This window comes from Manis pentadactyla, chromosome 10 (genome assembly GCF_030020395.1).
Source record: "Manis pentadactyla isolate mManPen7 chromosome 10, mManPen7.hap1, whole genome shotgun sequence".
Lineage (NCBI taxonomy): Eukaryota > Metazoa > Chordata > Mammalia > Pholidota > Manidae > Manis > Manis pentadactyla.
In genome coordinates this window covers 127,511,654-127,621,529 of record NC_080028.1, presented here as the reverse complement: position 1 = coordinate 127,621,529, position 109,876 = coordinate 127,511,654, and the positions used below count along the sequence as shown (strand labels likewise).

Here is a 109,876-nt window from a genome sequence, read left to right as displayed (position 1 = left end):
GCATTCCCAGGCAGGGCTGCTGCCCCGTTTTACAGATGAGGAATCAGGACAGGGTGGATCGGGGGCTAGATTCAAACTCAGCTCTGCCAGGAATCCACTAGGTCCTGAGCACAGGCCCAGCAGCCAGCCACACTCTGGTCACGGTCCCTGGGGCACAATCCTGGGGGACGGGTGGCCCAGGGAAGTTGTTGTGGGTTTTGCTTGGAGGCCCAAATGAGCTAAGCTTGTGAGCAATGAGCTGCTCCTCCCCTCAGGCAGGGAAAGTGACCCTTCTTGGGGGCAGCCCGGGCTCCTGCCCATTGCCCCACATGGCCCCTGGAGACCAATGCCAAGCAGTAAGGCAGGTCCTTTCCTAGGTCTCTTCCTGCCCCCATCCTGGGAGGCCTGGCGGGAGGAGGTGGGCTCCTACCTGGGGCCAGGCTCCAAGGCCCTGCTCTCCAGGAAGCTTGTGTTGTTGCAAACTGGGGCCTGAGGGCATAGGAAGGGCCTCCGGGGGTGCTGGCCTGGGAGGAGGGGCAGCCCAGCTGCCCTGGAGCAGCCCTGGAAGCTCTAAGGAGTCAGGCCACATAGATGCTACCCAAGGGACAGCCCAGGGCTGCCACACTGCTGCCTCTGGGCCCTTGCACGGGCCCCCGGGGCTTTCTCCCGGTTCCCCTTTGTGACTGGGCATCGCCGCCCACAATGGGCTTGCTGCTCAGAAGGCCCTCAGCAGACGTCTGGGTGCGAGGGGCCCCCAGCAGGACTTCAGGGGTAGAATCTCGGGGAAGGGGCTGCAGCCCCCACTGCTGGCTGGGTTGCCCACCGGCGCCCTCCCGGGGATCCATCCCAGGACTGCGCAGCTTCGGTCCTTTCTCACAGGTAAAGCTGAGCCAGGCTCCCATCTGCCAGGGGGCTGCAGACAAGTGGGGGTGCAGGAGAAGGCCGAGGAGGGGCCAAGGACCCAAGCACAGGAGGGACACCTCCTGACTCAGCCCACAGCCCCCACAGTCCCCCCAGCAAAGCCCTGGAGGGTCGGGGGGCAGCCGCTGCCCACGACCCACAGTGCTTCCCACTGGCTGAGCCCAGCTCTGGACGCGGCTGCGTGATGCCCCGAGAGGCCAAGGCGCCCGTGCTCTCTCCTGCCCAGCACAGCTAGCAGGGCAGTGGCAGCCCGGCTGGCCCAGCTTGGGGAGCCAAGTACCGGCAGAAACTGCCCTACCTGGGGCCATTCCTGGGTGGGCACCGAGGTGTGGCCAGCTCCTGGGGACAGAAGTGATCAGGTGGGCCCCGGGGCCCCCTGGGCAGCCCCCTCCTGCCTGTCCCTGGCTCGCCACCCCCGCCTACGGGAGAGGCCCAGCCCAGCTGCACTGCGAGGGAGGCAGTGGGCTGTGAAGGCCGCCTGATGCCTATCGTGGCTACAGGGGCTGGTGGGGGCCCAGCGGAGGCCATGCTGGGCAAGAGGCACTGGATCAGCATGTGGGGGGCACTGTTTCACCACAGGGGAGCAGCCTCCACCATGAATCTGACATTAGGGCCACCCTGCCGGATGCAGGGTCTGGAGGCATGCCCAGGGGCCCTCCCACCACCAGCACGCCTTCCCCCACCTCTGTCCCTGGGACAGAGGGCCCTCCACTCTGTCCCCAGACTCTGGCCCTGTAGGTCCCCGTCTACAGGAGGCAGGTCAGGGTCTGAAGATGGATGCTCGGCAGGGAGGCCGGGGGCACGCCTGCCCCAGGTGTCCAGGGGGAGGCGTCCTGATGGTGACGCTGGAACAGCAATGGAAGGAGGCCCAGACGGGTGTGTGAAAGTGGTTTCTATTTTAATGTCCACAACTGTGATCAACAAACAGCCGTGACCCTCTGCTGTCCCTGTGTGGCCTTGGTCATGGCAGGTGGGGTCCATCCACGGGCATGCGGGACAGGCTCCAGGACTCCCCTCCACGACTGGGGTGGGTTGGGGACAGGCGATGGGTGTGGGACTGGAGAGAGGCCCATCTGCTAAGGACAGGTGGCACCTGGGAGGCCCTACAGGCCGGGGACAGCCTCAGGGGGCCAGGGGCCCCCAGCCCCACCTCGGGTGCCCCAGCTGCTGCCGGGAATGACGGGGTCCTCTGGGGCTTGGAGGGGTAGGCCTGGGGGTGGGACGCTGGAGTCAGCCTCGCACTTGGTGGCGCGGCTGGAGAAAGCCTTGGCTGTGGGGCCCAGCATGCTGGGCGGCTCAGGGGTCCCCCGGGCCAGTGTGGGGCCCAGCTCTGGCAGCCCCCAAGCCCCTGAGGGTCCCTTGGGCCCCTTGGTAGGCGCCCGTTTCACAGAGAGGTCGAGGGGAGCGTCTGGTGGCCGGACCGCCTGCTCCAGCGCCTGGTGGATGGTGAAGAGCTCCGCGCGGATCTTCCCCAGCCGCTCCCACAGAGGCCTTGGGGCCAGGCCTCCGGCAGGCGCCAACCACCCCAGGTGCTGCTCCACCCTGGCACAGTCGCCAAGGGCCTGAGTCAGGTCTGCGCACACGTGTCCAGGGCCCCCCACTTCCAGGCCCAGCGGCTGCTGGGGAAGGGGGACCCTGGGGTCTGGGGTCTCAGGGTCGCCTGGCTCCTTGTCCTCAGGCCGGAGCATCACGGAGGGGCCAGTGCACAGGCTAGAGGGTAGGAGGCGGTCAGGAGGCTGGGCTGCCGCCCAGTGCACCCAGCCCCTGCCCCACCCCACTCATGCTCCCTGTCCAGCCTGTCGCCCTGGTCTGGGGCTGAGACCCCAGAAGGACAGACAGGCCGGCTCTCTGGTCTTGGTTCCACTCTGTGGCCTGAAGCCCATGTTCCTGAGGACTGAGCTCAGGATGAGGCTCAGCCACCCTGCCCAAGCCCTCTTTCCCCCGTCCCCCCAAGACTGGGGGGGCCCTGGTACACACCTGCTCTGGGAACCAAGCTTCACTGTGCTGGAGGGGGTCCTCTGGGGCTCCAGCCTGCTTCCTAGGAGCAGCTTCCTCTCGGGGTCGCTCTGGGCAGCCCGCTCCAGCTCCCCCTCCTGTCCTGGGTCCCCAGGGGCACCTTGGGGCCAGGGCCTGCCTAGGCTGGTTATGGGCACCTTCAGCAGCTCCGGGGCCAGAGTCCCAGGAGGCCCCTTAGGGGGAGCAAGGGGCTTGCTGGGCGCAGCCCTGCCTGTCGCCAGCCCCAGAGTGTGTTCCAGGAGCAGGGGGTAGTACAGGTTGGGGACCAGGGTGGGGCGCTCAGGGGGCTGTGGGGCAGGGAAGGTAGTGGTGGGGGGCAGCAGGGGGCCTGCCGAGGCCAGGAAGGGCATGTGGGCTGCAGCAGCCAGGGAGGGCCCCAGGTAGGAGAAAAGCCCCGGGCTTAGAGGGTAGTTGATGCCCAGCAGGGACAGGTGAAGCCTCTGGGCCTCGGGGAGCTCGCTGGGTGCGGGTGGGGGGTAGCAGGGGATGCCACGCTCAGAGCCTGTTGCGGCTGCATCCACCACGGCCATGCACCTTGGGCCCCCGCCCGGCTCCGGCTTCCATGGCTCAGCCAGGAGCCTGCCGAGGCCTGCACCCTTCTGGGCATCCCTAGCTGCAGGGGATGGCGTCCCCAGGGACCCCTCTGCCCCCACTCCAGGGCCTCTGACATGGTGGTGCAGGGAGAGGACGTCGGTGACGAGGTCGGGATTGGCGGGAGCATCTGGGAGCATCTGGGAGCTGCTGGGGTCCATGGGGCCCGAGGGGAGGCCTGGGGTGGGCGCAGCCGTGGTGCAGCGGCGCGCCCAGGCGGGGGAGCCAAGCAGCAGTGAGAGCGAGTCCTCGCAGAGGCCGTACTTCATGTGGCTGTAGAGGTGGGACTTCTCCAGGCAGGTGAAGGGGCACTGGAAGCATTTGTAGTTGTAGGGCTTGCCCCAGGGCCTCGGGATGTAGTGGGGCTTCTTGGGCTTCCGGGCCCGGACCCGAGCCCCAGGGCCCCGGCGGCACGAGGCTGCCTCACGGGACATGGCGGCTGCTGGCAGGCAGGCCCCCGCACCGTGGGCACCTGTGCACAGGGCACCTTGGTCAGCGTCAGCCGCCTCTGGCTGGCTCCCCGCTCCCCTGGGCCCCCAGTAGCCCCAGCTCCAGGGGGCACTGGTGCCCGCACCGCCTGTAGACCTTGGCTGCCCCCTGCCTGCCGCAGCCCCCACCTCAGCCTTCAGTCCCCCCGACGCACACTTCTGGGGCTGCAGGAGAAATGCAGGATGCCCAGCTAAATCTGACTCGGGGAGACAGCAAACACTTGGGCTAGCCCATATTGGGAATATACACTAGAAAACTATTTTTTGTTTATTGAAATTTAGGTTTAACTGGGCATCCTGTACTTCATCGGTTGACCTCATGAGTGCCTGCACCCCAGGTCTGGCCAGCCTGCCATGGGGTGAGTCCAAACAAGCCCACTGCGGGGGGCATGAGCCTCCCTTGTCTTATGCCCCTCTAGAGAGATTCGTGCCTGTGCTGGGAGCCGAGGTAGGAGCCAGGAGATGAGGAACGGGCAGGAGGCTGAGTGGCTGGTTAACGTCGCATGGGAGGGTGCATGCGGGGTGTGCTCCTGCTCCAGGGTGCTGGGCGAGCACCAGAGGTCTCTGAGGGGGTCACCCTCACGTGGGGCTAGGCCAGGCTGGGAGGCGTGGGCATCACAGCATGGCCCTGCAGCACAGCCACCTGCTCAGCCTGGCTCCATCTGGGTGTCCTCAGGCAGGTCAGCGGCCAAGCCTGCAGCGGTCGAGCTCAGCCAAGACCCTCCTCTCCACACACCCGCACGCGCTCTTGGGAGCCGCTCCACACTCCATCTGGGCCGCCACCTGGGCCACCCACAGCCCCGGTGAGCGCCTGTGTGCGTGCACAGCAAGTGTGCACACAAGGCTTTGGATGTGTACACACAGAGCACAGCAAGCTCTCACCCGGTGCCTGGAGGCACAGTCCCCATACCATGGGCAACTCAGAACACAGGAGGCTGCCCAGAAGATGCATGGGGCCCCAGGCACACACACACGTGGGCTCATGCCCCACTTGGTGGGCACAGTCATCGTGCACATGAGCACAGGACAGCGGGGGCATGAGCAAGTGCTCGGACCATCCAGGTGCAGTGCACACACACACACGCCTACACACCTGACCACACGTGACCACAGACACTCACGGAGGAAGACACACACACATACACTTGCCCTGCTCCCCAGTGGGTTGAGCAGGTCAAGGCTGGGCAGCCTTTGGGAGTAGCCATCCTCCCTGCTGGCCTTTGGTCTCTGCACACTGCAGGCAGTGATGTCTGCTGGCCCCAAACACTGGGTGGGCATCCCTGTCATAGGGACAGCTAGAGGGGTGCAGAGGGCTGTCCTTTGGAAGGGCCCTTGGGTTGGGGGGGCAGCAAGACCGGGGCCAGGGCATGCATGGGGCAGACAGAGGCTGACCAGCTGGTCTAAGGCTGTCTGCAGCTCTGGAAGGGCCGCAGGGGCTCGGGGGAGGAGGCTGGTTCCAGGAGAGGGCCTGGGGCTCCCCAAAAAATAGCACAACCCCCAGGCTTGGTGGTGGGTGCAGAAGCAGTCCCCATCCCTGGCCCCCCCCCATACAGATGACAAATAGGCACGTGTGCTCAGGAGACAGAGGCGGCTGTGCTGGGGCCATCGATCACCCAGCCCTGGGAGCCACACAGCTGTGCTGCCTGGTGCCACCGCCCACCCCACCTCCCAGCTGGGACCCCTGGACTGGGGAGGGCGCTCCTCCTGGGCCCCATTTCAGATTGGTCACTGGGTGGGGAGCTCGTTTGGGGGCCCTCTCAGCAGCTGCCGACCCCACAGGGACCTAGAGGATGCGTGGCACCTGCCCTGCATGCCTGTGCACAGCCAGAGACACCCCCAGACGCCAGCATGCACCCCACACACCCACAGGCATGTTCACGAACGCCCGTGTCCCAGCCTGTGACTAGGTGAGCTCCAAGGGTGGCCTGCTCCCCCAGACACCCGGGCTCTGCTAACCTTCCCCTGGGGGGGGGGGGCAGGGGCACGCCGGCCACCCAGGGATGACAGCCTGCCCATCCCTGCCAGCTCCCTGGGGACTCGGGGGACCCTTGCACACAGGGCATGGTACAAGGGGGGTGACCAGGCTCCTCCCTGGCTGAAGCTGGGACCCAGCCCCCTCCTCCTGCCCTCCCCAGCCCGCAAGGGCCCCCCACAGCAACGGGGCTGCTGCACCGGATGGTCCCGGGGTGCGGAGCCCAGGCAGGACTTGGGGATGGGGGGGAGCTGGCTCTGCCAGGCGTGCACCCCGACACTCCTGGGCTCTGTCCCCGCGCCCCTCGCGCCCAGCCTGGCCCGCGCGGACCCCGGACTTCGCCGCCCGCCCTGCCCGCGCCGGGCCTGAGCCGCGCTGTGGGACCGGCAGAAACTTCCCACCCGCCCCGCCAGGCGCCGGCCGCGACCCTGGACCCCGCGGGGCGGCTCCGGCCCTGAGGCAGCGGCTCCGCGGGAGAAACTGAGGCGCGGCGCCGGGAGCGCCCCCCGCACGCCCTGTGGTCACTCACTCGGCAGAGTCCCCGAAGCCTCCGCCCGCGACCTCGTCCCCCGACGCCGACTCGCACCCACTGAAGTTGGCGGCGGGAGCGGCCGCGCGTGCGCCACGGCGCCGGACTTGGGGGGGCGCTGCGACCTCCGACCAGGGCTGGCGGGGAGGGGCGCGCGCCCGCAGCCGTCCCCGGGCCCCGCGCGCCGCCCGCCCGCAACCGCCCCCGCGCGCCGGACCGCTCGGCTCTGCCCGCGGCGCCGCAACTCCTGGATGGAGCGGTGGCCGGTGCCACCGGTGGCACCGCCCGAGCCGGGCAGGGACGGGCAGCGGCTGAGGAGCCGGGATTGGGGGCGCAGGTGTGTGGACGAATGAGGGGCGCCGGCCCCGTCCCGCCCACCTGGCCTGCAGGCTGCCGCGGGGGTTACGCAGAGGCGGCCAGGTCTCCTGGGTCCCCCCGCATTGGTGTGACGGGGTGTAGGCAGCGGAGGGCGCACGGAGAGGGGCCTTCAGCACTCATATGTCAGGGCCTGGGGGCTGGGCCCCGGGACAGGGGGGCCTGTGGGGGACACAGCCACCCTGGGGAGTCGGGGCCCAGCCTGGGAGGGGACCGAGCCTGGCCCCTGGGAGGGTCAAAGCCTGGAGCCCAGCGCACAGAGTGGCTCAAGCGTCCTCTCCCACCAGCCCTCCTTGTACAAGCCTTACCGCCTGGGCTGTTTCCTCTTTTGCAAACAGGAGGCTGAATAGATCAGTGCCCCCCCCAAGTCCCCCTGCCCACGGGTGGCCACTAGCTCAGCGCAGGATCATCACTGTGCGCTCACTCCCTGGCAGGTGCCCCGGGGGGGGGGGGCTCCACAGCAAGGACCACCCTGCCTGCTGCTGGGGTCCCTCTCAGGAGGTCCTGGGGCGGGTGAAAGGCAGGACTGGGGATAGGCTTGGACGCTCCCCACCCCCGAATGTCCTCATGGCCAGAGCTGCTCCCAGCCCACCTCCCAGGGTAAACCAAATTCCACATCGCTCCCTAAGCTGTCAAACCTTAATGGTCTCACTTCTCAGCTGGAGCTCAGCGGCAGTTCATGTGACCAGTCCGTTCTGTTCTGGACACGGACACAGACACGCCTGGATGGGGCCAGACCGGGCTCTCCCAGGGAGCGTGCTTTGTCCAAGAAGGTAGTCTAGCCCAGTGATGTGTGGTGGTGCCGGACAGCGTCTGCAGAGGCCCACCCTGCAGGGTGAGGAACAGGCTTCCTGGAGGATGCCCGGCTACTTTTGGGGAACAGGGGCACCTCAGGGGAGGAAGGAGTGTCCCCTAGGGGCCTCTGGGTGTCCCACCTCAAATGTAGCAGCTGGAGGAAGACCCTGGATCCAGAGTCCAGGCCCTCCTGGTCCCTGTGAGCCTGGCCTGTCCCCGTCTGCGTAGTCCGTTACAGGCTCCGGTGTCCTGGGGCTCTGGACCTCCACAGGCATCTGGGAGGAATGGGGCTGCGGGTCTGGGGGAGTGCACAGTGCTGTGGTCCTCCGGCCCCACTTCTCCTCATAGGGTCTGCAGGGCAGGGATGGGGGCCGGAGGACCGCTGTGGGTGGCACGACACGCCACCCTTCCCCTCTCTGCCCACCTGGCCTGGCCCAGCTGACCAGCTGAGCGTGCAGGCAGCCTTAGGCCAGGAGACAGCTTGAGCGGCCACCATGCCAGCAGCTCTGTGGAGAGTGGGGGCCGGGAGGCCTGCTCCTTCTGTACACAGACCCCACTGTGGGTTTGCTCAGCCAGACCTGGGCCCCTCAGCACGGGCAGGGGGGTAGGCGGCCCAGGTCACCTTGAGACAGGGGGAGCAGGGTCCCAGGCCTTGGCCACGCGGTCCCAGGGACAGTCTTGGGCTTCCACGTCCCTCCCTGGCCGGCCCCACGAGGGGCTGGGAGAGGCCACGGCTGCCAGCACTGAGGGTGGGCTGGCTGGAGGCTGCGGCCATCATCCAGGGGAAGGAGGGTGATGGATCCCTATGCCCTCATCCTGGGGAGCTCTGCCTCTCAGCATGCAGGAGGGCGGCTCAGGTGCCCAGGAGCCCCGGGGAGCGGGGAGGAGGCCGGGACTTGGTGTGCTGGGGGAAGCAGAAGCCTGAGGGGGGCTCGGCACCGGCTGTGGATACCGCACCGTGGATGGCCTTTCCGGAAGTCGTGGGACGGAAGAGTGGAGCACGTCCAGAGGGACTCGGCACCCGATGGGCCTGACCTGTGTGCCTTTCTGGGCTCCCAGGAGGGTCTGTGCTGGGAGGTGCTTGCTCAAGGGGATACTGAGAGCTCACCCACAACTGTCACTCAATGACCTGAGCACAGCCGTGTCGGGCCAGCCGGTCAGGTGCCTGCATGACCATCCACACGCCTCCAGTAGGTGAAGCTGGGACATCGTGGCCAGCCCTGGGCCCGGTACCCTTTTCCCAGGGCCTCCCCGGCACATCTGTTCCCTCACAGCTGGCAAACGTTGTGCCCGGGGCCTGTCCTACTTCTCACACAGGAGTGGGGGTGGGTCATGGCCCACCCGCTGGGACCCGCCGCCTGCATGTCTGTGTGAGCGTGGGCCTGGGGAGGTGTGGCAGGGAACCCACATGGCCCTGAAGCCTACGCCCCTGCCTCAATCCCTCATCTTCAGGGTGGGTGGGGAGACTCAGTTTCTGGGTGCTTTTGGCATGGGTGGGCCCTGGGGAGCCGCCTCCTGTCCTCAGCTGGTCCTGGTGCAGGGTTGGGGGGACGCCTATGGCTCCACCCTCTGCCTCCAGCCAGAGCCTCAAGTCAGCCATTAACCTCCTCTGCCTGGCATGCCCTCGGCCATCCCGTCACCTCCATGAATGCTGGGTGAGCACGCCAGGGGTGCGCGTGGGCAAGTCGGCGGTGGGCCCAGGGAAGGCAGGACCCGTGACTCAGTGCCCAGCGCAGGCTTGTCTCGTCTCTTTAGTGTCCTCTCCAGGATGGGTGAAGAGGCCAGGCCACCCAGTGGGCAGACTGGAGCCCTTGGGCAGGGCCTGTGAGCCCAAGGGATGGGTCAGTGCCACGTGGCAGGATGGCCACGGCTCACGCTCGCCCACTCGTGGGTGAGCTCTGGGACCCGCGGCAGCCCCTGAGTGTCTGTGGGCCCCCAGGCCCTTGGTTGTCCTCTGCCTCTAGAAGTGAGATGGCCTCAGAGACCCCAGGCTGAAAGCGGTGCTCGGCTGAAGAGGGCAGGCCCATGCCAGCAGGCCCTGGGCACCAGCCCGAGAACACTGGTGAGACGCCTGAGGGGACACAGCAGAAGGCCAGCAGTGGGGCTGGGTGGCTGCGTGGACAGGGCTGTGGGCAGATTTTGGGGGAGCTTCATGGGGGCACATGCAGGGCCTACCCGGTGGGAGGGCCTCCGGCTCCGGCACCATGGGGTGTCAGGATGACTGCTGTCCCTGCCTCTGACTGGCTGCAGGCTGCCTCCCCCCACATGCTCCACCAGGACCTGCCCTGTCAGCGGCCACCTGGATGACCTTCTGTGTGTCTCAGGCTGCTGGAATGGAGGGGTCCAAAGGGTGGCACCATCGTGGGAGGAACGTGAGCAGGGCGGGGGCCTTTCTAAGCACTGAGGAAGTCGCCTGGCCACGAGGGTGGGATGAGAGGGTCGAGCCACCGGAGCCCCCACCCGGCTTCCAGCCAGCACTGGCCGAGCAGCGCCTGGGGCTGGCAGCAACCATATGTTGGGAGAGGAGCTGTGTGTAGCTCCGCGGCCCCTGGGCCAGGCCTTCCTGAGCCTGTCACAGATGATTTTCCCTGCCTGAGTGGCAGGCCGGCCCGCGGGTGGGGCGGGTGGGGGCTGTGGAGCCGCCGTGCAGGCTGCAGGTCTTGGCCCCCGGCTCTCAGCCCTGGACCTGCCCTCCAGGTAGGCCCAGGATCCAGGTGCTGGGCCCTGAACCTGACCCCCAGGGTCTCTCTGGACAACCTCCCACCCCTGCTGCGGCCACCCCTGTGGTCAAGGTTGGGGCCCCCAGAAAGATCTGGCTGGCTGGTGGGGATGCCCCCACCGGGTGGTGGGCAGGCAGCCAGAGGTGCACACGGGCCGGGCGCCCCAGGCAGGCGGGAGGGCCCGGAGCCTGGGTCCTGGCAGCCCAGTGCCCGGAGTTGCTTGGGGGTGCGAGGCTGCGGCTAATTTGTACACTAAGTGCTTCTGACAGGGACGCCTCACAAGTGAGAGCACACCGCTGCCCAGCCCAGGGAGGCCGCTGTGGCCAACAGGCGGGCAGCCAGGCAGCTGGGTGAGAGACTGGGAATGGGCCGTGGCGGGACACAGGCCAGCCAGGGCCTGGCACAGCCAGAGGGAGCTGGGATGCAGGGAGAGGAGGGGGAACAGGGAGCCGGGGACGAGGAGCCCCAGTGGCCGGGGAGAGAGACACACAGGGGGTGGTGGCCAGAGGCGGCAGCTGGGACCCGGCGAGGAGGGGTGGCCCCTGGCCCTTCCCAACCTGGGTGGCTCCCATCCAGTGCCCCCACGTGGCCTGGGTCCAGATGCTCTCTCCTCCCCGTCCTGCCCAGCACCTCCTGTGGGTGTTGTGTCTAAGGCTCCTTCCCGTGGGGCCCCTCAACTCCTCCCACATCCCTCTGTGCCCCCTGGGACTGGGGACACCCTGTACCGGAGTCTGAGCGGGGAGGGTGCCCCTGGCCCCACTGATGACAAGGGCATCAGGCCCTGGCTGCTCCCCTGAGTTCCGCCCCCCGGGGCCGTCCTGGGGCTGGAGGGATGTGGGGGTCACCGCAAGGGCAGGAGCAGCTCTGTGCCCAGGTGTGGGTGGGGAAGGCTGGTCCCACCCCGCGGGAGGCCTGGCACCCCTGCGCAGCCGTGGTGGAACAAGGCAGGCGTCTGGGCGCTGAGGTGAGATTTGCAGTGGCAGCTCCCTGCCGCCCAAGGGCCGCCCGGAGCGAGCACTGCTGGTGGCTTTAATTGCATCCGCATCCGATACGCTGACCTGTGACGGGCCTCTCACACCCAAGTGCCGGCCTCTGCACCCCAGCCCCCACTCAGCAGCCCTCCATCTGCACAGGCAAGCTGCTCCAGGGGCCTGGCCTCGGCCACCACCCTGAAACGGGAATGGCTCCCTGAACGGGCGGGAGGGAACTTGGGGCCGACTGGGACCGAGCAGGAGTGAGGAGCAGGGCCACCACCTGCCACAGATGGAAACCTGTCTCGTTGCTCAGCCCCTTGCCCCGTCTGCCCCCGCCCGGTGACTGACAGATCCAGACAGGCCGCCTGAACACAGATGTCTCGCTGCGCAAAGCCACACGTACGGGTCGCCCTTCTGTTGGCATGGGGCTGAGGCCGCGTGAGGACTAGCCCACTGACCGCTGCAGGGCCTGGCCCGAGCCTCCACTCTGCCTGGTCCTCCCTGGGGTGCAGGCAGCCAGTGAGTAGGGCAAAGGCTCCTTGTGGGGCTGACCTTGAGCACCGGCAAGCCACCCCCAGGTGCCATCACCTGGCAGGCCTAGGTGCCCTTCTGCCCATGGAGAGGAGGCATGGAGCTGGGGACCCTGGAAGGGCCTGACAGACAGGAAGCATCATTACAAAACAGCATTTTTATTTGGTCCATCGGAGCCTGAGTCTGGGAACACCCATGGAGTCATCCCTTGGGGACAGGGCCTGACGACCGATAAAAGAGTCTGTCAGAAGAGCCGGCCGTATGTACAGGGTTAAAAATATTCACAGCTCAGAGTAACAGGAGGCAACGTAAAGGAGGCCCAAGGGGAGTGTAGTGCTTCCCGGTCTTCCCCAGGTGTAAAATCCCCTGCAAGCCCCACAGGGAGGGAGGGGACGTGGGCAGGCCGCCTGCCACCTGGGGGCTGCAGGGCAGTGAGGCTTGGCAGCACCCCAGGAAGCCGGCCTCAGACATCTGCAGGCAGACACTGACACAGGCCCGGCTCAGCCAAGCGGCAGGGACGACAGCCAGCGGCTGCCCAGCGTCCTGGGCTTCTGAGGCAGGCCCGAGAGGGGCTGCGCCTGTGTGCGCCAGGACAGGGCTGGCCAAAGGTTTCTGTTGGACCCTAGTCCTCCTGGCAGAGGTCAGGTGATGCTAAGGACAAACCACCTCACCAACAGCACAGCTGGGCCAGGGCCCAACCTGCAGGTCCTGCCTGACCTGCTACCTGGGCCTGCAGACCCCAGGCATGGCTTCGATCCTGGTGGGCACTCCAGGAATTGCATAGTGTGGCCAAGAGGCAGTTGGGACCCACCCCATCCCCAGCCCCAAGCCCATGCTGCCTAAGACACATGGCTGGGAACCCTGGGAGCCCTGCTTGCCTTGTTGGGGGGTGGGGAGATGGGCTCTGGGGGGCAAGCTGGGGAGAGAAGGCCCCTCCCTGACTTTGTGCCCCTCATAGGGGTGGTCCCTGCTCACCATGGGGTCCTGGTGTGACCCCCTCACAGGGGTAGTCCCTGTTGTTACCTGGGGTCCTGGTCTCTGACCCCCACAAAGGGGGTGGTCTCTGCTCTCCTCCCGGGGCCCTGGCCTTGCGCCAGCCCAGATTTGGTTTGTGAATGGAGCTTTTGGCTGCCGCCCCGAGGCAGGAGGCTCACCAGGAAGGGGCGGCCTCACCTCGGCCTGGCAGTCTGAACCCGACCCGAGGCCAGCCAGTCAGAGCGCCAGAGGCGCGGGCTCGAGGTATTCCGCGGGCGGTGGAGGCTCTGGGCAGGAGGAGGGGCAGGGAGGAAGGCCCAGGGGGGCTGCACCAGCACCCAGCGGCTCCCCGGGCGGGGTCCTGAGATTCTGGTTCAAGCGTCCTCTGCTGGAGTCTCCCTGGTAAAGTGCGTGTAGGGGGCGGGCAGGCGAGGGAGGGGCAGTCACAGCGGCCGGGGCCCATGTAGGCCAGCGACCTCGGGAGTGAGTGGGGGGCTGTGGGAGCCCCTGGAGGTGGTCCAGTCGCTGAGGAAGGCCTGGGCCGCCTTGCGGTGTGCCAGGCGGTGGGTGATGGAGAAGCCAGCGTTGCCCTCCAGTTGGGACAGGATCACCAGGACCTGCCTGGGGGAGGCGGCTGGTGAGGGCCAGCAGGGGCCGGGGGCAAGGGAGGGGCAGTGCGGGGCCCACCTGTGCAGGGGCGGCACGCTGTCCTGGGTGCGCAGGCTGCCCCGCGTGGACACCACGTTGAAGCTGTCCGAGCAGTCGCACTGCACGTGCAGGTAGGCCTTGGGGTGCCGGTTCTCCACCACCACGATGAGCCCCGCCCAGCCATGTGTCAGGTAGTAGCAGGTCATGCCCTCACGCCCCTGGACACAGGCAGAGCACGTGTGGGCTGGGCAGGGCCTGCCCCCCCTGCCCTGCCCGGGCTCCGGCCTACCTCGTGCCGCTCCCCCCGGCTCTCCGTAAGCAGGATGATGGCGTCTGCCAATGTGGTCGGCTGGGCCTCCACGGGCTCCACCATGACCAGCCTGGAGCTGTACACGGCCAGCACGTGGCCCGGCGGCTGCGGGGCACAGCGCGGGGCGCCCGCGGGGGGGCTGGAGGCTGTGAGGGGAGAGTGCGAGTGAGGGGGACAGCGGGTTGGGGCAGAGCGTAGCGGTCCCCCCGAGTGGTGGGGTACACGGGCAGGGGTGCGGGTGGGGGCGGAGTGGGGCTGGCGGTCCCCCCGGTGGACTGGGTGGGGGCGGGACAGGGTGGGGCGGTCACCCTGCGCCGGGGCGCCTGGCGCGCCCGGGCTCCAGTGGTTGAAGGCACAGCACACCACGGCGTACTCGCCGGGCTCCAGCATGACGTCACAGTTGACGAACTTCTTGACCGCGCGCTTGCTGTGCGCCAGGAGACGGCCCAGGCTCAGGCGGCCGCCGCCGCCAAAGGACGCACGGAACACCAGCACGCACAGGTCCAGGAGGTGGCTGTCCACCGAGTCGGAGCGCCTGCGGCCAGACGCAGGTCACGGGGTGTGCCCCTGTGGGCCTGGCCCGCCGCCGCCCTCGCCCTTGCCGCCCACCTGCTGCCCTCCTGGAACAGGGCGAACTCCAGGGACGCGCGCTCCAGCACGGTGAGCGCTGTCACCCCCACAGGCCCGCTGGCCGAGCGAGGGAAGCGGCCCTGCACCCGGGCCTCCTGCCAGTCCGAGTGTGCTTTACAGATGTCCACCGAGTCGAAGTACCTGGGCGGCGGGAGGGCGCCTGCTGAGCGCACCTGCCCCGGCCCTGCCCCCCCACCTAGGACCAGTCTGGGGAGCCCTGGACACCACCAGGGGGCGCTGGGCCGCAGCATGACCCAGGGAGGGCAGCGCCCTGGCTGAGGAAGCCGCGTGGACCCCGTGCTGACCCGGATTCCGGAAGGGCCCGGGCCCTGGGTCTGGCAGGAGGGCATGGCGGGCTCGCCAGGGCAGGACAAGTGAGGGCAGAGAGGTGGGTGGGGCAGGGGAGGCACGGGGCGGTTGCTGGGCACCGCTGCTCAGAGCACCAAGGTACCTGATGAAGTCGCTGTACTCCATCCAGAAGACACCCTCGCTGCTGCCGTGCGGCATGAGCTCACCGCGCAGATTCCCAGGCCAGTGAGGCCACTCGTCCGACCAGCTGCCATTCCAGGAGAAGCGGCCCCAGGGGTTCCGGAGGCGCAGCAGCCTGAGGACCACAGAGCTGAGGCCCAGGCCACCCCCAGCACCCCCAGCACCCCGCCCTGGCGGCCCGCGGCTGGCCCACCTGGAGCCCTGGACATCTCGTACGTCGAGAATGGAGTAGGCATGGCGAGGACGCAAGCCCAGGCCCTCGTAGGTGGCGTCATCCACTTTCATGTTGCCTCCACCACAGGAAGCGCCCATGAGGAACCTGTGGGCACAGGGGGCTCGCTGGACAGGGGCCCTTGAGCCAACAGGAGCTGCACGGACCAGTGGGGCTGTGGGAGTGGAGCCCTCCCTGCCCTCAGGGAGGGCAGATCCTGGGGGCACATGGAAACACAGGAGCCTCAGGAAGTGCTTGCTGCCCCCCCTCCCATGACCTAAGAGCTCAGGGCACAGTAGGCCCGGGTCCCTGGGAGGCCGACGAGGCTGACTGGTCCTCCGGCTCAGGGCCGTGGCCCTCTGAGGGGGAGCAGAGGTGCTGGGTGTCCCAGCACCAGCAAGCCATTTCTCCCAGGCCCAGGGTTTTGGGTACCCTCAGACATGCTGTCCAGTGCATGCCGGGTCCCAGAAAAGTGGTTCCTGCTCCCACCAGGTGCCTCTGAGGGGTTGCTCCACCGGGCTCTGCGCAAGTGCTAACAGTCATCACAGGCCCGTATGAGGCTGATGGGGCTGCCGGCCAGGCCTTGTAGGGGGAGCCAGCCTGTGCCCAAACATCTCGTCAACAAGGGGTTCAGGTCAGAGGGTGCCAGCCCTCCGTCTCCCAGTGCTCCAGGCCCTGGCCCGGCTGGCCCCTCACCTCTCCTCTCCTCCCAAGGCCTCTACCACCCCAGCACCCGCCCCTCTTACCCAGCCTCCTTAGAACTCAGCATTTTGGCCCAGATGAGGTCAGTGTCAACGGGTTCCTCGCGGGGGTTAGTGGAGCTGACCTGCAGCGCCAGGCTCTCACAGGGGGCGCCGGTGAGCGTGGCCAGGCCTTCGATGGCGCGCCCTGCCTGGAGGGCAAAGTAGGAGCCGTGCAGCTTGGCCAGCGCCTTCTCGATGAGGGCCACCCACAGCTGCTTCCGCTGAGCCTGCAGGAGGGGCTGGAGTCACTAGGCCGCAGATGCTGCCGCACGGCTGATGCCCGCCCACACCTGCCACCCTGCCACCTGTGAGAAGAGGAGAAAGCCGGCCTCATCACAGGGCAGCATGTCGTCCACCAGCACCGTAGTCCACGTGCCGTCCTTGCAGAGCCGCACCTGGTAGGCGCCCTCTGCACACAGGCTGCGCGTGACCATCACCTGCTCGACCAGGTCAGGGCGCTCTGCCAGCACAGCCAGTGCACTCAGGAACCTGCAGGGCCAGGGCCTCGCCATGAGCATACCAGAATGCCCACGCAAGCCCCTCTGCAGGCACCTGACACTCACCAGCAATTCCCAAGCAGCCCCTGCAGGATGTCTGAGGGCCGGAGAGTGTGGAACACAGACCATGAGGTTCCGTGGTCCCTGAAGACAGAGCAGTTGATCTCGTGTGGCCGAAGCCACTGTCGCACACGCTGCTGGACGCCGTCACCCGCAGGGAAGCCTACAGACTCAGGCCCGGGGGGGAAGCTGTCATCCACAAAGTTCACGCTGTTCTGCAGAGACCGTGGCCACACTCAGACCGGGCTGGGAGGCCCAGGTCCAGACGCGCCTCCCTTCCCCTGGCTAGACCGGACCCACTGCCCAGGCGAGTGCTGAGATGCTGCCTCAGACCCAGAAGGAAGGGGTGGGTATGTGCACAGCTGCCCTGACCCGTGTGGAGGGCTCAGCTGGGCCTCATGTGACCCATGATGGCTGGGGGACCGTAGCCAGCCAGGATGTGTAGGCCAGCGATGCTTCTATGGGAGGTGTGCCCTGGGGGAACTGTGTGGCCACCAGCCTGGAGGCCACAGGAGGGTGGGTGTGGGGTACGGGGAACCTGGGTGGCTCCAGGATAGAAGGGGAGGCCTGGCTGGGACAGAAGCCAGGATACAAGCCTCTGGACAGACTGGCGGGTAGCAGATACCCCTCCAGCTGACACAGGGGTGGTGCCACGCTGGACCGGGCCACAGCCCCACCAGCAGAGGAGCACGAGTGTGTCCCTGCCGTTTCGGCAGGTCTGCTTCTTGGCACAAAGCCTCCCTGCAGCTTCTCCGTCTGTGGGAAATCATGCCTGAGGGGGTCAGGGACGCTCACGGGCACAGCGAACGGGCAGGTGCAGCTGGTCACGGTGAGGTGAAGGGCAACTCGGTGTCCCGGCCCGACTTCAGAGGGTGGCGCCCCCTCACCACAGGCCCCCCCACCCCCGCCCTGCTGGGAAGGGCAGCAGTGAAGACAGAGGAAGCAGGGGGGGCCTTTGGGGGGTGGGAGGGACAAGGAGCCGCAGGAGCAGCTGCCCCACCTCACCTCGCGGCAGAAGGCCACGATGCTCTCCCAGAGTGCGGTGGCCTCGCCCTCGTCCGTCTGCCTCCGCTTCTCCACGTGCACGCTCGCCCTGCGCCTCAGGGGTGCGGCTCCCCGGCGCTGGGCCACCAGCACTTGGGGCGTGTGGCAGGCGGCACAGTGCTTGGCACGCGGAGCGTTGAGCAGAGTGCAGGCGGGGCACGCCCACTGGCCCATGCGGTCCGGTGCTGTGGGGAACAGGCTGCTGGCCTTGTGGGCAGGGCAGGGGCCGGGCTTGTCGGCGCTGCCATCCGGACAGCGGGCAGGGGGTTCACAGTGCTCCTGGAAGCCATGCAGCTTGCAGCAGCCACACGCCGTGCACCTGGGCGCCGCAGTGGGGTTCTTGAGGGTGCACTTGGCGCAGGACCAGGTGGTGAAGTCGGGACTGGAAGGGCTGGCTGGTGTGTAGCGCACCGTGTCGCCGGCCAGGTCGATGGCATCGCTGCCCGGCGAGGCGCCACAGGCCCCACAGCATGCAGGGCTCCCGGGGCTGGGCGCGGAGCAGGAGCTACACCGACGCAGCGTGGGGCTGGCACGCAGCGTGGGGCTGGCCTGGGGCGCCTCCTCCTCCAGCACGCTCAGCTGCTTGCTTGACAGAAGCTCTGCCAGGCAGGGGGCCCCGGCTGCCATTGGCCCCAGGCCCTGCGGGGTCCCCTTGGGGCCTGCAGAGGATGAGGGCTTGGTGGCCTCAGGCACAGGTGGCTGCAGCTGTGGGGGGACCTCGCGGCGGCTGCGAGGCACAGGGTTGTTCTGCAGGGTGGGTGAGAAAGGGCTGAAGGGCGGTACTCGGGGGGGCTCCTGGTCAGTGGCAGAGGGAGGGTCGGCTTCCATGCCCTCCCCAGGCTGGGGCGGGGCAGGGATGACATGGAAGCCTGCAGGGGCCACAACTTCAGGGACCACCAGGGCCTCAGGAGGAATCCTGGGCAGTGAGAGTTTCCGGGGGCCCCCACAGGCAGAGCAGGAGCTGGCCACAGGCGTGTTGTGCAGCGTGCAGCGCTGGCAGGCCCAGCCACGCCCGGGCTCTGCTGCCCCCTTCTCCTCCGCGGGCTGCCCCCTGGTCGGCTCCAGGGCTGCTAGCCCCGCTGTCCGCACAGGACCTGCCTCTTCCTTGCAGCTGCCCTTGGGCTCCACCAGGACAGTGGGCGGCTTGGGCTGGACCCCGTTGATGACAGGCAGCGGGGAAGTGCCGGACACGGGCTCTGGGGCAAAGCCACACACCTCGCAGGCCCCTGTGCCCAGAAGGTTGCGGAACGTGCAGCGGGCACAGGGCCATTTCTGCTCCTCCACACTGAGCCGCAGGATCTGCTCAAGGTCAGGCTTGTGCCGAGGAGCCTCGCAGATGGAGCACTGGCGCCGGCCGGCCGGGTTCAGAAAGGTGCAGCGCGTGCAGGACCACTCTCCAGCCGCGGCCATGGGCCCGGACGAGCGCGTGCGGCTGGAAGGCAAGACCCCGGTCAGGGTGGGCGCACAGGACGGGGCCCAGCCTCTGCCTGAGACAGGGTGTCAGGCTGGTGGGACCCGTGCCCTCCGGGCTGTGAGATGTCAGGCCCCAGCAGGCAGCCTACGAGTAGCTCAAGGACTCAGAAGGGAGAGGCCTCCACAGCTCTGTCCCCTGACCCCTTCTGGAAGTGGACATGGGGCCCTGATGTGGAGGTGGGCCCTGATGAGTTCAGGACACAGTAAGTGACCCTCAACAGAATCAAGGCGTCTGCAGAAAACCACAGTGAACACTGAGGCTGACAGCCTGGCTGCCTCCCTCAGGACCAGGGGCTCAGCACTGCCTGTCAGCACCGGGCTGGTGTTCCAGCCGGGCAACCAGGCAGGAGAGGTAAAAGGCATCCAACTGGAAAGGAAGACACAAAATTACCTCTATTAGCAGATGACATGATTCTATATATAGAAAACCCCAAGAATCCACAAAAAACCTACTAGAGCTAATGAATGAATTCAGCAAAGCTGCAGGACACAGGATCAGCACACAGACATGAGTTGTTTTTCTATGCCAGCAAGAAGCAGTCTGAAAAGGAGGTGGGAAAGCAATACCACTCACCAAGACATCCAAAATAATATAACACCTGAAAATAAATTTAACTAGGGTGAAAGACTTATACTCTGAAAACTACAGAACATTGCTGATAAAAATTAAAGAACACCTAAATAAACGGAAAGACATCCCATGCTCACGGATCAGAGCTCACGCAGCCATGGCAACAGCACCACCCTGATGGGCTACTGATCCAGTGCAGTCCCTACCGAAATCCCAAACGGCCTCTGTTTCTCGTTTTTTCAGGGGTGGAAAAAAGCTGATTCAAAAATCCAAACTGAAAGTCCCCCCGCCAAACTAGCAAAACAATTTTGAAAAAGAAGAAAAAAAAGTCACGACAGTAAGGTACAGGCATCTATGACCAATGGAATAGAATCCAGAGGCCAGAAATAAACATGAAGTGATGTGATCAAGTGACTTTTGATAAGGGTGCTGAGACCATTTGGGGCGAAAGGGCAATCAACACACGGATGTAAACACTAAAGAATGAAGCTGCACCCCTACCTCACACCATATTCAGAAATTAAAATAGATCAATGACTTAAATGTAGGAGCAAAACTATAAAACTCTTAGAAGAAAACAGGTGAAATTTCATGACCTTGGATTTAGTGATAGACTACTAGATATGACACCAGAAGCACAGGCAGATGGAGAGAAAATCAGACTTCACCAAAATTAGTAATGCCCATGCTTTAAAGGACATTACTGAGAAAGTGAAAAGAGGACCACTAGACTGGGAGAAAATATTTGCCAATCATGCATCTAATAAAAGTCTTATATCCAGAATATATAAAGAATGCTTACAACTCAATGAAAGACAAACCACCTGGTTCAAAATGGGCAGGGGACTTGAACAGACATTCCTCTCCAGAAAAACATGGCGAGTAAGCACATGAAACATGCTCCACATCACCAGCCATCAGGGAAATGCAGATAGAACCACGAGACAGACCCTCACACCCACTGGGATGGCCAGAATCAAAGTGCAGATGACGACCAGCGCTGGCAAGGGTGTGGGGAGCTGGGGCCCTCCCTCCACTCCCGGTGGGAACGCGGGACTGCACATCCGCTTCGGAAACTGGCCTGGCAGGTGCTCAGAGCCGCCATAATGACCAGTCCTCCCACCCTTGGGTCAGACCCCAAAGAACTCAGAACTAGCATTCTCACTCACACTCACATTGGTACAGATCTGCTCACAATCCTCCAAAGGTTCAAACCCAAATGCCCATCCATGAATAAAGGGATAAAAGAAATGTGGAATATTATTCAGCCACAGAAATAAAAGATTAGGATACATACACTGTGGATGAACTTTGAAAACGTGTGAAGTGAAAAGCCAGAAACAAAAGGCCACGAGCACGGACCCCACCGACACGGAGCGTCAGCACAGGCACATGCATGGGGGCAGGAAGCAGCTCGGTGGTCCCCAGGGCTGAGGAGCACAGGGCTTCTGGGGAGGTGAGAATGTTCTGGAACTAGGCAAAGGCGATGGTTGTACCATGACACAAATGGACTAAATGCACTAAAGCATTCACTTTGAATCAGTTTCACGTTAAGTGAATCTCATCTCAAAAACAGCGTGGGTACAGGGAAGGGTAAGGCCATGGATGGCCCCCCCCGCATGCGGTAGGGGTCCCTTGACTCAGGGTCACCTGCAGGGTTCCCTAGCCCAGCTGCCTCTCATTTTAGTGTTTCTGGGAACTTGACAGGGGCCAGCTCTGATGTGCCCACTGGGGACAGTCCTGCCCAGCCAAGGACAAAGGCTCGGCCCCAAAGCCCTCCTGGCCCTGTGCTAAGGCCCCAGGACTGACCAACTCCAGCTACCCCAGTAGTCTGGCTGACAACCCAGTCCCTGGGCCCTAGTCCAGGCGGCATAGCCTGCTCTGTGGGGGCTGGGCACACTCCACTTACCAGCCCACTGCTGTCAGGCCCTGCAGACCCAGCCCTGCCAGGTGGGGCTCAGAGCACAGCAACACACAAACCCTGCCCTCTCATGGCGCTCAGCTTGGGGTGCTGGGGGCCACGGCAGGTAAGACCAACTCTGGACCTGGCAACTCACAGGGCTGTGCGGGGCCGCAGGCAGGCTGCCTAGCCTGGGGAGGTGGGAGACGGGGCAGGCCCCCACTGGCACCACTGTGTCCTGAGCGGCCTGACCTGAAGCTCTGGGAAAGACCCCGGCAGCAGGCCCCTGCCCTCCGGCAGCAGGCCCCAGGCCCAGAAGGCCTCTGGCTGCGCGTTCGGAGCACAGAAAGTCTGCTGCTGAGTCTGCACTTCAGGTGCTCGGCAGACCCTCTGGCCCTAGGCCTGGAACACGGGTTCCTGCATTCCAGGCGTGCCGTCACGGATGTGGCACGTCCCGTGTCGCCAAGCCTGTGGCAGGGTGGTGGTGGGGCCACGTGGAGGCTGCCTGGCTCCCAGGACCCCGCTGCTGGTGTGCAGACCACCCTCCCGGGGGCCCCTGCACAGCTGGCCCTGCAGGATGCTGGGAGCTGTGGGACACAGCCCCTTGCTGGTGGGCTCTCAGGCACTGGCCTCCCCGCCTTCTCCCCGCCGGGCCTCTGCTCCTTGGGGTGTGGAAGAATGGCGCGCAGGCCTGTGGTCCAGGAGGGGGGCTCCGGTTCCCCCTGCCTGAGCTGGGCGGGTCTGGGGTGGGGCGGGCTGCTCCCTCCGCCTGCCTCTCCAGGGCCCAGCTAGGTGCGAGGGGCTGTCTCCTGCACTGCTACAGCTGTTCCGCCTGGCAGATGAATCAACTGTTCTGTACAGAAAGGCATGAAGTTTGCATGTCTAATGTTATGTTTGTGCCAAACCCTTCAGGTTCAGGAAGAAAAAAAGTTCCTCTTCACAAAAAAAAACCTCCCTTGAGCAATGAGATCGTTTCCCAGGGCACAGAGCGAACACTGTGATGCCGCCTTCTCAGCACAAGCGGCCAAGGCTCACGACTGCCCACAGCCTTGCCTACAGGGGGCAGTGCCAGGTCAGTTTTGGCCCTGGCTTCCTGAAATTGGCCTAGAGATAACCAGTACCCCCCCCACCAGTCAAGGTGTGGGGCACGGCGCGAGCCCACGGGCATGTGCATGCACACGCTGGGTCCTGGGCAGCCGCCACCCCAGCCCCAGGCTCCAGGGACTGCCACTCACCTGGGCACCCCACCTGCCCGGTACAGGGGACTGAAGAGCTGGCGGGCCACTCAGACCACCTGTGCCTGACAGGGGTCTCCAGACAGAAGACTTAGGCCCCTGTGTCCCCCAGGAAAGGTGGCCTATGGCCCTCCCAAGCCACACCCATCCTCAGCTCCAGGCCCCTGGTGGTCCCAGATGCACTAAGCAAGGAGGGAGCCCAAGGCCCGTTCAGCCTCGTGCCCACCAGCTGGCCAGTCCCTGGCTAGGGCCTGGATGAACACAAGACATAGCGTCCACTGGTCCTGGCCAGCACCCAAGGACACCGGTGAGACATGGCAGTTTTCTCAGCTGTGCTGGCGGACAACGCACCTCAGGAAGAGAGTCTGGAGCTTACAAAAGGTTTAAATGAACCAGGCATACAAACAAAATTTAGCCCTGTGGCCAGACAGGGCAGAATGAGCGGCCACTCGGCTGGAAGGAGGCCCCCAGGAACGGTGGTGGCGGCACAGCCACAGGGCTCCCAGGGCAGGTGGCAGGGCTGGGGGTCAGTGACCTAGTGACCAGAGAAGGCCTGAGCAGGGGCACCCACCTCCCTTGGCCACCCCGACATGCTGCGGAAGCCAAGTGTTCAGCAGACACTCGGTGAGGCCAGACCACCAAACAGCCTGCAGGTAAGACACTGGCACCAGGAACCCAGATCAGACCAGAAACGCGATGTGAGAGGCTCCCAGATCATGCGGCACTCACGGAGACAAGCCCCTATTCCGGGGCACAGACCGGTCACACCTTGGGAGGAAACGGGCTGCTCTTAGAAGGCAACTGCGTCACTCCTTACAACAGAAAGGCCGAGGCGAGCAGCACACCGAGGCCACTGTCCGGACAACGCCGACACCTAGTACCTGCTTTCCCCCCGTTACCTTGGGAGTGGCCAGCACTCCATTCGATTCAAGAGGGAGGCTATGCATTTTATTTAAAAAATAATAATAATAATAACAATAATAAGGGAGAAATGTGGGATCCACATATAAATCAAGTATAAAAATCAAACGAATATTCACATTTGACCTGATTGTTTATAGTTCATAATGCGTGATCAAAACCGAAAGCTTCTGTGATGACTGCCCTTGTACTGTTCACCATGTAACTTATTCACTATGTAAGAATTTGTTCACCATGTAAGAACCTGTTCGTTATGCTTCAGAAGATTGGAGACTGTTGAGAATTTGGCTTGGGGTTGATTAATGATTGTGCATTGAGTCCCCTATGCAGAATTTTATTGTTGTTAACAACCATTTGATCAATAAATATGAGAGATGCCCTCTCAAAAAAAAAAAAAAGAGGGAGGCTCTGGGGTTGCTCTCAGGCATACTGCAAGTCCTGTGTGCTGTGGACACGCATGTTTGCAGGAACATGGAGGTGGCCTGTCCACCACGGGGTGCAGCCTGGCCTGGGGACCGCATCTGCCTCCCCAGGAGAGCCGAGGAATACTCGGGTGTCCACACGTGAAGACCTCAGTCAAGCCAGCGGGTCTGAGGATGGGGTCCTGGGTAGGCCATGCCAGGAAGTCTGGACACCCCACCAGTTGCAAGGAGGGCTGCCCGCCTCCGAGGTCGCCCTCAGCCAGCTTGTCCTCCTCGTCGTCTGTGTGTCCCCAGGGGAGGCCCAGAGCCTGTGGCTGTGATGTCGATGTGGATCCCTACTGATTAAGGACGGTAGCCCCTGGGCCACGGCCTGGCAGCTCCTGCCCCAGCCTGGCTGGCCACCCCAGCTCTCCTGGCTTCCTTAGGGTAGCGGGTGCAAACGGGTGGTCCTGGCCAAGAAGGTGGCATGTCTAGAGGCTGTTCGGTGTGCAGTGGGGGCTGCTGTCCATCCCAAGGCCCCAGCAGAGTGGGGGAAGGGTCCAGAGGACTGTCCCCTGTGCATACACTTGCTGTCCCCAGACTGTGACAGAGTGCTACATGTGTGTGTACCTGTGCTGGGTGTACACAGGGGTTGTCCTTTGGGGCCACGTGGCCACCAGCCTCTGCCCTCTTCCTGACGCCTGCTGGCCAACTCCCCACCCTCCCTTCTCATCCCTGGCCTGGGATTTCCACTGCTCCCAGTGGCAGATGGGAACTGCATGAGGTCCAGGCCTAACTGCAGGGCATGAAGGGAGGCCACTGCTCAATGCCCTGCTGGGAGGAGCCTGGCAAGAGGCCTAGAGAATGAGAGAGGGCGAAGGTCACCAGGAAACTGGCTTGGCGGCCTGTGCCCAGATCCGAAGTCTACACACACACGGCCTCAGAGTGCTCGGCACGGCCTCCAAGGAGGGGGCCGCCTGGCAAACCCCACAGGGTCTCAGCTCAGCTGCCACTCAGCGTCCCTCCCGGGAACCCAGTACTACTCCGAGCCATCTGTCCCAAGGAAATAAATAGAAGTAAGACGCTCAGTGGGTCAAAACACAAAAGGCACTCAGCATCACGAACACCAGGAAGTACAAGCCAAACCTCAGCGAGGCCCAACCCCCACTCGGATGTCCAGCGTCAAGGGGCAGGGAGACGTGCTGCCACGTGGGGAGGGATGGCAAGATGGTGGGGCCGACACCTGCTCAGAAGTCAGACGCCGGGAACCGAACCCCAGCAGCTGTGCTCTAGTGCTTGACCCAAGAGGGAGAAAAACACGTCCGCACAAAACCTGTAGGGGGCCGGTCCAGCAACATGACCCAGAACACCAAGCGGAGACAAACCGGATGCCCAGTGACTCCGGGGCGGATAACCAGAATGTGGCCCGTCCACATGAGCTGAGACTCAGCCATGAGGGGATGCGCTCTGCGTGACACCCAGTGACAGAAGCCCGATACAGGGAAGATGCACCACGTGACTTGTCTGCGTGGAAGCAAGGGCTGTCTGGGATGGGAGGGACCCCAGGTGCCCAAGGGCCGCACTAACTTCTCCCACTGGTGCCTCAGCTCCATCACCACCTTAACATCCCCCCTGCTGCCCGCTGGCCCAGGACATGCCCGGGGCACACAGATACCAGGAACTACCTCACACAATGGAGCTGTGCCCTAGGGAAGTGACCTCTGAGCCCAGCCCAGCAGGTGCCTTTGGGAGGGAGAGGGTGCCTGGACCCCCCAAACCCAGGCCTGGGTGCCCCTGAGGCTCGCAGCCCCAGTGCCCCTCCATCCAGCGAGGCACAGGGTGGGTGAAGGAAGGCCCGACCCACCCAGACCTGAGCAGCGCCCCCCGCCAGTCAGCCCAGCACTCCTGAGGGAGGCTCTCCTGCGATCCAGCAGACAGCCTGGGCATGGAGGCCCGGGTGAGCCTGGTGCCACTGCAGCGGCAGGCAGCCAGCACGTGATCTGCCGCACAGCCCCAGGCCAGCAGGGCAGGACAGCACACAGAGGGGCCCTGAGGTCCTGGTGGGGGCCCAGCCAGCATTCTCAGCGCGTGGACCAGCATCAGCACCCCCCACTCCCAAGCAAGCAGCCGCTCTGGCACCAGAACCAGCCAGCCCTGGCCCCGCAGGCAGGGTGCACGTGCCTTCCAACCGCCTCCAGCCAGCCAGCCAGCCAGCCAGCCAAGCCTCCCAGGACGCAGCAGCCTGGAGAGAGTCGCCAGAAGAGGAAGCAGAGAAGGGACCCTGCTTCCCTGCCGAGGAGGGGGGCGCCCTGACACAGCCACACACTGCTCTGCAGACTCCTGGGGCCTCCTCCCCTTCTTACCTTCGGGCCCGAGGGTGTGGGGGCAGGTGCTGCCGGGTGACCAGTGTGCCGCCCCAGACAGGCGCCCCTGGGCCGCTCCTACACCAGTTGGCAGCTGCCGGAGGCCCTGGGTAGGGAGGCCCCCCAGGGAAGCCGTGGTCCGACTCTGTCTCGGTGGCCAGCGAGGAGGCAGAGCTCCCCATGGCCCCCGCAGTGGCCGTGCTGAGAGCCGGGCCTGGTCACACGCGGCCGGTGGAAGGCGAGGCAGAGCATGGAGACAGGGCAGTGCCCACGCGGGAGACAGGGTGGCCGGGCTGGTCAGGCACACAGAGATAGACAGAAGAGAAAGAGGACAGCATCACACGCAGGGCCAGGACTGGGGTCACAGGCAGCCCCTGCCCTGCCCTGACTCCCCCCACTCCTGAGAGACACAGGGGAAGGCCGGCCGTGTCACCACCTGCTGGGTTTTGGGGTGCGGCTCTGCCCTCAGTGAGAAAGAGATGATCTGATTTTGGGGACATTAAGTCGAAGAAGGAAAGCGCAGAAGGAGGCGCAGCAGGGCTGATGCGGCTCTCCTGCCAGGGTGTGGCCCCCACGGGCCCTTCTGGAGGAAAAGGGGCTCCCGGGCCAGAGGCAGTGGGCGACCAGGAGGGAGCTGGGGGACTGGCCAGGCTGCAGGCAGGGGACCATTGGGTTCGGGGAAGATACCCGCCCACCCGTGGGTCTGTGTCACCCACGCCAACTTCCAATAGCTGCAGGGACCTGGGGCTGGGGGACCCTGGCTCTTCCTGACACGTGGTCCACGCCACGCCCAGGGCACGTGGGGGGGCTCCCTGCCTGCGCCGGAGAGTGGCCACAGGACGGAAGCCTGGGCCCCTGTGCCCTAAGAGCGTCAGTCAGCTCGGCAGCCATGCCACAGTGGAATCTGCCCGGTGGGCCTCCTGGGGTGTGGGGCGGGTGGGGCAGGGCAGAGCCGGCCCTGACTGGTTGGGTGGCCCTGCAAGCGTCCCCTGTCAGGTCTGCCCCAGCACGAGCCGGAGACCCGAGCCCACAAAGGGCTGTCTGCCACCCAGTGGGAGCCATTCTCGCACAGCCTGTGGCAGAGGTCAGGTCAAACCAGTTTCAGTCACACACCTTACAGAACCCAGCACACCCAGAACAGCACTGTGCCACGTGAAACTGAGACAGATCCACATGTGAGCTTCGTGGACAGGCCACACCCTGGGGTTAGCAGTCTCCAGGCAACGCCACAGCACTGCTGGCTGACGCCCACAACTGGGGGTCACTCAAGACCCCGGCCTCGCTCGTGATTACGGCTGGACAACAGAACCCCACTCCACAGCAGAGACCCTCATGGGAAAAGGGTCCACTCCCCTTTCACAGGCAGATCCCGACAGGTCAAGGGCAGGGCAGGGGAGGGCTTGAGTCAGACCACGCCCAATGGAGGTGCCCACAGAGACCCACTCCTGAGAGGGCCCAGAGCCAGTCTGTCCTCAGCAAGAGCTCTGGCTGTGTCCACCGTGAGGGCAGAGGACGGGTAGGGGGCAGACGGGGCCGGCTGTAGTCGGGGCCAGCACCCGGCAGTCTGACGCAGGCAGAGCTGAGGGTGACGCTGCCCCAGTGCAGTGAGGACATGGCTCTGGGCCTCTGGGGAAACCTGCTGGCCCCAAGGGCCTGGCGCTGCCCAGAGTACGAGCTCCCCCAAAGACCCGCCTGCTCTCCACCAATACCCTAAGTAGGCCCTCAGCTGTGGGGCTTGAATCAGTGATGTTGTGGTGGCTGCCAGGCCCTGCCTCTGCATGTGGGCAGAGCACGTGGCACAGAGCCCCGAAGCAGCTGCATGCACCTGCCCCTGACAGGCAGGGGGAACCAGCCCCATGGATTCCACTTAGGGCAGCCAGAGGCCCGTGGGGGTGGGCCTACGGCAGGGTTTTAGCCTCTCCTGGGAGAGGAGAGGCCGACGGGAGGTGGCTGGAAAGGCCAGAGAGGGAATCCCAGGGATGAGGGCACCCCAACACCCGCACACCCACTGGGAATGGTGAGGAGCCCCTGGGAATAAGACCCCGCGGAGCAGTGCCCTGGCTGGGCAAGGCGCTTGGCCAGCCACCGGCACAGCAGAGGCCCCCAGCACATGAGCACTGGCTCGTGCCCGCCAAGCACCCATGCTGGCCTCACTGCAGAACCAAAGGGCCGGGATTGGTCAATGCTGCCCCCAGGCTGTGCCCTGAGACGGAGCTGCAGACACAGCAAACCACATTCTAGGCGACAGGCCTGGATCTGCCCTCTTCTCCTGCAGGGCCCCGGGGTGGCTCCTCCCCTCGACAAGTGCACATGGATGCTGATCCCGCCTGCCTGCACGCTGCCCCCCTGACCAGTGGACACCCACCAGGCCCCGGCCCGGCCAGGCAGCTGTAGGTGCCTGGATGTGGCAGCAGCCCTGCCCATGGGGTTCAGTGGTTGTGCCTTAGGAGGAGCACGTCCTTTAGTCTCTGGCATAAGCCAGAGTGGACGAGGGCAATGCCAGCCTCCTGGGTTGTGGGAAGGGGCCTGGTGCTGAGGTGCAGCATCTCAGGACAAAGCACTGCCCCCAGCCCCCAGCCCATGTCAGCTCCTCCCTGCCGTCATTTGGGAATGGCTGCCCTACATTTAAACGGGACAGTGGCCTATATCTTTCACTGCCCCAAAGGACAAGGTGCCAATCAGCAGGGGCTGGCAGGCCCGTCCCCCAGCCCAGTGAGGTGTGTGCCCAGCATGACACTCAGGACAGCTGGGGACTGTCCCTCAGAATGACGGGGGCATGCAGGGCCAGATGAATGGACCCCTCCTCGGTACCCTGCATGGGGCACACCTTTCTCAGTCACAGCAGGTGGGGCCCAGTGGTAACATACCACCTCACCTGCCCTCCGGGGCAGGTGCTGAGTCACAGGGTCACGGGCCTGGTGGGCACTTCCCTGTGGGTAGCAGGTGAGTAGCTTCCACCAGTAAGGAGATAACCTGGCAGGGATGGGGTGAGCTGATGCCCAGGAGGGGCAACTGTGGCTTGTGAGCCAAGAAGCCTGTAGGCAAGAGAAGGCCACAAAGAAGATGGGGTGAGCCACACCCCAGGTCCCCATTGGATGCAGAGGGATGGAAGCACCACGTGCCCGGGACAAGCCTGTACGGGGCTGGCAGCACAGGCTGTCCCCAGCGTTAGCCCATGGGGCACACACAGGGTGCCCGAGTCCCACGTGACATGCAGTACTAACCTTGTCCAACGCTCCCCTCACACACACGGTGCCCGTGTCCTTGTCCACACCGCACACACTCCCACCGTGGCTAATTCTCCCTGGGTGGGTCCTGACCACACACGCCCAGGACAAGCCTCACTAGGTCTTACTGAAGAGCCATCTCCCATCTTGTACAAATGGCGCATTCACAAACCACAGTAACCCCAGCAGGTCCCTGAAATCAGCCCTGAGACGGGGACATGCAAAGAGCCATGGCCTGTGCCCCAGCCCATGCCTGCCTGGGGGCTGCTGCCTGGGCAGATGCTAAGGAAGTGAAGCTCCTGCCTGCAGGGGGCCGACTCACAGCTCCCGCCCCAGGACAGGAAGGGCAGCATTCCCCTGCAGCCCTGGGGCTCAGGCAGCTCACCAGCCCATCCCCCTGGGGGTGGGGCGACAGCGAGGCCCGGGGTCAGGGATGGGCCCTCCTGGACGTGAGGGTTCCACCTGGAGGCAGCACCAAAGGGATGGCAGACAGGGCCTGGTGAGACCCTGTTATCGGCCTTGCAGGGCTCCCAGGAATGACAAGCCCATGGCCAAGCCCCAGTTGCCTGGCACGGGCAAGGCCACAGCAAGCGGCTCTGTCAGCGGTAGGGTCTGGGTCGCGGCACAGGCCAGGGCCATGCTGAAGGCTGTCCCTTGTCTGCACATACGGGCTTGCACAAGGAATGACCCTTGGTTGCCCTGGGAACACTCCCTGGAAGGTGGCCTGGGGCTTCATCACTTTAGAAGCTGTATCTGCCCCTCACTTGGAAGAGGCCCGAGCACGTGCGATGTGGCATGTCTCAGCTGGCTCCCAGCTGTCTGGTCCAAGGCCCCTGGCCATTCCTGGGCCATCGAGGGCAGCAGATGGGGTTGTTCAAAATCCCAGGGCCCAGAGGACAGGCCTCCTGCCCATGTGGGGCTGTGAGGGAGAGGTGCCCAGGTGGGGCAGGACGCTGGGCAGGCAGCTTGGCAGCCAGAGAGACACACCTGGGCGCAGGCCGGGCACCACCTGCCAGGGCAGCAGCCACTGCTACGGGCCAGGTGCTCTGCTTCCTATGTGGCCTCGGGGAGGGGGTGCACTCACATCCCACGTGTCCCCCCTGGGTTAGGGCTGCTTCCATTTGCTCACCGTCACCCTCAGGAGAACCGAGCCTGGCCATCTGTTGCCTGCTGGGCCAGCCCAGTGGAGCAAACACCTGACAGTGCGGACCTGACAGGCGGGCTTGGAAGGCTCTGCTGAAGGTTGCCCCAAACCACCCGAGAGGCAGGCACAGCGCCAAAAGGCAGGGTCCAAGTGCACCCAGCACTTCCTGTCAGCTCGAGAAGAGACGCGCCCAGCTCCACATCGCCCTTCCACATGTGCCTCCAGGCAGTGGCCCTTCTCGGTCACGTGCTGGGCTCCTCGCCACTGGGCTGCCTGCTGACCCCGGTCCCAAATGGCCGGTGCCCATGGCTGAACTTGCTCCATGTCCAAGGCCTCCCTTTCAGGGCGGGAGCAGAGGTGGGCCTCTCAGAACCACTCGCAACCCTGAGGAGCTCATGAGGGTCCCAGGGCTGCCTCCAGGGGAGTGGGGTCACTCCTTGCCCTTCCGTCTTTGGAGTCATATGCCACCTCAGCTGGTCATGGAAAAGGAAGTTGTTCTCCAGGATGGTGTTGTCAGGGAAACCTCGATGGCCCAGGAATGGCCAGGGGCCTTGGACCAGACAGCTGGGAGCCAGCTGAGACATGCACTCTCGGGATTTGTTTCCAGCCCCCAGATCCCGTCCCATTTAACGGTGATTACTACTTCTAGCAGTAAAAGGAAAGCACCAACGGGCACTCTCGATTTTTGGCACTTCTGTATGCCAAGTGGTGGTGGAGCAGCCTGGTGACCTCTTGCCTCACAAAGCAGGTTTCACGGGGGACACGGGGCCTTCGGTTTGCCCCAAAGGGAGGCAGACGGTAGTCAGGGGAGCCATGTGGCTCGGGCCTCACAAGCTCAGGCCTCTCTGTAGCCCCCTCTTTAGGAATGGCCAGGTCCCAGAAAGCTCCAGAACATGCTGCCTTTCTTGCTAAATGTGGAGAGGAGAGGAACCGGCAATGGGCAGCAGGCCCTAGAGAGTCAAGGTGTATTTAATTCCAAAGGGTGACTTTCTTGAGAAGCTTGGGCGTGGAGGTAGTCAGTGTGAGGCAGAATCCCCTGCTTCAGGTTTGGGTGCATGGAGATGGGCGAGCAGGAAGCCATGACACAGCCTTCCTTCAGACACAGACACGCTGGGCCACTGCCCAGAACAGCTATCCACCTGTTTTCCTCCTGATGTCCTGCAGCGCCGTCCACTAGGGAGCTGCTGAGGCATGATGCCATTTGCTAGGATGGGAGGGAGCCCGAGCCCCACACACGTGCCTGGGGCTCCTGTGAACTCACCCCTGGTGTCACTGGGGTGATGGTGCATCACTATCTTCCCTCCTGTGGCTCCTCCTGCAGCATCAGGAGGCCCCGTGCTGCCCCTCATGGGGTCTCTGCACTGGGCTAGGACACCCCTCTGTCCTCCACAGCCCCTGGCTCTTGAGCGGTGATGTGACCCACTGAGCAACACAGGGTGGCAGGGCAGGTCTCCAAGCCAGAGAGGTGGAGGAGACCAACATCAACCCACGGCTTCCTTCCAGTTCATTGAGAGGGGCCGGGGAGTCCACTCCTGACCCCCCCAGAGCTGGGGGGTGCCAATCCGGGCTGCTTCGCTTGAACTTCAGAGCCAGGGTGACCAGAGCTGCCTGTGGGAACAGCTGTGAGAGCATGCTCACTGACACTTGCTCAGCATGGATGGGTTAGTGTGCTGGGCACCCACCGAGGGTCAGCTTGACGGGATGATGCCAGGGGTCAGTCTCAGCAGATCTCCCAGACTTTTTTAGCAGAGTGGGAAGTAGGGAAGGCAGGGGAACCTGCATCTGTGCCAAGTCTTGCAGAAGTCAGGTGAGAGAAATGTGATCACATTCTTGCTCTGGGACATTCCCAGAGGTGCTGGGCACTGAAAAACGGGGCGCAAGGCAGCACCAAAGGTACAGAGCATGAGGAGGTGTCCGTGCAGCCCAGGCAGGAGAGGAGGGCAGGATGAGGAACTGGCTGACCCTCGAGCCTGCTCTACCCAGAACGGCCATGACCGTGGCCACCTCTTCAGCTCAAGCCCATGAACAATACCTGTAGTTTTCAAGGATTTTTAGGCAGCAGGATCCTTCTCTTCAACGTGTAAGACAAACACAGCAGGCGGTGTTATGAGGAGGTAGAAAAGACAACTTTCAGGCCACAGACCCGCACGTGTAGCCTCAGCTGCCGCCCTTTGGCCCCGGTCTCTCATCTGCAAAGCGGGGCTTCACCAGGGAGCTGCCCATGCGACAGGCCGGGAGAGCTTGCAGCGAGGCGCTCCGGCAGATGTAAGGCCTGGCCTCTCTGGTGAAGGGCGGAGGGACGTGAGTGGGGCAGAGGCGCCTCCACCAGGGCAGGAGTTGGGCGTCTGGCCACGTCCTGCTCTCGGAGCGCACTGTCTGAGCAGACCCAAGCCCCGCGGCTGTAGGTCCCTCTATCCTCGAGGTCCCTGGGCCTCGGGCCCAGGAGCGCTAAAACTTGGCTCTCGGGTCACGAGGTCAGAGGTCCACCTGTCCAGGGGAACAAGCTCCAGAGATACTCAGGCTCAGATGGGAAGGGGTAAGAGGGGTGCTCCGCCCGGGAGACTGGGCTGAGAGGAAGTAAGACCCGCTCCACCCCAAGGCCAGGCTGCGCGGGCTTCCTGCAAGGCTGCTTCCTCGGCCGGGCCCCTGTCCGTCGGGGGTCCTCCTTCTGTGACTTGGGCCGGGGAAGCTCTCTCTCCCCCTCTGAACCACTCAGGAGTGGGGGAAATGGAGCCCCCCCACCTCCTCCCACAGCCCGGGGACCCCCGAAGGAGGGTTTCTCGGGAGGGGCACGGACGGCACTCAGCACCCAGCTAAGCCCGCTCTCCCCAAAGAACGCCGAGGCCTACGGGACCCCAAACTCCCAGGCGTCTCTCTCGGGTTCGTAGCCTCGGTCTGGTCACAGATTCCGGGGCGTTACGGAGGCCCTGGGAGGGAGCCCGGCCGGGGTCCCCTGACGCCACAACGCGGGCTTCCGGGCCACGGCCGCGAGGCCCCTCTGCGGGCGCCAGGAAGGGCCGATCCGCCGGCAGCCGGGCAAACGTTCCCAGGGACCACCTTCAAACTTCCGCGTCGCTCCGGCGCCAGCCCGGAGCAGCAAGGAAGAGAAAGCTGGGGGCCAGTGGGCACCGGGGCCGCTGGGGGTGCGGCTCCGCGGGCCACGTACCTTAACGCGCCCGGCTGGGCGCTGCCGGGAGGTAAGGGCACTCAAGGGCAGCCGGGGCCGTGGCCGCCTCCGGGTCCGAAGCATCCTGGGGCTGGTCCCTCCGCGGTCCAGGCGCCCCGGGTCCCCACCGGCGACCCTCGGGCAGCGACCCGCCCCGCCCGGCCCGGCCCGTCTCCGGAGGCGCCGAGAGGCCCAGCCCGCGGGCCCGGCTCTGCGGGGATCCAGGCCACGCCTCCGGTCCCGACCCGGCCCGGCCGGCGGGACTCACCTCCGCAGCCCGGCGGTACCTCCTCAATCCCCGCGGCCCGGGCGGCGCGGCCCCGGGCCCCCTCGCCTGCGCCGGCCGGTCCACAACTTCTGCCTCCGGAGGGCGGCCCCGCTGCCGCCTCCCGCGCCAGTGGCGTTGCCGCGCGCCCGCCCCCTCCCACGCCCCCGCGTCCGACACCGCCTACGCCACCTCCGTAACGTAGCACCCGACCAGGCCCGCGGCTACGGCGCGCCCGGGGCGCACGCGGCGCTGAGAATCGGGCGCCCGGACTACGGCTCCCAGAGGCCCGCGCGGCGCCGCTAGCCGGAAGCTCGGGGCGGTGCCCCGCTCGCGAGGCAGGCCGGGAGCTGCAGACCTCCAGGCGGCTGCCTTCCGCCGGCGCGACGGGCACCCTCCAGGAGCCGGCCGACGTCGCGGGCCGCGCCGCCCTCCAGAGCCGCTGGAGATGACGGGGCCCCGGGCGACGGTGCGTGCTGGCTCGGCTCGGAGAGGCGGCGGGACGCGCCGACGACAGGACCGGCGCCACGGCTCCCAGCGCGCCCTGCGCGGGAGGAAGGGGCGAGGCCACGCCCGCCAGGCCGCTGCGCTTCCGGCTGCCCGCGCGGGTCTGGTCCGCTCGGCCGCCGGCCCGCCGCCCCCCGCTGTCCCTCCGCCGCGTCCTCGTCCGGCTGCCTCACGCCTCGGCTCCCCTCCAGGGCTCGGTCAGGAGCTCCAGCTGTGGCTGGACAGACGTGGGGCGGAGACCCGGCGTTGCCCTCCCAGGGCGACTCGGGCACGTCGCTGCTTCCGCGTCGGTGAAGGAGGGACGCTCGTGTCTGGGCCTCGGGAGGACGCACGGCGATGCCGCGCAGAGCGCCAGCCCGAGTCTGGCAGGCGGGAAGCCCCCTCCTGGGACAGGCTGCCCTCTTTGGGCCCCTCAGGGCAGCCTCCTCGGGCTGGGGCTCTGGAGGTCACCGAAGCTGGGGGACAGGCCCTCCGCCCTCCGCCCCCAGCTGCCACGCCGGGGCAAGATGGGCAGGAAAGTGTCTTCTATCAGAGAGCCTGCAGAGGGGGTGCTGGGACACGGAGGGCACCGCTTCCCGGGCCCAGGGCACAAGGGGAGCCCGAGGAGGCGGGCACTGACCTCACAGGAGGCACCGGAGCGAGGCCCGTCAGCTGCGGGGTTCAGGGAGTGTTTGGCCTGGCCCAGGTCTGCCTCCAGACGGAATGGAGGTTTATGGGCGGGAGGTGGGTGATGTTTGCTCCAGTGCATTGTCTCAGGACGGCCTCCGCAGGACCCAGGGGAACAGAGCTTAGTGTTCCTGGCAGCGTGTTCAGGCCCCAGGTGCTACAGCGAGGACACCCGTGACCCAGTGTGGCGGCCGGGGCCTTAGCTGTGGCCAAGACAGCTGCTTCCTCAGTGCCCCAGGTGACAGGCTGCTTTGGGATACAGGGCTAGTGATGCTCCCGACTGCACAGTGTGTGGAGAGCCTGGGTGCCCAGCCCTTCCCCGTAAGGGGCCAAGGCCTGCCTTCATGGGGGACAGCCCAGTCACCACTCGAGTCCTCAAGGCTGTTGAGGTGTTCACATCTGGGGTGGGAGCTGGAAGCAACAGGTTCCACATGCAGCAGGTGCTGGGGTACCAGAGCAGCAGGACAGCGACGCATCTGTGGAGCCAGCTTGTGACCATCTCTGATGTTCTGAGGCCCAAAGATGTAAATTTTAAATAACTACAAAGCAGAAGGGGGAGTGACTTCTGACCATCCAGACGTGGCCAGTGCTGTTCTGGCTGCAGGACACAGTCCTCACTATGCCAGAGACAGGAGGTAGCTGCTGCCAGGGCAGAGGGAGGGGTGGGAGGGCCCAGTAGCAGGAGCCCCCAGGCAGGGGTGTGAAGCAAACCTGACCTGTGTCCATGCTGTTCTTAGCTTTGGGACACAGCAGTCAACAGGACGTGCCCCAGTGCCCTGTGGAGGGGTTTCTAGTGGAATGTGGGTACAGGCACTCTGGTGTGACAGGTACGCTGGGGCCACGGCTGCAGGCAGGACACGTGTGGGACACGCAACGTGTGCCTTTGCTTTTACCCAAGGACTGATTTGTGGACGCCCACGCCTGGGTCACCAGACAGCAGACGCCCTCACAAGTCAAAAGTGGGCCTTTCACTGGGCCTCCGCCTCCTGGTCTCTGAACAGCCAGCAGGTGGAGAGAACACGCGCTGGGGAAGCAGGGCTGGGAGCAAGGCTGAGCACCTCTCCTTTAGCATGGGGAGGCTGGGGCAGGCAAGCTGAGGGGCCGGGCAGCGCGCTGGGGGTGGGGGCAGCACACTCCCTCGCCAGCAGCCCCCTTCCGGGAAAGGGTGGAGACTTGCTCAGCAAGCAGGGTTGACCATGACTCACAGTTTCAAGCAGCAGCTGTCATCGCGAGCCAAACTGACAGGACCTGCCTTGACAGGGTGTGTGGGGGACTTGTGGCCGGACCACTTCAGAGTTGGGGGGGGCACAGTTGGGTCTGGGAGCATGGCCTCTCCAGCACTTTTCTGAATATGCTGTGCCTCAGCCACCATCTATCTGCAAGGCAACCCTGCCTGCTGTTTCCATTTAATGTGGGCATTTCACAGGTTCTGTCCCAAGTGGGGGACTCTCCCTGTCGGGCTGGGACCCCTGGCAGGATAGGGCAAGGATCTCAGCATCAGCTGTTGCTGTTGGAGGGGCTAGCCAGACTGCAGACAGGCCCCACATGTGTAAGAGAGGAATGGAACAGGGCTTGGCAGGGGCAGGCAGGCTGGGGTGGGGTACGGGGCCTTCCTAGCTCTGGCCTCGCCCGATAGAGAAGCCCGATACCCTCTTCGAGCTACTCTTCCTATGCGGAGACGGGCACTGCGGGCTGCAGGCATGGGGTTGGTGGGAGGGCAGGTATCCAGTGCAGCTGGGCTGGGGACAAGGTTATCCCAGACCCTGCCGACGTGAACTTGCCGGCAGAGCTTTGGCACCACCCAGTGCTGAGCGGCCTCTCCATGCAGAATTCCACCAGGAGCCCGGGGTTCACGCCTGAACCCCAGGTTCACTTCTGGCCCCCAGGGCAGCCTTGGCAGTGGTGGGGCCTGCAGGTTAGGTGGCAGGCTGACACCCATATTTCCTCCAGGCCCTTCCCTGGAGCTGATGGGCCACTGGCAGGAGCCCAGCCCTCAGACACACGCACACCCTCTGTTTCCATTTCACACTATCCCAGGGTGTCCAGGCACTTCTTGGGCCTGGCCCTGCTGACCCCTGGGCTTCTTTGGCTGTACCCTGCAGACCCTGCTCTGATCTGACCATCCACGGTTGCTGGCTCCAGCCCCATGGGCAGCAAGTGGGGCTGAGTGTCTAGCAGACCCTGGGCTCAAGCCCCTTATCTGCCTGGCAGGGTGGCTGGAGGTGGGATCCTCCGCCTTCCTAGGCCTGTTTGTCTGGGACTCGCATGCGGACAGCTCTGCAGGGTGGGTGGAGATGCACCCTGTGAATGCCTGGGCTGGAACCAAGTTTTGGGGACCTTAGTAGCTAATAATCCTCTTCAAAACAGATCTGGTCCCTTGCCCTTAAGCACCTTCCTGGCGGCATCATCCTGTGACAAGGTGACTCCCTGGCAGGTCACCCAGCCCTATGCCCACCCCCGCCCTTATTCCTGATCGTGGGTCCCTTTTCTTCATCCCTGATTCCATGCTCCTCAGAAAACATCTGGCTCATGAAGAGCCCCAGGGGCCTGTGGTGCTGCCTCACAGGCCATGTCCCACCAGGAACCCAAGGTGCAGTCCCGGGGCCCTAGGAGGCTCACACCAAGGCCAGGGGCAGCTGGCCTGACCAGGTCAGCTGTCTGAGCCCAGATGATGCACAATGCCCTGGAAGTGCCACCCCTGGGCCCTATGAAGTAGAGGGCTGGCCTCTGTGCAGCAGCAGCAGCCTCAGCCTGTGGTGAGGCCATCCTAACCTCACCCCCTGCATCTCAGCCAGTCACTCTGCCTGGGAGTCCCCAGTGGATGAAGCAGGGTCAGTGTGCAAGTGGGGTGTCTGGGTTTGCGTGAAATGTCTCGTGGCGATTTGCACCCATAGCTGCAGTCCTGCTGGGCGATGCATAGGTGGCACCAGGGCAGGGCCGGGTGCAGAAAGCAGAGTTCCAGTGTTTATTATCATACATATATATATATATATATATATATATTTCATGTGTATACACAGATAGTTTTCTCTCTTGGATTGTATTAAAAAATTGATCAACCTTCAATCTATAAAAAATACCTACTCTACATGATAGAAAAATCTCTCCTTTGTGTTTACACTGATTTACACCCAAGGCTTTTCCCCAAATGTACAATACCAGGCAACATCTTAAATCTTCGTGTAGCAGGTGGGCAACACGGAGGATGGAGGGACCCAGGGCAACGCAGGCTCCCACATGTGTGCACACGCACGCACGCTCACACACAGTAGTGGGCGGTCTGTGTGCAGTGATTCTCTTGCCCTGGGCAGCACACCGCTGAGCAGAGACTTCCTTAAAGGAACCCCCAAGCTGCCAGGAAGGCCCTGCTCTGTTCTTGGTCTGTGTGCTTGGCGAGCCTGCCCTGTCTGGCCTCCACGTGCCTTGTGGAATGCACCCATTCACTAACCTCAAACTCCCAGAGAAAATGTGGTTCCAGACTTTGAACTCTGGCCTGGGAAACAGAGGTCACGGGCAACCTATGCACATGATGACGGGACTCCAGGAAGGCCATACTCACTGGGAGGCAGCACCTCACCACAACCCTGACTGCACCTTGGCAGTTAGGGAGCCAGCAACATCTACCCCATCACGTGGCTACCCTCGAGTCCTGATTTCAGGGTGGAGGCTTCTGTCCCAACCCCAGCCCCACAGGAGGGTCAGAGCCCTGAGGGTCACTGTAGTGGGGGTCTGGCTGTGAGGACAGCTGTGTGGCCCAGAGGCCCCTAGGCCTGCAGCTGGACCAAGGTGCCCCTTCAGCTGGGTGGTGGCCCGGACAGCCCCAGAGAAGCTGGAAGCCCTGCAGCTCCTGGCCGGACGCTGACATACACTGGCCTCGCCTGCCTGTCCATCCCTCACCACATCTGGCGTGAGGGTCCCGGGGCCTCTGCACTGTCCAGGAGTGGCCGAGGCTCTTGGGGCACCAGTCAGGCCCGTGTGGGTGCAAGAGGCAGCACCCTTGTGGGCACGTCCCTCCCCTCCTCCCGCAGGGCAGGACCACAGAGGGGAGCTCACAGAGGTGCTCGCCCACGCCTGAGAAACGCTCCCACAGTTGTGCAGGGGCGGCCCCCCCAGGGCTTTCTGGGGTTTGTCCCTCCGAGCCCTGCTCCTGCAGCCCCGTCTTTATGTGCCCCAGCCCAGCTGCATGCTCCCCCTTGGAGGGTGTGGGACCTGCTGGCTGTCTGGGGTGTTGGTGGGATCCTGAGTCCAGTGGGGCTGAGCCTTCCTGCCTCTACTTGACCTCCAGGATGGATGGGTTGGTCTCCATGATGGCCACAATGATCCGGTCAATGTAGTCCTGCAGGCGGAAGTTGATCTCTTCCTGCTTCTGAATCGCTTCCATGAGCTGGGGAGGAGCAGGGGGTCAGCACTGGGCACACGACAGCAGGCGCCTTTGGGTGCCAGGCCCGGGCAGGGGGTGAGGGTGTTACCTCATCACGGGACACGGAGCTGATCTCTGCCGCCAGGGACTCGGAGAAGGACGTGGAGAAGAGGCTCTTGGCGCCCTGGATGCTCAGGGTTATGATCTGCCCGTTGAGCTCGTCGTTCTGCTCCTTCAGGTTGCGGTTATCCTGCGGGGGGAGGGTGGTCACTCTGGGCCCGGGCCTGCACGGGACGGGGGGGTGGGGGGGGCCCTGGCGCGGGCACCGCACCTGCTTCAGCCTGCGGACCTCCTGCTCCAGCTCGCTCTCACGTGCGCGGCTGCTGTACTCCTGCAGGCCCGCGCCGCTGCTCCGGCCCCTCCTCTGCTCAGCCTCCAGCTTGAACAGCTGCAGGTGCTCCAGCTGCTTGCGCAGGTCCTCGATCAGCTGCAGGGCCGCCGCGGGGCGGGCGCCGTGGGGCAGCACATGTCAGCGCAGCCCCCGGGTCTGACCCCTTGGGTCGGTACGGGCGCCACTTCCCGAGGCAGCGCCAGGCTTCCCAAAGGCTGCCCCACGCCCAGCGCAGTTAAACGCCATGGTCTTGTGACACAAGAGGCACAGCTGTGGGTCCACAGTGCATTCCACCCCACCCCCACCCCCCGGACGCAACACTCACCTCCTGGGTGGCCTCCTTGTCCCTCTGGAACTGGTGCCTTTCATGGCCCAGCCTGTCCCCCAGCTTCCTCCTGTTCTCCTGCTCGGCACCGAGCCGCAACGACAGCTCTTCCATCTCATCCAGCAACTTCTGCTTCTCCTGCAGGAATGAAACACTCACCATGCAACGCATGCCTCACTGGCCACTTGGTTCACACAGCCTCTCTTAGCTGTCTGTGCCTGGCAGGCTCCGTCCACTCATGTCTGCAGGGCTGCGCCTGAGCCTTCCCGTCATGGCTGCCGTGTGCACACCCGGGCGTGGCAGTTCTCAGGGCCTGGGGCACCGCCACAGGCCACAGGGACTTGCCCAGAGACGGCAGAGCGGGAAGGACCTGAGCTGCAGCTGCCAGAGCACAAGGGGACTCAGAGGTCCTCAGGGTTCAGAGGGCCCCAGGAGGACACTTGGCAAGGAGGGGAGAACAGGGAGAAGAGCCCCCTTGGGGAACGTCTGCAGGGGGGGCATGAGGGGTCGAGCCAGGATCAGCCCCTCAGAGACATCACCCGTGCATTCAGGAAAGCTGGTTGATCTAAGCATGACCCCCGGCAGGATCCAGTATCTTCCAGCAAAGGGCAGCCCAGCCAGGCTTCCCTTGCTCTCTACACACACCTGCTCTCTGAAGCAACACAGCTTCCTGGCTGTAGGCGTACTCGTCAACCAGCGGCTCCCACGTAGGCCCCTAGGCCAGCCGTGCGGCTGTCCCGCTTTGGAAAGCCTCCCCCCCACGCTGAGCCCCCGACAGCCATCAGGTGCCAAGGACGGAGGAGAGGCAGACCTCCGGGCCAGCAGCTCACCTCTTCCAGGCGTTCGATGCTGGCCCTCAGACAAGGCACGCAGGACTTCAGCTCGCTGTTCTCCTCATCCAGCTGCTGCAGCCTGGGGCACAAGGACAAGACTGGGCCAGCTCCCCAGAAGGACGCCTCCTTGTGGCAAGGGGGGCCCTGTCTCAGAGACCAGCTAGTGCGCAGGCTGGGAATCCAGAGGCCGAGCCCCGTGCCCTGGGACACACAAGTGCTCTAGGCCAAAGCTTTCCCAGGTGCCAGGATGGCTTTTAAATACACTTTGGGTTTGGGGATAATTTTAGGTCCATAGAAAAGGTGCAGAGTACAGAGTCCCTGGGACCCCGGCCCTTTCAGCTTCCTGTCGTGGCATCTGCTTCTCACTGTGGCCCATCTATCTCGGCCCACATGCTCACACTGGGACACACTAGTCACCAAGCCATGGATCCTGTTTGGCCTTTCCCCTGGTGCCCCTTCCCGTTCCGTGACCCCCAGGACTGTGCTGCACCCCGCCCTCTTGTCTCCTGGGTCCCCTCTGGCCTGCGGCCTGAACTCCCCTGGCTTTTCATGACCCTGACAGTGTTGAGCAGCTCTGCTCGTGTCTTTGGTCTGCCGTCCCTCAAATTGGGTTTGTTTGGGGTTTACTGGGGACTAGACGGGCCACAGGTTTGGGAAGAATCCGCAGAGGTGGGGTGCCCTTCTCATCCCTGGCCAGGTGTAGCTGAGTCCTGACGACTCATCGTGGTGATGCTGACCTGGACCACCGGTTGGGGTGCACCTGCCGGGGTCTCCTGCCAAGTGTACCTTTCCCACCCACTCTCTGTCCTCGGCGAGCCTGTCATCGAGCCTGGGCCCCCCAGGGAGGAGAGGACACAGTGCCGCATCCCAGTGCCCCCCATCCCTGCTGAGGGGACATGTCTGTGGGCTGCTTGGAATCCCTCTGTAAGGAAGACTTGTGTCCCCTCCCTGCGTGTTTCATCTGCCACTGAGCAGTCACATGTTGGGTGGTGGCCCAGTGCAGCCTCATTAGGGTGCTGCCCAGTGTCCAGCTCTTCCAAGGCGCCTGCATCCCTGTGCTGTGCACTCTCCTCTGTAAGCCAGTGGACAGGGGCCATGCCAGGGAGGCCTGTGCAGGGCTCACCCCAGGGTGCTGACCCAGGGATAGAGGGGCTCTGAGGGCCCACGCAGCTCCTGAAGAACCACAGGCCTCTCTGCCCCCTCCAGCCCCAGAGCTGCAGGACACTGATGGGGTCCGGGCACACAGCGGCACAGGGCACATACACAGAGCAGGCAGCAGGTCTGTGTCAAGCAGCACAGACCCCATCCACCCTGGCGCCCCCCAGGACACCTCTGCTGGGTAGACTCTGGTGTGGGCAGACAGAGAAGGGAGGAAGGCCCTGCCTCTTGGCACCCACAGCCCCAGTGGACAGGACCCAAAGGAGAGGCTACCCACATGCACAGATGAGGAACGTGGCTTTCTCTGAGTCCACTGAAGTGTGCTGTACTGAGGCCCAGGGAAGAAAGCTGGCCGGACTGTTGGGCCCAGCTATCCGAGGTGGTGGTGCCCCTCTGTCTACATGCGAGGAGACCTCCCATCCACAGCGACCCCAGCACAGCTCTGCATGCAGCCCCTTCCTGCCACCCCCATTTTTGAAAATGCCAAGAGCTCCTCTTAAAGCCACGATGTGTCCTCCCAGCTTCATAAGCTGGAGTGGGGATGTGAAAAACCCAGGAAGACTCCTTCATGAACTTTTACGACTATTACCTTTTGAGCTCCCAACGTGGCACTGGCGGGGTGACAACTCTATGAAGCACTTCCACCCTCATTGCCCCCAGGAGGGGCGCTCTGGGGGGACAGGGTGGTTCTCAGAGGCGCCCTTCTAGCCACTTCTCTGCTGGGACACTGGTGTTATTATGTGTGGGTTCCTTTCTCAAACCGTGATTCAAGGACAGTCACCTGCACGTGTGACTGCGCAGGGATCCGGCCGGACTCCGGGCGTGGACCCGCCCCTGCAGCGCCAAGCGCCCTGGCTCTGGGGCTTCATGGCACGTGGCACACACATTCACCCCCGGCCTGGCCCTGCTGTCCTGGCTCATCCATGACTTATGCCTCCAGATAAGCATAAAGTTAAATTTGTCAACTTGCCCTAAAAAAAGATTGGTATTTTGGCTGGACAACATGGACTAGAGAGACTCAGAGAAAGTGATCCACGTGGGGGAAGGCTTCAGGCTCAGGCCTTTGCGGCCTTCAGTGGAGTCCTCTGCTCCCTTCACAGGGAGCCTCAGTTCTCCTCGACCAAATGTACCCCCAGACACTGCACCTCACTGAGGCGGGGCATGACGCAAGTGTCGTTCGCAGGGCTGGGGCTGCCCTACCTGGCCTGCAGGCCCTCCGTCTCGATGCTCCTCTCTCTCCCCATCTTGCACAAGAGCTCCTTCTGCCTCCGCGCCTCCTCTAGGACCATCTCCTGGGCCCTCAGCTCCTGCTCCTTCAGCTGTTCCTCCAGGGCATTGGCTCTGTGAAGGCAGAGGGGAGGAGGCCCTTCCCACCACGCCGGAGGCCACAGGAGAGCCTGCCCCGCCTGCAGGAGGGCGTCAGACTCAGACTCCCACCCAGAGCTCTGGTCAAGGGTGGGTTGGAGTCAGGGCGGGCCCCAGATGGCCTCCCCTCCCCACTGAGGGCGACTGGGAAGTCAGGCCCACGGCCGGCCTGTGACAGGGGGCAGTCTGCGGTGCCCTCCGGTGGGAGCTTGCCCCCCACACCGGCCTCCACCAAGAGTTACCGCCTGCTTGCTTGGGGCACAGGCCCACCAGACGCCCACCCTGGCACCCTGCCCTGGCACTCCAGGAGGGGAGTTGGTGTGCAGCCCAGCTACTCGCTGGCCACCTGTGGCAGAGGTGAGGGCAGGTGTTAGCAAGCACATGGGGACAAAGGAGCCACTCGCACAGGGGCCCTGACGCTGGCCCCTCCTCAGACCACCACGCCTACCCTCAGAAGACAGACCATCCCAACGAGAAGGGCTCCAGGCCCTGCCCACAGACAGCACGGAGTCCACACCCTTAGCCATCCACGCACACTGGGCTTCTCAGTTGCTTTCTGGGGCCTCACGCCCGAGAGTGAACAGCCAGCCAAAGGTCACATGACACCGGAGGGCCGCTTTCAGCACACGCAGCCAGGGCAGACAGAGGCCCTCGAACGACACACACTGTGCTGGAGCCGCCTGGGAACCGACGAGCGTCTCAGAACCAAGACACACCCACGGGACGGGCAGAATGCGATGGAAGTAACAAAAAAGGTGATAAGAAGAAAGGTGATTCTCAGAAATCAAAAATATAAGAAGAAAAGATGTAAAATCCAACAAAAAAGTTGGAGGAGAAAACCAAGGTTATTACGTAGAAGAAAAACACAAAAGATAAAGTCAGAGACTAGGGAAGAGAGAACGAGGGCAGGTTGGAAGGTCTAATATTTGACTGACACAAATTCAGGCAGATGAGGAAATGGAAGAAACTGTAGAAAAGTAATTGTAGAAAGACAGATTTTCCAGATATAAAGGGTGGAAACCACGTGCCCAGCCCAAGAAACAGTAAGAGACCCTCAGAGCGTCCAGGGTGGGAAGTCAGACACACAGCTGGCCCGCCAGCAGGGCCACCTCTACCGCAGCACGGGTGGAAGGCGCCAGGGCGTGCCTTCACGTTCGTAGGGACCCCACTCCAGCTGGAATCTCAGGCCCAGCCACCTGCAGTGGGCGAATGTTTTCAGAGACACAGAGTCCAAAGAACCTGGCCCCTGTGCACCGTTTCCCAGGCAACAGCTGGGGGATATCCTCAGGACAAGCCAGCACGCGAAGAAAACATGCATGAGAGAGAGGAAGCCGACCCCGAGAAGGTGTGTGCAGCCCCCAGGGCAGCGAGAGCTGCGAGGACCGCGGTGGTGGTGGGGCTGTGTGGGAGAAGTGTGCTGTCAGAGACTTCGGGCAAACGGAAAACACAAGCACAGGACCTGGGCATGGCTGATCCTGGGGCCGGGGACTGGGGGGAGGGCAGGGTGAGGCGCAGAGTGTGGACTTTCCACCACTGATGTGGACGACTGACAAATGCCTGTCAGGTTAGATGGAACCTCTCCAGGCAGCTCAGGAAAGGTGGTTTTCCTGGACCAGGACAAGGGGGAGGGTAACAAACTGCAGATGCAATACATGGTTGGTGCAGCACTGGAGGCCAGGCCCCTTCACGGTGCAGCTGACGCACCCCCACTCTGTAGCAGAGGCAGGGGAGCAGGCAGCCACCGGGCCAGGGTCCTGACTCCTGTCATGCTGTGCCAGAGGGGGTGCGGGGGGCGCCTGTGATTACATAATGCCCTGGTCTTCAGCGTCGAGGACAGGTGATGACGGTCAACATCGTCCTGATGGGAATGTTACAGCAGGAGCCAGGCGGCCCTGGGAGCCTCAGGAGGCCTGGTCTTGATGTAAATGCCATGTGCGCGTGGGCAGGCCTGGCTCCATGTGCTCAAGTCACGGGTGAGGACACGCAGGCCGTGAGGGTCGGGGCAGAGCCAGGCTTTGGCCCAGCAGCCTGGTGAGGACAGACCCTGGGCGTGGACCCCACCCGGAGCCTCCTGCCTGTTAGCGCTGCTCAGGCCTCCCCACAGCATACGCGGGCACAGCCCAGAGAGCAGAGGCTCCTGGCCAAGCTCCCACTGTGCACGAGGACACATTACTACAAACTGGACATGAGGCACGTGGCACAACAGGTTTCAAAATGCCAAAAATCAGTGTTTTCTGAAAAGGCTGCAAAACGGGTGGGGAAAGCAACCCCCCCCCCCCCATGCAAGCACCGCAGTTGCTAGTCCCTCCCTTAGTGCTCTGGTCCTATGGACTAGGCCCACGTGTTTCTGCCAGGCTCAGGCTCCTGGTGCAGGGGGCCCAGAGGCACTGGCCTGGCCCCCAGCCCCCCGCTGCCTCTGCCCTGGGCAATTACCTAAGCTCCCTGAGCCCCTGTTCCCTCATCTCTGAAACGGGAACAGCAGCAGCACCTGTTCCCAGGAGAGCATACAGGTAAGAGGAGATGATGTGATGTGCACACAGCACAGTGACAGTCACAGAGCTAATGAGCCCATGTCCAGGGAGGCAAGGATGGGCTCTCAGGATATGGGATGCAAGCGGGACCCCGGCCTGTCTGTCCCCGTGCAGTCTGAGCAGGTGGGGGCTGCTGGCCTCAGCTGCTCCCGAGGTGGCACCTATTCCCTGGCTCTCCCCTCTAGGGCCTGGGTGCCGGGGCAGGGTGCCCTGCCAGAGCAAGCCCCACCCCGAGCCAGCTTCCGGCAGCTGGTGGAGAGGTGCCCAGGCGAGAGCTGCACCTCTGTTCTGCAGCCTGTACCCTGCTTGGGGAGGTCAGGCGGGCCAGGGGGGTCACACTGCTGCTGCTGTGCTCACCTGTGCACGAGCTGGAGGTTCTCCTGCCTCAGCCGGCTATGCTGCTCTCCACTGGCCACTGTGTCCTTCTCCAGCTCGGACACCCGCTTCTCCAGGAAGACCACCTCGGGAGTGAGACAGCAGCTTGAGCACCAAGGGCGGGAGTCTGGGCCCTGCAAGCTGCTGGGGGCAGTGTCCACTTGCTGAAGCTGGGCCCGTTCTGATGGAGACCGTCCCCGTAAAGGAGGTGATGAGGCCCCGCAGGCATCAGGGAGGACAGGGAGCACATGGTGCACAAGGTGTGAGGCTCCTGGCCCCCACAGGGGGGGCCGCCGCACTGCCGGCCTAGCCCACGGGGGTGGGGGATGCGAGGCACAGAGAGGCCTGGAGTTCGGCCCCTCCCTCCCCAGGAGGCTCACTATCCAGGTCGGAGGCAGATACCCACACAGGTGGCAGGAGTGAAGGCCACCAGCCTGGAGAGCCTCACGAGATGCTGGACTTGCCGTAGAGAGGAGGTACCAGGGGGAGGCGAGGGGAGCAGGCGGCGGCAAGGCGCAGGGCCTGACACAGGAGGTGCCCTGCCCTGCCGGCCCCGCTGTAGGCACCTCTGGGAACAGCCCTGTGATCGCTGCAGGCTGGGTGCCCTCCTCCCGGGAACCTGGAGCCCCCACCTCAGGCCCCTGGTGACCCGAGCTCGGCACCCTGGATGCACTCAGAGGAACGCAGGAGACCCCCACGCCCTCGGGGGCTCCTTCCCAGGGCCGGGAACCCCAGGAGGCCTGCCGGACGGTGTCAGGACCAAGGGGTCTGAGTGGCCCTCAAGGCGCCTCCATCTCCTGCGGAGACCCACCGCTTGCCAGAATGATGACCAGCACCCCGCGGGGCGCACCACGGGGCTGCCGCGCTCAGAAGGAACCCTGAGGTGGGCCGTCTGCACACAGCGCTCCACCCTGGGCCAGGGCCTACCTTGTCAGCAATGTCTTCTTCCATGCTCTCCACGGGGTCCAGCGGAGGCTCCGGCAGGCCCTCCATGGTCAGGGCCCCCGACTGGTGCAGGTGCCTGTGGAGAGGAAACAACAGCCGGGTCCACAGAAGGTCCTTGGGCAGAAAAAAGGAAAGGGGGAAAACCCAGCAGCCAGTTCCTGAAATGAGCATTTCCGGGTCCATCTGAAAAGCAAAACCCAGCAGCAGGGGCCCAGGTGTCCCCTTGAGGGGTTCCAGGCAGGACGCCATTACCGAGGGGCAAGCGAGCCACGCTCTGGGCCGCAGGGACCTCCCACTGCTCTTTGGAGCCAAGCAGGCACGGCTTCCTGCCTGGCCAGCTCCCCAGGCGACGGCACTTCGCACTCGGCAGTAACATGCCATCGTTCCTTCCTGCGGCACGCCATCACCCATCTTGCATGGGGGGCCCGTGAGGCATCGGCTCAGGACCCCGACCTCTGTGCGTGGCACGTCTTTCCCAGGGTCTCCTCAGGGTCAGGATGATGGGCAGGCATGAGCACCCTCTATGTCCAGCCCTGTGGGCCACACCAGGTGCTGTGCAGCCCAGGACCCGGGCAGACACAGGCCCCACCATCCTGCAGAAGCGCCATAAGCCTCCGTGCCTTCAGAGCCCGTCTTCGCTCCGCGGACACCAGCCCCTTAGAAGGCGCTTGGCACACACACGTTCAGCCACCCAGTAGCGGTCTTGTCAGCTGCGGTGACACTGCATCAGCTGTATTACCCGGAGCACCAGAAACTCCAGCATCCAGCAGCACGTCTACACATACCAACCCAGGCGCTACGCTCGGCAGCCTGCTGCTCAGAGCCACATGGCCCTGAGGAAGGCACGCAGCCTCTGAGCCTTGCCCCTCCTGAAAAACGGGCCTCTGAAGGCCAGTGTGAGGTCTCAGGGAGGTTCTTTTATATACATGTAAACAGCTCTGTTAAGGATATAGCACAGAGTAAGAATTCAATAAAATGCTATTAAAAACTGTATTGAAGATTCCTATATTATCAGATGAATGAGGTTCTATTTCTTTTTAGAGGACGGACTGAAATTGTACATTTTTTAAATATTCCCCCCAGAAATGTTCCAAGGGGAAGAAAAAAGAAGGACGACATCTTCACCCTGGACAGGGTTGAGCCCAGGGGCGGGCGGCAGTGCAGGGCGTTGTGCTCTCCCCAGCCTCTGCTCTGAAACGCCCGGGACTTTGACCCCATATATGAGACCCTGATGCCACTCCTAGGGCAGGACGCTGCCTCCTCCAGACCCAGGACATCCCACAGAGGGGCCACAGCTGTGCCCCTGGGCTGTGCCCATGGCCTGAGCTCCAGGAGCTTCCAAAGGGCTGGATGTGAGGATGAGGTCACACCTCGTCCCCAAGTGCCCAGCATTTGGCCTCAGCATGGTGGGTGGTGGGCTTGTTCATTTAGGCCTGCCCCCATTCAAGGGACCCCAGAAGCGGGGCTGGGGGCAGCCTAATCCCCCCCAAAGGGCTGCGGGGGGTTGGCAGCAAGACAGCAGGTGCTGGGCTACACACCACCGACACGGGACCCGAGTCTGCCTTTTGCTGAGGGGGTGCCACCCTGCACCTCTGCCCAGCAAGGCCGGCTCTGTGCCAGGGCTCCAGCTTCTCATACGCACACCAACCCCAGAGCCATTTCCATCCAGGTCAGGCACACAGCAGGTCACAGGCCAGGGCTAGTGGCTCCCAAACCCACACACGGGCACAGGGCCACATGCAGAGGGGCTGTGGCACCAGGGGTCTCCTCGGGGTTCTGGGGGCAGTTTTAGGGCAGAACAGGTTAACACTGCATCGCTGGGTGCGGACGGCAGAACCACGCCCCTGTTTACAAGCTCTACCAAGGGTGTTTCCCGGGAGCGAGCAGACACAGTGCCCGTGTCCCAGGCCCGTGACCCAGGCACGGGAGCGGGGAGGGGACTCAGCGAGGTTGTTACTTTCCCTAGTTTCTCCAGCTTTTCGTAGCCTATTTGGGGTAAAAGATGGGAGTGAGAATGGAAGTGAAGGGAAGCGAAGCCTACAATCAAAGTTGCAGCTGGAATTGTTACGACATTCCTAAGAACTTAGAGGCTTTTTGAAAAGTGCCATGGAAGAAACAAGGTGCGGAGGTGAACGGAGGGCAGCGGCTTCCGCTTCCTCTGGTTCCTGAGCCCTTAAAATGACAGGAAAACCTGAGCTTTACACCCGAGGACAAAGAGCAGAAGAGGGGACAGAACCGGAAAAGAGGTGTCCAGGGTCCCGGGAAGCGAGAACAGAGGCACAGGCTGGAAGCCGCCAGTTCTCTGTGGAGAGCCCAGGAAGGACAGCCCGAGGACGCGACAGGTGGGCACAGGTGAGGGCGGGAGGGGTCTCCTGCACGCCTTGAGAAGCACCCTCCCAGACCCAGGGGAGCCCAGACTCGGGACCCACAGCTCTGCCTCTGTGAACGACACGGGCGGCCCGGCGAGGACTCCACACGGGGAACTGTCCAGCCGGACTGGAGAAAACCCTTGCCCCCACAGGGGCCCCATCCATAGCACACACCTGCCGGAGGTCTCCCACCAGCTGTGGGCAAACACTGTGGCGTGGACAGACAGCACCCCCAGCTCTTCCAGGCAAACGTCTAAGAAAGCCAGAGCACAGACAAGGACTCGGGGAGGAGACCCGGAGGGGAGCCCGAGCAGGGGAGGCATGGGCAGCAAGGCTGAGGGGTGAGGGGCCCCAAGCAGGTGCCCCACAGGAAGCGGGGAGGGGGCACCGTCAGGGATACCATGCGACAACGGTCCCCAGAACTGAAGGACAGGTGCCCCCAGACTGAGACAGCACACCTTCCATTCTGCACAGCAGAGTTAATGGGAGAAAGGACTCACAAGATTGATCATAAAATTTCTGAACTTCAAAGATAAAAAAAAAAATCTTAAGAACTTCCAAAGAGGGAAAAACAGTCACAAGGAAAACTCAGAAGCATCAGCTTTTTCTCAGCAGCCTCCCTGGGGTTAGAAGACAGCAAGCGTTGCCCCCAAACGCAGCCCAGACCCATTTCCTATCCGGGATGCACTCTGGGGCGAGGCGTCCAAGGAGCTCTCGGGCATGTACCCCACGACCTCTTTTCTTCCTGCCACCCCGTGAGAGCTGAGCCGGAGCTGGCTGGGTAGGGGGAGCGGCGTGCGAGCCCGTCCTGTTGCTGCAGAGGAACAGGGAGCATACAAACCAACTGATGAAGAAATGGCCACAAAGGCACGTTCTTCAGAAACTCGAAGTGGGCACGTCTCTCTCACATTCTCCTCGCCTGGGGAGCTGGGGGGCAAGGGGGCAGCCTTGAAGGAGGCGGATGCAGACCCAGGCTCCATTACACTCTGGCTCAGAGACGTCAGGCCCCTAGCAGACCCTCTGCACCAGGGGGTTGACCCGCTGTCAGCATGTGGGGACCTTGCCGTAAAGACTCATTGAGACACAAGGAATGCTGAAAGCTTCCAGCACAGACCCCCTGCCATAGCCCAGGCCTAGGCCACAGCCAAGGAAACACCTTTCTCAACACATACTTTCAAATTACTTTGAACCCCAAACATGAGAAGTAACTTTAAAATGTTTTAAATACCTTGGAAAATAGTATTTTCTGAGCATGTTTTAAAGAGCTATGACAGACAGCAATACATTAGAAAAGCATCTCAGTAGAAAGCAGGGGTCTCCTACCTTGCCACCTTCCTGCTGGAGAGCCGCCTCGTTGGACTGTGCAAATCAAAATAAACAGGAAAATTGTGTCAGAGAGCAGGTAGGGAGCCACAGGAGGAAACAGGAAAGTCAGGCTGACAAGATACGGGGCTCGGCTCCACAGGCATGCAGCTCCGCGCAGGAACGGCCACTCAGCACGACACTCAGGGGCCCGGGGGCGGTTTCGGGGGCTGCCAAGGCCTCAGCCAGCCACGTGGACGCCTGAGGTGGAGCCACAGCCAGACCCAGTTCAGAGGCGACCCCAGCGCCCAGACCCACCAGCTGGACGTACGGGGTCTGAGCAGGAGCTGATGCCACGTTCCAAACCCTTCTGAAGCCAAACCTCCCCTTGAATGCTTGGCGCCCACGTGAGGTGCCCTGCTGCCTTATGGATAATGGAAGGGTCCTGTCGTGGGCCTCCCCTGGGCACCAGGACTGTGTACCATCACCCTGCCTGCCAGAGCTTTGGAAACCTTCCCTGCTGCCATTCCGGGGTAGTGAGTACAGTTGGTTACGCACTGCCCCTCTGATGTGATCACGCAGGGCAAAAACAGCCACACTTACCTTATCTCTCATTCTGAAGCCCAAAGTTTTATTTCCAATTTAACTGTTAAACCATTAGCCTCAGCCTAAGAGAAGATGCAAGTCATCTCTCTGAGCACAAGAAAAATCATTGTCTTGAACTCATCTTCTCCACCTGACAATCAAACACACCTATGACTCTCTTAAAGCCTGGGTGAAAAGTTCTTTGCGAAGAGAAGTATGTGCTCTACCAGTCACCGATTTTCTGCCCCTCAGCCCTCAGTTCATCCTTTCTTCCTTGCGGACCCAAGTTTCAGGGGGAGGGGCACTACGAGCGCCAGGGCAGGAGGAAAGCGTCTGCTCCCAGGCTCCAGGCCCCTGCACAGCACCTCAGGGGCGCCGGACACCACACCCTCCCCTGCCCCTCCCAGTGCTGGCATGCTGGTGGCAGCCTCCCAGGTACTGTGTGGCTTCCTCTCCTGTCTAGACCCTGATACCACTTAACACATTTTAACACAAATCTAATTTTGTCCTAGTATCTCTGAGACTCCCCGAAACTAATGGGTAGCACAGGTTCACTGAGCAGTTTGCCCACCGACTCTCAGGGGCCAGACCGGCAGGCAGTGGTAGTACGCCTCTAGGTGCGGGACTTCTCAGTGTCCGCAGAAGGAACTCTTCCTGCAGGGGCTCCCAAGGAGCTAGAAAACACGACAGCTGCTGGCCCGTTCTGAGATTCACTGGGTAGAAATTATACGCGACATCAAAGTTTCCAGATACAGCGTGGGCTAAATCACCTTTTATCACCCACAAGCTATGACCAAATATGTTAATTTTGAGGCAATTCCATGGAAACCAACAGGCAGGATTCAGATCTCCTTAGCTGAGGGCTCAGGAGCAATTTTCTGATAGTTGTGTCCTGATGGTAACAGTGGTTTTAGTGGCTTATTAACCCACCTTGGCGAGTCTGTCCTGGGCAACAGGTGGCTGAGACGTGAGCCGCGCTGGACGTGCTGGCTGAACTTAGCCGCATCCCAGGCTCTCTCTGCCCCACAGAGCACAGCACAGGTGGCCACAGCTGTCCTGGGGCAGGCTGGCAACATGGGAAAAGACCACTTCTACATTCAGTCTCCCAAGAATGAGGGACGAGACATGCCTTTATGTTTCCTGTCATTTACAGAGAGGTGCTCAAGCCCACCTGGTGAGAGGGCAGGTCTCCAGAGGAGAAGGACAGAGGGTCCCTCACCAGTCAGGCGCAGTGGACGTCCTGAGGCATTGAACACTCACTCAAACACACACAAAAGGTGGAGACCGGTTTTCCCTAAACAGAGGCTAGCAGGTCTTCAGAATAATCAGATGCCACATTTTCTCAAGTATCCCTGGAAAGCCCCCACTAAGAGCACTTCTGGTTTCCCACCAGTGCTGGTAGGACCCCCCACCAGCTCCCCTCTGAAGCTGACAGATGGCCACAAATGCCAGGTCCTGCCCCCACCCCGCCTGACTGGGCACTTTCTGGACAGACTCGAGCCTGCATGTGGAGTGTAGCACAGAACATAAGAAAAAGTTCACTGGGTAGAAATTTTATCAGATGTCAAAGGTGCTGCAATTGAGTTTGAGGCAGGACAGCAGGAACAACGGGGCCGCCAGCTGTGAGGACCCCTGGGGAGACCGAGCCTGCCCTGGCTGAGGCCCTAGAGGGCAGGCTCCTCAAGGCTGGGAGGCAGCTTTTAGGAGGCTGCTCTGAACACACCGAAACCATCAGGATGGGTCACCTTTCTGCCACCTTTTATGTGATCTCCCACTGGTCCAAGGCCCCTTCATCTAGGAAGCTGCCCCGGATTGTTGCCCAGGAGCCCACAGCAGTGGTCAAGATGCACCACCCTTCCTGCCAGCCAACAGCTCTTGGGGGTCGCTCACCACTTGCTGGGCTGGGGCTGCTGTGGTAAGCTCCGCACGTGACCCATCTCCTCTCCAGACCACTCGGGCCCATACAACAGTATGTGTGCTGGACACGTCAGTATGTCCAAGCTATCCAAAATGCTTTCTGCACCTGGAGTCTGTGAAATTGTGAGAAGCCAGCAAAAGGGACTGTTTCCTCTAGAATCCTGGCCTGAGCCGGGTCTGCGCTTGGGGGATAGAGAGGGAGGCAAATGGCTTTGATACCAACTGGAGTCAACAGACGCAGAAGAGAAACCCAACAGGTGGATGAAGGTCAGGGAGCCTGTGCTGAGCCGGGCCGCCCACTTTCACAGCAGCGCAGCAAATCGGGATTCCTCTGGCGATGGAGTCTGAGGCGGCCTTACAGAAACGATTTCAGGAGGGGTCGCCTGGAGTATGCACCCCTGGTTTAAACTAACATTCTTGAAAACTGGTTATAATCTGTTCTTAAAGACCAAATCTTACTTTAAATTTCCTGGTACTGTTTCCTGAGACTCTCAATTAAAGAAATCTTGGTACAACAAAGAAAGTATCTCTAAGCTCAGATTTTCTCTCATACGCCGGATGTCCACATCACGGAGAGATCCTTCCCTCCCTTGGGGCCGAGGCAGCTGGTCAGGCTACGGCACATGCATGGGGCCGAGAAGGGCGGCGTGCACCCCCAGACACAAGCCAAGCGCATGCAGGGTGGGGGGTGCAGAGGCAGAGCCCACAGCTGCATGCTGGCCTCAGGACGAGCACCCCAGAGATGGCTGGCTTGAGCCAGTGTCACCTCAGGTCAGAGCAGCTGTGGGGAGCCACAGGTGACTGGAGTCTCCCCCGCCCTTGAACAAAGAGCGAGGCCAGGCACTGCATCCATTACCTATTCTTTTCAAGATCATTCAGGCGAGCAGAAAGATCCTCAAGACGGTTGATTTGTTTGTGGCACTGGCTACAGTAAAACTCAAACGCCTCATCAGTGAGGATGCTGTGCAGCTTTGCGACAAGCGGATCAGCGCTAGAGAGACAAGAAGTGTCAGTTCAGGAGAGAGCAGGACCTGTCAGGGCATCCGGAATGCCCCTCGGGGCTGGACGACAGCAGGAGGTCAGCAATCTGGCTCTGGAAGACTCTGGCTCTTACTTTAAGACTGCTGAGAACCCACCTGCCTCAATGTCTCCTCCAGGCCCTGTGACACCCACAAGCTGGAGCAGCAGGGGGCTTAGCTCCACACCTGCTTGTTCCTGGTCTGGTGCTCAGAGGGCGGGCGCAGCCCGTCACCTTCATCACAAGAGAAAAGCCCTTTCTGCAAAAAGGTAAGTACTGCACGCACTGCTCTGACCCTGTCAAGAGCCCATCAGCCTGAGGGTGCAGCCTGTCTCGAGGGGGTGTCTCACTTACTGTGCTGAAATATTTTAATAGCTGCTCTAAAAACCACCAGGATCAAAAGCCACATGCTGCCTTATCACCAGTAATGCCATCCTCAAGGCTGTTGGCAACTCAGAATTCTTTTGGCCTCCCTGCGACCTAATGTCTTTGGGCTTTCAAGGCACCCATGACACCCCAGAAGGAGAGGCCAGGAGGTAGCACCATCCCTGGGGCTGAGGACCGGCAGGCCTCTGGAAGCCAGTTGGGAAGTCCAGTTTAAGGAAACTCAAAGGGGAATAACAACTGTGGCACAGATGTTACACTGAGATGGAAAACCAGTAAGAGCACAGGACAGGAGAGAGACACTAGTTAAGCCAGCAGAAGGGAATGTGACGGGACAGGAGTGCGGTACATTAAGCCTGCCAAGTCCTTTGGCCTTAATTCCGCCATCACGCACGTGCGTGTCAGGAGAGGGCATGGCTCCTCCTCCCAGCGTGCCTGTGGCAGGCTCCCCACCCCAAGGCTGGTGAGCCCTTCACGGAGGGCCCACGGAGGACCCAGAGGGAGCCCTGGCAGGCAGGCCCTCCCAGTACTGCCCCAGCCATGTCCTCTGAGCCTGGGTAACCATTTGGGCAAAGGAAAGTCTTGCAGTTGCTGGCTTAAAGATGCACGCTTTCTGCTGTCGGCAGAGATGGAGAATTTCAACAATGGGGGGCAAAGGAAAGGGGACTAAGGTACACAGGCTGTCCTGCCAGGCAGGCGTCTCACCAGAAGAGGCAGCCATGTTCTCCAACAGGCTGACCACCAACACAGGGTGGCCAGGCCTACAGGACACCGCACACTCAGGCCTCTACGTGGCCTCGCCAGCTTCGTGAGGGGAGGGCTCCTCTCCTCTAGGTGCCATGGCTCAGCTTATTCAAAGCCAGAAGTTTCCAGACAGGTTGTAGCTGCCAGACACTTGTAAGAAAGTGAACCTGAGGAACTGTTTGTGATACTAAAGCCTCCCTCATAGGCCAGTCAAAGGGCACAAGCCTTCAGCCTCAGGAGTAAGGAAGGTCAGAGGATCTTATAGACCCTGGCGACGACAGCTGGTGACACCGTCGTGTAAGGGAGATCTGCCGATAGAGCAGAGATTACAGGCCCCCACATCACGTACACAGAACCTCCTTCAGTGTCAGCCACGGGCCATGATGCCTTCTACAACTAACAGCTACGGAGCCCACGAGGCCGAGTTTCCCAGCACAGGCTCCATGCCACAGGCCCCAGCTGAGGCCTTATAATTTTGCAATGTTCTGGGAATATAACTGGATGAGAGAAACTTTGGCCAACTTTCATCCATCTATGCATCTTAAAATTTTGACTGTGGTATATTTAATTCCATTACAAATAACACAAGTTAGGAACCAAGAGGGAGCCTCACCCCCCACTGCGGACAGGGAGACCACGTGCAGGGCTGCGTCACCTGGGGATGGGAAGAACAGACTCCCGGCAACTGTGGCCCCCCTCACAGAGGGTCTCCGGGGACAGCTCTGCCTCACTGCCTTCGCCGTAGTCCTCGAAGTGCTCTTCGCCCCCGATCGCCGTGACGACAGGCTGACTGTGCAGGTGGGGTCTGCAGAGGCAGAGCAGAAAGGGCTTGCTGGCTCTCGGCTGGGGCAGCCCCAGAACCGAGGGTGCAGCCGGCACTTAGCAGAAATGTGCGGCAGGGCACATGCATGAGCTCCAATGTCCTAGCAGCCAAGTTTAAAAAAAGTAAATGAACATATAAAGTTGATTTTAACAACTTATTTTACTTAGCCCAACATTCCCAAAATGTCACCACTTCAAAAGCAAGACTGTTTGCACCCCATCTCCTAAGCGTCCAGCTCCCCTGTGCACCTCCAGTTCATGTGCCAGCCACAGGCCAAGTGGAACAGTGGCCGCTGGAGAAGGCCCACCTCCAGGGCTGCTTCTGAAAAGGGCTACTGTCTTCACACAACTGTGGCCAATGTGAGCACGAATTGTGACTTCACACTGAGAAAGCAAATTCCAGCCGGGGGAAGTGAGGGGGTTTGCTGCTAACACCCCTTCTGCCCACGGGAGGGAGAGTGCTCCTGCACGCCCACCTCCAGACAACAGGGCTATGGGGCGAGGCCAGGCCCTCAGCTCAGGCTCCGCTGCACAGCCGGCAGAAAATAGCTGGGATTCCGCAGCATTTCTGCACCAGGGCTGGACTGAGCTTGTCACCACTGGCCCAAACAGGAATCTGCGAGCAGGCAGAGCTCCCCACCTCCCCAGCAGGAAAGGGGGCCTCCCACTAGTCAAGGAGGGAGCCAGGTCTGTGCGCCTCCCCACGCCCACACAGCTGCTCGGCACACGGAGCAGGTTCCCATTCCATCCCACAAATGCACATCCAGCAAGCATCTAGAAGCCACGTAGGGGGCTTTGCATGCTTTTATGCACAATTTCACGAACAGTTCTGTTATCTGCACCTGGATGGACGGAGCCAGGTTGACTGCCTCACTCCTCACCGCTCTCTGCAGTGCTTCCAAGTCAGACTGACCCTGTCTGCAGTCAGTCCCTCACACAGAGACAGGAAGAAAGAACTGCCCCCAGTCATCACCATTTTAAATCAGGCTATGCTACCAGAGGACTGTTTTCTGTTTCTGTTTAACATCGGCTGCTTAGTTTACCAAGGTACCCAGATTCTGGGAGAGAGACCTGCCCTGAGAGGGGGACGAATCACCGAGAGGGAACACCCCATGCTCTGCGAGCTGGGCACCTGCTGGCAAATGAGAGACACGCCACCCTCAGACTGACGGGAGGAACGAGGGCGGCATGAAGCCCACCACTCTCTTTCCCTGCCTATCCTGGGGGTGATTTTTCCTCATGGCTTTCTTCAGAGCCACGTGCACCAACTGGGGGCCAGGGTCTGGACACGGCTGCCGTGCACCACACCGTCGGCTCAGAATGGGTGACACCCACTCACCACAGCATCCTCGTACCAATGTGCTTTCCAAAACGGAAAAAAGAAACTATTTCTCAAATTGGACAGTAACGTGATTTCACCAAGTCTTGAGGGCAAGTCATTGAATATGGGCATGAAGGCTTAGAGTCTGGAAATCTTCAAAAAAAAATTGAGACCTCAGAATAATCTCCCGTATTTGGCATTTCTTCAGCTTTCTTTCATTACTTAACTCAAAACAAATTTAATTAGAAGGATTTAGCTTACTACCTTAAAAAATACTGTAAGAAAGCTACAGACAATGATGGCACGACCAGCTGGCCCACCTCGTCCTGAGCCCTGGAGACACCATGCTGCCCCTCGTCCCCATCACTGCCAGCCACACAGATGGCGGTCCCTCATGCTCCACAGCCACACGTGCTGGGCTTGTGCCCTGAAAGGTGTACTTGCCCACGGACCTGCCCAGACTGAAGCGCACACACCTGGTGGTCATACCTGAGCAACAATCAAACTGAAGGAGACCCACACGGAGGGAGAGTCTATTCCATGTTCAGACTGCAAACAAGAAATGAGAAGGCGCAGGCAAGGGAAGTACACTAGGTCAAAACCTGGAGACCCCAGACCGTGAGGACAGCAACACGCCCCAGACCGATCTGTGGGTCCAAGCCAAACCCCTGCAGGTACTTCTCTACAGAGGCTAACACACTGACACTAAAATCCACATGGCAGGGCCAACAGGTGCCAACACTGCCCTGAAGAACAAACAGGCTGCAGACAGATGCCGGACGGCGCGGTCTATGGCTTCGCTGGGATGAAGAGCACGTGGCGCTGCCTGGGGAACAGACACGGCACAGAACAGTGGGGGTCTGGACAGCCCCACACATCTGTGCCACCTCACGGACCAAGGTGACACCAGACAGTGGAGGAAGGAGGGTCTTCGGAAACAAGGCTGAGTGGATTGGATATCCACGTGGAAAAACGATCCTACTTCATACCATACGCAAGTCAGCTATGGAGGGATTACAGATGCAAATATAGAGGAACAACAGCAAAGCCTTTAAAATTTCTTAAACAGAACACAGAAGTAGGAGCCACAAGAGAAAAACAGAATTTGAGCTATCACTGAATTAAAAACACCAGGAAAGTGAACAAGCAACCTACCGGGTAGGAAAAAGACTCGAACCTAACATACATAAAGAGCTCCTACAGATCAGTAAGAGACAGCCCAACTTGAATGCTGAAACCACAGCGTTGCTCATGTGAAACCTTCATAGGATTGTATATCAATGATACCTTAATTAAAACAAAAAAGAGAGAGAGAAAACCCAACTGAGCAGGAGGGCTGTCAGTAGGGTAGGCACTGGGCTGGGACACAGCAGGATTCGTTTATGAGCCACTCTGCATTTCAACAGCAAAGCTGAGTAGTAGCCCCTGAGAACAGATGGCTGCCAGCCAAAGAAAGCACCTGGCCTTTTACAGAAAAAGCTGGCAGACCCCTGCATAAGGACACAGGCCCCTCACAAAAGAGCATCTCCAAATGCAAGAATGCAAGAGAAGGCACTCCCCTTACTCACCTGGGGAGAGCCAGTAAGAACTACCAGCACCAATGCCCCCCTGCACGCCCTCCAGGAAGTTAACAAGCACGAAGCAGCAGACGTGCAGATGATGCCGCGACTGCCAGGATGGGGCAGCCAGAGCCCCGCAGTGGGCAGACAGCAGGGGCCTGTGCAGTTGCTACCCCGCCTGCAGCCGCGTGGCCATAGCACCACAGCTCTAAGGCCAGGTGCACGCCCAATGCGCCACACTCCACTCACAGACACAAACCCGGCCACTAAGGACATGTCCTGTTTTCAGCAGCCTCACTCATAAAACCGGAACTAACCTGCCCAAAGGCCCACCAGGGCCAGTGAAAGCTGCAGCAGTCACACCCACAGCACACCGATCATCAAAGAAAAAGGCTGACAGCTGTGTACAAAGAACAACCTCACAGCCACAAAGCCACACGGAAGTGGCAGGTGTGAGTGTGTGCACACCGTGTGCTCACACCTAGGAAAGCAGAGCCGGCAGAGTGGGGCTGCCTGCCTATGACAGGTGCACCCTCCTGAGGGTATGCAAACTTCAGTTAAAAAGAAAACATGGAATGCTCTGTGGGGGCCAAACACAAGACCAAATGAAACAAAAGAAATCAGCAAAACGATAAAACCAAACCATTTCCAGGGTCTAAGCATAATGGCTCCCCAAGTAGTACGGAGCAAAGCCACAGCGCCTGCACCTCTAGGACCCTGCCAGCTCCGCCAGGGCATGGGGAACCCCAGGGGAGGTGCACAGACGGGAGCAGGCCTGGTCGAGGTGCCACGAAGTTCACGGGACCCAAGATCCTGCTGGACGACACTCTGGATGCAGTCCTGCCCCGGTGTACAAGGACTGTGCTGACAAAACCCACGAGATGAGTTGGTCTTTCCCCATGATTTCTACCTCTGCAGCCAAAGAAGCCGTGCGATGCTTCCACGGCATTTCTGACCAGGGCCGCCACGGCCCAGACCCTGCTCAGGTGGCAGGCGTGGGCTCACCCCGCAGGATCTGCACCCTCCCCAGGCTCTGTGACGACGACACCAGCCTGCACACACCCCTCCAGGAACCCGAGCTTCCCGCCAGACACGTCCACTCCGTGCCCTCAGGCCACACGAGGCGAGAACAGACCTGCCCGGTAGTAGCAGCAGGGCACCACGGCCGGGCCCCTCCATGGCGTCCAGGCCCTCGGAGGGCGCAGCCGAGCTTCCCTCGGACTGCAGCTCAGGGTGCACCAGCGCGCTCGTGTCCTCGTCTGTGAAGGTCTCGCACTCACTGTAGGTGCTCTCGGAGCCCACGTACGCGCTGTCTGTCACCTCGTTGGCCTAGGAGAGAGCGCCGAGAGTCAGCCCCAGCACCCTGGAACGGACCGCGTGCACCGCAGCAGGCATCCAACGACCGTGTGGAGGGCCAGCTCGCCCGTGGAGAGGTCCCCACTAGGTTTCCTAGCAGACACACCAGCTTACAAAACAACATTTTAAAAGGTGGAAAATTGGCCATGTGCATAGAGCAGACAAAAACTATTGGACTGATCTTTAAAGTTTGTTATTAAAAACATAGCTAAAACAGATACAAAGCATACCAACATCATATGATAAGTCCCAGCAGAACTATCCATGTCATCGTGGCAGCACTGGAATTTTTTATATTCAAAGAACTAATATAAAATAGCGTAAGAATATACCTTCTTGAGTTAAAAACTCACCACCAGTATCTACTATGTATGTTTAGGCTATTGCTTTGAAATTTAATAATGTGGCCTAACCTCAAAAATACTATTAATCAATTATTAAACCAATCGAATACACTCAAGGTTAAGTGTCTGCTTAAAAGTAAAGAACCATTAAACAGGTTATTTTCAATTTATAATCTCAACTTTAAAATGCAATTGTATTGGCTGGCAAAAGCAGCCAAAATTTCATGCCCAAAAGATTCTAACAATCAAAAGATTAACAATTTGCAAACAAGACGCCGTCAGGAATGCAGACGGAGCAAGGTAGCTCTGCAGGCTGGTTCTGGGGTCACGAGATGTGGTGGAGTGCTCGGCCGGCTGCGGTCACACAAAGCCGCCGCCCTCAGCTGACCTTGAGACCCTCACTCGGCTTCCCCCGAGGCTCCAGAGCCCATCTAAGAAATGTGAAGGCTTGGGCTGAGAGTGCTGGGAGCCTGGGTTGGCCCGCAAGAGGCCCAGCGTCCATAGGCAGTCTGTGGTCTACCAGCCATGTGCCCTCAGCCTAGGGTCTCCGCCACTCCTAGCCTTATTGCAGTTTGCACAGTGGGGGCTGTAAATGCTCATGTTGGCAGAGAGACCACACAGCCAGGTACAGAAAGAGACCAGAAAGGGTCCGCGTGTCCAGTGCCGGAATAAAGTAGGGAGCAACATGAGATATACCTCCTACAGGTGGGCAGTGATGTTACTTATACCAAAGCAAAACCCAACCTTTCTTGGAATCTAAGGCAACTAAATAATTCCTAAAAAGCATTCATTCAAAATCTGAAGCCAGGAACTGACTTTAAGAGGCACCGACTCCAGCCGACCCATCAGCGCTGACGTGTCCCTCTGCCAGGTGCAGGCAGGCTCCGCTCAACCTGCGGGCAGCACAGGCAGATGGGTGTCAGGGCCAGGCAGGCCCAGGGCATCAGTGGCTGGGCCCACGCAGGAAGCACACCAGAGCAGGTACAAAATCCACAGCCACTGCCTGACATCCTCTAAGGGGGGCTGTGGATCAGGTGCCCGGATGGCACCGCAGGCTCATGTGGGGTTGCTGCCCGAGTCACCCAAGGGCACCAGGAAGATCCCCCAGAGCTCTAACAACAACGAAGACCAGAGTCTGCTAGGCCAGTCGGTACCCTTGTATGCAGGAAGGTCCCATGGAACCCCCCTCCCCACCTCTCAGACCCACACCCAGGAGGCAGGCAGGGCCCCCACTGCCCAGTCCTCACCAAGCAGGGCCCCAGACATTGACTGGGGGCCCTCTGAGACGGTTTCCTGTAGGAAACCGAACATGACTCTGGGTCAGCTTTGGAAAAGCCAGCCAACCGGCACTCCTGACAGACATGGTGCTCCTGCCTAGGGGCTCGGAGCCCATGGGCACTTACCCCAGGGAAGGGAAGGAGGCCCATCACGTGGGCCCCCACACTGCACTCGCAAGGAGCTCCTGGCCAGTTGTGCAGCTGAGGCCTGGGCTGCAGACAAAAACCCCTTGAAGGCTGGACAGGATGTTCCCGGACGGAAGTAACTCTCTACTGACCAGGTACGAGGAGGCAGGCGCTCTACAAACCGACTGCCACACATCAGCGTGGGCACTTGGTTCTTGGAGGAGGACGAACTCGCCCCCATCTCCGACTCCTTGATTCCAAAGTAAACCTGCTCCTCTTGTGCCAGTGGGAGAGGCTGCAGAGATGAACACTGCTTCCCATTCACAAAAGGCATTACGTTTGCACTTACACCTTGATTTGCCCTATTTGCCCCAGATTATAAACAAATGGGGTTGTGAAGGTCCTGTGCCCACAGCACTGCCACGAATGCTCAGGCACGAGTGTGGGAGCTGGGCAGTAAGCAGCCTCTTACCCGCAGCGACCTAAGCAGCTGACGCCACAGAGAGGCCCTAAGAGGGCACGAGACCCACTGGCTCCGTGAGGGCCAGGCTGAAGCCCAGGGGCTCGAGTGGGCTGGGAGGGCCGGACACTCCCTCCCCTGCTCTCTGTGCACCCCCAGAAGGGTCAGCTGCTTTTGGTCAAGGATGCCCTGAATAGATGTCAGCAAGCCAGGGGGCTTTCCAGAGCAGTAGGTGGACACCTGCCTGTCAAGAGATGCCACACCATCTCAGAGCACCGGGCATGCCTACCCAGTCTACCGGACAAACGGGAACAGCTCAGACAACGTGCCACCAGTACATATTTGCCACCAGACAGGGTGCAGCTTTGCTCAGAAGCCCACAGCCTATGCTACCAACTTTAAAAATGTTAACAAATTACATGTTCAGATTAACTCATTTAAAAATCAAAGTTCACCTTAGGAAACTTAGCTACACATTAACATTACCTTCACCAGCTAACTAAACATCTGCCAATGGACAGAAAGGAAAGCCCATGTTCAGAGCCTTAGTGAGGAGCCCAGGTGCAGCCAACCATGCCCGGGGTCCCCACTGACCAGCCCACGGTCCCTCCGAGGGAAGCCGAGCCACGGCCAGCACCAGCCAGTGTCTGCTGCTGCTCCGGCCTCTCTTACCCTCAGACGCCAGTCTGGGCAGCCTCACAGGCCAGGCTTGGCTCTGCACACGGGATCTACGAACGCGCTCCTGGAGATGGCCCCCCACCCAGCTGCAAGCACAGGAGTCTGTCCGGACCAGGCCCTGGTTTCTCTCAGCTGACAGCCATGGGGCCTCCTATTTGCCAGGCATGCTGGGGTTTCTGCAAAACCTGGTCTACCTGCGGGCACATCACTGCCTCACAGTGTAACCTGCTCCCAGAGACACTCCTTTAAACCTCCTGCATGCTGGCCAGGGAGGGGGCAAAGTTCAAGAAGTGTCCCTGCTGGGAGACCTCAGAACAGGGCGGCTTTTGTTCTCAACTTTCTGGTAACAGTTTGCACAAAAGACACACTCTCACCCCTTCAGTAAGACAGCTCTTTCCTCTGGATGTGGGCAGTGGGAGGAGAGGCAGAGCAGGCACAGCTCGGACAATCCTTATCGCTTCCGCCTGGCCGCCCACTCCTGGGAGCTGGCCTGTCACCGTCCCAGAAGCCCTAGAAGCCAGCTCGCCCAGCAGCTGCGCCCCCAGCCCTCCATCCCACACCTGGCTCTGCGTCCCCCTGCCCCTTCTGCCCTGAAGCTCAGAATGCCCACAGTTAAAAACTGTCTCCTGGGACTTGTCAGAAGCTAGGTGCCAACAGTGTGCTCAGGGGATCACAGGAGCCGCCGGAGACCCGAGCCCCAGCACCAAGAGGAGCCACCTGGTGCTGCGGCCCACCTGGAGGCAACCCCACAGGGCGCCCTGGCTGACGCTTGGGTGCCCAGCCATTAAATCAAAGAAGGCTTGTTTATCTCTGAAGACCTCTGGCAAAGGATCTCCAAATGTGAAATCGAGTAATACACATATTCTCTACTTGTATTTTTATTGGACTTTTTAAGATTACATGAAGTGCTAGCTTTTTGTTAAAAAGAGCAATCTTTCTACAAGTTTCACAGTACCTAGTTTGCCCAAAAATTACAACTAAAAAACCTTAGGAAGTATAAAGAGACATGGAGGAACCTTAAATGCACATTACTAAGCAGAAGAAACTAGTTAGCAAAGGCCACAAAATGGATGATTCCAACTCTGATGTTCTGGAAAAGGCAAAGCTATGGAAACAGTTAAAGATTAGGGGGTGTCAGCAGTGGGGGGAATGAATGAGGAGAGCCCAGAGGGTTTTTAGAGCAGCAAATCTACTCTGTATGACACAATGGTGGACACATAATGAGGCACATTTGTCCAAAGCCAGAGAACGGACCAAAGGACGGTGAACCCTGGTGTAAGCTGTGGACGTAGATAGCAACAATGTGCCCATGCTGGCTTATCGATTACAGAGCCACCTCACTGCACAAGATGTTCATGGCGGGGGCGCTGGGGGCTTTCTGTACTATCTGTTCCATTTTCTGTAAACCTAAAACTGCTGAAATACAACATGTATTAATTTTTAAGTAACAAAAAAACTTATGCTTCCTCCATTCTAAAAAAAAAAATGTAGGATCTCAAAACCTAGAGAGCATTGCTGCTGCACACTTCATGCCTCCTGAAGGTGATGCATGTGCACTGGGAGGCCTCCAGAAGGCAGTCCCCACGTCAAAGTACAAGACAAGAAGACGCCTTTACTCTCCCAACTAACAGGGTCACTGTGCTGGAGTCCTGGGGCCACCACCACAGCTGGGAGCTTAACACAGCAGGGGTCTCCTCGCGGAGTCCAGAGCCAGAGGAGGTCGGTCGGGGCAGGGCGAGCTCCTCAGGGCTCCAGCGGCAGGTCCCTGCACCCATCCAGTGCTGCCTGGCTCCAGCCTCTGCCTCGTCCCCTCACGGCTCCTCCCTGGGGGTCACCTCCCTTCTCAGGGCCCTGTTGTTGGATTTGGGGCCCACTGCCCAGCGTGACCTCATCTTAATCACATCTACAGAGACCCTTCCTCCAAATCAGGTCCCATTCACAGGTTTCAGGTGGGACATCTTTTGGCGGCTACCACTCAACCCGCTACACCTAGCTACACATAAAACGTGACACCGTAACAGAAGCACAGGGCAGCGAAAGATGCAATGTCAAGGCATAGCCTGCACGGGCCGCACCAGCGAGGCGCTGGCCAAACGCCCTCTGGCCCAGAAAGTGGTTTGAAATTTGGTAGAAACGAAAGCCTCACGATGTGTCCCCTGGTCTGAGCTTGCTTGGCAGCCTGGCAGAGGTGACGGCAATGTATCCGGAGAGCTCTGCCTGCCTGACCTAACCCCTGCTCACAAGAGGCCCCAAGGAAGTCTCCTGCTGACAGCCCTGGGATCCCAGCACATGGACAGGCACACACCCACCACCTGCTCTGGCCGTGAGCCCCATGGAGCCCAGCACCCCAACAGCATGCTCAGGGCTGAAGGGTGAGCCCTACCCTGCACACCCCTTCCTACGGAGCAGCCTGGGGCCCGAGGCAAACAGAACCTCACAGCGTAAGGAAGAGGCTTAGCGCCCAGCGCCCCCCTCCCCCCCAGCTCTCCAGTAAAAACCACTTGCCTCAAAGGTAACAAAGTCGTCAAACTCGTCAGGGCAGACCGGCTCCTCATCCTGGGCAGGTGCGAGGCCACACAGCTGGCCGTCGGAGTCGGATTCTGCGGGAGAGAAGACCCCATGCTCAGCAGGCAAACCAGACTGTCCCCACGGAAGCCACAGGGGAGGACAGGGACAGGGAGTGCCAGCAGGCCAGGGCTGGCCGCAGGAAGCCCAGGGGAAAGGAGGCCACAGTGAGGACCAGAGCGGGTCCCCCGTGAAAACCACACTTCACGCCAGAGTTCTGAAGGCGGGTGTGGAGGACAAACGACGACAGCGCCTACTCTCTCGGAAGAGCCGGACAGCACCGTGAGAGAGCGAGGTGGAGAACTCTGACACTGCTCGTGGCCTCGCCAAGCATTTGGTGCCAGGCTTAATTTTTAAAACCCTTGTACATGTTAGGGAGGTACCGAAATATCACCTCGTCCTTGGAGCTGGACTCACAGGCAGTTTCCATTTCTTCTTTTTTGCTTAATTTTATTTTCTGTGATAAGTGTTTTACTTTTTAATAAGAAAAAGTATAAAGGAACAGCTATCTTTTCATGGACAGACTGTAATTCTGACATCAACAAGAGACATCACTCCTCAAACGCGCCCACAGCCCTGCTTCCTCAGGAGAGGCTCTGGCTTCCGTGGTCTCTGGGAAACATTCTGGTACAACACACTCCAAAGGGCAAGTGAAGGGAGGTGCTGGTTCCCAGACGGTTCTCACCACCATGACACCGTCATACGATACATATTTATTTGGTCGCCGGCCTGGTTCCTGGCACGGAGCTCCTAAAGCCCCAGGGATTCCCTGAGTGGGCGAGGGGGGATACTGCTATTTCTCACAGCAGCCCCTTTCCACCCTGCCTGGGTTTCCACTAGGGGGTGACTCTGGGCGGGTGGGGGAACCAGCCATGTGATTAGGGGGCTGGGCCTTCCAGCCCCACCCCGACCTCCGGGGTTGGGCAGGGGACCAGAGGGGCTGATCCCAAGGACCAATGACTTAACCAGCCGTGCCTGTGTCAACGACACCCCGAATGAGGCAGGGGGCTTCCGGGCTGGTGCACACAACATGCCCGGAGGGTGGCACAACCCAAACTCCTCAGGGAGAAGCCCCCATGTTCAGGGCCCCTCAGGGCCCTGCCCTACACCTCTTCAACTGGCTGTTCATTTGTGGCCTTCATAGTAAGGTGGCGACAGTGGGGTCGCCCTGGGCTGAGGCATTATGGGAACCCTCAATTTGCAGCCAAGTCAGACAGAAGTGTGGGAACCTGGGCGTCTGGAGTGGGGTCTGCACTGACTCCATGCACTTGGTGTCAGAACAGAATGAACCTGAGGACCCAGGTGTGTGCAGAGAACTGGACAGCCTCACTGCTTGGTGAGGAAAACCCACACATTTGGTGTCAGTGCTGTGAGCAGAAAACAAATCACAGTGATTCTCACTTTACACGTATCAGTTACTTATTCAGTGTAGTTCACATAACCTAACATGTGGAGTAGCATCTTTTGAGGGCCAAATGGGACCACAATCCCTGGACACCACCGGGAAGCAGTCTGAAGCAGTCTGCATGCAGCCTCGGCCAGAGGGCACCATTCTTCAGCACCACATGGTGAGAACGCTGCCCTCCATAGCCATCCCTGCCAGGGCTCGAGGACCAGTGGTCTGCAGCTGGCAGGACAGCCCAGGGCACCAGGGAGGGTGAGTGGGTGCTGAGGGACCCCTGCCAGAGTGCCCACACACGCGGCTACCGCCCTATGCTCCGATAGCAGCCAGAATGGCAATGCATTCCCCCCACGACTGTGAGATTTGAACTCGTGCATTCGGCAACTACAGGACACCTCCGCCAGCCCAACGCTGCTCTGCAGGAGTGATTAAGGCCCCTATTTCAAAAAGCCCTTTGGCTTTTAAGAATTACAGGTACTACATGGTGTGGAGGGTCACAGGGAAGACAGTGTAGCACAGAGAAGAAAAGCAGTGACTCTGCGGCATCTTACCACACTGATGGACAGTGACTGCAGTGGGGTGGCGGGGGGGACTCGATAATATGGGTGGATGCAGTGACCACATTGTTTTTCTTCTGAAACCTTCATAAGAGTGTATATCAATGATACCTTAATAAAAAAAAGAATTACAGGTACTTCTGCTGCTGTTCCGTGTTCTCCCCAGGAGTGTGGCTGACCAATGAGTGGCATGGGGGGTGGCAAGAGTGAAGCAGCCCCAGGGAGTGGTGGCCAGCCTGGCACTGCACGCCCGGGTCTCTGGTGCAGGTGAGCTACAGCTGGACTGTATGTGCTGTTTTGGATGGGTGAGAGGGTTGCCGCGGACAGTTTTTGGTTTCCAGGACAAGGGAGTGGATGAGGACTGAACAGCATAGTACATTTTGAGGTGCACACACGTTCTGTAAAAAGACTAGACCTTTTGTAGAGAGAAAAGACGGGCCTGTTTTTCCCCTCTCAAATGTAATTAGTCTTGAATGCACTTCCAAACACTGAAACACAGAATTCAACTCTCAAAACACATCCAATCATCCAGGCGGTAGGCATGCGCTCAGACGCCAGTGGGCTGGCGATCTGGTCCTGCAGCACAGCACACACAGCTGGTGTTTCCAAATTGTCCATGGGAATCAAGTATGATTCTTAGAGCAGTTTTATCTGTAAGAACTAAAACAATTTTCAATTACATGGAAATTTCAGTGTGCATTTATCTCATTCCTCCAGAGCCTGGGGGGAAAGGGCAAGCCAGAGCAATGGCCTATTTGTAACAATTCCCTCTCTGTCTCACGCTACTCCTGAAAGGAGGCCTGCGGCCACCGGGTGACAGTCTCCTTGCACCTCCCGATGACCTGGGTCATCTCTCATATCCCTTGCTAAGCTGCTCCCAGTGCAGGTAAGAAGCCTGGCAACCGCGGGAGATCTGAGGTGAGCTTCGGCAGACATGCAGTGCAGGTGACCATGCTTCCATTCTCCATGTTATGAAATAACACTACCAAAATACTCCTTGATGTGCTTTTATTCTAATTTTATTGTCCCTCCCCTTGCCTAACAAAAGTTAAATGATGACGTCAAATTACAAAAAAAGGCAAGGCCCAGCCTACATAGCCCTGAGCCACACCGAGACACAGAGTGGGCCCCCCCCCCGGCACTGCCTCCCCCAAGTCCATGCCAGCTGCAGGCACCTGGGGGCCCTCCATGAGCCTGGGCCCAGGGACAAACACTGAAGCTTCCAGCAGAGAGAGTCAAGTCCCCCTGCTGTGCCCACAGCCCAGCCACTCCCTGCCACCCTCACCTCCACCTCTGACCCCAGTCTCGCTGGGAGGATTTTTTAAAATTAAATCAAAGTACACAAGTAACAAGTCTCAAACAGACCCTGTGGGGCTCTGGGGTATGTGGGGCTGGCCGGAGGCAGGGTACCTTAAAGGCTCAGAGCAGGAGGGGTGGTCCCTCTGTGCAGAAGGAACCGCGGCTGCCGCACGTGACTATCAGGGTGGGAGGCACCAGGCACAGGAGGCCGGGCGAGCCGGGAGAGGAGACAGCACGAGACCGCAGGCTGGGGTGCACTCTGGACAGACAGCAGAGCTCGGCCAGCTCCGCTCAGGCGGAGATCCCGGGACCCCTCCCTGGGCCCTCCTTGGGCTTCTCCGCCCACCCCAGCACCCCGGCAGTGGGCACGGCCAAAGGCCGGGAGAGGGAGAAGGGATGTTGTGTGCAGGAGGGGCCCCATCTCAGTGCATCAGGGAGGATGGTCAGCTGTAAGGAAAGACCAGGACTCAGGGAGGCAGGCCACTCACCAGTCAATCATCTAGGCGCTCCTTACGTCACTAAACTTCAAGACACATGCCACCCACGAGCCAGCCCCATGGTCCGCAGCTGCAGGCCCTGCTCCCTGACTGCTGGGAGATCAGCTTGTGCAGACGGCTGTCCCTGCCCCAGCAGTCTGAGGGCTGGAGAGCTTTGTGCCCGCACACAGGCCTGTGCCTGTGCCTGCCTGGGTCACAAGTTTCCAGGAGCAGGTGCTAACCCCCAAGTCTGACCCCCTCCCACAGCTGAGCTTGCTCCATTTTGCACTGACCGCAGCCTGTCAGAACAGATCAGCCACCAGCCTGGGGACAGAATCGTGAACTCTGGCTCAGAGAGGCCTCAGAGCCACACTAATGACGCTGGCACTGTCTCTCACTAGCCACTGCCCTGGGCTCCTTCCTGCCCACCCCACAGTCCCGGCCGCCACTTCTGCTCCCAGCCTTGACCTTTCAGAGGAATCTGGGCTCAGCTGCCTGAACCAGAGGAAGTCCAGACTTGAACCTTGCTAGGAGGTGTGGAGACAGTACGTCCACAGTCTGCAGCTCCTCCCAGGCCCTCTGGTTTTAGCCCTGGGAGCACACGGATGCTGCCACCCTCTGTCAGTAAGGTCACACAGGGAGTTTCCTGATGGACAGGCATGGCCAGCAGCCACTCTGCATTCTTCAGCTACCAGGAGAGTCACAGCTCTGGTGAGTGCTAGGTAGCGTGCACACATCTTTCACCCCATGGCTGGGCAGTGAGCCGTGTGGACAGGTTGGGGCCGAACACAGCTGTCCTCAACCCTCAGCCGGTCATCTTGTGTAGTTTCCATGAGTTCCTAAATTCTGGAATTTTCTGCTGACTTCCTCCCCACCTCTCCCACAAATCTTCCAAAAAGGTAAGTCCCAGTCTTTGGTTACATAAATACTCATTTTTTTTTAATCACTGACTTATGTAAATCGGTGTTCGTTTACTGGCATGCGGAGCTCTACAAGCACACCCCCCTTGTTCTCCTTACTGCTTTTCCTGGCGATGGCAATCACGTTCTGTCGACTCAGCTTGCCTCTGCACCTGTCCCCTCCCCACCTCCTCTGCAGTGACCTGCCAGCTTGGGGACACCACCCTGGACACCTACCCCCAGCCAGCTCGGTATATCAGCACAAAGGGGAAACAAAGTCACATAAAGCTGATGGTGCCGCCTGTGTCACGGGCAACTTAGCCCCAACCCGTGACTGAGCTCGAGCCATATTCGGTGCATCTTGAGTCGTGCACACGTAAGCCCATGGGCCCCACTTAGAGAGGAGGCATGCTGTCACATGCCTAAAAGCCGGCTGCACAAATTACTACGAAAAGAATTCAACAAACATCAGAGAATCAACACCACAGAGACCCCACTCTCTGACTCACGCATACAGTTAGGCTTGAAATTATGACAGGACTTTAAAATGTTTAAAAATTAAGATAAATTTAAAATAATTGCTCTAAGAGGAAAAAAAGCCTATATCTAGAGTTCCATGAAGGCCAACTAACAGGAGCTGCAGCCCCAGCGGCCCAGGGTGCTGATCTGAGGGCAGGCAGGCCATTCCACTGGGAAGCCGCCGGCAGGCACTGCAGGCGGAGGAGAGGACAAATTTGCATGAAACTACCACAAAAATCCATGCAAAGGGTGAAGGTTTAAGTAACTTTGTGTTTTCACTGTACACCTAACCTCCAAAGGCCACTTGAGACTTACAACTTACTGGTTACATGGACTTGGACAAAGGTGCTGGACAGAGGCGTGTCAGCCTCAGAATGCTGACACCCAGCCTTAGCTCGGAGCCACCGAGGGTTCCCTTCAGCATCCCGGCCCCCAGGTGGCATGCTCACCTTGCCCAAACCCTGCCAGGACCACCCCCCAGAAAGCTGTGCACCCTTGCCATGGCCCTCAGGGTCTGCAGCTCCTCACGCAGGCCCCAGGACCACCGCCTCCCCTGGACAGGGCCCTGCTCCGGCCGGGCTACCTCACACAGGGCTGCCTGAGTAGAGCTGACCCGTGGTTCTTCCACTCGGTGCCCACTGGCCACACTGACGGCAGCGCCCACCCCGTGCCTTGCCCAGCATGTGCTCTGTGCAGCTCACAGCACACGTGTGGGTCACAGTACACACAGTGCTCCCCAGAGCCATCTGGGGCTCAGGGTTTTAGGAAACCGAGCCCCCACGTGACACTGCTGGGCAATGATTTGGGGGAGGGGACAGTCAAGACAGGTGACTCTACCAATAATTACTAATAAGACCTTGGGACAAGGACATCCCTCGACCTGGCCACCTGATGGCCAAGCATCCTGCCAAGGTCTGCCTGTCCTCCTCTTTCTTCAAAAAGGTGCAGGAAGGTAGGAAAGGGCCTGCAACTGAGGACACCCCCACCATCACACCACACCTCCGGCCAAGCCAAGGACTGAGAAGGAAATGTCTGTGTAGATCAAGACCGGACCTGAAAAGGACAGCACGCAAACCATTGGTGAGGTAAACGGCAGGGCCCCAGTGAAGACTAGGCAGCAGTTCTGTGAGCTCACACCCACATGACCAGCCATCTGCTCCTGGGTTCAGGCCCCAAAGAAACGACAGCCCATGTCCACAGAAAGATGTGCACTCCTGCGTCCCTAGAAGCCTTATTTGTAACAGTCCCAGGCTGGGGAGACACCCGCCCCAACAAGCGTCCACTTCCAGGGCACACACAAGCGGGATGTGGCCCACAGCAGAATAGAGCCCAGAGCACGCCCAGCATGGTGGGCCTCAAACACCACCGCGGGGAGAAGCAGACCAAGGGCGCACACAATCTTGTTCACGTGAAGCCCACGGGAGGCAGGACTAATCACGGTGACAACAACCAGCAGAGAAGGTGCTGACGGGGGAGGGTTACTGGAAGGCCGTGAGGAACCGTCCGCAATGGCGGCCAAGCACGTGGCAGGGATCTGCATGACAGGCATAGGAATTTGACAAAAGCCACAGAATGGCACACTTAGGATTTGTGCGTTTCAATGTAGGTAAATTTTTACTCAAAAACACTGAAACAAATTTGAGGCAATGACTGATACACACTCTGAAGTGTGGAAGTTGAAGTGTGTGGAAATACACTGTGTCGAATGCATCCCATAAATTACAAAGATAGGCTACTGGGCAGACAGAGAACGGTGGCGGGGTGACAACACGACTGCGGTTAATGCAGCGTGTGGGATGCTGAGTGCAAACACACACAGGGTCACTGCGAAGGTCTGTGGACATTACTGTATGTTAGGGGAAAGGGCCGGTAACCTTCCCGCATTGTGCACGAGTGGCTCAGTCCATCAAGTCTGGGAGAGGGTGTGTGAGGAGCAAAGAACAAGAAAGAAGAGAGCTTGGAGTGTTTCACAGGCTTCACAGAGGAGGGAAGGACTCTGAGGGGTGAGGGCCACCAGGGATGACGGCCGAGGGTGCAGCGAGGCAGGGGTGCAGCAGGGGAAGGTGCAAGGCCACAGAGCACACAGTGGGGATGACTGACCTCCGTTTCTGATCGCAGCGGTCCCTCGGCAGAAGTCTTCAAAGCTGATCACACCGAGTCCACCTGGGTCCAGGCACCTCGTCAAGTCCTCCACCTGCAAATACCAAGTGGGAGCACGTTACCCACGTCACCCACGTCACCCCGCCTTTACAGAGCCGGAGGGCACCTCCTGCACTTGGCCTTTTCAACACACACAGAGAAGCAGCCCACTTCCAAGTGCGGCCCTGGAAATAAAAGCCTGTCGGTTCCTCCAAAGGCCACCAGCAGCTCCTGCCAGAGCACAGGTGGCAGAGGAGCTGTGGACGGCGCTCAGCACATGAATCACGCAAGGAGATTGCGCTCCCAGAGAGGGAAGATGGGAAGTGCTGCGGTTCCCCGTCTCCAGGCCGTCCACACAGCACAGACCCCCACCCACTCTGACAGATTTTCCCCGCTGTGCAGAGTCCTTAGAAAGGATAACCCAGGCAAACAGACTCCGGATATCAAGCATCACAAAAAGTGGGAAGAGTAATTCATACATGGAAGCTAGACAATGATACTGTTCAGAAAAAAAGATACATACATTATTTCCAAGTATAAACTAGATTTCATCAAAATTTAAAACTTCTGCACTTCAAAAACACTATTAGTAAAACTAAAAGGCAAGACACAGATTGGGATTAAATATTTGCAAATCACATATCCAATAACGGGCTTATATTCAGATGTATAAAAAAATCTTACAATTCAACAAGACCAATAACATTTCTTTTTAGGGGGCACAAGATTTAAACAGACATTTCATCAAACAAGATATGTAAACGGCTGATAAGCAATGAAAAGATGCTCAAGATCGTGAGTCCTTAGGGAAACGCAAGTTAAACCACAACAAGATACTGTGCCACGCAGCTATGCTCAAACCACCAGCAGCGCCAAGCATTGGTGAGAATGTGGAGAAACTGGTGCCTCATTCATTGCTGGGAATATAAAACAGTCCATCCAATTCAGAAAACCATTTGGCTGTTTCTTGAGAAGTTAAATATGAGCTTATCATGCAACACAATAACCCCACTCTTAGGTTTCTACCCAAAGAAAGAAAACTGTAGGTCCTAACGAAGATGTGCACACAAATGTGTGTAACAAGCAGTCTTGGTAACTGTGAGAGTAGCAGTGACCCAAGCGTCCAGCTGAGTGGGTATACGAAACGTGGTCCATCCACACAGCACAGAAGGAAGGAAATGCTGATACTGCGACACAAATGAACCTCACAAACACTCCGCTAGATAAAAAAGGCAGACACTGAAGACTACAAGTTATATCCTCTCATTTATTGGAAGTTTTCAGACAGACAAGTCTGTAGTGATGAAAAGCACATCAGTGGTTGCCCGACACTGTGTGGTCGAAGCAGGGACGGAATGCAAACAGCACAGGGGATCTTTGGGGTCAGGAAATGTAAAGCCTGGGCTGTGGTGACTGATGATGCATGACATTTACTGAAATCCACTCAACTGTACACTTACAAGGGGTGAATTCTGTGGCATATGAATTACACTTCATATGCCACATTTAAATTACATTTAATTTAATGTATAATTAAAAATAATTATATTTATATTTATTATATATTATAATAATTATATATAATATAATATATAATAATTATATTTATATATATTATAATAATTAAAAATAAATAAATTACATTTAAAGGTCTTAAATGAATAGAGATAAAAAAGATCCAAGACAAAGTGACAAATCTGAAAGTAAGGCAGAAAGAAGGTCCACTGCGTGGGCGGCAGCAGTCCTGAGAAGAACATTCAGAGGTGCAAAACAAACACCGAAGCCGTATTAAGAAAATTTCCCTAAAGGATTTTAACTACATATTGAAAGAATACATGGGGAACCTAATAATATCAACTCCCAACCCTAAAAGACCTACTCCAAGACTTACTCTGGTGAATTTCTTGGACTTTCAAGGAAAACCAACCAAACAAAAACCTTTGAATAGCAATATAAAAATCAAATGACTTTATAAAAAATGATCCAAGCAACAGGTTTCAACAATAGGGCAGGATGCAAATTAGCAGAACCCCGTGCACAGGGCCTTGACAGAGACAGGTAGGTAACCTGCCAACTTCAGAGGGAGAAGAGACGGAGAGGAAGCTCCCTTACAAGACGAGGGGGACCAGTCAGCCCACAGCCACGGAGGGGCTTCTTTAGATCCTGATTCAAATACATTGTTTTAAGAATTCATTATTTATAAGCTAATTAGAAATATAAATCTTGATCTGGGATATTAAATACTTGTTGAACATCCGATATTATTTAAGGAAACATTAACTTCCGCAGATGTGATAATGGTATTTTAATGATTTTTCAAAGTACACTGCTTTTTAGACGAACTTACTCAAGTATTTAGATATCTACAAAATCGGGGGCTGAGGCACATGTATAGTTACATATATGGAACTGAGGCTGTGACTGAGAGAAAGGCCGGAGTGGGGCACTACACTGTTCTCTACGCTGTGTAGGTCTGAACTTCTCCATTATGAAAACTTTAAAGAGGGAGGGAGGGAGGGAGGTGGGAATGTGAGAGAGAAAAAGACAGAAAGAGAAAGGAGCAAGAAAGCGAGACGTGTGGGTTGGAGGGAGATGAGGTGCTCAGCCAGGGAGAGAGCTGACCTGTGACAACAAGAGGAGCGAAGGGCCCTATGGGCAGCCCCCAAAGGGCAGGAGGGCTGGAGCATGTGCCCACTTAGGGACGGGTATGGACAGCGTGTCTCAAAGCTGTGGAATCCGGGCTGAGGCTACAGTGGGCACAAGCCCTGGCTGAGGCCAAACCCACGAACCCTCATCGTCCACAGATGAGCCTCAGAGCCGCCTCTGTGCTGGGTGGGCTGCCAAGCTCTGCCACCGCCACACCTGGGTGGCACAGGACAATCCCGAGCTGCCTAACCCTGACTGTCCAGGATTCTCGAGCCAGAGACGTCTCCCTTTTCTCCCTCCACAGCAGGAAGAAGACAGTGGCCACCCCCTTCCCTCCGCCTGAGGACCCTGCGCGGTATGGAGACGGACACACTAGGCTCAGGAGTCCACTCGTCAGCTCATTTCTTTAAACAGCTTAATCAGAATTTTTCATAAAATGCCTCCTCCTCACAAAGCCTTCATTCCTGAACTACATAGTGTCTAGACAGGACACCCGAAGGGTATCTGACTCAGTCCAAACCCCCCAATCTATCCTTAGGATTCCTAAGAATTTCAACAAGAAAGCTACTAACTGAACACCAAGTACCAGGTGTTCGTTCTGAAACATTAACCCAGTGCTTTTTCAACAAATTATTAACTAGGAGTAAGCGCTTTCACATGTTAGCATGTTAAATGAGCAAGGATGAATCAAAGTATAAATTTTATAAAGTCCACCTTATCTGTATTTTCTTTATAATTTGGAAAATAAATAAACTTCCATGTAACTGATGATTTGGGGGAGTTCTAATTCTCTAAGCCCCAAGTTCTCCATTCAGAGGCTTTCCGGAAAAAACGAGACAGTGAAAAATAAGAACCTGCCTCTTCCTGCACAATCCAGCAGAGCCAGAAAACCCAAGCCAAGGGAGCACACGGAGAGTCAAAGCAGGCGGTGCCCTCTCCGGGAGAGGGGCACAGGCAGGCCCAGAAGCGCGGGAGCCACTCCGCAGCCAGCTACCGGGGCCGGGGCTACTCCTGCAGGACTACCGACAGAGGACATTCCCTAGCAAGCCACCCTGTTTCTGCTGCAGATGTGGAGGGGGGACCAGAACCAGCTGGCTAAGCGCGGTTCACTCCGACTACAGACGCACCCCTCACAGAACCCACGGAAGGCACAGCACTTCACGGGGAGCATCCTGTTGTAGTACTTCAGCACAGCTTATATTGGTCGGAAGCCAGCCTGGCACACACTTGGGGCACGCTCAGCCAATCAAAGTACAACACACTCCTTTCAAGTGGACGTGGCACATTTACCAAGACAGACTACATTCTGGGCCATAAAACAAGTTTCAATAGATTTAAGGATTCAAGCCAACATCATTAGGCATTAGAGAAATGCAAATTAAAACTACCATGAGATATGTTTATATCTGGATGACTAAAATTAAGAAGACTGGCCATCCCGTGTGCACCATGTTTGGGAAGATGTGGAGGAACTGGGACTCTCATATCCTGCTGTTCCTGATGTAGTCACACAACCACTTCGGAAAACTGTCTGAAAATTCCTTTGAAGGTTTACCATGTATCTACCTACCGTATGATCCAGACACACCACTCCTAGGTTGTACCCAAGAGGAATGAAAGCATACTTCCATACAAAGACCTGCACACACATGATCATACAGGCTTTACTGTAATGGCCAAAATATGGAAACAACCTAAATTTCCATCAACATAAGAATGCACAAACTGTGGTAACCCATGGAGAGGAAGGCAGGCTGTAGTGATATAAAGAGCAAATGTTCCCAGGGGCCTCCTTAGCCATTCATGAGCTCCACACCAGATCTGTGGGTCCACAGGAGGGGGGCACGGAGAGAAACCTGACCACAGACCCTTTCTGAGCATCCACGCTGAGGCCTGCAGCTCCACCTGACGGCATAGCACTCCTAAGAGCATCTGTAAGAAGCCAAACATACATCCAGTGGGTTTTCCCAGATGCTTCCAAGAAGTCCTCTTAACTGCACCAGCCAGAGGCCCCAGAGGGTGCCCTCCTGCAGGGTCCAGCCAGTGCCCACCCAGGGCCCCCTGCACAGACAGCTCCACCTGCCTTTACACCCAGAAGTGTGTCCCCACACTTACAATCAAGATGCCATTTCCAACTTTCCTGACGTAGGTCTCTGGGAAGAACAAAAATTGTTGCGATAAAATCAGAAAAGATGAAATGTCATACTTTCAAAGTTTATAAACAGAAGACAGGAAGGGGATATATATGTTCTGTTGCTTCACTGACGCTTTGGAAATAAGCCTGGAGTACGTTAAATAGAGCTGTGATTTTCAGCTCAGTTTAGGTGGTGGTTTCTTTTTTATTGAAGGACATACGATAAAAGGCAACAATCTAGGGTCCAGTTTGATGAATTTTGGCATGTGTATATACTCATGTAACCATCACCCAGATCAGAAGCAAACGTTCTGATTTTTCTCCCCTTCACCTATTTTGCACATCCCCCTCCCCCCTTCCCCAGTGGCAGCCACCAGGCTGGTTGGTCTCTGTGTTTATGAGTCTATCTCTGCTTTGTTTTTTCTATAAGTGAAAGCACATAGTATTTGTCTTTCTCTGACTTTTTTCACTCACCATAATACCCTCTAGGTTCATCCATGTTGTCGCAAATGACAAAATTTCGTTTAATTTATGGCTGAGTAATATTCCATTATGTATGTATCACATCTTCTTCATCCATTCATCTATTGATGGACATTTAGGTTGTTTCCATATTTTGGCTATTGTAAATAAGGCTGCAATAAACACAGGAGTGCATATCTTTTTGATTTAGTGATTTTGTTTTCTAGGGGTAAATTCCCCAGAAGTTGAATTGCTGGGTGGTTCAGTATTTCTATTTTTTTTTGGGGGGGAAACCTCCATATTGCTTTCCATTGTGGCTGCACCAATTTATATTCCCACCAACAGCACAGGAGGGCTCCCTTTTCCCCACATCCTCACCAGCACTTGTTATTTCTTGTCTTGTTGACAGTAGCCGTTCTGACTGGTGTGAGGTGGTACCATTTATTCTGCACTTCCCTGATGATTAGCAATGTGTGGTATCTTTTCACGTACCTGCTGGCATCTCTGTGTCTTCGGAAAAATGTCTATGCAGGAGTTTTATGTTTTTTTTGCAGGGTTTTTTTTTTTGGTATTGAGTCATATGAGTTCCTTATATATTTTGGATATTAGTCCCTTATCAGACACATCATTTGCAAATACCTTCCCCCATACAGTCAGCTGTCTTTTCATTTTGTCAATGGTTCCCTATGCTCGGCAGGTTGTTCAATGCTGTCCCACTTAAGAATCCTTACCTTTCAGAAATACATACTCAAATGTATTTATTCACATTTGCAAATAAAGTGATATGATGTCCGGGATTTGCTTGACAACACTGGTGGGGAGGGGGGACAAGGCTGCCACAAATTGATCATTAAGCAGGGCGAGGAGCACACAGGGGTTATCATCATATTGTCTCTCCTTTTGTATATGTCTGAGAATTTCCATTAATAGTAAGATTTTTTTTTTATAGTACAGAATTATACACCTTAATAAAACAAAAAGGGGGGAGGGGGAAATGCACAGCAAGCAAAAATGGGTGTGGAAGTATGCATGTGCCACAGTATTCATGCACTTTATTAGATTATTAAAATGATGGAAATTTTAATAGTTCCTTCTTGCAAAACAAAACAAGTTTTAATTGTGAGGACATTTTCACTGACTGAAATGGTTTGAAAAAAACCTCAGCTCTATAAATCTACATCCTCTTGATCATCATGAAGCCCCAGAGCTCCGGTGTTACTTCCAGGTCTCCAGTCCCCTCGTGTACTTTACTGACAGTCAGCTTTTAAGCAGAATAAAACCTCAGTGCAACGACAAAACAACCTCCTGTATTTTGATGATGTGGCATAAAAACTTCTTATCAAATCCAGCAGCAGGAAAGAGACAAGGATGGGACATCTCAGTCCTCCTATGCCGGGAGCCACTGCCATTCATGAGTCCCGCCGGCGGCGCCTGCCACTCCCAGTGTCACTCCAGCTCTGCCAGGGCTCCGCAAGGACCCTGGCGCCAGCTCCCTAGCAAGTGGGCACTGGTTTGAGTCCTTAGTTCAGGAAAAACAAAACAAAAATGAAGAAATGCCATGACTTTGTTCTCAGGGCTTTTGAAAGCTAGACACAAATGATAGATGATTCAAGCTTTCCACTGAGCAGTGGTTTTCTATCTGGAACTTTCTAGCAAATTAACTGAGTAAGACCAAGCTTCCGTATGCTGTTTCCTGAGCCTGCAGGACAGGGTCACAGGACGGCCCCAGGGCTCTGGGACCTTGGGCAGAGAGCCAGGGACAGAGATGTTAGCCATCAGCCGGTCTGCTCCACACCAACCACGAGGCGAGGCATGTAACTGTTTCAGAGGTTATGCTTAGCAATTTAAAGATCCTGCTCAGAGATTTCTCTAGACAAGTGGAAGAAACACTTATTTTTTTTTAATGTGGCCAGTGTGAACACAAGGTGAAAGACTCCTGTCTGCCTGAACATCTTAACCACTCTGGAACTAATGGATCTTGCTGGGGGAAAATGAAGTCGTCCAAGTAAATCTAATGTTTACTTTTAGGCGACTTAAAAGGCAATGTATGTTTATGTCTAAGCTTAAATTTGAAAGAAAGACAGGTTAAATAATGTTATGAGTTTTCCAACACTGAAAGTGCTTATTTGGAGCTCAGTTTCTCTGTGTGTTGTGTAAGAATAACTTCCTAGCTCACCTGTGATGATGGACTTATTAACGGTCCCTGGTCTGGGGGAGGGCTCAGAAAATTCTAGAATAAAAGCATCATGCTGCCCTTACATAAAAGAAGTCATTCCACATGCTCCCAGAGGTACGTATCACATTCAGGAATCCATTTTTGTGTTTCAAAAATAGGTGTTGAATGTCAGCAGCTGTGTCCTTCATGAACACACAACCTGCTCGCCGTGCTGTAGGCAGGGACCGGCTGGCTCTTCCTGACGCGCTCGGGTGGCACTGAGTCATCCCCAGCAGCAGAAGCCACTTCCTCCCTGCATGTGTCATCCCTGCGGTCCGGCAGATCGCCTTTCCCACATGTTCACCGCTCACTGCTTTGAGATCTTGGTGCAGCGGGGCAGGGAGCGGCTGGGGCGGAGGAGCTGCTTCAGGGGACACCGCAGTTCTGGCTGTGTTATTTCTGCTAACAGCTTCGTGGAAATGTGATTCACATATCGTATAATTCACCCAGTTAAAGGGTGCAATGCAGTGTTTTTTTGTATATTCACAGAGATGCCTCCATGTTATTTTAAAGACAATAAAATCTTAAAGTGCACGTGAGAATTCTCAGAAGAACTGTCCAGTGGACACACTCACGCTTTAAGCAAACATGCTGAGGAAATGACAGAATTTATAGAAGTCCCTAAAGCACACACACTCTCAGCACTCGTGGAACCACATCCACCAGAGGGAACCTCGAAGCAGGGCCTCTCAGGGTCAGGTCTGGATGGCTGGGGCTGCCAGAGGACGCAGAGGGAGCAGCTCTGAGAAGGGGCTCCCCCGTGGCTCTGCTCTGAAACGGTGGCCCACTGGGTAGAGGACTCTCCGGCTCACGCTCCACCCCAAGCCGCGTGGTGGCAGTGTACCCTCCGTCTAGCTGTCATCTCACTGCACGTAAGAGAACTGGAGGTTCTGTCCTGATCGGGACATCCTCCCCCGACTCCTGGCCCAACCTAGACCTCTGAGAGCAAGTAAAGGAGGGAAAAAACTGAAAGTTAAATACGGGTACACAGTTCAAAAAGTCACCGTGCTGCCAAGGTCTCTCTCCATCCCGCCATGCTCCGAGAAGCCCTTCTTTCTGCTCTATAGCTTTGAGTGGGTTTTAGGGTCACTGCCTGTTGTAATTAATGTGCTCCTGGTGCTATTTCTTGGCTTTCCAACTGCAGGTTTCATTTTGGCCTCCCCTGGTGAGAACTGAGAATTCAGCACTCTCCCCCAGGTTTGTTTATTTACATCATTCGCTCAGTACATTTAAGCTGTAGCATTGCCTGCCTTACACCAGCTTTTCCTGTACTTGGCAATTCCCTCATTTCCTCGGTACCTGCTGCCCTAGCTAACCACTCTACAGGACTGCACGCCTCCTTCAGACTGCGGAACTCAGTGCTTCTGCACGTCTGGTCACCCCTGTACTCGCTCCTATGCTGACAGTCCTGCACCCACACTCCTGACGCCCTCATCAGGGAGGCCTCTGCAGCTTCCTTAGAAGGGCCTGCATTGTGGGCCTTGGGCATGTTCCTGAGACACTTGCACCCCTCCTTGCCCTGGACAGGTGCCGCGTCCGGTCACAGGCTGAAAGGTGCTGCCCCACCCAACCCCTCCTGCTGGGGCCACAGAGTCGGCCACCTGTCCTGATGGTCTGCACAGCCTGTCTGAAACTCTGGAAGCTGGTGGGTGCCTCCTCTTTACTGGCAGGACTCACTGCATTTACTGGAGGTACTTTCCTCACTGTTCTGAGCACAGGAGGAGCCCTTCCCACTGCAGGCACCAACCTTGGGTCCGGGAAGTCTTCCCGAAGGACACCTGACAGGGTCTCTGCTCCCCTCTAGTGCACCTGTGGGCAGGAGCTACACCTGGCTGATCACGTACTTTCCCTGTCTTTTATCTCCTATTCTCTTTGCCCTTTAAAGAACCTTCTGGGATATATTTTTTATCTTCCAACCCTTCAACTGGGTGCTTTATTTCATTTCTAATATCAATTTTAATTTTTAGTTATTTGCACATGATGTCATCCTTAACCTGTGGTGAAAATTTTACTTTCCAAGTTTTCTTCACTCTCTGCACACTGCTCCTTTTTTCTGGTTTGCTCTTGGTCTCTCCGTTTCCTGTCCGGAGGCTTTCCTCAAGCATCTGAGCCCCCTGCTGGTCCCTTTCTACTTAGCAGTGGTCACTACAGAGCTGATAAAAGCGGGGTCTGCATGGAGGGCTCCTGGACCAGGGCCTCCTGCAAGGGCCTGGCAGTGACCTGGCTCCTCGGTCGTTGGCCGCTCCAGGACTGGACACTGGGGGGCGGGATCCAGAAAGGAGCACGTGATGGGATGACCCTGCATGGCAAACGTGCTGGGCTGGCTGGTCCGTGCATATGTTACCTGTATCGGGTAGCCAGCCGCAGGGAAGAAGCAAATGGCAGCACCTAAAGGGGCTGCCATGGATGGATCTGCGATGACCACAAGGCCCTGCGGCTGTTGCCTGACAACAGCCAGCAAAAAATCTGGGATCTCAGTCCTACAGCTACAGGGAACTGAATTCTGCCAACCACCCAAATGACGTGGTGGAGAACCCCGAGCTCCAGGGCAGGACACAGCTCAGAGAGACCCTGGGCAGAGGGCATGTGGGATGCAGGGTCCCAGGCTGAGGGCACACCCAGGGCCGAGGGCCTGAGGCGTGCCTATGGCCTAAGCCCAAGGAAGCGGGTGGCTGGAGCAGAGTAAGGCAGGAAGGGAGGCCAGCACGCCTGGGGAGTCTGAGCACAGCGGTACAGGGTCTGCCTGAAGGAAACTGGTCAGTGGCCTGCTGAGAGAAGGCTGGACGGCAGGTGGGGGCAGGGAGTGTGGGCAGAGCGCACCCACGATCCCAGCAGAGACAGGGTGGTTTGCACGGCACAGTAAGAGATGAGGCTTCCTGATGTACTCTGAGGTAGAGCCGACGGGGTTCCCGATGGATCAGATGTTGGGTAAGAGAATGAGGCTTTGGCCAGAGTCACGGCAAGGAGGGGACTGCCGTCACTGAGACAGGGAGCTGAGGAGGCACTCAGAGCTCCAGCCGCACGCGTATGAGACAACCGCCTGGCAGCCCAGCCCGGAGTTCAGGGTGGGGTGAGCTGGAGGTGTGAAGCCGGGGCTCACCAGCACAGGCGCCACACTGAAGGCTTGAGCCTGGGAGTGAGTGCGGATGGAGGGTGCGGATGAGGACCCAGTGGCCAGCAGACTGAACACGCAGGCACCAGGGGGAGAGCGGTAGTGGTAGCTGTGCCCCGCTGCACAGGGACACCCAGTGAGGCTGGGCGCCACCGCCCAGGGGTGAGCAGGCACAGACCGCGTGGACAGCACCCATCCGCGCCTCTCCACACGCCTGATTTAGAACTGGGGTTGCTTCGTTGAAGAAGCCTTCGCTTTCTGAGGCTTTGAATTCCTACTGCCACTTAACCTCAGAAAAGCCTATGATGGTGTGGTTTTAAAAATCTATTTGTTAAGTGTGATAAAACGCACATAAAATTTACTATCTTAACCATTTCAGGAGTCTGGCTCAGGGGCACGGCCTGCTTACATGCGCAGCCCCCCCACTGCCCTCTCCAGAGCCTGTCACCTCCCCACACTGTCCCCGGGAGCACTCACCCTTCCACTTTCTGTTCCCGCGGCTCTGCCTGCTCGCGGGACCCCAGAGAAGGGGAGACGCTCACGCGCGTCCTCTGGGGACTGGCTCGTCTCACGCAGCATCGCGTCCCCAGGGTCCATCCGTGTGGCAGCACGCGTCACAATGTCCCTGCTGCTGACGGCTGAGAGCAGTGCCCAGGTGAGCGGACTGCTGGTGTTCGCCCCTCCACCCGCCCCGGGCGCCTGGCGGTGAGAGCTGTGCTGCTCTGAACACGGGTGTGCAAATACGTAACGGTATACTCTTAAGAAAAATACTGTGCAGTAGCACAGTGATAATTAGCTACCTGGGTGAATGTTACCTCATTACTGACATGGTAGCAGTCTCGTCCCTCCCCGGCCCTCCCTCCACAGCTACTGGCGTGCTTAGCACCTGGTCTCCTCCGTTTCAGCCAGGCTGCTTTCCTCGCTGGGATCCAGCAAGCTTTTCCCTCCCGTACTAGCTCTTACTGCTACTGTCACAAATTACCACAAATTAAGTAGCTTACAACAATAGAAATTTACTCTTAAGAGTTCCGGAAGCTAGAGAATGACAGCAGTCTTACAGGCTAAAATCACGGGGCTGGCCGGGCCAGCTCTTCTGGAAGCCCAGGGGGAGGCTGCTCCCCGGCTGCCCGGCTCCCCGCTCGTGGCCACAGCCCTCCGAGCTCTGCTCCTGTCACCACATTGCCATCCTGCAGCCACACCTGGCCCCACCTCCTCTTGTAAGACCTTTGTGAGCACATGTAGGGCTACCTGCCTGCCTCCTTTGCCATATAAAGTACATTTCGCAGGTTCCGGGGATCAGGACCTGGACATCTTTGGCAGCCGTTCTCAGCCTACCACACCCACCTTACTTTTTTATTAACTAAGTTTTGCTGATATATAACTTCCACCCTACTTTTTGTACCGATTCACTCTTATATTTTAACAAATTCCACTTACCTGAGTGCTGACTTTACACCTTTATTCTCACCTATCTAGTGGGCCACTGACTTGCTCATATTGTTCATATTACTCAGAAGGTGGTTTTGACCACGACTCTCAATAAGCTCCCATTCAGGATCTTTAGTTGAGGCCTTGATGAATGTCAGTCATTTCACTATTCATTTGATCTTCTAAATGTGGTCTTTTCCCTGGGGCTAATCTTCAGATGGAGAGTTTTTTCCTAGACTAATGTTTCTGAAAATACAGTGGAATTCATGGGAAAAATGATTCATTCTCTGAAACCTTTAGGAACACACCTATTTTGTTACCGAATACTCTTGCACTTGGCAAACACAGTACATCTAAAACACTTAAGAAAAACCTGGGGTTTGGCCCAGGTCACTCACTGCTGCACCCAGGCAAGAAGAGCCCCCGGTCCACAGCAGGGGCTCAGCCAACACTTCCTCAGCGAGAGGAGGGCCCAGCCAGAGACGAGAAGCTGCAAGCAGCAGGGGCCTGGACTGGAGACTCGAGTTCACCTCATCACTGTGGTGGGACTTGATGTGGTCAAACCCAACCATGCCCCCCAAGAACACCTGCTTCTCCTGGGTGGGCAGCTGCCCAGAGTGAACTTCTACATCCCTTTTATGGTGACAACCTCCCACCTCCCCACTGGGGAGCTCAGCACCCTCTCAGACCCCATGCTCTGCCTCAAGGGAAGGATTCCCTCTCCCCTGGTGGGACAGGAACCCCAGAGCCCCATGAGGGGATGCCAACCTCAAGAGCCCAGACTCACACGTGCCTCCCTGGGCTGCAAATTAATGAGGCTTATCCAGAATCCTTGTCGTGAGCAGTCACTGAAAATAAGCTCGTGTACTATTATGATTAAGACACAGTACAAACATTCCTAGAAAACGTTTCCTAGCAAGGTACACACGAGCACAGAGAAGAGCTCCGAAGACAGACACACATCTGTCCAAGTGAGCAGAGCCGAGGGCCTGGGAGAACAGCCTCTGAGCGTCCCTCTGTAAGCCCCGAAGAGACGTCCTCATCCTCCGAGGACCACGCTGCAAAGTCATGGCCAGAAACCAAGCAGACCTTGCATCCCCTGCCCTCAAGGGACAACAGCACTTTGCTTCACTAGGACAGGGGCCAGAGAGGCCGAGGTGACCAGCAAGGAAGCAAAGACAGGACAGAGCTGAGAGTCCAGGGGCACCAGGAAGACCAGCGCTCTCACCCCGAGATCACTGGACACAACCCCCAACTTCCACACTGCACCCCGGCCCCTGCACACACAGCTGCCTTTCCAACCCCAGGACTTGTCCAGAGAACATCTTTCCTGGGAGGCTGGTGGGCGCACATGTCCTGCTGTCCCGCTTGCTCACCTGCCTCCCCAGGCGAGAGCCAGGCTGGCCCCTCCGGCACTGGGGGCACACACCCGGCCTGGCAGCACACGCATGCCCATGAGCACACAGCTGGGAAGACTTAGGCGAGTGCCTAGGAGCCTCGTTCTCCCCATAGGAGTTCCACACCGGTGCCAACAGTGACCTGGACCCAGGCCTCCCGGTCAGCCCCAGCTGCCGACGATGCCCCTCAGCCCTCATTCCCCACCAGCAGACCAGAGTCACTTCTGCGTAGTTTGTGTATGTGTGTGTGTGTGTGGGCAGCAGGGGGGTGGGGGGATTATTTTTGTCTTTTTAAGATCGGTTTAAATCTCAAAGTGACAGCACCTGCACCTGAAGTGGGACAGTACCTAGGACCCAATCTTGAGAGGGATAAAAAATTCAAGCAGCTCTAGAATGCAGAGCCTTAAATCAAGTACCTGACTACCACTGCCAAGGAGCGGTGGCTGCAGGACGGGCCCCCTGCCTGATGACTGACTGCAGTGCTTCTTTAATCAAGAGATCACCGGATCTTTCAAGTCAGTACAAAATGAAAATTCGTCATTCTGTCCAACGTCATCCTTCATTTCACTGCCTTCATCTGAACTTTGCTTTTTTAAAAGCAGGAAATTAAACCAAAACAAAGGCAGTATTTATTATTTAATGATACAGATGGCATGTATCTGAAACTCATAGGAAAGAATGCCACAAACGAAGGGAACTGTACAGAAACTCACAGCGTTCTTGGAGCCCCACAGGGTCTCAGAGCCTGCCTGTGCAGACCCCGCATCACACGCCAAAAAACGGGGTCCTCGGGCCGGCAAGCGCTCACCCCATGAAGACACACTCACAGAACACGCGCTCACTCACACTTTAGAGGGACATCAGCTAAACACACTCACAAGAAAAGTGCTAAAGAAGACCACACTGATACACCATTCTTCCTGTATCACAGCGGCACTAAGATTCCTGCTAGGAAGTTCTCATTGTAAGAACCCCAAACATCCCCTTATGTGCTGACGGGGCCTCACTCGTGGGTGATTCTCGGGACATGCACCATGAGGCAGGTTCTTAAAGATAAAATCACCAAGAGGAAAGTGTCCCATGACTCTGGCTGGTGGACTTTCTCTTCACCAGCCAGACTCAGCCATGTTGACAGAAGGATGGATGACCTGCTCACAAAGGGGCTTTTTATTTCCCATGGCAAAGAAATTCAGCTGTATTTTTCTGTTTTTACTTCCTAGTGAAGTAAACCAAGCCCCTCAATGATGCAGTGAAATAAACCTTCGTAACAAGTGGAAAAGAGGAAGACAAGCAGGTACAGAGCAAGCTGCTCCCAGGTGGGGTGTCTCTTCTGTCCCTCAGGAGAATCACACCAGAGGAAGGCGATGCACCTGGTCCCTGTGCTCACAGAGCCCCCAAGGGAGCGGCTGGCGGGACCGGAGCTCCTACCCACAGAGGGCTGCTCGCGGGGCTCCCCCAAGATGTCTGCTGCAGATCGCACCTCTGCGCTTCCAGGGAGCCCAGCAAACATGGCCGCTCTGCTGGAAAAAAGCTCACTGACCAGAAAAACAATTCATTTTCCACTGGCCCGTCCTGGAGGGCTGTTCCAGAAACAGGAATCCATGACCATGTGACACCTGGAGTGGACACAAGGCATGAGGGGCCAGCCTCGAGACACCGCCCTCTCTGCACAGTTTCACAGAGCTATTAAATGAAAGAGAAAGCCGCTTTCTTTTTACTTCACAGCACCACAGCCATCCTGCCATGAGTGGCTCTGAGTGCCCGTCGCACTGACCAACTGGGCCTGAGCCCGACGGGCAGCAGGACACAGGGAGGGGGCCTGCGCTCTGACATCCACAGAGGGCACCCGTGCCCAGGCCAAGCACTGACTCCACACCTGACCACGAACCACTCCTTTACTGATGACTTGAAAAGGCACAGAGGCCCCAGTGACTCACCAGGCAACAGGGGTCCCCGTTACCCGCCACCGCAGACAGCCCGGCACACAGCTCTGGGCTTTCTCCCCGAGGGGGGAGTGCCCAAAGGGGAAAGCAACTGGGCTTGGGTCTGACTGTTACAGGTCCAGATTCGGCCTCTCTCACCAATTCTCTCTGGCCTTCCCACAGTTCCTGAAACAAGCCTCCTGGTCACCCAACACCTTCTGCACAAAGAGCAGAAGAGGGGCGTCCCACACCCGCTCCAAGTGCAAGTTCAGGAGCAAAGGTTCCCTTCCAGCAAAGTCTCAGTCTCACAGGCATGAGGCACCTCAGGGGTTTCCCGCTCCCTTCCTGGTCCAGCCACAGAGCTCTGCCCGCACGGCTCCGGCTCCGGCTCCTCGGCAGCCTGTGCGAGCGGGTTGGGGAGCGTGGCCTTGGAGCAGGTCTTTGCAAGGGACAGCAGCACAGGCAGGGGGCGTGTTAGGACTGCAGGCTCTCAGGCCCCCCCAGAGCTTGTTGACAAACTAGCCGGTGAGAAGAGCACCCCCCCCACACACACACAGAACCTTGGACCTCACAGGTTGTAAGTCTGAACACAGACTCTTCCCTCTTGAAGCACACAAGTCGACAGCACAGGCCTGACCTTCAGTCCCTCCAAGGCTGTCATTACATCACGGGGGAGCGGGCCTGCTGGACAGGGGGGTAGCAGACAGGGTTCAGCACTCCAGCCCACACTAGGTGGGTCCCAGCTCACATTAGGGCCCCGTGTACGAAAGCATTCTGTAGTGGGAACTACAGACCATCAAGAATAAGAATTATTCTCTTACTATTACAGATGTTTCCAATGCTTGACTTATTTTTGTCACTTGTCTACATGTGGGCCTTTAAATCAGCCAGCAGTGCTTTACTGGGGGTGGGGGACGTGGAGAGAAGGAAATTTGTCCTGTGAGAACACACCCCTCTGTTCATGGTGGCTGGGGAGGTCTGCCTATCCTGTGGCATGCACTTCTGGAGCGTGTTGTTTGCTCTTTTAATAAAGGACAGCTACAGAGGGCTCAGCGAAATAAGCCAGGCGGAGAAAGACAAGTAGCAATGATTTCCTCTTTTATGGAGTACAACAACAAAGCAAAAAGTGAAGGAACAAAACAGCAGCAGACTCACAGGCTCCAAGAAGGGACCAGTGGTTACCAAAGGGAGGGGTGGGGGAGGGAGGGAGGGAGAAGGGGATTAAGGGGCACTATGATCAACACACATCATGTAGGGGGGGGAAAACGGGGAAGGCAGTACAACACACAGAAGACAAGTAACGACTCTATAGCGTCTTACTACGCTGATGGACAGTGATAATGTGGGTGGACTTGATAATATGGGTGAATGCTGTAACCACAATGTTGCTCATGTGAAACCTTCATAAGATGGTATATATCAATGATACCTTAGTAAAAAAAAGTAGTAGGAAACATAATAGTGAAAAAAGAGAAAGGAAAATAAAAAGGACAGCTATGACTCCAGTCACCAGGAACATCACAGTTTGAAGAAAAATGGCGCCAAGTGTATCTTCCTCTGTCTCGAAGGAAGCTGGATGAGTGGGGGGGATGCACCTCATCTCTCCTCCTCACACCCTGCCTCTCCAGCTCTTCGGCTGTGCCGCCAGGAGACACAGCCCCCGGTGCTTCTCCTGGTATGGATGGTCACAGCCTGGGCACGCAGCATCTTCAGAAGTCAGCCTTTCTTCCGGTGAAGGACAAGCATCTCACTGTGTCTTCTGAACATCTTTGCGATGAAGACTCATCCATAACCTTCTGAGAGACGACCGACAGGACACTGGCAGCAAAGCAAGGGGATGTCCTCCAGCAGAGGGGACGCTGTTTAGGAAGTTAAGATGCCAGCCAGTCCTGGGGAGACCACCACCGGTTATGCCGTCCACCAGGGGGAAAGGACAGAGGAGAAAGAGCCGCCCTGGTCACCTTGTCCCTGTACTTCTCGTTTCCACAGAAAGCGGTCCCATCCTCAACGTATCACAAGTTTTTTAAGCCACTTAGTAAGTCTTCAATAAAAAGAAAGGGAACATAGAAACTTAGGGTCCAGAAACATTTTAAGCTCTTTCCAATTCTAAAACTATCTAAAAGCTCTTTCCAATTCTAAAAGTATCACATAATAACAAATTGACAAAACTGTAATAGTGTTTAACACACAACCAGGTAAAGCATGCTTTTACAGAATGCCTATCCCTGCAGGTCCGCCCTGCCCCACCGCGGGACCCTCCTCCCCATCACCTCCTCCAGGACTCGCCCACCTCTGCACATGGCCCTGTGAATCCCACCCAGCCCCAGAGTGTCAGCTCAGAAGTTCCCTCAAAAAGTGAGCATGAGGGCAGAAATACAGAATTATTAGAGAGTACTATGGAAACCTATATGCTAACAAGCTGGGAAACCTAGGAGAAATGGACAACTTCCTAGAAAAATACAACCTTCCAAGACTGACCAAGGAAGAAACACAAAATTTAAACAAACCAATTACAAGCATAGAAATTGAAGCGGTAATCAAAAAATTACCCAAGAACAAAACCCCCGGGCCAGATGGATTTACCTCGGAATTTTATCAGACATACAGGGAAGACATAATACCCATTCTCCTTAAAGTTTTCCAAAAAATAGAGGAGGAGGGGATACTCCCAAACTCATTCTATGAAGCCAACATCACCCTAATACCAAAACCAGGCAAAGACACCACCAAAAAAGAAAACTACAGACCAATATCCCTGATGAACGTAGATGCAAAAATACTCAACAATATATTAGCAAACCGAATTCAAAAATACATCAAAAGGATCATACACCATGACCAAGTGGGATTCATCCCAGGGATGCAAGGATGGTATAACATTCGAAAGTCCATCAACATCATCCACCACATAAACAAAAAGGACAAAAACCACATGATCATCTCCACAGAGGCTGAAAAAACATTCAACAAAATTCAACATCCATTCATGATAAAAACTCTCAGCAATACGGGTATAAAGGGCAAGTACCTCAACATAATAAAGGCCATATATGATAAACCCAGAGCCAACATCATACTGAACAGCGAGAAGCTGAAAGTTTTTCCTCTGCGATCGGGAACAAGACAGGGATGCCCACTCTCCCCACTGTTATTCAACATAGTACTGGAGGTCCTAGCCACGGCAATTAGGCAAAACAAAGAAATACAAGGAATCCAGATTGGTAAAGAAGAAGTTAAACTGTCACTATTTGCAGATGACATGATATTGTACATAAAAAACCCTAAAGACTCCACTCTGAAACTACTAGAGCTAATATCGGAATTCAGCAAAGTTGCAGGATACAAAATTAACACACAGAAATCTGTGGCTTTCCTATACACTAACAATAAACTAATAGAAAGAGAAATCAGAAAAACAATTCCATTCACAATAGCATCAAAAAGAATAAAATACCTAGGAATAAACCTAACCAAGGAAGTGAAAGACCTATACCCTGAAAACTATAAGACACTCTTAAGAGAAATTAAAGAGTTCACTAACAAATGGAAACTCATCCCATGCTCCTGGCTAGCAAGAATTAATATCGTCAAAATGGCCATCCTGCCCAAAGCAATATACAGATTCGATGCAATCCTTATCAAACTACCAACAGCATTCTTCAATGAACTGGAACAAATAGTTCAAAAATTCATATGGAAACACCAAAGACCCTGAATAGCTAAAGCAATCCTGAGAAGGAAGAATAAAGTGGTGGGGGATCTCACTCCCCAACTTCAAGCTCTACTACAAAGCCACAGTAATCAAGACAGTTTGGTACTGGCACAAGAACAGAGCCACAGACCAATGGAGCAGAATAACCCAAAACATTAACCCAAACATACATGGTCAACTAATATTCGATAAAGGGGCCATGGTCATACAATGGGGAAATGACAGTCTCTTCAACAGATGGTGCTGGCAAAACTGGACAGCTACATGTAAGAGAATGAAACTGGATCACTGTCTAATCCATACACAAAAGTAAATTCGAAATGGATCAAAGACTTGAATGTAAGTCATGAAACCATAAAACTCGTAGAAAAAAAATAGGCAAAAATCTCTTAGACATAAACATGAGTGACCTCTTCTTGAACATATCTCCCCAGGCAAGGGAAACAAATGCAAAAATGAACAAATGGGACTATATCAAGCTGAAAAGCTTCTGTACAGCAAAGGACACCATCAATAGAACAAAAAGGTATCCTACAGTATGGGAGAATATATTCATAAATGACAGATCCGATAAAGGGTTGACATCCAAAATACATAAAGAGCTCATGCACCTCAACAAACAAAAAGCAAATAATCCAATTAAAAAATGGGCAGAGGAGCTGAATAGACAGTTCTCTAAAGAAGAAATTCAGATGGCTAACAGACACATGAAAAGATGCTCCACATCACTTGTCATCAGAGAAATGCAAATTAAAACCACAATGAGATATCACCTCACACCAGTAAGGATGGCTACCATCCAAAAGACAAACAACAACAAATGTTGGCGAGGTTGTGGAGAAAGGGGAACCCTCCTACACTGCTGGTGGGAATGTAAATTAGTTCAACCATTGTGGAAAGCAGTATGGAGGTTCCTCAAAATGCTCAAAATAGAAATACCATTTGACCCAGGAATTCCACTTCTAGGAATTTACCCCAAGAATGCAGCACTCCAGTTTGAAAAAGACAGATGCACCCCTATGTTTATCGCTGTACTATTTACAACAGCCAAGATATGGAAGCAACCTAAATGTCCATCAGTAGATGAATGGATAAAGATGTGGTACATATACACAATGGAATATTATTTAGCCATAAGAAAAAAACAAATCCTACCATTTGCAACAACATGGATGGAGCTAGAGGGTATTATGCTCAGTGAAATAAGCCAGGGGGAGAGAGACAAGTATAAAATGATTTCACTCATGTGTGGAGTATAAGAACAAAAGAAAACTGAAGGAACAAAACAGCAGCAGAAGCACAGAACCCAAGAATGGACTAACAGTTACCAAAGGGAAAGGGACTGGGGAGGATGGGAGGGAAGGGAGGGATAAGGGGGAAAAAGAAAGGGGGCCTTACGATTAGCATGTATAGTGTGGGGGGGCACAGGGAGGGCTGTGCTACACAGAGAAGACAAACAGTGATTTTACAGCATCTTACTATGTTGATGGACAGTGACTGTGAACGGGGATGTGGGGGGGACTTGGTGAAGGGGGGAGCCTAGTAAACATAATGTCCTTCATGTAATTGTAGATTAACGATACCAAAATAAAAGTTAAAAAAAAAAAGTGAGCGTGAGGGGACACGCGGGGTGGCCGGCACCACAGCTGTGAGCATGAGGGGACACATGTGGTCGTGGCTAACAGTGCTGCCCAGGGCCAGGGCTCTGCAGGCCGGGCAGGGACGGAGACACGGGCAGCGCAGCACAGCTCATCAGCTTCCAGTGTCGGGGCGTGTATTCTACAGCAGTGACAGGAAGCTTTTGCTGAAACAGATGATGTATTTCCAGAAGCCAAGCCAAGGACTTTCTGCCTCCTCCCTTCATTACCAACTCTGGATGCCACAAAAAAGCTCTGAAATGCTAAGAATGCCTGACTAAACCCCTTCCAAGTTTCTATAGCTTCAAAGCCCAGGAGAAGAACCTCAATTTTTAGGCACAAAATTAGGTCTTCCTAGAAGTTAGGGACGTGAAAAGTAAGTTATGGTTGAGGGTATAGTGGCATTACCCCTACTAGAGAAAACTGGAAAATAAATGCCTAGCAACATGGTACATCAATGTAGTGTAAATTCTAGGGTTACAAAAACCTGATTTCATATAAGTGGGCTTTGTCAAAACACGAAACTTCCACAACACAAAAAATACAAGTTGAGAAAGGCTAAGCCAATCCCGCGTTGGCACAGATTCCTACAGATTAATTACATCAAGGGAAAAGAGAAGGCCCCAGCCCTGCCACTCCCCACTTAGTGACACCAACCCGTCCTGCCCCTCCAGGTCAAGGGGCCACAGGGGGGGCAGGTGAGAACGGGACACGGGCACATCCCTAAGCCTGCTCTGAAGATACACACGGGTGTTGAGGAGGGGGCTTACATGGGTGAACACGAGTCCTTCTCCGCTCCTCGTAAAAGTCCACTGGAAGCACAGCTCAAGAGGAGAGGCCCCAGCATTCCAGAAGATGCACAGGGATGGATGGACAGGTGGGAACCCACTCGGAACAGGAATGCAGGAAGTAAGGGCCACAGAGGGGATGTCAGACACCCAAGCAAAGCTCAGGCAGTGGGCCAGGCGTCGGTGGTGCACCTGGGAAGAGCCTGGCTAAGTGTCTGATGGGAACCTCAGACAGGAAAGCTGCCTCAGGAGAGACACCCAGACGTGCTCCCAAAGAAGGTCACCAGGCCCAGCGGCGGGGGGCCAAGCTCCTGCACAACAACAGGGGCCAGTACACAACAATGAGGTCCAGGACACATGCTGAATGATGAGATCCCAGAAGACAAGCTAGAGGGAACTACTGATGGGCACCCAGGAAGCTAAACTAGTGAAACATGACACAATTACCAACTCTAGGAAAGGCAAACAGTTGTATCAGAAAGGAAATGTAATCACAGCATACTCAATGGGTTGGCTGTGCGGAATGCCTGCAATCAAAGTAATATAGACACAGAGTGCCTATTAACCAAGATCACCACTAAATGTACTGAAAGAATGGAGGACACAAAAGGGAAATATGTGGGGGTACCAGCCACAGAGAAAGTCAATAGAAACCATCGAAAATCGAGGGGCAAAACGCTGGAAGGGAACAGCCGGGAGTCTGGCAGTGGCAGGAAGGGTGGTAAGCGTCACACTGCAGGTTCTTTTGTTACACCGCTTGCAGAGCACAACTGGACTTTAAAACCACACTTCGTAAGAATTAAAATTTAACTGAAATATAAAATTTAAATATGTACCAAAAACTGCAGTAAGCTGAGGCTCGAGAGCAGCGGGGATGTCAGGAAGTGTGGGCTGGGTCCCGGCCTCCCCATGAGACAGAACGCAGTGAGGGCAGGGGCAGCCCCGAGGCCCCTGCTGGCCGGCAGAGTGGGTCCCAAACAAACGTTTGTGAAATTAATGTCAGAATAAATGCAGTCAGTGAGGAAAAGAATGATGTTAGAAAGTGACTGTGGGCAGGATGTTCAAAGTGACGCAAACATTTTCAAAACTCTCTAGAACAGTGGCTCTGAGCAGGAAAGGAGGAGAAACACATTTCTCATTGAGCCCCACACAGAGCAGATAATCAGACACTCTGGGGTGGGCCCAGCAGTCGGTTTTCAGAGGCTCTCCAGATGATTCTGGTGGGCACAGCCTATGAGATCAGATGACATGGTACTTCAGTACGTAAGCAGCTGTTTTCAGTGAGGGGGGGACCCTGAGGTCCTGCAGAGGGGTGTCTGCAAGGTCCAAAAACATTTGGTAACATTCGAAGGCACTCTGCTTTCTTTCACCTCACTCTCTCAGGAACATACAGGGGGGTTTTCTAGAGGCTCTGTGACATACGGATTGCTTACAGAAGCAGGTGCAAGAACCTAGCCCTCTTCAATCGAGTCAGACATTTAAGAGACACTTGCAAAAATGTAAAACAAGGCCACTCTTCTCACTATTTTTCATAAAAATATCACTACTGATAACGTGTAACGATAATCTTTCTAATGGATTAATAGAGGTATTTCAGATTTTTTTAGTTTTACTTTGTAACACAGCAAAAATCAATAGATAAAACCCACATAAACAAAACCTCTTTGATCCTCAATAACACTTACCAATGTAAAGGGATCTGAGACAAAAAGTCCATGAATCAGTATAGCCAGGGGCTTCAAAATATAAACAAGGACTTTCTCAACCATCACACAAGCTCACACTATGTATTTACTCATGTTTAAAAGCTTCCTATGTCTCTCACAGTAAGAACAGGCAAATGTGTGGCTTAAACCAAAACAAAACCAGGAATCCGCACTGGGCTGTTTGTTCATGCCTAAATCCACGAAGAACCGGCCCCAAGGGCCTGCACAGCGTGCCTCATACTTGTCCCACGCCCTGCAAGAGCACCTGACCACCAAGAATGAAGCAGAAATCACCTATATTACCCTGAAACAGGAAATTAATTTTTAGGTACCCTAAGCATTCCTATGCACCTTTTGCATATTTATTCGAATATATGTTTATTCCGTTTGAATACTGTCAATAGGGAGGGAAAAGAGAATTCCCACTTTCTTTTTGAGGAAACCTGTTCTCTGAACAATCTGCGATACACCCCTTGGGGAAGCACTATCCCTTGATAAATAAGAATACAGTTCCATCATGTAGCTATGCCTAGGTTAAAAGAGGAGTTTTGGTTTCCCATTTCAACTCCAGTGTCAAAGAGAGGGGTCATTCATAACCTGTGTAATCTATGAACCAATAAACGCTAGACTGGGTGTCAGGTCATAAAGAGGTAAAACCCATCTGTATGTGTTATGTTCCTTTTACGAGTCTGGGAACAGAGGCTTCTTGCTTGTTTTTGTTAGTTATTTTTAAGACGATAAAGGCATACCATCTAACATACAGTACAAGATGAAGTATAGGTTGTCATCAATTAACCTCCCATATTGTTTTTCCTTTTTATTTTTAAGTATATCAAACCCACTGTAAAGTTCAAAGAATGATGCAAAAGACATTCACATACCCCGTCCCCTAGAATCACCAATTATTAATGCCCCTCCATATCCGTTTTGTCTGTCTCTACACACACGCACTTTTTCTGTGGACCTGTTAAAAGCTAGAGACATCATGATGCCTCCCTAAATCCTTCCAGTATATGTTTCCTGAGAACAAGGCCCATCCTACCACATAACCACAATACTACTATGACAGCCAAGAAATTTAACAATAATCTTATCAAACGTTCTTCCTATGTTCAAGTTTTCCCAATCATCCAATAATGGCCTCTAGAGGCCATTCTGCTTTGTTTTCTGATCCAGGATCCGATCAAGGACCAGGCACTGTCAGGATTCTTCAGTCTCCTTCAATCTAGAAGGGCCCCCAGCCCTTTTTACAACACTTATTTTGAAGAGTCTGGGCCGCTGCCATGACAAATGCCCTACAGTCTAGGTTTGTCTGATTATTTCTCATTATTTGACTCAGGTTAAATATTTTTGGCAAAGAATGTTGCTGCTTGCCCCCACCTGCTTCCCACTGAGGGGTCCATATCTGTCCACACGGGGAAGTCTGAGTTGACATCCGGTCATGGTGGAGTCGTCCACATCGTCCAATGTAAACAGAGCCTCCCCTTGTAATCAGTTATCTGTGGGATGATGCTTCAGACTATGGGCATCCTGTTCCCCACCCCACCAAATGCTTACAGTGCTGTTTGACAACTACTGGTGATCATTCTCTTAATCCATGATCACCTTGTTAACTGCAAAATACTGAGTCTCCAAATATTTCACTCTTCCTCTTCTGCTGGTATCATGTATAACGGAGCCCCACACACCCCCTGGAATACATCATGACTTTCACACAGTGTGCACGGACTTCTTAAATACAAACATCCACTCCATTCTTTTTCGATGCTCAAACACCCCAGATTTGCCGGGCAGGAACCCATTCAAGCCACTCCTCTTCTAACATGTCCCCATCAATTTTAGAACACCTCCTTGCTTTCTGGTACAAGATATCCAGGCTCACACTGAATTTTGCCTGCCCAGAACCTAGAAAATTCATTTCTCCAAGGATCCCTGGTTCCATTAGTGGGAAATGGAATTTGACAACCAAGATCTAGAGGCTAGGTGTGCCCATTGCTACTGGAGTATCACTACCCCTAGGCCCTCTCAGAGGACACAGCTAGGAATTTCTTAATCACATACGCACACTGACACCTCCCATTTTGAGTTCTTCCTCACCTTTTTCATACCATGTTTAATCTCCTTTCTCACAGAGAACCCTGGTTCCCAACATGGGTATGTTTACTCACTTGCTCTATCCTAAAATATACCCAGTGATTTCAGAATTACCACATTGATCTCTGTTAACAACAAATCTTTGTGGCAAATTTCTCTGGAGTCTGTTTTTTCTTTTTAACACACCTCACTAAGGTATATAGTGCGGTTTGCTGACTTGAATTACTGTTTCTATGTAGTTATGCTATTAATTCAATATACTTATAGGTTCGTTTATTCCATCTTAATTCAATTTTAGCTTTTTTCTATCATTGTCATTTTAATTTTTTGAATATGAAGAATGTGTGCATGGTTCAGAAGCCAAAATTGTGCAAAAAGGTATACTCTGAGAAGTTTTACTCCTAGACGGATTCCTTACAACTTATCCCCACCTACTTGGATAAATTCTCATTTTAATTAGTTTCTAGACTATCTTTGGGTGTTTCTTTTTGCAACAAGAAGCAAATACACATACATTATTTTCCCTTCTTTCTTATTTTCCATTTTTCTTCTCTTTTTTTTTCTTACAGTCAGACCCTGCTGGCCCTGCGCTGTCCTGGAGACCGAGGCTCCTGGAGGAGAGGCCCCTTCCAGGTGTCACAAGGTGGTTTCTCCTTCCACCTGTCAGTTCCTCTTCCTCTGGGCTAACTCCATCACTTAGGGTTCTGGGCCTGCCTCAGGTCCCTCATCTTTTTTTTTTTATGTAGTAAATTAACCATTTTAAAGCATACGCCTCTGTGGCATTAAGAACATTCACGCTGGGATCGCTCACTTCACGCCATCTCATCATGAAGGCATTTTATACTCTCATGTGAAGAAGGCTATATTCTCATCACAAGAAGGGTCCAGGAATACAAATGCTGATATGATGCTATTCAGGTCCTTAAAACAAAGCAAAGTTCAAAATGGAGCAGAACACTTCAGTAATATTTCTCCAGAAACATACTGAGAACATCTCTGTCAGCTGTTGAGCCAAGCCAAGCAGTGGGGAAACAAAGATGAGAAAGGTGTGACGCCTTCCCTGGAAAAGCTTCTTGGCTGAAGGTGGAGAAAGATCTGACTTAGCATCTTTAAATTTCCTGCATCTGTTGGAACACAACAACGTCCTGTACACCTGGCCAAAGACAACTACCGATATCATGAGGATAGCTTGGGAGCACCTGACCGATTCCAGAGGGGGAAGCCGAGGACATATGTTCTACATGTTGTCACGAGACGCTGAAGCACTGCTCCCTGTAGAATGCTTCCTCAGTCACAATGTTCACATGACCACTATCTAGCTGATGGTCCAATCTTCCCACTTCTCAAGATGTGCCCTGCCCCAGAAGGCCTCATACCTAAAAATCTCTTTCCACTCCCCATCAACCACTCACGCCTCTGAACTCAGCTGCAAGAATGCCAGCAGACTGTAAAAGCACAACACTGACTGCGCTGCTGGGCTGGGAGCGACGCGGCAGGTACAGTCACCTTCAGCTCCTTGGGAAGAAGGGGGTCCTTCTGATCGTGCCTCCACATGGACAGAACTGACCAAAGATCAAGAGGTGCCGGCAGGAAACAAATAACATGGAACTGTTAAAGATGACAACTCCTCTGGAAGATTCCTCTGTGGTATGTGAAAATAAGCCAGTTTAGTTCAATTCGAACTGATGTGTAAAGGAGATTTCACAGGATTAGCTAATACATGAAACGAAATTAACATGTCCAAGGATCTCAGTTTAGAAAGACTTTAAACAACAGAAGAAACAGAAATAATCTCTGATGGAGTAATAAATTGAAAGTGCATCCAAAAAACAAACAAACAAACATTCACGCTGTTGTACCACCATCACTGTTATCCACACCTGGGATTTTCTCATCTCCCCCAACTGAAACTCCACCCAGTGAACATACACCACACCCCCTTCTCCTGGCACCCACCGTCCTACTTGTCTCTCCAACTTGTCTGCACCAGGAGCCTCCCAGCAGTAGGAGACACCGAACAGTACCAGTCTTTCTTACCACGTTTTATTAAAGTACACTCATTTGTACTTTCTTTGTCACTTGAAATATCTTAGAAATCACTCCCTACTGTTCACAGGAGTCTTCCTTTTATTTCTGCAGCTGCAGTTTTCTGTCACGTAGATGTACCTCAGCTCACTCACCCTGGATGGACACTCAGGTTGTCCACTTGATGTTTCTGAATCTGTGGAGGTACAGCCTCACCGTAAGTTACTACAAGTGGAACTGTTAGGTCAAAGGCAAACACATGCACAGGTACAGCCAAACACCAACAACAGTTTTTGAATCAGCTTTTTGTTACCTGTGACTCAAGCTTTTTAAAAATCTTATTGATGCTCCACATCGCTAATCATCAGAGAAATGCAAATTAAAACCACAATGAGATATCACCTCACACCAGTTAGGATGGCCAACATCCAAAAGACAAACAACAACAAATGCTGGCGAGGATGTGGAGAAAGGGGAACCCTCCTACACTGCTGGTGGGAATGTAAACTAGTTCAGCCATTGTGGAAAGCAGTATGGAGGCTCCTCAAAAAGCTCAATATAGAAATACCATTTGACCCTGGAATTCCACTTCTAGGAATTTACCCGAAGAATGCAGCACTCCAGTTTGAAAAAGATATATGCACTCCTATGTTTATTGCAGCATTATACACAATAGCCAAGAAATGGAAGCAACCTAAGTGTCCATCAGTAGATGAATGGATAAAGAAGATGTGATACATATACACAATGGAATATTATTCAGCTATAAGAAGAAAACAAATCCTACCATTTGCAACAACATGGATGGGGCTAGAGGGTATTATGCTCAGTGAAGTAAACCAGGCAGAGAAGACAAATGCTAAATGATTTCCCTCATTTGTGGAGTATAAGAACAAAGAAAAAACTGAAGGAACAAAACAGCAGCAGACTCACAGAACCCAAGAATGGACTAACAGTTACCGAAGGGAAAGGGACTGGGGAGGATGGGTGGGAAGGGAGGGATAAGAAGGAAAAAGGGGCATTACAATTAGCAGACATAATGTAGTGGGGGGGTGACACGGGCAGGGCTGTGTATACAGAGAAGACAAGTAATGATTCTATAGCATCTTACTAAACGGATGGACAGTGACTGCAATGGGGCATGTGGGGGAGACTTGATAATAGGGGGAGTCTAGTAACCATAATTTTGTTCAAGTAGTTGTACATTAACGATAGCAAAGTAAAATTTAAAAAAAAAATTATTGAGAGCCCCTACTCAAGAACACACTGGGACCAAAGAGGTGTGTCAGGCTGGCTATGAATGTCCCCCATCCTCCCATCTTCTAGAGGCCCTACCACCTGTATAATCAGGAGGACCAGTGGTCAGACTACACACAGCCCACAGCGTTAGCAGTGCACAGAGGAGAGCCAGGACCCTGGCCACCCACTGCTCAGACCTTTCCCACAACTGCAGCCTTCCAGCCAGCCCGCATCTGTACTTCAGGTCAGAAAATATCCTTCCTGGCTGAAATTTTTAAAAGGTACTTTAGTAGGTTTCCAAAGGAAACACTGATCTCTCTAATCAATGTGGATTTTTACTTACTATTATTGTGACTCAAGCAATCTATTAGGAAAATTAAAATGACCATTTAACTTTAAAAAATATAATTGATCAGTTCACTGACAGCCAGCTCAATCTAAACAAAAGGTTTATAAAATGGCCCTGAGTTACCAGTGACAGGAAAATACTAGGTACATTGTATTTACTGACCCAATAATTTATGGCAATAAAGGTCTTTACAACACTGAACAATTCCTGTTGTTCAGATAAGCCACCTACCTATAATCAGACTTAGCAAGCAAGTACCACATCATTCGTAACTTGTGTTTGAGGCTTTAAGCTGGTTAAACCTGCTTAAATTATATGAAATGTGAAAGAACAATGAATCAAAAAAGCCTCTGACATCAACAACACTGGTAAGCGCCCAGTACTACACAGCCCTAGCTCAAAACAATTACGAACAAGCAGCTCACTTCTGGCCGCAGCAGGACTATGGACCTGTGGGCACAGAACGCTCTAAAACTTTTGTAAAAGTTTCAAAAAATTATCCAAAAAAGAAAATTAAAATAGATAATTCATGAGCTGTGTATCTTTAAATCGTTCTGAAGACATCAGGCTTTAGGAGAATAGACAGGATTTCAAGAAATTAGCTAGAACTAGCTGGGCTTTTAGAAATAGCCAGAGTTTCAAGTTATCAACTTATAAACGCTATATACAAAAATAATGCACAGAACATACATGGTTACCAAAGGGAAGGGGCTGGGGACAGTGGGTGGGGAGGGAGGGAGAAGGGGATTAAAGGAACACTGTAATTGGCAATTAAAATATAGGTAGGTCACGGGGACAGCAGTACAGCACAGAGGAGACAAGCAATGGCTCTATAGCGTCTTACTACGCTGACAGAGTGACCACAATAGAGGGGGTGAGGACTTGGTATTATAGGTGAATGTTGAAACCACAATGTTGTTCACGTGAAACCTTCACAAGATTGTAAAAAAATTCCTACCTCTTAACTACTGAATTTCAAGTATGTGAACAAAGTTAACTGCTAAATTTAGAAGTGCTGCCGGACTATTTGTTTGGGTTATGGGTGACAGCAAATCACATTTTCCTAGTACAATAGAAGATTTGTAGTTAACTGCAAAATAATAATAATAATAAGGCACAGTAAAATGCTTCCCTATTCACAACTAGCAATGCTAAAATGCCCCTTGGCCCTTAGTCGTTCTCATGGAAAGCATCCACTCTCCCACCATGTATACACCATGTAGTCCTTCTGTCTGGTATTTCAGTTATAACTAATGGTCAGACCCTGTTTCCAGGATTTAAACAGAAGGGAAGCAACCCATGCATGAGCTTGGTGCCCTTCACAACCATGGAATTAAATTCTTCCTGTGTTAGATCCTACACTGGGATAATCCCTAACAACTCTCAATTTTCCTAGGGACAAGTAAACCTTAGGTTTCCATTAAAATATACACCTGGTATCAGAGATCTTGCATAAAAAAAACAGGTTCAAAACAATGTGGTTTTATCATTTTTGTACTCTGAAGCATTTATTAACTTATGTTAACTTACATTAACGTTTTAACTTACGTAGTACATACATAGTTCTCTCTATATTATATAAGGTAGTGGGATAATAGGTGATCCTTATCTTTTTATTTTGCTTAGTGGTATTATGTAGTTCCATTCTTTCAAAAAATGAACATCTATCAGAATAATTTAGCTTCTACTTAATATGATCTTGAGTACTTCTATACACAGCTATGTGTGCAAAGAGTCTGGACATGCATTAAAATGCTAATGATATTTTTCTCAGGAGAGTGGGATTATCGGTCATTTTGTGTTTTACATTTTATACCATTCTGTGTCTTGTTTTTTTTAATAAAAAGCATTGTTACTTTTATAATATAAAAATGAAAAAGGCATTTTTAAGGCACTAACAAAGTTGCCTGTGATCCAAGCACAGAAAGGAATGTCTGCCTCTGAAGAATTCACCCGACCCACAGACCCAGAGGCGCACACACACCACACCAGCTCTGTCTGCACCTACTCCCACAAGTGCACTCACTCTCTCTCTCTCACACACACACAGGCACACTCGAATTCAAGGCCAGGAAAAACTGGGAAGGACACGCACCCAACTAGGAGGTGCAGCTGGACGTCCCTGCCTGTTTCCAGCCGCCCCCAGCACGGGAGCAGGAAGGAGAAGCAGGAGGCCTTCTGGGCATCAACACTCCCTCCAGCAGCCTGCTTCACAAGCACTGAAGACCACAGACAAGGCCTACAGTGTCACTGGAGGGCATTCAGCGCTTAAGTATGTAGGGTTCTCTGGAAAGGATCAGTGACTGTTAAAATAAAAATGTAATAAAATGTGAAGGTAATCTTTACATTATAAATTCCTTCAAAAAATTAAACCAAAATAAAACAATCCTTTCTCACAGTGCTCCTATGACTCACTTTATAATTAACTTCTGCTTTACAATGACTTGGTGATAACCACAAGAGCATCAGTCCTCTCAGTATAAAGGGGTCATGTCAGGGAGGAATCTTCAGAAATGGTCGAGGCCTTAAAAATAACCTATTCCAACTTCACAGCTAGCACCAGGGCAGATCCAACTATAAATTCCTGTTTCAAGAAGATAAAACCAGAAAGCTCCAATGGAGTCCCTTCCCCCCCACCCCTGCTGATTGCTGCCAACACTGTCACATTCCACCACCCCTGACCTGCCACTGGGTGATGTAATGAGGGCCAAGTACACCGTGACACTGTTGAAGAAAGAGGGACCCAAAAGCCATCTGTATTATAGGTGAGCTACTTCTATTAAAAATTCAGATAATCCACTTAAATAATTTAAAATGCTTCCTTCATAAACGATACTCAACATGCAACCTTTGAAAATATGTCAATAAACAAGATAATCTAGTTGCTACCTTCAAGGACCAGCCTAAGAGTCTCATGTACTCAATATTTTGAAATCTCAAGGTGAAAAGTATAAAACTTACAACCTATTATCCAGCTTATCTGAACTGTTCCTAGGGTTTTTTTAAAATCATGAATGTTTAAAACACTGTCTTTATCTTTTAGAAAGATACACTGAAATATTTATGGATAAAATGATACGTCAGGTATGTGCTTCAAAAGTCACCTGGGGTGGGATGTTTACAGATGAACCAAGACTGGTAAACCTGAGTGAAGAAGGCCTGGGAACTGGGAGGCACTTCACTCCACCATTCTCTCCACTTGTGAATGTTCAAGACTTTCCATTTTAAAAGCTAAAAGTGTTCAGTACAAGGTAGAATTCTTCACTTTTTTCTCAGCTACTGCACTATCAGAGAATGTTTCTTCCCATTGCTCCTCTATAATGTACTCCAACATCAGACTTGGAAAACGCACTCCTGAGCAGTAATAAAGGCTAGCAAAGCTGACAGACACAACAGTCCATCTTTCGTTACCCTATAAATTATCTGCTCCAAAACAAGAGCTCTCCTCCACCACCTCAGGAAGTTCATCAAAGTCCAGGTACTCAGATCACGGCCAGCTCTGCTTCTTCCTGAACATTCTGGGTGAGCAGACAGAAGGGGCAACGCCACAGATCGCCCTAGACTCGCCCATCCCCACCAAGCCCTGAGTGCCCCCAAATTTTAAATTCCACTAGGAGTCATCAGAGCAGACATCTGAGTATTTCTACTTTGTGATTACAGGAAAGGTCGGCCCCAAAGAGCAACCCAAAGTTTTCTGTAATGTGATCAATAAAGACAGTCACAACAAAAGGCATTTTGTCATATGAATCAAATGAAAAGGGGTTTATAGAAGTCAATGAGATGAAACTTTGTGGAAATATTCTGAGCCACCAAATTTAAGAAGTTGAGAGCCATCTAAAGTTCAGGAGCCAAAAGACCCAGTTCTAGTCCCTGTTCTAGTGATGACGATGGGTGAGGAAAGTTATTTAACTTCTGGGCTTCCATTTCCTCACCTACCAAGTGAGGTGAGTCCTGCTTGCCTACTACCACCTCAGACAAAGGAGGTGATCGGTCAATGAACATCTAAGTGAGCCTTACATAAGCCGTAATTTATTCTATCAGAGTCGGGTTATAGTAAAGAACAAATGTGGTACTTCCCTAACATCTTTGATTGACTCAGGAAGGTCATGTTTAGAGAGAAGGCACCACTGGGACGATCACAGCCAAGGAGCTCTCTGGCCGGTGGCAGCAGGGAAAAGCATGCTGTCTGGACCAGCAGTCACAGCCCACGGTACCCAGACGGGAAACTCAATCTTGTATGTCTGCCCCTTAAACTAAGAAACTGGATACCCACCGGGGTTCTAAACACAAGCATTACGCTGACCTGAACGCCAACACTCAGGACGCCCACGGGGACGTGCACATCCTCCTAGGCTGAAAACTCAACAAGAAGCCGACTCAGAGGACTCTGTGAGCACTCGGGGGGCACATGGATCCCTTACAAAGGTTCCTAATGTTATGACAGGTATTTTATGTCTTTTCTTTAAGACCTCTGGGCCTACGCATGCATATGCACTGGAACACCCACTCAGCGAATGTCTGCGAGTGTGAGAAGTCAATAAAACGCAAACCAGCAGGTCAGCGTTTCGGGGATTTCCTACAACTCGGTAAAGCACTTGAGTGTGAACCCCAGTACGAGTTGTCTACCGGCTTACTAGCAAGACACACACAGCCCTGCTGTCTCCACCTGAAAGCTCCGAAGTGCTGAGGTTGACGGGAAGGACTGGATCTCGGGGCCCACCTTCTACCGGAGCAGCCGCAGCCCTGCGGCCGCGTGGAACCCCCGACACACCGCGCGCTCCCGCTGCCCCGGCCCCCACTGGAGCCGAGGTGGCCTACGGGAGCGCTGCTCTGGGCTGCTCCTCCTCCCTCCACGGGTTCATTCCCCTCCCTTTCGCACGCAAGGCCGGGAGGGGAGCATGTTCAGCTTTCACTGTCCCCCAAACAAGAGCCGGGTCTACACAGAACATCGGCCAGCCATGCACAGTGAGGTGACCGCTCAAGGCAGGCGTCTCCGCGCGATCTCAAGCGGGCGAACGCAGCCGGGCCTCCGCCATACGCAGGAGCGAGTTCCTCAGACGGGCAGGCCCGGGGCCTCCGCTGGGGGCCGAGGGCCCTTCCTCACCTCGGGGCCCTTCCAGGGGCAGGCGGGGCAGGTCCGTGCGCCGGGAGCTCCCCTCGGTTCCGGGAAGGCCGGGCGGGCGGGCGCGGGAGGGCGGGGACAGGGAAAGACTGCCCACCGGCGCGGCCCTCCGGAAAGGGGGGCAGAGGGCTGCGCAAGTCCCACCAGACGGGGGCCCAAACGAGAAGGAATCGCGGCCGTCTCGCCGGCGCGCGACTCGCGCGTTACCTGCTCCGCCCCGTAGGCCGTGGCGAACTGCACGAAGTCCTCGGTGCGCACCCAGCCGTCCCCGTCGCGGTCCAGCGCCTCAAACACGGCCCGCAGGCGGGCGCCGTCCTCCGCACACCCCGCGGGCTCGCTCGCTAGGGTGCGGGTCTGGCCCGAGTCCGAGGGCCCGGCCGCGGCCCCTGGACCCACCTCCAGCGCCAGCTCGCCCGCCGCGCGCGAGCGTAAGGAGGCCAAGAGGGCGACCTCGCGCCCTGCGCGGGGGCCGTGCCCGCAGCCCTGCTCGCCAGGGAGCCCACTCCCCGGGCACCCGGCGGGGACGCAGTCCTCTGGCTCCGGAGTCCAGCGCGGGAGCGGGCCGCGCTCGGGGACCAGGCGCGCGGCTTGGCCAGGCAGGGGGTAGGACGCATCCGCGCCTCCCGAGGGGTCCGGCGGACAGAGCCCCGGGCGCGGGGCGGGCGCAGCTGGCCCGCCCGGCTCAGGGTCGGGGTCGGGGCGCGGGCCGCCTGCTGGAAAGGCCGCCCGGCCCGGCTCCATCTTCATGGGCGCGCCCCCGGCCGCGGCGCGGGCCCGCGAGGCCAGTGGTGCGGCGGGCGGTGCGGGCGGTAGACAAAGGCGCTCAGGGCGCGGCGGCGGGCGCGGGCATCCCCGCGGCGGCGCGAGCGGGCGCGCGCGGGGCGCCCGGGCTGCTCCGGGTGGCGCTCGGGCCCTGCTCCGCCCTCGCCCATCCTCGCGCCGCGCCTCAGCTGCCCTCGGCCCGGCAGCGCGGCGGGCGCGGGCCCATGGCGGCGGCGGGCGCGGACGGGCAGCGCGGGAGGAAGCCGAGGAGGAGACCGGCCGAGGAGACCGGCTGAGAAGTCCGCCGAGGGGGAACGCGAACGAGGATGAGGCGCCCGCGGTACCCGGGCCAAAGCCGCCGCCCTGGCCCCGCCCTCCACCGGGACTGACGTCAGCGCGTCGCGGCGCCGCTCGGCCCCGCCCCCCGCCGGCTGGCTACAAATTCAGACACACACACCCCCCTCCAGGCACCGCGGGCCCGAGTGGGTGGGTTATTCTGCGGCCGTGTTTGGGGGCTTCCGGGCTGGGTCCCCAGCCGGGGGCGCGGGAAGTGAGTCTCCTAGGGGACTGCGGGCACCGGCGGGACAGCACCACCGGGACGCGCGGCGACTGCCGGCCCACGCGCGGTACGGACGATGAACTGCGCGGGGGCAAGCGGAACGCGCACCTGTCACCCGGGACCGAGTCTCGCCCGCGTAAAGCGCCCTTACCAACTGATAAGCAAAGAGCACGATCCCACTGGGATGGCGCCCTCTGCGGACGCGCCCAGAGGGGCGCAGGGGGCGGTGCTGACCCCGCGGTCCCCTCCCGAGTGTGGGAGGGCCCTCGGAAAGCACTAGCTCACCTGTGACCGAAGGAACGCCGAGTCAGAGACCTTTTGGTAAACCGAGGACAAAGGTCTTTTTCATAGGATATCCAGTGTTAACCATCTCTCTACGGCCAGGCCTCCCAAGCACTGTGACTGTCTTTGACGACTGACGTCTCTCTCTCTACACGTGTCACTATCCAGTGGGGACACAGGGCTCCATATAGGAACATGGGCACGCTGCAAAAGGCATGAAAGTGGAGACATGCTAGTAGGACCAGGAGAGCTGCCAGGCCGCCAGCGAGGTGCTAAATTTAGCTGGTACTTAGTCGTCCGGGGGAGGGGGCGGGGAGAAGTATGAACTGGTATTTTTATACGCAGTGGGTACCAGCACCAGATACGTTTCATAAGCAGTTTGGGCAAGAACCAAAGGAAACAACCTCTGGTTCCAAGTGTACAGTGAGGAGCCCTGTGTTAACTGAGTCACCTCCCATAACAAAATCCCAGGGCACACAGTGCCAGATTTTGTGAGGTTAACATTGAGAAAAGAAAGGTGAGGGATCCGGCTCCCCAGACTCTGTTC

General features: G+C 56.7%; 3 protein-coding genes across 14 annotated transcripts; all 3 read right to left on the bottom strand.

Annotated features, from left to right (window-relative positions):
* Positions 1-1,995: 1,995 nt before the first annotated feature.
* PRR35 (proline rich 35) lies at positions 1,996-6,647 on the bottom strand. Its single transcript, XM_036915678.2, has 3 exons — positions 6,497-6,647; positions 2,878-3,979; positions 1,996-2,610 (listed from the first exon to the last, which is right to left on the bottom strand). The coding sequence occupies exons 2-3, from the start codon at positions 3,939-3,941 to the stop codon at positions 2,004-2,006; spliced, it is 1,671 nt and encodes a 556-aa protein (XP_036771573.2). The 5' UTR covers positions 3,942-3,979; positions 6,497-6,647; the 3' UTR covers positions 1,996-2,003.
* A 5,386-nt stretch (positions 6,648-12,033) lies between these two features.
* On the bottom strand, positions 12,034-34,315 carry CAPN15 (calpain 15). 12 transcript variants are annotated; one of them, XM_036915712.2, is made up of 14 exons: positions 34,168-34,303; positions 26,363-26,655; positions 18,714-18,930; positions 17,460-18,245; positions 16,461-16,669; positions 16,203-16,386; positions 15,901-16,124; positions 15,137-15,262; positions 14,906-15,058; positions 14,434-14,595; positions 14,133-14,359; positions 13,804-13,970; positions 13,554-13,732; positions 12,034-13,500 (listed from the first exon to the last, which is right to left on the bottom strand). In XM_036915712.2, the coding sequence occupies exons 2-14, from the start codon at positions 26,542-26,544 to the stop codon at positions 13,104-13,106; spliced, it is 3,213 nt and encodes a 1,070-aa protein (XP_036771607.2). In that variant the 5' UTR covers positions 26,545-26,655; positions 34,168-34,303; the 3' UTR covers positions 12,034-13,103. The 12 variants fall into 12 exon arrangements, with proteins under 12 accessions (XP_036771607.2, XP_036771596.2, XP_057343729.1 ...); XM_036915701.2 differs by having other exon boundaries at positions 17,460-18,930; positions 34,168-34,304; XM_036915709.2 differs by having other exon boundaries at positions 13,283-13,487; positions 17,460-18,930.
* A 4,002-nt stretch (positions 34,316-38,317) lies between these two features.
* RAB11FIP3 (RAB11 family interacting protein 3) lies at positions 38,318-108,869 on the bottom strand. Its single transcript, XM_036915716.2, has 14 exons — positions 107,934-108,869; positions 73,700-73,793; positions 66,388-66,482; positions 60,777-60,970; positions 56,595-56,744; positions 51,313-51,348; positions 47,603-47,696; positions 46,658-46,761; positions 43,605-43,745; positions 41,244-41,325; positions 40,414-40,551; positions 40,029-40,184; positions 39,807-39,947; positions 38,318-39,721 (listed from the first exon to the last, which is right to left on the bottom strand). Exons 1-14 carry the CDS (start codon positions 108,471-108,473, stop codon positions 39,608-39,610), a joined length of 2,079 nt encoding a protein of 692 aa, XP_036771611.2. The 5' UTR covers positions 108,474-108,869; the 3' UTR covers positions 38,318-39,607.
* Between the last annotated feature and the right edge of the window lie 1,007 nt (positions 108,870-109,876).

Bases quoted from the DNA above. Each gene is read 5' to 3' on its own strand.
- RAB11FIP3 (XM_036915716.2), bottom strand. From the start codon at position 108,473: ATGAAGATGGAGCCGGGCCGGGCGGCCTTTCCAGCAGGCGGCCCGCGC. The intron at 73,794-107,933 runs GTAACGCGCGAG...TGGTATTTGCAG, and splicing joins CGGCCTACGGGGCGGAGCAG to GTGGAGGACTTGACGAGGTG. The intron at 51,349-56,594 runs GTGACGCAGCCC...TGATTTGCACAG, and splicing joins TCTGTTCTTCCCATCCCCAG to TCCAACGAGGCGGCTCTCCA.
- CAPN15 (XM_057487740.1), bottom strand. From the start codon at position 26,544: ATGGGGAGCTCTGCCTCCTCGCTGGCCACCGAGACAGAGTCGGACCAC. The intron at 16,670-17,459 runs GTGAGGTGGGGC...CGGTCTCTGCAG, and splicing joins TCGTGGCCTTCTGCCGCGAG to AACAGCGTGAACTTTGTGGA. The intron at 16,125-16,202 runs GTGGCAGGGTGG...CCCCTCCTGCAG, and splicing joins GCTTTCTCCTCTTCTCACAG to GCTCAGCGGAAGCAGCTGTG.
- PRR35 (XM_036915678.2), bottom strand. From the start codon at position 3,941: ATGTCCCGTGAGGCAGCCTCGTGCCGCCGGGGCCCTGGGGCTCGGGTC. The intron at 2,611-2,877 runs GTGTGTACCAGG...CCTACCCTCTAG, and splicing joins AAGCTTGGTTCCCAGAGCAG to CCTGTGCACTGGCCCCTCCG.